Genomic DNA, 140,512 nt, shown 5'->3' on the forward strand with positions numbered 1-140,512 from the left:
AAGAGTTGGACTTGTATTATGTACTATTTTTATCAATGAACATCCGTTTTCTTTCGATTGTATAAATAATTTAGTATGTGTTGTCAAATTGTAGACATTAATATTTCTAATTATGCAGGTATATATAAACATTAAAAAAAATATGATGTTTTAACACTATATAACAAGATAAATCTTTCATCTTTTAACGGGAATAACAAGATTAAAGTGAAAGTAAAATCATTAAATATTATTATGAACACAACTAAGAAGAGCTATATCTCAATTATATAAGGGAAGAGGGGAGTTGTTGTGTCCTCCTTATAAATTTTCCATTAATAAATCAACTACACTACCAAAAAAGAAAAATAATGTCAAACTCAAATATAATATAAGAAACGAATTAAAATGTTGGAGGCAATAAAGTAATTGATAATAGAGTCACACACAAAAAAAAATTTGCACAAGACTAGCTTAGTACATTTTTTTTGGACGAGGCACAAGACTTAGGCTATGTTTAGTTCACCTGAACTTATCTGATCTGATCTGAACTTATTTTTTCTGATCTGAACTTATTTTTTCTAATCTGATCTGATTTGATCTGAACTGACCTGATCTGATCTGATTTGATCTGAACTGACCTGACCTGATCTGATTTACAAGATCTTATCTTTTAGATTTTTCTCAATATATAAGAAAAAAAATATAATCATGTGGGGTCTTGTTTTATTCGTCTCAATGAGTACTTTATTAATATTCAATTATTATAATTTTTACTTTTTTTTTGAAAGGTATTATAATTTTTACTAATATGTAATGAAAGATATTTAATAGTAATAATGATTTTTAAATATAAGCATGATCTAAACTGAACTGAACTGAACTGATTTGAACTTATTTTTTCTGATCTGATCTGATTAGATCTGAAATAAGCAAAAATAAGGTAAACTGAACATAGTCTTAGTACATTCATGCTGAAAAAAGTGAAAAAGAAAATTATATCACAATATTTGATCATCAATACACAATCAAGTATTACATGCGAAAGGAAAATACAATCAATTAACACAAAATACTTTGTTGATAAGAATATAAGAAATCCTAAATAAATCTAAGTAACATTCTTTTATCGCTTATTAGTTTTAATTTTAAAAACCTTAAAGATAGTATAAGTAAATAAAAAGTAAAAGATGGGATAACTCGTCAAGTGATATAGGATCAACCAACGAAATTTAGCTAGCCAAAATAATAACTATGCCTAATAATGTTCAAATTTTATCTTTGTTTATGCCCAAAAAAGTAAGAATTTATGTTTTAACGAAAACGAGGCACCCATCGCGTGCATAAATTGCTAGTATATAAAGATACAAAGAAAAATTATGTATTTGCTATTTCCTGTGTCTTTTTATGATTACACTTTGAGTTTTAACATTATTCACAAATTTATGTTTGACTATCAAATAGCAACCTAGTTTGACAACGCAAATTTAGATAACGTTCGCACATTTACATTACAAACTTGAAAAGGTAAAGTATAACTATTAGTATAATAATGAAACGGGAGGACTGAGGAGTAGGATACTAGGAGTAGGGGTAACAATGATGCGAGTCGAGTTCGAGTTTGAGGTAGCACGACTCTACTCGTGAACATTTTGAGTCAAGTTTGAGTTGAACCGAGTTCACTCGAGTCGAGTTTTAACTGAGTTTTATCTGAGCTTTGATTGACTCGAGCTATGACAGAGTAAATTTCAAATAGCTTGCAAGTGTCTCACGTTAAAAGCAATAATCAGGTAACAAAGGTTAAATTTAAGTATTTTGCTATTGATAATTTGACATTCAAGCTTCCCACGAGTTTTCGAGTCGAGTATCGACTTGCTCAACTCAACTCAGCAACATCTCAAGTCGAGCCCGAGTTTGATTTAGCTTTGACTGAATTTTGATTAAGTCGATCTCGAATAGCTCGCAAGTTATCTCATCACATTGCCATGAATACAATGCAACCTAATTAGGAGAGAGAAGAGAACACATTATACCAATTTAGGAAATAGAGATGACTTAATGAAGTTAGGTGAGATGTGTTTAATGAGGAGTAATAGAGGGGTATTTTTGTCATTTTGCCACTTTTTTTTTTCCACTTTTGAAACGTACCAATATGGTAAGTGTTTCACTTATTATGGAACGGAGGAAGTACAATTTTTATCTTAGGGAAATATAATGAAGTATGAAAAAAGGGGAAGATTGAGAAAAATTGGTACAATCCTCACTATTATGTATCTTCTGTTATTTTTTTGCCCTTTTTTCACATTGATCCATTTCGTTTTGTTTTAATCACATTAACTTCCTTCTTATTTCTCGGTAATGTTATAATCAAATTTCTGAGGTCTAATCTCATAGAATTTCACAAATTCAACTAAAACTCTAAAAGCATAGTCCAGAAAAAAAAAATGCAACAAACACAAATCCACACAAAAAATTCAACCAAAACACAACACTTCATTCCAGATTTCCAATTACATACACAAGATCCAACATTCTAAATCCCCAAAATTACAAGATCGAAATTCCAAAATAAAACCTAAAAATTAAGCTCGTTCTCCTCGAATCCTCCTAGCAAGCTGAATATCTTTAGGCATAATCGTAACTCTCTTAGCATGAATCGCACACAAATTAGTATCCTCAAACAATCCAACAAGATAAGCTTCAGCAGCTTCTTGAAGAGCAGCAACAGCAGAGCTCTGAAATCGAAGATCAGTTTTAAAATCTTGCGCAATTTCTCTCACTAACCTCTGAAATGGAAGTTTCCTTATAAGAAGCTCAGTACTCTTCTGATACTTCCGAATCTCTCGCAATGCCACAGTTCCTGGCCGGAATCTATGGGGTTTTTTCACTCCTCCGGTCGCCGGAGCTGATTTACGAGCAGCTTTTGTTGCTAATTGCTTTCTTGGCGCTTTTCCTCCGGTTGATTTTCGCGCTGTTTGCTTTGTTCTCGCCATTGTTGTAAATTTTTTAAGCTTTTTTCTGTGTGATTTGTTTTTGTTTTTTGAGTGAGTGAATGAAGGTGGGTTTGGTGGTGGGAGTATTTAAAGGAATGAGCGGGAATTTCAAGGAAATGAAAGAGTTTGAGGAGATGAATTGAGAAGCGTTGGATTGAAAGTGTTTTTTTGATGAATGGTTATGAGGTTGTTTTGTGTTAAGTGATACGGATTGTGATCCGTGTTTTTACTTATTGGCCAATGGGAGTTAAGCGTTTTTTTTTTTTTTTTTTTTTTTGGTAATGGGCAAGTGGCTATGAGAAGTCAGTCATTAGAGGAATTGGTTATTGAAATTTGCAATTAACAAGATTTTCAAGACTCATAGTACCAATGCCCTTTGTAAAAAAAAAAAAAAAAAATAGTACCAATGAGTGCAAAAAAAAAAAAAAAAAGGAATTGAAGAAAAGGCTAAATTTCGCAATTAAGATTTAAGGTGGGATGATAGGTCAAGTTTGTAGGGATAATAAATGAGTTAAGAATTTTGCAAGCCAAATAGTAATTTATTTAGTATTTTTTTCGTCTCAAAATATAGTTCTCATTTTTATTTTTGGTATCTCAACATATAGTTTTCATTTTTATATTTAATTCCATATTTTTCTGTAATTTGTCTAGAAAAATCGTGTCCCATCATTTATTTGCTTCTTGAATTTTGTTTTTTCTTTTGTTTATTCAACCAAAATGTTACAATCAATGTTCTTTTACCAATTACCATTCTCTCTCCTAAAATCATCTTTTTTCATAAAACATTTATTTAAATAAGCAAAAAATCTTTACTAATCTCTTAGATTTTACTTGCACAAATTACCGTGAAAAAAGATAAATGGGAACTATATTTTGGCACGGAGGTAGTATATATAAGTTGAAAAATTCAGTTACAATTAGGAGTGTTTAAAAATAATGCGATAAAATAAATATTTGATTCGTTTTTTTGGGTTTGGATATTTCAGATCGGATATTCGAAATTTTCGGATCTGTTATGGATTAGAAATTTACATTTTCGAATATACTAAACCTATGAATATTTTTTTGGATATTTTCGGATATTCAAATCGAAAATATCTGCTTTCATAATAGGATCTCTAGAAAACATTCGGGTTCGTTACCAGATATTCGAATATCTGGTTGTTCGGTCCAAAACTCTTTTTCGAGCTTTTCATTTCAAAGGTCACGTGTTTGATACATTGCACTTACACATTAAAAAAAAAATAAGGAGTAGACATACACATAAACATATGGAAAAAGTTAACGGACGCCCCAAGAAAGCTAGATAAGAAATATATTGTTCCACTTAATTACTCATATTTATATAAAATAATATAATAATATAATCCCAATGCAATGCATTTAAATATTTTGCGTTGGAATTAAATGTTTTCCCCATTCCTATTGAAAAACATTAAATGATTTACGTTGGAATTATATATTATTCTCTTATTTTGCATAAATATACAAGTAATTAAGTAGAACAATATATTTCTTATCTAGCTCCCCGGGACGTCCGTAGCGGGATCGTAAACATATTTACATTAGAAATTTGAGAAGAGTGTCACGTGGCACATATGCTTTCTTTCGCACGCCTTTTAATATATTTGTATAGATGTGATATTATTTTGGGATTTGTAGAAACGAGAAATATATATATATATATAAGTCAAAACATGTTAGGTTTGGGTTGGAAATATCACTCATAACATAACTCATATTCAATTAATTAAATGAGTAAATCGTTAAAATATAATAATTAAATGATTTCAAAACATGATCAGATTTGTTAGGAAGTAGGATGTTGTAGTTTGATTAATGCGGAACAGAAAATCAATGAAATTGTAAAGGTGAGAAAACAATAAATATGAACAAACAAAGAACACAAGAATTTACATGGTTCGGTCAAATTTGACCTATGTCCACACGTGGGGGATTAGAGCTTCTTCACTATAATGGAGAAAAACAGAGAGAATAATACAATGCAAGGAGTCTTAAATTCTACAGGCTAAAAGTGTTTCATAAGTTGTGTTAATAATAATGAACACCAGGAAGCCCTTTTATAACATAAGGAACCCCGTACAGCCCCTAAAAGATAACTCAAAAACGAAAAAATACCGAAAAACGCGTGTAGCGCAAAAACCGGCACACCCGACTGGATCGGGCGAAATCCGCCCCATCGGTCCCGAGGCGAAATAGTTTCGCCAGTTTTTCGTAAAACAGTCATAACTTTCTCGTTTCTCAGCGGAATTGGGCATATGACCTATCGTTGGAAAGCTCTTTGAACAAACTATAACCTCCAATTTAAATCATATAAAAAACATATATAGATTGATAGATACATGCCTTCAAAGTCAGACTTATGTCATTCACAAGATTTCAAGTCATAAATAACAAGATTATATTGAGTTAGGTTTTATATGTGTAGGGTAAAATGTTATTAGTCGGCCTCCCAATCAAGTGAATCAAATCATTGCAGTTTGATTTGAGTCATGTCTTAAATCTTATAAAATCGAACAGCGAACATACTTATTAGAACTCAATGTCAAAGTCAAATAAGGAGGTTACTATTTTTAGTGGAACTAAAATTCCTAAACGTGAACCAATTATTTGCTCTTCATTTCAAGTTTGTACATATATGGAGTAACTATACAAGGTGCATGGGGGATGAATTTCCTACTTTTTATAGAATTGGATGCTTAAAGAGGCCATGAAAATGAGACTTATCCAACAAATTTGTATTCTTTAAATTAATGGGGAATAAATTTCGACGCATTTATTCTTCCTACTTTAAAGCTAACATAATACCACTTATACAGGCATACTTTATAGTTATATAAGAGGTAAATCATTTTACTTCATTTTTACTACTTCTCAATATACAATGGCAAACGCGCAATTGCACATTGTGGATTGTGAATATCTGAAACAAATTGAGGGAGCTCGTCGAGATCTTCATGATCTGCTGCTGAACAACAAGCAATTTGCTCCTATCGTGCTTCGCTTAGCGTAATATTTCTTCTTCAATTTACCTTATACCTCTGAAATTTTCCGTGATTTTGAAATCATATATTTTGTGATTGAAATGTTTCTGAATTACCATAGTACAATAAGACAAATAGGTTTGATTTGATTTATTATTGAATTTTCGCACTCCTTGATAGAGAATTCGATAACCATATAAATATTTATGTCCTAAAACATCTACTTTGAGGTTAAAATTTCATAGTTTATTCATTACCACTTGAGAGTTGAAAAGGTAGTATTGAGTATGACAATGAAAATCTACAAAAAAAAAATACATGCTCTGAGATGAAATTCCTTTTTTTTTTTTTACATCAGAGACGAAATTCATTACTATGAATTTGATATGAAATTTCCTTAAAAAATTACGCTAAAATTCATTATGATTGTGAGCATTGATTACCACTTACTAAATGTTCCCTTAATATTTATTTCTTCTATCTTTTTCTTTGGATTGAAAAACAATAGACGTATGATATAAATAATATGAGGAGAAGTAGTAGCTCAGTGGAGTACCACCCCGAATTCCAGGGCATTGACCAGGGTTCGAATCTTTATCTAGTAGCCTAGTAGGGGTTGGTATTCGTACGAATTATTTTTCCTAATAAAAACAATGATATAAATACTCCTAAAAATAAATAAATACTTTGTTGGGTAAATATAATGTTTTTCTAATTGATCGATCAACATAATTAGGCCGTGCGTGGCCTTTTTGGTTTTGGTGTTGTAGATTTCACGATGCAGGTACTTATGACGCCAACGCGAAGACAGGGGGTCCAAATGGTTCCATTAGAAATGAGTTGAGCAACCCTCCTAACAATGGTATCAAAAATGCTATTGATTTTTGCGGTGAGCCTAACAATTTAATTCTTCGATCTACTAGCGTTTTGCATACCTTTCCTTTCTCTGTTTTTGTTTGTGCATGCAGTTGTGCTTGTGTGTTGAGGTGTTGACCTTAAATTTTACTTATCGGCTTGTGGCTTTCTGTTGTCTAGAGCAAGTGAAGACTAAACACCCCAAGGTTACTTATGCTGACCTTTATCAGGTGAAATTTCTTAATTACTATAATTAGATGATGAATTCACTCAATTTTTACTCCATCTTTCGTCTAATCAAGCAGTTGTCATATTGTCCTAATTTCTCAAAAATAAACTTAACGTGTTCTATAAGAAGAGTCATTATAATTTATAACAGTTGAACTATTATTTATGTCCTCATCTAAGTAATAATTTGTATATCGATCCAGGTGATGTCTTTGGTCAATCACAATAAACAAATATGTCATTATTTATAAATTTTTATAATTCATTTATGTTACTTTTCGTATCTTTTGTCTGGTGAGAAATTGAAAAATTGACGTCATGACATAACAAGTAAAAAAACTTAGAGGTTTGAGTTTGAAAATAATAGCTAGAAGGAATTGAAGTAAGAGAGTAGTAGTCTCCTGTTAGTACCATAATAAGAATGGTAGAGATGTGAATACTTATCTTTTGAGTTAAGTATAATTATTATAAAACTTTATCATATTTATTTGGAGCAGTAGAGTATAAAGTTGTTATAGTGTATTGATATAGCTAATTCCTATTTTCATTTCAAAGGTCATATCTTAGACAGTTAAGCAATGTTTATATATTTTTTTTAAGTATCACGTGACATATAAGCTTCCTTAAGAACGTTTTTTCATATCCTTGTATAGATTTATTGCAAAACATAATCATAAACTTTTTTCAGACATCTTCATATATATATATATATATATATTATATATATTATATATATATATATATATATAAAATATATATATTATATATATATATATATATACTAGCCTTCATATGCACGCGATGCGTGCGTTAATTTCAAAATTTGCTATTCTATTAGATACTCCATTCGTACTTTATTTATGATTAAACTTCAATATGAAAAATTCAACAGTTAGATGAATTTAGATATATTAATTCGCTAATGTAAAAAAATAAAAAAGGTTGTGAGTGATTGTTAACATTAATTTTTGTGAATGATATTGAACAGAAAGAACAAAAATAATGAGTTGGTTTAACTGAATTAAAGAGTATCAAAGGTAGTGAATGTTCAGACTTTTCATATGCACGTTAAGTATGCCATTTTTTTTATAAGGTATAAATATTTTGTCCATTTAATTTTTGATTGAAGTATTTGATGCATATACCATTTTAAACTTGTTTTAAATGGCAAGTTGGAATGAGAATTTTTAAATGATTTGCTTTTGTAATTTTTTTCATTCCATTAATTAGATCATTAAGGGTATTTTAGTCACTTCAAAAGAGGACACCACACCTCCTCCCTTGGCTTATATAATAGATATATATATATATATATAAAGATTTATTAATATTATTGTTACTTCAACATTTGTTGTTGCAGCTTGCGGGTGTAGTTGCGGTTCAAGTTACCGGAGGCCCTTTTATTCCCTTTATCCCGGGTCGACCAGTAAGTGGAGCATATATGCAATACCCACTTAATTATAATGGATGCTCATATAGTAGACCTTCTTCTTCTGTATAACTTTTGACTATATAATATATTATTGTGACTGTTCCAAAATTAGGATGCCCCGGATCAACAAGACAGTGGAGCTCTTCCAAACCCCAATGGAGGTACATAATATCACTATCCATCACCTTTATACTAGTGATAGTAATTCATACACGTACCATATATATATATATATATATATATATATATATATATATATATATATATATATATATATATATACTTTTTTCGTAACAAAATAAATGTTACACTTGACAAGACTAGGTAGGGGTGTTAATGAGTCAAGTCTACTTATGAACTATTCGAGCCTAGCTTGGTCAAAGCCAGGTCGAGGGGGTTCGGGTCGAGCTTGAGTTTAGCTCAATATTATTCTAACGAGCCAAACTCGATTTAGCCTTGGCTTGCATTGGCTCGAAAGTTTGTGAACAAAAACATTTTTTTTTGTCTATAAAATTTTGCTACCCTAGTTATATATACTTATTATTTGATCTTGTCTCATATTAGTTTGGAGATCAAAAGTTTTATTCTATGTTCTTTATAAAAGGAACAAAAAATATTTTATACTCTCATTGGTTGTTGGAAAATATTTATAAAACCTTTTGTTTCTTATAATATTAAAGGCTATTTCATAAAGTCTCACATTGATTGGAGAATGAAACAGAAAGTTTTTGTTCTATATAAAGGATTACTCTAAATACCTAACTAAAGATATATAAACCGGCTCGAGTTCGAGTCGAGCATTAAGTCAAGCCAAGCTCGCCGTATTCGACGATCTCGAACTCAAGTCCAGTCGAGCACATATTTAATTTTTTTTTGAGCTAGGGCCGAGCCGACATTTTCAAGTTCAACGAGTTTCAAGCTCGATCAAGAAGAGTCGGGCTTTACCCATTTTCAAGCCAAGCAAGCTGAGTCTGCCCAAGCTCGATTTCAATTCGACTTGTTAACACATCACACCTAGACAAGACTAAAGAGGATTTCATCATTTTCATATGCAATAAGGGAAATAGCTCCTTAACCTTAAATGAACATATATATCTCTATCCAATTTGATCCGAACAAAATTTGGATTTTAATTTTCCAATCCGAATCCAAACCAATTAGAGTTTGAATCCGATCCAATCCAATCCGAATTTTCATATTCTAGATTTGATCCAATTCGAAAATTCGATTTTTTAGAACTTCGTTTTTCGATGAAATAAATTAAGCACAACAACAACCTTAGATTTAGGAAATGAGGAATTAAGTGCTGTTACGATTTTAGGGGAAGGGTTGAAGTGATACGTCTACTGGAATATGGACTAGGCTTCTTTTATAAAAAAGTTCAGTTAATCACTTAAGTCAAATCCAGATGCATAATACAAGACATATTACTATATATTTGGTTATATTGGATTTTCAGATCTAATTACCCTCAATCCAATGCGATCCGAAAATCTAATTTTTCAAAAAATTTCAATCTTTGATCCAATCCGAACACAGTTCGAATCCGATCCAAATTACTAATTCGGATTGAATTGGATTGGATTTTGAATTTCATCTAAATAACTTTCATCCCTAAAACAAAGCCACAACAATGTAAGATATGCAAATACAAATACCCCTGACATTGCGTAGATCACTCACTAATTTTGTTAGAATCGCATAATCATTTCTGTTAATAACAACTAACAATCTAACAATTGGCTTTATCCAACATCTATCTTTATAAATAGCTATTGCATTAGCTGACTAAAACAACCATAAGAAAAAACTAATGAGCTAATATTACAAAATAGTCAAACAGATCAAGTGACTACTCTTGTCTAACAGTAACTGTTGATTGCTTATTTTTTCCCAATATAAAGTTTATCTATCAGAATTGCTATATGTTTATGTATGTGTATGTTTATTTAGATGGCCAGCATCTCAGAGATATATTTTATCGAATGGGCTTGAACGATAAGGATATCGTGGCTCTATCAGGGGCTCACTCACTGGTAGGCTACTTTCTATTTACTCCAATGTAGTATTAGTCGAATACTTACTCCCTCCATTCCAAAATATAGTTCTCATTTCTATTTTGGGAGTCAAAATTTAAAATCTTTGATAAAATATTCTCATTAATGTATACAAGAAAAATATTCATAGGGGTTTTGTTGATTCGTCTCAAAGTGTACATTCATAATATCAATTTTTTTTATATTTTGTACTAATACGAAATAGAAGATATAATAGGTCAAAGATACGTCTCGGAAACTGTGCAAAAAGAAATGGGAACTATATTTTGAGATGGAGGGAGTATAAGATTTTTCATCTTTCATGGAAAGAAATGACCATTGGTATTTTATATTCTGGTTATCTTAAACCTTGATTATGTACCTAAACTTTCAGGGTCGAGCACACCAAGATAGAACACCTGGCTTTGATGGCCCCTTCACTGAAGATCCCTTGAAATTTGACAATTCCTATTTTGTGTGAGATTATATATATTTTTATTCATATCATCAGATTACTGAGTTTAGTAATAATGTACATATGTTATTTCTATTCTACTCCCTCCGTTTTTTTTACTTGCTACATTGGAAAATATTTGAATAATCTTTAAGGTTGCCAACCTTCTTAGACACATTAGAATAAAGTATTGCTATGTATGTAATAAATGAGGAGAGAAGAGATATAAAAATAATGTTTTAATGTATTTCTAACTAATGAAAATTCTATAGTAAGAGGGTTGACAACCCTTAGAGTCACTCAGTCAATCTCCTGTTATGTTTAATAATGCACAACAATTAAGGCAATGTCACTTTCAAACTTTTAGAATGGTACCTTTTGAGCCATTTAATGTAAAATAATAGAGAAAGGGGAAAAATTAGTATTTTTTGGTAGAAAAAAAGAAAAACAATTATAATAGTAATACTTTATGTTGGGCCAAGTACCTCAAATAAGAAAATGTAGCAAGTAAAAAGAAATACTCATATATGAAAAATGTAGCAAGTAAGAATAAACGGAGAAAATATAAGTCAAAGATGTACTAAGAAAAAAACGAAGAAAATTATTTAATTAAGTCCTATGAGATTTAAACCCTAACTTATAAACAATAGTGTTTCTTAAGGGGGAAAAAAATCTCATTACTCTACCACCTCAACCTTTATACAAAATTTCTATCTTTTTTTTAAGTATGGAGAAACCTTGACAAGTTGAAGGAATAGAGTGAATCCCAGATCCCTACATACCCAAGGTGACGATTGATCCCAAGACCTTTTGAAATTGGAAGAAATAATAATGCTTAACCACTACTGTAAACTATCATTTACACCATCAATGTGAAAAACTCAGAAATAGCAAATTCATCAACGGAGTCAGTTTGCATAGTGTTTAATTTCAAATTGCTATCTTGCATTTCATATTATAACAAATATCGAGATTAAACTCCTTTATTATTACATTTTTTTTTATCAGAGAGCTGATGAAGGGTGATACTCCTGGACTGGTAAAGTTCCCTACAGACAAAGTTCTTTTGGAGGACCCTGCTTTTCGTCAATTTGCTGAACTGTATGCCAAGGTAAAAAATTCTTCGATTTCCTATACTTTTAACATTTTATAGTTGGCACATTTTTATGTATGTGTGATGTCTTGTAAACAAAAAGTTGTAATATATCTAATTTGTAAAATTCTTCGACCTTCTTTACTTTTAACAAGTTAAATGTTTTAGCAAAGCCCCCCATGGTGCTCCGCGAGCACCTGTTTGCACAATTTATATTGACACTTTTTACATTTTGCTCATTCAAGCAAATTAAAATATGTGACGGATGTGAAAAAAAATGTTTTGAAGCACATAGTTATATGTACATGTTCAAGAGCATTTAAGAATTAATAAGCAATGGTCTAGACTTCTAGTATATGTAATAATTAGGTAACATTGTGAATACTACTAGCTAGAATACTAGACTAGTGGTTCTTGTACGTAGAACTCCTACTAGTTTAGTGGTACTTGTAAAAATCCTACTTTAATTAGTGTCTTCAAGGATACATGAAGTATTATTATTCTATTTGTATGGTCTCCAAAATTTGGTTTAGTTGATCATGACGAATTCGATTGAATAGGGTCATTTTTCTTATTATCGCCGAATAAAAGTGAGGGACATGGTGCTTCATAAGGAAAGGAAGTGTGTTTTGTAAAATTTTGAACTTTAATCATCAAAGTTCCTTCAAAGCTAAATATTAATTGTACTTAAAGTTATTTGCGCCAATAACACCTTGCATAAATTGTGATATCTCAATGATTCTCTTATTAATTAAAATGGCAGGATGAAAAGGTGTTCTTCGCAGATTATGCACAATCGCAAAAGAAACTATCGGAGCTCGGGTTTAACGCACCACGTTGAACTATCAACGGTTGAAGTGCATGCATGGCAACCAGACTGATTTGTATTGTGTACAATGCATATTCCTATGGAGCTGGTACTATGTGTACTTATTTATCTTGAAGTCATATTTGGGATTAAACTATATAAATTCCGGAGTTGTAATAGTATTATGTACTATATCTAGAAGTCTGTCGAGGATAACGTAGTTATCCTAGTTGATAGAATATGTTATCCTTAACAAAGTGCTAATAATGGGGATTTGTGTGTCGGAGATGATTCACTTAATGGAATAGTGCAATCCCCACCTTAATATACCGATGTATGCATATATGAACCTATAAAATTGTAGCCTGTGATAATACAACACGTACTAATCATTGACTAAAGAATACTACAAATTGATTGCAATGCTTGGCATCATGCACTTATTTTTTTAAGAAGTTGATAAGATGAAGTACACTACTAAACTGGTACCTCCCACAAGTATAACCAACTAAATTTGCAGGTCAGACTCCTTGAAAGGAGGGGTGATGGTAAGGAAAATCTCACCCCAAGAAGCCCCTGGTGAAATTTTGATCCCATAACCTTGAAGTCATGAGGCCAAACCTTTACCATTAGGTCAAGCCTTGCTTGGTACCTCATGCACTATTTATATACTAACTTTTGATAGGAATTTTTGACTATAATATGACATTGTATCTTTTCAAAACATCAATTTTATGTAATTTCACTAACAGATTGTTGAAGATATTAATGGTCCAATCTAAGTTGTGTCGTCGTTGAGCATTGATAAGTATAAAAGTCAAAACATTGCAACTAATTAAAGAAGGTAAATAACAATCAAAAGGTGTACAATTTCATCACTTGGATTTGAATATTGTAAACTTATTTGAACTTATATATGTGAGCTTATGTTCATGGACTTTGGTAAAATAGACTACTATATGTATTCCACTTTAGTGCCTGAGATTTATCTTAGTTTTCATTGTAAGAACCTATGATTTACTTTGTTGCTGTAACGAAAGCTAGATAAGCAACAAAGAAATAAAGAATAATCGACACACAAATTTAACGTTGTGGTTTACTATCAATGTGTTAATTAGCTACATCCACAGGCACGAGAGGCAATGATGTTATTATCATTGAGGAACAAAGAGTACATAATACAAAATATGACACCCTTGTGACTAACCTAAACAAAATAGGCTAAAGTAGGGCCGAAAACATTAAACCTCATACATTGTAAGTTTTAGGGGCGTTGTCCCCAACCCCCAAACCAGGGAGCTTCACCCCAAAATTCCGACTTACTAGTTGGGTAGTGAATTACCCCGTGCTAGGTTGTTCGAAACGCCTAATTACATATTCAATGCATTCCAATATAGCTCCTTTAAAAAAACCACCTACGATTATAACTTTGTTATTTTGTTATTCTCTTGATTTAAGCAACGTTTTTTTTTTGACTTTGCTATTGGACATTAAAAATCAATATGCAACCATAAACTCTAATATTTATATATATATATATATATATATATATATATATATATATATATATATATATATATATATATATATATATATATATATATATATATATATATATATATATATATATATATATATATATATATATAGAGGAAAGCTAAAGATGGTTTAAAGAGTTTTCTTCGGGAAAAAATTCAAATGAAATGGTTTAAACGAAGAATAATACTAGATTTGTTTTTCAATGTTTGATGAAAATATGCTAAAGGTGTTAACCGTAGGTTCTAAAGAGAATTAATGCAAATATTTAGGTAAAAGAATGAAATTAGAGAACGTCTTGGATTTAACACCAACTTATTATATAACAAAACTCACACGTACATAATGACATATAACGACACACATATTATATTACAACAAAAATGACATATGCTACACTAACAATGACATAAATCAGATGTCGTTTTGTCACTTATTTCATGTCATTTGAGTTATATTTTGATGTCATTTGTCATATGTTTTCATATTATTGCCGATCTATTTTACAAACTGATATCATTTTAAGAGAAATGATATCACTATTATTCACTTTTATGTCATTTTCCTTTCTTTTTGTCATAATTTGTGACTAATAATGAAGAAATGAGATCCTTATAGAAATTGGAAAAAAAGAAAGCGTCGGAAAAGTCAATGGTATGAGACACGAAAAGACGGTCACGATGAACAAAGAGGGGAAGAAGAAAGGCAGCGGCGAGCCTGAGAAGCATCGAAATCGACAGAGCGAAAGGTCCTCGAAATCAAAGATCGATGTCATTCACGACAGAGGAGAGAGAGAATGAGCGAATTGCACAGGTGGGAGAGGAGAAAGAAAATAAGGAGGAAAAGGCGTTTTCACCAACGCATCCCCTTTCTCTCCCCGACAATGCAAAGTCTTTGAATTAAGTCGACAACGTGAACCCGGTGAAGGAGGAGAGAGAATCAGTGCAGCGCCGTTGCGAGAAAGCAGAGAAAAGTATATGGGAGAATATCTGATGCGGTTTCGAGTGAGTAGAGTGCCGACTTTTGGTGATGTCATCGCGAGGGAGGAGAGAGAAAGTGAGGGGAGAAAATTTGGTATAAATATGGGGTCATAGAGAGAGAATGTGTCAAGGGAGAAGATAGTATTACATCATAGTTATAATTGTTACACCTAAATTTTTTTGATGAAATTACTAACTATAAAACACCAAAAGTGCGCGCAAAATTAAACCCTATGGCGATAAACTAAAATTGTGTCAAGCCTTAAGGCACCAAATTAAAAAGTTTTCCTATTTTTTTTACATCTTCAATACCCTTACTTTCTCCGTCAAACGTCAACTATGTTACAAAGTCAAATAAGACAATGCCTTTATCTATCTAGTGGTACTCATTTTCGAAAAAGAGAACAAATTATTTGTTCTTTCTAGATTTTCGAACATACAAAGGGTGAGGATGAACTTAGCTTCCTACTTTTTATAGAATTGGATGCTTTCATAAATTAAAGATCCCATGAAAAATATCTTAAAAATAATATATTCTTTGAAATAATGATAGGGAATAAGTTTTAAAGCCTTTATTCTTCCTATTTTGAAGCTTACATAAGTAGAACACCGATGAGATCATAGTTTTAAACGGAGTCAATTGTTTTCACATAAGTTTTCTTTAGTAGTTTTTAATCATTTCAATATATAATGGCACAAGCACAGTTGCACATTGTGGATGCTGAATATTTGAAACAAATTGAAGGGGCTTGTAAAGAGATTCGCAACCTGCTACAGAACAACAAGCAATTTGCTCCCATCGTGCTTCGCTTAGCGTAAACTTTCTTTTCTTTTTCTCTTGCTCTCCCTAAAAATTTATGTGTTCCTTTTTTTTCCTTTTACTAATGCTATGTATTTTGAATAGTTGATAAACTGAATATATTTATACGTGTTTCACAACACTAATCGTTTGACAATCCTACACGATTATATGTTGGAAAGGTTAATTTTCGGTCTTCGGGAGGAAAGAAAGTATTGCTTTCTTCTTTAGTTGTCTGTGTGATACATGGTATTAAAATTTTGTTATTTAAGGATTATGAGATATGACATATATATAGCCTTTAGGCCTTAGCACATATTTAAGGTTTGCATATAAGATTGTCAGGTACGAAATTCTACTTGGGATTGATGAGAGGGTTGAGATATATAGAATCGAATTATAGGATTAACCATAAATTCTTAATAAGTTTAAAATATGATAAAGATGTACTAATGATTTTTCATTATTGAAGTTATATTAGTAAAATAAATAACCTTCTATATTCCACGTGAGCAAATGGTAAATAAACAACAATCAATTTCAATCCATGAATTAAAAAAATATATACAAATTAGTTGATTTATGCATGTATTTATTGAATTTATTGGCCAGACATATATATGTGTGTGTGTGTGGAGGTAATTAATCAAAATAAGATGTGATGAATAATACTAGACTTTAATTGTATTTTTCTCTATCATGGTTGGTTTGGAAAACAACATCATGTAGAAATAAAACTAGAATTTGGGCCCGGGCATTACCCCGGGTTGGTATTGTGTTTCCAAACTTGATATGCATTTTTTTTCCATCCCCACTAAAATATATATTAAGGAAAACTCAACATTTAAAAGATACAAATATAATAATGTGGACATTTAAAGCATGATTAAAAGTTGGTTGAGATGGTAATTGTGTCATATTATAATAGCAAGAGGTCATAGGTTCAAATCTCATTGCAAGCTAATTTTACTTTTGTTAATCGACATAGCTCAAACTATTCATTGTATTCGAAAAGTGGTATGTTCTCTTATTAATATCTATACAAATATATTACAAGGCGTGCTTGACAATGTATACACGCCACGTGACACCTCTATTACTTCATAAGAATTGTACAATGTGTACATAAGTCATGTCAACTAACAAAAGTAAAATTAGCTTGCAACAAGATTTGAATCCGTGACCTCTTACTATTATACATGACACAATTACCATCCCATGGCCATAGAAGATATCTCGTGGCGTTCGGAGTTTGGTCCCCGGGAAAGTCTGAAAGCATGTATTATATAACCTTCAATTTTGACTGTTTTGTGACATTTTTTGATTTCTCCGGGACTAGTCATATTTTCTCCCAAAACATTCCTAGGAGTGCCGAGGTGACTTGTAACGTTACGCGTGTGCTTGGCACCATTTGCATTGCCTCGAAAAGCCTTTGAACACCCCTTGTTCATTTCTCGTGAACCCCAAAATTGAGTCGAAATGAACGTAAAGACATCCATATATTCGTTCCAAGCAACATGACTCCTTTCCAAGGACCTCCCAAGGCATCCTGTGGCGTTCGAAGCTCGGTCACCGGGAAAGTCTCAAAGCATATGTGTTATAACCTTCAATTTTGGCTGTTTTTGGACATTTTTGGGCTTTTTCGGGTCTGTTCATATTTTCTCCTAAAACGTTCCTAGTAAGGTCGACGTGACTTGTAACGTTGTGCCGATGCTTGCCACCATTTGTGTTGCATCGAAAAGCCTCTGTATACCCCATTTATTAGTTTCTCGTGAAACATAAAATTGCCTCGAAATGAACGTAAAGGCATCCATATATTCGTTCCAATCCACATGACTCCTTTCCAATGACCTCCCATGACCCTAGGAGGAACCCCCTGGCATTCGGAGCTCAGGCCCTAGGAAAGTCCGAAAGCGTGTATTATAACCTTCAATTTTGGCTGTTTTTGGGACATTTTTGGACTTATCCGGTGCTGGTCATATTTCCTACCGAAACATTCCTAGGAGTGCCGACGTGACTTTTAATGTTGCGCGGGCGCTTTGTACCATTTGCATTGGCTCAAAAAGCCTCTAAAGAATAGTTGCGCGGGTGTTTGGCACTATTTGCATTGCCTCGAAAAGCCTCTAATGCCCCATTTGTCCATTTCTCGTGAAACTCAAATTGCCTCGAAATGAATGTAAAGGCATGCACATATTCATTCCAAGCCACATGACTCATTTCCAATGATCTACCATGTCCCTCGAAGGTATCCCGTGGATTTCGGAACTCGGACCATGAGATAGTTCGAAAGCGTGTATTATAACCTTCAATTTTAGCTATTTTTGGGATATTTTTGGACTTTTCCGGGCCTGGTTATATTTTCTCCCGCAACGTTCCTAGGAAGGCCAATGTGACTTGTAACATTGTGCGCGTGCTTGGCACCATTTGTGTTGCCTTGAAAAACCTATAAATACCCCATATGTTTATTTCTCGTGTAATCTAAAATTGCCTCGAAATGAACATAAATGCATCCATATATTCGTTGCAAGCCACATGACTCCTTTTTAATGACTTCCCATGGCCATATGAGGCATCCCGTGGAGTTCGGAGCTCGAACCCTGTGAAAGTTCGAAAGCGTGTATTATAACCTTCATTTTGGTTGTTTTTGTGATATTTTAGGACTTATCCGGGCCTGGTCATATTTTCTCCCGAAAAATTCCTAGGAGTGCCAACGTGACTTGTAATGTTGCGCGGGTGTTTGGCACTATTTGCATTGCCTCGAAAAGCCTCTAACTAAACACCCTATTTGTTCATTTCTCGTTAAACCCAAAATTGCCTCGAAATGAACGTAAAGGGATCCACATATTTGTTCCAAGCTACATGACTCTTTTCCAATGACCTCCCATGTCACTAGGAGGCATCCCGTGGCGTCTGTAGCTCGGGCCCGGGGAAAGACCGAAAACGTGTATCATAACCTTTAATTTTGGCTTTTTTGGGACATGTTTGGACTTCTTCGGGCCTGGTCATATTTTCTCCCAAAACGTTCACTGGAAAACCGACGTGACTTGTAACGTTGACTAGGTACTTGAGATTTGCATTGTCTCGAAAGCCTATGAATAACACATTTGTCCATTTCTCGTGAAACCTAAAATTGCCTCAAAATAAACGTAAAAGCATCCATATATTCATTCTAAGCTACTCAAATCCTTTCCAATGACCTCCCATGTCCCAAGGAGGAATCTCGTGGCGTTCGGAGCTCGGGCTCCGAAAAAGTCCGAAAGCATGTATTATACCTTCAATTTTGGTTATTTTTGGGACATTTTTGGAATTCTCCGGGCTTGGTCATATTTTCTCCCGAAACGTTCCTAGGAAAGCCGACGTGACTTGTAATAGTGCGTGGGTACTTTGCACCATTTTCATTGCCTCGAGAAGGCTTTGAACACCGCATTTGTTCATTTATCGTGAAACCCAAAATTGCCTCAAAATGAACGTAAAGGCATCCATATATTCGTTCCAAGCCACTTGACTTGTTTCCAATGACCTCCCAGGTTCAAAGGAGGCATCCTGTGGTGTTCGGAGCTCTGGCCCCGGGAAAGTCCAAAAGCGCGTATTATAACTTTTAATATTGGCTGTTTTTGGGACAGTTTTGGACTTCTCCGGGCATGGTCATATTTTCTTGAAACGTTCCTAGGAGAGCCGACATGACTTGTAACGTTGCGCAGGTATTTCGCACCATTCGCATTGCCTCGAAAAGCTTTTGAACACCGCATTTGTCCATTTCTAGTGAAACCCAAAATTGCCTCAAAATGAACGTAAATGCATCCATATATTCATTCCAAGCCACTTGACTCCTTTCCAATGACATCCTATGTCCGTAGAAGGCACCCCGTGCCGTCCGAAACTCGGGCCACGGGAAAGTATGAAAGTGTGCATTATAACATTCGATTTTAGCTGTTATTGGGACATTTTTTGACTTCTCCGGACATGGTCATATTTTCTCCCAACACATTCCTAGGAAATGTCTATGTGACTTGTAACATTGCGCGGGTGTTTGGCACATTTGTGTTGCCTCGAAAAAGACTATGAACACCCTATTTGTCCATTTCTCGTGAAATCCAAAATTTAGGATTAAATAATTATTGTTGCATAGAAATCTGTTATAGTTTTGTTTATTACAGACAAAAGATGTGTATAATAGGGCATAATCTATAGAGTTAGCTTAGCTAAGAGATTTTTAGTTGGAAAAATATCATTTTGTGACTGAAGATCATTGAGGCAGGAAACTTGTTGGTACAGTCTTTCGTCTTTCAAAGAAATTTTTTTCTCTCGAGTTTGGAAAATGGGAAACATGATCTTCATGAGAGTTTCGATGCTAAATAGATTTTTAGATTTTTTTTTTTAATGTTTATTGATTTACACACCCTTCCACTTCTGTAGTTCTATAAGTGGGATTTTCTTTTTTCATAATGCAAAGCAATGACCTTCGGGTTTATTTTTACCAAGAGGGTTGATTCTCTGGTGGCTTCTTATTGTATTATATCTTTTCCTATATGGTAATTTAAATTTTTATTGTGGACACTTATAGCAAGAAGTCAAGGGTTCAAATCTTGTTGCAAGCTAATTTTTACTTTTGTTAATCGACATGACTTATGTACACATTGGACAATTCTAGTGAAGTAACAAAGGTGACACATGGTGTGTATACATTGTCACACACGCCTTTTAATATATTTGTATAAATGTCTTCCTTAATAAGTATAAAACTGGGTACTAATGATCTTCCTATTTAATATGATTAACAATATAAGGGCATTTTTTTGGTTTTGGTGTTGCAGATTTCATGATGCAGGAACTTATGATGCCAAAGCCAAGACTGGAGGTCCAAATGGTTCCATCAGGAATGAGTTGAGCAACCCTGCCAACAATGGTATCAAAACCGCTATTGATTTTTGCGGTGAGACTATCAAATTACTAACTATTAATATGGTGCTACTTTTCCTTCCTTTAATTTATGTGCGGTGTGTGTGCATGTGTATGGACAGTGAAGGTATTTAATTAACTTAATTTCTTTTACTAACTATTTGTTGATTTCTTTTGTCTCAGAGCCAGTGAAGGCTAAATATCCTAAGGTTACTTACGCTGACCTTTATCAGGTGAAATTTCTTAATGGTTACGACCACCATATATACCCTCTTCCGCGTTTGAAGTTATTAGATATGTATTCTTCTAATTATTTCTCATTGATAAAAATTAACAAACTTTACATAAAGACTTAATAGTTGAATTATCTATTTCCTCTTCCCATTGCCTAATTTTTACAATACCATTGTAAAATCGAATCACAAACACTATTATACACTTCCTTTGTTCCGAAATTAATGTAACATTTAGGCTTTTTTAGTAGTTCTTGAATTAATGCAACATGTGTTTTTACATGCGTGGAGAGAAAAAGATATATCTATATATAAGACCAGTTATATTAAACAATTTCCCTCTCTCGTTACTTTAACATTAATGGCTCGTTTGATTGAAGTTGGGAAGTATAACTTTCCATGAATTTGCATTGCCTATGAAATTTTATTTTCTAGGAAGTACATTTTCTAGAAAATTTTCACTTACCTAGAGGGGGTCTAGGTAAGTTATTTCCTCCATTTTGTAGGAAAAAGAACTTTCTAGGAATGTGAGGCCGTATACGTACTTGTCAAATTGAGATTGTAACTAGTAATGTGATAACTAAACTCAGGCAACGTAGTACATTTACATATATATATATAGTGTTGATTGCTAATTAATTGCATGTACTATGGCCTCACTCTTCAACATATGTTGACAATGTTGTTGTTGCAGCTTGCTGGTGTAGTTGCAGTTGAAGTTACTGGAGGGCCTATTATCCCCTTTGTTGCGGGTAGACCAGTAAGTGGAACATATATATCCAACTTCATAAGTAAAAAACTTAAAATAGATTCTCTTGTAGTAATTCTTTTTCCTACTATTAATTTAACCTGCGATTATATTGTGACTGTACATTAGGATGCCCCGGATCAACAAGACAGTGGAGCTCTGCCAAATCCCAATGGAGGTACATAAATACACTAATCCGATGTCACCTTGATAAATACTCTTAATTATATTTATATATGGACCAGAACCATTACTAATTAAACAGTTAAACCAACATTTTGGTTGTTGGTTTTTCCATAACTTAATTGATCCCACAGGGCACATCTATATGTCTACGCATATACTCTGATATTTCATCCGTTTATTAATAGATGCATCATATTGACTTTTGACACAATTTGGATATCAGTTTTTATCATATTTAATTATTATTTTGTAAAAATAAATGTTATTATGTTAATTGTTGTTGGTTAAACTTAATGTATATTTTCAAAACATTGTTTTTTTTTATAATTTAAATAATATATAATTAAAAATATTGATGATCAAAGTTGTACATCGACAAATGTGTCCGATCAATATGATGCATCTATTAGCTAGGAAACAGAGAAAGTACATGATAAATCGTTAATTTGTCCCTGCACGCTCTTATCTCGTGCAGGCTGCAAATGTTTCCCCCCCTCCACCTGCTCATTACAAGAGTATCTTTATGTATAAGTATCAGATATGTGATCTCTTGGATGAAAAACTCTATCTTACATTTCAAAAAATTAAATTTATTAAATTTTTGTTTTTGTGTAATTACTTATGACTAACTTTCGTGTATATAGAATATGTAATAATTCAAGGCATTGCTGGATGTTGGAATAAGAAAGAAGAAAGGGAGAAATAACAATATTAAGAGAAGCAAAAATTAGACCTACTCATTGAAGGGACTAAATTAGTCACTGAAAGAATTTAACCTAATCATTATTGGACTAATTTTCTTTTTAATATTGGACTTACCATTATTTAACTTTAATTTAAAAATAGATGGTCTTTTACCAGACAAACTCTAAAAGGAGATGTCAAACACTCAAATTACTTCAATTCTCATTAAACAACCAGAACACAGTGCATAAACTGAACCCACTAACTCCATTTAATATCTAACTTCCTGCCACTAACATAATAAGAAGTATAAGTAATTAACTAATTAACACATGTTAATTATTAAAAACAACTGACTCACTTATTGCTAAAGATTAGGAACTAACTAATGAAATAATTTTTGGAGCACGCCACTCATATAACTGCATTAAAAAGACCATTTTGTTTATAACAAACAACCAATCATAGATTTTATTAAAGATACTTATATCAGCAAAAAACAGCAACCATCATAAAGCTAATGTGTGAAAATTACAAGATAATCAAACAAGTCACATGAACTACTTCTATCTAACTCTTGATGGCTACCAAGGATGTCTTGGCCTAGTGGTTAAGATCGAGGTGTTGTAAATAATAGGTCACAAGTTTGAATCCCCTTAACCTTCTTTGTACTGCGCTCATATGGATAAAAAAAACTCTTGATGGCTTATTTTTCAATACAATGTTTATCCATCAAGCTTGCTATTTATATATGGATTCTATGTTAAAATTTAGATCTCAAGCATGTGAGAGACATTTTCTATCGAATGGGCTTGAACGATAGGGATATCGTAGTTCTATCAGGGGCTCACACACTGGTATGCAAAAATTTGTAGATTTCCTCATCTTATAATTAAGGTTTCATCTTTTATGAAGAGAAATAATTATATCATGCATAAGATTCTCTATTCATGTAATCTGAAACCTTATTTTGTACTTAACTTTCAGGGTCGAGCACACAAGGATAGATCAGGCTTTGATGGTCCTCTCAGCAAAGATCCATTGAAGTTTGACAATTCCTACTTTGTGTAAGATTAATTTTTTTTTTATTAGGAAATTAAGTTAGCCCAAGAGCTAACCCCTACACGGCTACTAGCCTGTAGGAAACACCAACACATTGGTTGGTAAGGCATGCATAGCATGCTAAAGAAATACCCCAACATAATGCTGGGAGTAACGATCGAACTCCTGACCACGGAGGCCAAGGGGGAGTGCTCTACCCACTTGAGCTAACTCCTATCCTTACTTTGTGTAAGATTATAATTTTATGGAATTTATTTGATAATCTAGGTTTAGTAATGTGTATATATGTAGTATCCCTTATTTCTTTTCTAATATGTTCAAAAGATTCGATTCTAGAGGTTTTGGTATCGAGTCTCGTCCTATAAAGTGAGTTCATATAAGAATTAATACTTACGTGATAAATAAGAATTTTACGCGCTATAACTCTTATGAATAAGTGATGTAACTCTAGTGAAAAAATGATGTAACTCCAAAAAAGAAAAAATATTAAAAAAAAATATTAAATTAAAAACTCAATTTTTTTTGGGGCTCAAAATTTTTTAGGGGTATAATTCTAATGAACAAGTATTGTAACTCTAATTCAGTCGTGTGGTTGAGATTCATTCTCATTTCTAATGTAAGAAGCATTCTCATGTGATCTCGCCCCTTATATATATATATGGTGTATTGATTGTCTTGACTAATTAATTAAGCTTACGGCAAGATAAATAGCATAATAAAAGTTTATTCAGGATTGAGATTAAACTCTTTTCTTTTAATTTTATCAGCGAATTGAGGATGGGTGATACTCCTGGACTGGTGAAATTCCCAACAGACAAAGCTCTTTTGGAGGACCCTATTTTGCGTCGCTATGTTCAAATTTATGCCAAGGTAATAATATTTCGTCAAAAGATTAGTTCCTCTTAATCACAATTTGCATTATCTAGGATTTCAATCTTTCACCATCAAACAACTTTGAATCTCTGACCACTATATTTCTAATTATTTATTAGTTTAAGTTCTAAACTTTTAATAATTTGAAAGTGTACATTGACATTCAGAATCTAACTAGTAGCTACTAATTTTTGTTTCTGTAAATTAGTCAAAAAAAATCTGGTTAGAGCTATTAAATGAATAGTGTAAAAGAAAAAATAATTTAATAGGAAAAAATGAATTAATTGTCTAGTGGTACACTGATAGGTATTCCTTAAACTTTTCCCCTTTTTGTGTGAAGTCTGAATTGCAAATCATGGTTAAATTGACTCATAACGACTAGAGCTGGTAATCATTTATGGGTGAGTAGATTATCCACCCACTCACCCCAGATAAATGGGTGAAATCCTAGAATGAAGCAGGTGGCAGGGCGGGTTAGAGATGGGTGACATTTTTTTGACCAATTATTATTAGTATTAAATTTTGGCATGTATGAAGAATTGACGATAGATATTTAGTCTCTTTTGTTGTTAATCGACGGCGAAATTAAATTTTTAAGTATACAAATAACTTTTTCTACTATCTTCCATTTCCTACCCTCCCCATCAGCGGTTGACATATGAGTAGATATTGGCGGGTGATGGATGTTGTGAATAGAGATTTGGTTCCTGGATGATGGGGCGGGTTGAGGTCTTATCTAATCCATCTCCTACCTATTGCCAACCCTAATAACGACTTGTACCATCCAAAAATTGGGAGCATGTATCATATGTTACCCCCAACGCTACATATTGATCGTGCTTGTAACTTCTTTGCTTTGGCTTTTGTAGAATGGATAATTTGTCGAATGAACTTGATGAAGTGTGAATCTCTTTTTAAAATGACAGGATGAAAAGGTATTTTTCGCACATTATGCTCAATCACACAAGAAGATGTCTGAGCTCGGGTTTCACCCACCTCGTTGTCCTAAGAACGCTTGAAGTGCATGCATGTGTGCATGCGCGCATGATGGCTCGGACTGAAATGTTCACGATGCATATTCCTGTGGACTGGTACTACGTATATTACTTAATTGTCTTGAAGCTTTATTTGAGATTAAACTATAGACAATCTCGAGAAGTTGTAATAACATACATTATGAACTATCCATAAGTGCTAAATAATGGCCAATGGGAAACGCAATGTTCTGAATTCATGTAAACGAAGATGGCCACCTTCATGTACTGACGAACTTATGAGGTTGTGATATTACTTATAGTGCATGCATACTCATTGACTACAGAAAGTGTTTAATCAAACAAGATTTGAAAGGTTAGTAACTTAGTACTACATATTTCACTCAAGAAAACTAATTAAACCTACAAAAAGAACTTATTGCCACAGGTATAGTAGATTACGTGTGGATGCATGCCATATAGACATAAACATGTTAAAAAGATATTGTATGTTATAGGATCTCAAAGCTGCTTTTAGCTATAAGGGGCCTTTCCTTGCTACACTATCATAAGACGACAAACTTCTATTTCAAATTATACTGTCTCCGTCCCATAATATAGTACTTGGATATCTCTCTTTGAGGTCAAACTTTAAATTTTTTGACCAAATATATTCTCATTAATATATACAAAAAAACATACTCATGTAGGATCTAGTTAGGTTCGCCTCAATGTGTACATACATAATATCAACTTTTCATATTTTTTTATTGATACGAAAATGAAGATATTGAAGGTCAAAAGTATGTCTTGTAGACCGTGCAAAAAGCAAACAAGTACTATATTATGGGATTGAGGGAGTAGAATACAATATCGTCGGGAGCGGATGTCCATTGTGCTTAACGGGGTCAATCAACCTTGATAGAGTATAAAATTTTTCCTTGGACTCCAACCATCAACTTAAACTTTTGGTGGAGTTAGTCCTTTATCATGGTATCAGAGCATAGGTTGTGGGCCTTTTATATTGGACATTTATCAAGCAGTTGATAAGAGATTCTATTGGGCGCTCATTTCCAATGAGTGTTTTATCAGTTGCTATAATTCTAAGGACACTCACATATGAGGGGGATATTAACCCTTTGTTTGTTGTGCATGCACATGTGAGTTGTCCTACGTTGAAAAAAGAGGAGAGAAATACCACGTTTTCAGTCAAAGGAGTTACAGTTGACAGTTGGAGTTCCAAGAATAGTTTTATACTCTATCACGCATTGACACCCCTTCACGCGATAGCCCGTTGGGCCTCTGATTCCATGATGAATTTGATACAACTGAAAAATGGGCTTGGACAACCCAATAAGGAGGAGGAGCGTTCGGTCCATGTTCATTCTGAAACCAATGGGCAATAGTAGAAGTAACTCCTTTATCTAATAATGTGGTACTTTCACTCGTCTAATGCTTCTCCTCGTGTATCAAAGGCATTTCATTCTAAAAGCATTTTTAAAATAATCAAAGAAAATAACCCTCTTAGCAAATAATTTCAGTAAAAAAACCATCAAAATTTACAAACTAATTATAATGGTTTGATTGGGAATAAACTCATTGCATGATTGCATCCATCTTGTATTATTCCCTCCTATAGAAGCAAAAGCGATCCATTACTTGGACAATTCTAGTAACTAATCCATTTCCTCTCCTTCACTTAATCCCAGCATTTTGTTATTCCTCTTCAAATATAGGCTGGTCACTAAAACTTTTACAAAGACTACACACTTCCAATTTCTCAAAGGTTGAGAACACACAAAGGCAAGCTAAGCCTCCTGTAACAGAGAGATGGTGAATGCAGGATACTTGAAGGAAATAGAGAGAGCTCGTAGAGACCTTCGCGCTCTCATCTCTGCCAAGCAATGTGCTCCTATCATGCTTCGTTTAGCGTAATAATCCTCAAATTCATCATTGCTTAATTCACTAACCATTGTAACTTGATGCAACAATTTATGATCCTTCAATGAGTTCAACCCCGTTTGTTTTTTAATTTAATTTCCTGGCATCGCAGATGGCACGATGCAGGTACATATGATGCAAAGACGAATTCAGGGGGTCCGAATGGCTCAATTAGGAACGAGCACGAGTTGAGGCACAATGCCAACAATGGCCTCAAAATCGCGGTTGATCTTTGTGGTGAGCTATAAAAATAAAACTATATATTCGTCCTAAGCTAAGACAAGCTTCTCTGCACAAGAACTTATAGCAACAAAACTAAACTTCCTCTAACAAGTTTTTTCTGGTTTTTCTCATCTCAGAAGAAGTTAAGGCTAAGCACCCTCAGATTACTTATGCAGACCTTTATCAGGTGACTTTCTTAGTTATATCATATATGAACAAGAATTCATAATACAATATGAGCTAAAATGAGTTTTTTTTGTCTTGGAAGAAAGGAATTTCTCTGTAAGTTCTCTTTCCTTTACAATCAAGTTAATAGATTTTGATGCTATCTTTAGTACACATTCATAAATATACTCTACTTGTAAATACCAAAACAAAACCTTCTTAGATCCGTACAAAATCTTGTATGAGACGGTCTTACCATCGCCCATAAAGGTGACTCTTATGGGCTAATTAATATCTTTTTGACATGTAACGGTATATTAGAGCTTGTAGGGCTGTTTCACCGCAAAACTTTCCATGTATTAGATGCTCAACGTACAATATGCTGCATTTCTTCAGCCAAATTAATAGAAGCACTGCAATCCAATGTTCTGGCTTAATTAGACTCAGACATCCCTTGTTTCTTTCAGCTTGCTGGAGTTGTTGCTGTGGAAGTCACAGGCGGGCCAACGATTAACTTCGTTCCAGGTCGAGTGGTATGTGCTTCGTATGCATGCATGAATGTTATAAGAGCTCTCTAATTTTGTGTTTCTTCTTAATTATTGTATAACGAATAATACCTTATTATCAATGTTACTTAATCAGGATTCCTCAGTTTCTCCAGATGAAGGACGTCTTCCAGATGCAAATCAAGGTATATATGTACTATTTCATCAAGTACATGAGTAACCTATGGATCATATATGTTAGTGATTGTTACTTAAGAGATTCAATTGTTTACAGGTGCTAGGCATTTGCGAGATATATTTCATAGAATGGGGCTCTCTGACAAAGATATTGTGGCACTGTCAGGAGGCCACACACTGGTACACTACTAGACCTTAGAAAAGACTATGCATACACTAATGACTCGTTTGATAGTTGGTTATGGTAATGAGTTCGTATGCAATATTACATGCAAAACCTAGGCCCATGCTAATACAAACTCATTTCCATGGCTTTAATTTTATTATTGCTTAGTAAAATTTGACCTATATATTCTCAAGTGCAATTGTATCATGGCTAAGCATCTTCCTTAAATTGATAATCTGTGGACTCATAATATGTTGAGCTACCTTACACTACGAATTTACGCCTTTGTATCATTGTGTCCTCTGGTACATAAAGGGTAAAGCACATAAGGACAGATCAGGTTTTGAAGGCCCTTGGACCAGCAATCCATTGAAGTTCGACAATTCATATTTTGTGTAGGTTCAGTACTTCAGTTCATAATATTTCAAATCTGGTCTTTTCAGCAATATAACAATATTGTGCACGGTGCATTACATGTAATAGATAACTAGTATATCGTTGTAATGTTACCAGAGAGTTGCTGAAAGGTGAACAATGGGGGTTATTGAAACTTCCCACTGATAAGGTTCTTACACAGGATCCTCACTTTCGTCCCTATGTTCATCTCTATGCTAAGGTAAATCTATTATTGTTCAACACAATGTTCAATCTTCGTAGTTCATGCGTGAATTTCAATTAGCTTTCGAACTAATTCATGAAAATCATCTTGTCGAATTTCAGGATGAAGACGCGTTCTTCAAAGACTATGCAGAATCGCACAAGAAGCTATCAGAGTTGGGGCTTACTCGATCCTCTTCTTTGAAGATGACTAAGGCTACTATTGGAGTTCTTGTCACTCTTACCGTAATTATCTTAAGCTACTTGTATGATTTAAATAAACAAGCATAAAAAAATGCTAACAAATTCCTACTTAAATTGATTTACAATTCTAATTATATGCAATAAAACAAGCTTGAGTATGATCTAGCTAGTCCATAATATGTCTTACTTTTATGAATTAAGATCCCAAAAAAAGATGTTAAATGATTTTGGTGTATGGAGCCACATAGAGCACAACAACAATGTATACAGGAAGCCATCTTTGATCTTGGGTACCAATATCCACAAAACTTTACCAAATAAGCTAGATTTTATGAGCTACGAGTTTAGCTTTATACTTCGAGTTCAAATTTGACTATGAAACCGCATTCAAATCAAGGAAAAGTTGATCATTAGTAAAATGTGAATAATACTCCATAGTAGTAGAACTTTTATTACCACATGTGACAAATGAATGAATACTTAGTTAAACACAATTAAGACTACTACTACTACTAACTCTCAATCCTCTAAACTACTGCCAATTACAGTAGGAAAAGAGACTGGAAACAATTACTGCCCCTCAGATACAATGGACAGAAAAATAAGGAGAACAAGTGCATCTCCTATAACTCTAAATTAATAAATTAAATTAGCATAATAAGTTAAATAGATTAAATTAAATCAGGACTAATCTTTATCAAGCCCTAGGACTCAAGGACAGTGTTATATCCTGAAAAACTTTCAACCTTTTGTCAGTTGCAGAAGACTTCTTCAATTCGAACTTGTGAGAAATCTTCTTAACTTCTTCTGCAGTAGAATTAGAATTTTCTGCATCAATAGAATTCAAAACTGCAGATAAGATTGCATCTTCAAAGTCCTTCTCATCAGGCAGAAAATCAAGCAGTTTATTTATTGGTTCCTCAAATGATCTCCTCATCATCTTATTTTCCCTCTCTTGATCAGCAATCTTGTTATTCATCTTCATAGTCTCCACTGCTTGACTAATCTCCCTTCCGAAACTCGCGGCAGTCCCGGACCGTGTTCTCTTAAGGGTTTCATTCAATTGATTTCCCCCCAATGACTTGGCATAAAATGGGGGAGCATCAATGTTCAAAGAATTTGCAAGTGGGAAAAACCCAATTGGTTTTGGTGGGAAATTTTGATTATTGCTACAATTAATATTGGAATTAGTGTTTTCATCAGGAAATTCATCTGGGATTTTAGTGTTAGTTGGACATGTATATGTTTCTCTGCAAGGTTGAGGCTGCCAAAGTGAGGAAGAACCCAAAAAAGTATTAAAAAGCCTGCTCTGTTCTGAAACAGAGTCCCCTGCTTTTTTCATTATCTCTGATTCTAAATCTGCTAACATTTGTTGAGCCCTTTCATAAGCTTTGAGATGAGAATCCATCCCTCTTGGCCCATCAGCAACAGCCGGTTTCACTCGCCGGAGTGTTTGTTTCGCCTCGACGATTCTCCCTTGTTTCATTAGGCAAATGCCTAAATTGCACATTTTATTGTTATCAGGTGCAATTGATAGTGCTCTCCTATATGCATCCTCTGCTTCTACATAGTTGTTTTGCTGCATTAGTGCCCATCCTAAATTACCCTGAAATATTTTTTGTCAAAAACCCTTGTCATAATTTGTGCTATAGAGATATTACCAATACAACAACTGAATAACATTTGAATCAAATTTAGTACCAGTAAACGAGTTGCTTCTTGTTCCACTGAGACCTGGAATTTCTTCCCTTGAGATCGCGCTGTTTTCGTTCGTTTCCCATTAAATGCTAGCCCTTGTTGAATCAAATACAATTTGTGCTTCAAAAGAGCTATTTGATCATCTAATCTTCCACATCTCTGCAACAATAAAACAGCATAATTAGGTAAATCACCAGATTTTATTATAACAGAAATTAGAAAACAAGAAATTGAAAAGTTAGTTAACTAAATTAAATTACCTTATAAAGATCTAAAAGTATGTTGTCAAGAGACTCTTGAGCCTGCTCAGAACACCGGCTTCGCAACGATTTAATAGCTTCAATTGCCTCATCTGCCCGATTTTGCTGCTTCATTACAATAGCCATATCTTTAAGAGCACTATCAACTCTATCTCCAGCATTAATGGCTGCCCAAAATAAAGGAATTGCCTTCTCTGGATCTTTATCCACCAACTAATCACATACCCACAAACCAAAATCCATAATTAACAAAGTGATTAATTAATAATTACTCAAATTTATCCTATCCTAATATTAATATAGTGAACATTGAACAAACCTGGACATGTTTGGCTCTAACATATGGAGTGTCACCAATAGGAACTTTGTGAGTAATATGAAAAGACTCGGACCGGGTACGCGACATCGCAACCGGCTTTGCAGGTGAGCAGGGAGCAGAAGAAGACTTTGAAGCTCTAAATCCAGGAGGAGCATTCCACATATCTTGCATCTTTTTTTTTTGTTGTTGATTTATTTTATAGTGTTATAGTATACAAATGATAAAACAGAGGTACTTGATAAAATTGTCAAGTGAGAAAGAAACCTCTGTAAAAATGAAGGTAGAGAGGAGAGAGAGAGAGAAATTGAGGAGAAGGGAGAAGAGGGAGCGGGGGATGAAGAAAGGAAAGACATGGTAGATATTTGGTTTGAAATTCTACCGTTGGCCAACGGTCTAATAACATTTGTTTTATTTTATGTTTTCTTTAATTGTATCTTATAACAAGTAGCCGTTACATTTACATAGTTGGGCGTATTTAGATGGGAATGGTAGTGTCCGGCCTATGTCAAACCAAGAAAGAAAAATAAATTGGGCCGATATTTATGGGTTATCATGTAATGATTAATGATTAATGATTTCTCTCTGAGATTAACTATATAAATTCTCCACCTACTAGTTGAATACTGTAATCCTCTTTTTATCAGATACTGCCTCCAATTCTTTTAATAGTTACAACTAGTATATAAACTTATAGTTTTCGTTATTAATATTTGGGTTATGCTATATGCAGTCCTTAAGGTTGTATATAAGACATAAATACATTATTTAAAATGGAAATAAGTTGTGAATTTATCGAATTTTTTTGCATCAATCGGTGTAATAAATGATCAATTAATGCAACTTATTTTCATTTTTATCTTCTTATATACAGCCATGGAATAAAATTTTATAAAATGCATCTAACAACGTAAGAGAGAGTGCTACTTGGTACCATTCTCTTGGTTAAGACACCTTTTTATATAGAAGTATTAGTATAGATTTGTCTATTAGTCAAAGTTTAGTTCATTACTAACTAGATTTTTGCCCGTTTTGCGCACGAATTGTGTATATATAAATCATTTATGTTTATGTAACTTTTAAAATAAATCAACAGTTTTGTAATTTAATTTTGGAAAAATTGTCAAGAATAAGCTAACTTTTAGCCGGTTTGCTCAAGATAAGTTAGATTTTGGATTAACTTTGAATAATCAAACCTTGTGGGGGTATCTACTTTTAATCAGAGGTGATCAAGTGTCGAGCTGGACTTTGGCAAAAAAAGTGGCTCATTTCAAGCCAAGGCTTTCATGCCGATATGTGCCAAAAGCCTTTGGCCGAAATTTTCGCGCCAAAACTTGCTATTTTGGGCCGGGGAAAGCGCGCTTTTCGAGCCGGACAAAATTTAGCCTAAATTTCTATATTTAGGTTACCCATGCCCCCCTGCCCAAAAATCGAGTCGGGACGAAAATGAAGCACGGGCCATAAGATCATGTTCATGACCCGCCTATTTTCGGACCGGGACCATGTTGATCACCTCTACTTTTAATGGATTCAAGAGGTAAATAATCTGTTATTGTAGGTAACCTGTCCACGCATCTAGTTTTTTTTTTTAGTTTATATTTATATTTTTATTTTAATAGTAATTGAACTTAAAATAACTAAAAACAAAAACCCATCTACCTTTCCCATTCTATCAAACAATACACAACACAAGCAAAGGAAGACAGGTTTTAAGGAAAGTTACTTCCTTGCAACTAGACAAAGGAAAATCAATCTAAAATTGACTTTTCCTCCCGTTGGATATGTTTTCCATCCAACCAAACTCACAATGATAAATTTTAGTCTCTCTTATAACAGGTATGGCTTTATCATTAAGTCCTTGCTCCAAAATCAGATGAAACTATATGAAATTGGCCACAACACTCGGAATCTGAAATGTAAGCGTGAAAAAAGAACTACATTATGAAAATTCATTGAGAAAACTTTTCTTATAGAACTTAACTATACAGGCTTTTGTATCAATGTCGAAGAGATCAGAATCATATCAGATGTCCATCTCCAGCCTATGGTCCAAAATATTGAACACAGTCACCACTTTTCACCGAAGAGAAACAAAACAAACCAAAACAGTAGCAGGTTCCCATGACCAGTCGTGGCAGTCGATAGTGCAGTCATCAATTCCACAACTTCAACCCCAGAGTTTATAGTGCGCGAAAGCTATCTGTTTTATCGAGTCTGGCTGTACCAGAGCTTGATGATTCTCCCATTGCATCTGGAGAAGCTGTAACTGGAAATGACTCTCGCTTGAGGGTTGTTGGTATTCCAGATATCTCCTGGAAAACAGAAGCACAAAACAACTTACTTGATAAGATAAATCTACTAGTATTTTATACAGTCCAAGATTAGTGCCCACAACATAGTGTAGACACCTACATCGACATCTGATGGAACCTCAAAAACATTTGCACTGAATTGATGGTGTGATTGCTTGCTTATGAACCCTAAGGAACAGCAAATTCAGGTACGAAACCATCACCAATTTCTCCATGTCACAAAAATCTAGCTTACTTCCTTCCTTCTCACCGAAATCACTATGCAGTAAATGTAGAAAACAATTTCATAAACTTTGATCTACCTCAGAAGATGGTACTCAATTTAGCGGGCATTGATATTCATAACCCCCCCCCCCCCCCCCCCCTAAATATTTATGTATAGTTACATCAAGACAATAAAGCAGCTAATTGTATACTGATCCAAATTCTATGTTAATTTGACTATTCATATCACCTCAAATACTTGTGTCAACAACTCAAAACTCCAACAAGGGTATTTAAGATTAACATTTCTTTTTATATGATTAACAGTTCATTTGGAGCTCTCACTATGCTCATCTGGAAAATATAGTTCGGGTGTATGATGAATGCACTCTGACCTAATATGCATAGTAACCAAATTCGAATAACCACGAAACATTCATGTCTCTATCAGGATTTGGTAACATCATCATTACAAGAACTGCACAAGTTTTTAGTTTAAAATCAAAATCCAATAGGCATTGCAAAGAACTCCATTATATTCTATAGAAAGTAAACCAGAACAAGATTAAATTCAAGAAAACACATCCTTATATATCAAAGTAACCTTCTCCTCCACTGATTTCTTATAAAGTTAATACCTATCTTTAAATCTCCTCCGATTGTATACAAATTTCTATATAAGCATATTACAACGTCGAACCTTGTTAGATTCGTCTATCATGTAACTTAAGACCATCAACGTCTCATAATTTTCTTAGTTCAACAACCAATTTACAAATCACTCTAATTCAACAAGTTAGGCGAAATCATCACCTCACTTGTTAAGGTTTACAATATAGGAAAACTCATCAATATTTCTCATTCAACTTTAAAGAGTAATATATACTTCCTCGGTTCTTTTTACTTGCTACATGTTGACTTTCACGCTTGCCAACGCATAATTTCAACCATCAAATAAGTTTAATTACCGATAAATAAAAATTATAAAAAGTACATATTCAGAAAATATACATTCAGACGAATCTAACAAGATCCCACGTGAAAATGTTTTTCTTTAACTATAAATCACCCCGCATAAACTAAGTAGAGTTGGTGAATAGTGTAAAAGTCAAACCGTTGCAAATAAAAAGAAACCGAGGAAGTACAACATAATATCCCGTAAACCTTACTGAACTAGAAATCTTAACGACTTTACAGACTCCGTATTAACATAATATTCCAAATCACTAATCATTACCAAATTCAATCAATTTGGATATTATATTCAACACATAATCACGCAAATAAAAAAAACGAATTTATAGGTTGTTAATGTCTTAAATTAGAGAAATAACCTTCATAAGATGCATTCTCAAATCACAAGGACGAACACGATTTCCAATACAAGCCGCTACAAATTTGGAGTAATTGAATAAAACATCAGCTGCAGCTTGCTTTTTCTCTTCAATCTGCAAAATCAATCTAAAATGAGAAATTCGACTGGCAAAAATAAAATTGAATTGAGAGTACAATATAGGAAGAGAGTTAGGGTTTTGATTTCTGGAGAAAATCAAACAAATTGGAAGAACAAAGGATAAAAATTTAGGGGGAAGTTAAAGATTGCAATAGTAGACCTCGTAATCTTCTTTCATGTTTTTATTTTTTTCTCAGAAAATAATAACGAAGTAAAAATTGCTCCTGATTGAATTCAATATATTACCGTCAAAAAAAAAAAAATTCAATATATTAGCGGGTGTAAAAAATGAATCGCGAACGAAGATCAATATATATGCTAAGCTACAAATTGCTTTTTTCGTAGATGAATAATTAATAATGGCCTATTAGCTCAGCTGGTTAGAGCGTCGTGCTAATAACGCGAAGGTCGCAGGTTCGAGACCTGCATGGGCCATTTTTTTAACATTAATTTTTTATCTCTATTATAGAGATTGATCTCGTCAATATAAATGATCTTTGCCACACCAAAAAAAAAATATGTTTCATACTATATTGATAATATAATTTGAACCTTTTTTTTTTACTTATTTTGTTATCACGGGCACTGTTGAATAGAAAATTATCTTCTAATAGAGTAGAAATGGTATCATTTCATGGTTGGCTACGCAAATAATGTTTCAAAAAGGGAATCTAGTTTTCTTCAGTAGCCTCAAAGGCACAAAAGAATCATTTGGTTAATAATTTCACAAATCAATTTATTTCTTGTCCAACTTGACTGATCAGTAATTTAATCTTTCCATAAAGTAGGTTCAGAAATCATTACCTTATAATTATCATTGATGTTAATTTTGCTACATGAATTCATCAACTATTGTCCAACTTGACTACTAAGTTCATCTAATATGTAATATGTTCCCAAGTATTTGCCATCAAGAAAAAGTCTAACAAAATGCAACAATTAAGAGTTAGATATCAATATGGCAACAATTAAGAAGATATAAAACATTGGAGCCCTTCTTTTCTACCTTCAATTGTTGCCATATCACATTATGTGGTTGCCTAAGCAAACAATAAAGCCAATATGTAAGAAGTGAATGTCCCTGCTAAACTTGGCACAACTCATCTTAGAATGTAAAATGTCAGACCAACAGCAGCAAGAACATACTTTTACCAATCTCATAATGAAGCAAAATCAGCAATCGCCCATTGATTAGTAGCTACTTCAATGGTATCACATATATTATACGTCTACTAACAACACAAATGAAATCCAAGTCTGATTTGCAACACTTCAATGTTTAGACTAAACAAAGCCGGAATTGGAAAGCATTAAGACGTTAAGTGAACAGCCTAGAACAAAAGCCTGCAAGTTAAGATGAACTAGCAGGAGCTTTCTTTGCAGCCTCAGCTGCTGCCTTCTCTGCTTCAATCTCTGCAACAATGGCATCAATCTCAGATTCCTCAAGCTGACGCAGACCTTCTTTAGTCATCACAGCAACTTCTAAGTTCTTTCCTCCACTTTCAACCACCTGTATAAAATTTGCACAAAAATCAGCCACTAACTTGGCATAAAGAACTCCACAAACTCAAAAGGAAATACCAATACATCTACTCCAAACTTCAGGCAGATGGTACAAGTTAGGGAAGGCTGTTATGGCTGTCTAAAGAACATGTATGTCATCATGGCCAGTGTTTCAGATCTAAAACGTTCTAGGGTCAAAGAAGTACTAGGCAACATGGACTTCAGATTGAACACCATCAACTTGTCATCAGATCCTCCATACTCTAAGCCAAGACATGGTATTTTGGGAAGCTTTAACAAACAGCATTTTTATTAATAAATCCTTTTCACTATTGGGGCACAAAAATATCCGAATTTAACCAGCACAAATCAAGCAAGATTTGCACCAGTAGACGTTCATAATAAGATGGATAGTGTCACAATACACCATGACTTACTTCAAGTAATGCGCGAATAGCCAGCTTGATAGTTTCTTGCCCAGAAGTTTCTTTATAATTCTTCTCTAGAAACTCTCTTAGTGAATTAGAGTTTCTTCCAGTTGCATTAGCCTTCCAAGCTGAAAATGTGCCAGATGGATCTGTTTGGTACAGTGCTGGCACATCAGTGTATGGGTCGAATCCAACAATCAAAGTTGAAAGTCCAAATGGTCTAACACCTCCACTTTGTGTATATTTCTGTTGAAGTCCGGCAATAAAACGAGTTATATACTCGACTGTAACTGGATCCTCCAAGGTAAGCCTGTGGCTTTGACACTCAATACGTGCCCTGTTTATAAGAACACGGGCATCTGCTTTGAGTCCAGCACAGGCTAGAGCAACATGGTTGTCAAGGTTTACAATTTTTCTGACTGACCTGCAAAAGGGTAAAACACAGCGAAATAATTTTTAGATTATTAACTTTGAAGATGTTAAATCATGCCTATCTCACTCTTCTTTATAAAACAAATAGACAAAAGGAAAAGGGAAGGAGAAGAAGAAGGAGCAAAGGTCTGACATCTGATGTTGGTAAAGGTTCAGCGAGTATACAGCTCTAATTCACAGGAAAGATAACGCTTCTAAGTTCTATATTATTTGCAATTGTTTGGAATTTTTCGCCATTCACATACTCCCTTTTGACACTTTATTATGATTTCTACGTAAGGATGAACATAGTCATGTAGGTACACTCCCCTTTGACCATCTATTATAATTTATACGTAAAGAAAAAGATAGTCATTTGGGATCTTGCTAGATTCATATAGATAAATACTTTCAAAACATGAACTTTAATAATTTTTAATTAGATAATTGAAGATATCAATGGTTAATGTTATGCACCGAGAAACGTAAAATTTTAAACGGTGATACTATTAGAGATTTAGGGACTGGACGAGTTCAGAAATGATACGATCATGCAACTTAACAATAGAAAAACTCTAGTGTAGCATTTGCATCTCTTCTTCCAATCCTAGTGATATACAATCCACACATAGAAGACACCCTAAAGATGAACTATAAAAACTGCACAGCTAAGAGTCAACAAGAAAACCTAATAACACAGCCTCACCTGGTATATCAAGATTATTCCCTTGGATCACACAACAGAAGCCAACAATGCAAATTGCACAAAATATTGAGGTGAAACCAGCAATATATTCAACGAATATAACTAACTAGCTTACTAGCTAAGTAAGGTAACCCAGCAAAAACTTGAAGTCCATTCACTCGACAGCTATGGACCGAAACTCTTATTCGCTCTATATGGGAGACCCATTTAAGATCACAAGAATATAACCTGCTAGCTAACTAGCTATGTAAGCTACCCAGCAAATAAAATGAAGTCAATTCACTCGAAAGCTAAGATCGGAACTCCCTAATGACCTCAAACCCTAACAGCCAGGTTGAAAGATACAAATGTAAACCGATAGAAGCGCTAATCTGGAATCAAAGATATCACTCAATGTTATATATCATCCTAGAACAGTCCAAATTGCTCAAAAAAGGACGGAGCTTTATTTATCAATGTATAATCAACCGAATCAAATTAACCTAATTAAACTACTTCATCAACAATTTCGCATCACAAAACATTTCATAGAAGACATCCATGAACTCTGCACTTCCGAACAATACACTCACAAACATACAAAATGACAACATTTCCATCGGATTCAAAACTTATTCGATCAAATAAACTTCATCAGATTTCATGAAAAAAAATCAAAATTGTAACTAAAACCCTAAACAATTCCTTTCTAGTTTCTGCCATAAATCGAAAACCCTAATAGAAAAGTAAAGCGGAGAAAAAACGAAGAAGAAACAAAGAAAAATCCATAAGAAGAAAACCTGGAATCTTGAAGCTTAGCAGCAGATTTCTTCTCGACACCAAGAACAACGGTGTCGGTGCCACGAACTCCGACGGCGGCGTTACCTTTACGCACGGCTTCAAGTGCGTATTCTACTTGAAAGAGATGACCGTCAGGTGAAAACACTGTAATTGCTCGATCGTACCTCGCCATTTTTTATCTCTCTTCTTCTTCTTCAACAATGTATCTGTTGATTTTCTCTCTCTTCTGGGATTGAAATCGATGGAAATCAGTGAGTTTGAGAACTGAGGTGTGAGGGGGTTCGTCTTCCGGTGTTAATCAGATTGCTTTTTTTTTTTCAGAACTTGGGCAACAAGACACCCCAAAGAGAGAAAAGTGAGTCTTTTGCTTTTTCTCCCTTTTTTTTAAATAATAAGGTTTTTTTTGGACTTATTTTCAGTTCAATTAAGTGATTTCCACTCACAATTTTCATTCAGTTGAGCACAATTTAATTTAGCATAATTCAATTCAGTTCAATTCAATCTAAAAGAACATAGCCTAATTAGTTATTAGGCCCGAGCGATGTATCGGGCTATAATATTTTCATGTCAGAAGAGCATATCTAATGTTGCATAGTTTATTGGTAAGTCACGTGATCGAATCTCATATGGAGCATGTTTCTATTTTCTTTCTAATGTATGCTGACGACATAAAACGAAGAAATTAAAAGGATAGTGCCATGTGACATATAAACTTGGTTAAAAACGCTTTTTAATATATTAGTATAATAGTTATACCCGGACAATCTCATTTACTGGATGTTTATGTTTTTGAACGATAACAAAAAATTATATATTAATTACATTAAAGAAACTGAATTTTAAATTTGTGATCATTTAAGAATTTTAATCAAGAAGAAGGATCGTATGATCAGAACTTAAAATAGTTAAGGAGATTTGGAATTCAGTAGGAAGAGATGTACCGAATCTAAATTTAATATGAAAAAAATAACTCGTTTCTCACATTTAGCTTATTTTTAATTGTAATTCGAACTTAGTGGTTTTGTTGTTATGAATAGAGGTGCTTATCACACGAGCTGAGCCCTAAATGTACTAGGTTGGACTCGTTTATTGTTAAGGTCGGCTCGGCTCGGCTCGTGAACTCGACGAGCTCGATGAGTGAAGCTCGCTTGAGCTCGTGAGTTTCTCTCAAGGATCAAGCTCAGCTCATCTCGGGAGTTTGGCTCGGCAGAGCTCGATTTGAGATAAATTAAGAATAAACCAAACAACATTAAAACAAATTGAAAATTCATACTCGACATTCAAAAAAGTTGTTGACAAATCTTGTAGAATTATAGATTAAATTCAAAAAAACCAAATAAACATATTTTATTTCATATATATGCTAACCAAATAAATCACTTAGAAATATACACAAAAAATCGGCAAACTAGATCTAAAAATATACAAGAAGAAAAAAAACATGAAGTGTTCGATGTAGAAAATAGTATAAAAGGATATGTATAATAGCTTTTTGAAGTGCTTTAGCATATAATAACTTTTTAAGAGCATGTACAATGGGTGGGTTGATCTTAAATAGTTAAATGGTTTTTGAGTTTTTTTTTCTCTCTTCTTTCCTCCTTCGTACCCCTCACATCACACTAAAACTCCAACCAACTCATCTTTTTTTTCTCACAATGGTTTGATTGGTCTTACTTGGTTTTTCTATTTCTCTCTGCTACTTTTACCAAACCCCACCCCCACAATATTCTCTCTCTTCTTCTACTTGTATTTTTATATGAAAGAGATGATTTCAATTAATAAAAGCTAATTAAATTATGTTAAATTACTTACGATAAATTAAATTATGTTACAAGATAATTAGCTATCGTTAAATTAAATTAGCTAATTAGCTTACGTTAAATTAAATTACGTTAACTTGACATTATAAATTAATACATAAGATAGAAAGTTTTAAAAACATACATACATGAAATTTTAGTGAGATGTGAATTTTGTGGATGGTTTGGATTAGTTTGGAGTAATTAGGATTATTTGAATCCACAATATTGGCTTAGTATAAGTAATATAGGTAGGAGAGAGTAATTAGAAAATTAGGCTGGGAAGAAGTTTGGTAAAATATATGAAATTTGGACTCAATTTATAGATAAAAATATTTTATACGCGTTATTGTAATTCTTTTTTAAAAATAATAAGCTGACTTTTTTTATTAACATTACAAAATTTCGAATGTTGCAAATTAAAGGGAAGCGTGCTGTAGACAAAAATGCCGAGTGACGCACTACCATTGGAGAGTAATTGGTCTTGTGCACTTCATCCGAGGTGCTGTTAGTTTGGAAATCCAGACCAACCAACTCCAAGGGCCAATTGTCCCAATAGCAAAACTAAGTAAAGCTAGCTTTACTTTTTGCTCGACCAACCTAAAGCCAACCCATTGTAAAGGCTTTAAGTTATACTCCCTCCGTTCGCTTTTGTTCTTCCTATTTAGAATATTGACACTATTCACAATTGAAGAGAATTCTCTAAATTATTTTCAACATATGATAAAAAAATATAGTCATGTGGGGTCTTGTTTGATTCGTCTCAATGAGTACTTTATTAATATTTAATCATTATAATATTTACTAATACACAATGAAAGAGATTTAAGGTCAAATACGTGCATTGGTGAACGTAAAAGTCAAAATAGGAAGAACAAAAATAAAGAGAGGGAGTATTAATTTTTTTTATAAAATAATAATCGAGCATGTTCTATCACGAGCTTTTCGAACCGAGCTTGACCTAGTTTGACTTGGCTCGGATTTGGACTCGAGATTTATTTCTCCGTAAATTTAGGAAATTTCGCTTGCATTGTATTATTTGATCTACGTACCGAAACTGATAATATTCGAGATTATATAGTATTTATATACATAACGTTTATTTGTGAAAGAAGGAAGTAATACTAAGTGTAAAGCATGTACCATATGACCCAATGATCCATACAAAACAGCAATGACTAATGAGATTGCTAGTAAATACAGGTCAATGCATTATTTACATTTACATTTACATTTACATCAAATTACAACGTATCAAGCGCTACTGCATTATGCATAATAGCACACCTATTACAGTTACACAAAATGTTTGGAGTATGTACAACTTTTGCTTTCTGAAAAATGTGCTATTTAGCCAACTTCTTCTAGCATTATTTCATTGGTAAGTATGATGTAAGAACCTGTGCTAGCTAGCTATACATTAATACATATACATATACATAATTATATAAGCTAACAACATTTACAAACAATGTATTACAAAAATTAAAGGCTCAAGTCATTTTTTTGGTTAGTGAAAGAATGGTAGATACCATAAGCTTGTAGTCAATTGGCTTTGTTAAATAAGCATCCATGCCAACCTCCAAGCATTTGGCCTCATCAGATGACATTGCATGGGCTGTTAAGGCAACAATTGGAATGTGGGCACCAGTTCCTGATTCCAGTCTTCGGATCTCTTTCGTAGCTTCATAGCCATCCATCTTCGGCATCTGCATGATCACAAAGCAATGAATTGTAAGAACTAGGAGCTAATCTAGGAAATACTGAATGCAGAGGATAATCAGACCGTCAGACTCAGTCAAACCACTAACTTTTTGTGTATTTTAGCGAACTTTTTAGTAATTTTATACGACATTTTAACTAGTAAGGATCTATTTTTATTCTTAACTTTTGTCTAACAATGGTGTGACTGAGAGACTGTTTCATACAGGAATTTTGCGCAGAACAGGTATTACCTGACAATCCATTAGAATTAAGTCGAATGGAGGGAAGTTTCGGCTTAGAGTTTGAATATTACTTGCTGTCCCATCATGCAATGGAGATGTTGTACAGCATCCTTCATCATTCAGAGAGCATTTAAGAGCATTTACTGCCTGTAATCCATCTCCTACAGCCATCACTCTAGCTCCTACTTTTTCCAGCATAATTGTTGCTACCCTCTGAAGAACTGGTGTATCTTCTGCAAGAAGAATCTTAATGCCCTCTAAAGATTTCTGTTCACTTGTATTCTTTGCAAAATGCACATTCTTCCTTTCTTTAGGACTATCTTTTCCAGTGTTTTCTACCTCTCCCTGATTCTCATGCTGTTTATTACTTTCTAGAAAATCTTCATCATCAAATTCAAGTAGATAGTTGTTTGCTACTGAGAGTTGTACCATAGACGGCTTCTTCATTCTCTCTCGTTTGATCTGTAACTCATTCTGACACGTACTTCTAGAACCTGAACATCTAATATCTACTTTATCAGAATCTTCAGAGCTGGAGGCATCATAATGAATTGGATCAACCTCGAGACACTCATGCATTTCCCCTTCTGTTGTCGAAACAGAAGTGCTTTCACTCTTTTCTTGTAGTTCAAGATCCTTTTGCTTTATAACAGCTTCCAAAATCTGAATCATTTTTGATTTGTATAGAGGTTTGTTAACCATCAAAAAATGCCCTTTTCTTCTAAGCTCTTTCTTGATAGAACTAGACGTGTCATGGTTTAAAATCCATGCAAATCTAACCTTATCAGCATATCTATTCAAGCAAGTGAGCTGATCCTTCCAGATATTGGTACTCAAGTCGAGCAAACCAATATCAACGACTATGATAAACTGTGAACATTTAACATCCTTAGCAGTAAAAAGTTCTATCTTAGGTTCTATGGCGATATAACTCTCATCAGCTGGACCCTTGTCTTTGAAAATTCTTCTAAGCATTTGTGTTAGTTCATTCCAGTCTGATGCCTGCAAAGTAGAAACCCCTTTTCTATCTAGCCACTGGGACATAAGTAATCTTCCTGTGCTGCCATTTAGTGCAAGTAGTACCTACATTCAGGAATATACTTTTTAGCAAGGATCAACTATGGTTATATCATCAAACAACGAGTTAACTGTCAACAACATTTTAAAGCTCGGGGAACACGGACCATTAAGCTATGGTCAGCGAGTTGTGCTTGAATGTGCTGTCCTGAGCTATCTGAGGAAGAGCCAAGAACCAAGCATAGTTGCATCACTGTTCCAGGCTCGTTTTTCTCAACTATCTTGATGTCTCCTCCCATCTTACGAACCTGCCACAAGCTTTTATGTCAGACTATTGTCAAGCAACGCAATAGTGCAGAGTTATAAAGTTGTGCACTCACCAAGGTCCGTACAATGCAAAGGCCCAAACCAGTGCCACCGTGCCTAAAACAGGGAAAAAAACAGTCCTACATTAAAACTTTGAGCAATACAGCAAACAATGGACTTTGAGCAATGCAGCGAACAATGTCAACAGTTTGTTCTGTACTGTAGTATCTTTGAAATAATGGAATGTCAGGAGGCGCTAGGATAATCAAGTATAATGCTCACATTCTTGTAGTTGATGGGTCAGCCTGCTCAAAGCTTTCAAATACAGACTCCCATTTGCTTGGATTGATACCTAATAGAAGGACAATCATATTGGTTATCAAAAGACAGTCATATGTATTGAACTTTGTAAACTCACGAGTAGGTCAGTAGGTTCACACCGCAGCCAGTGTCATCAACTTCAAACCAAAGTTTCACATTGTTTTCCATCCGGCAAGTTTTCTTCATGAAAGGTCCCTGTTGCTTTCCTGTGTGAATGCAAGTATCATTTTTTTCGCACCATCCTCTTAATATTATGTAGCCAGCTGCAAGGATGAAAAAAAGACTAGGTTTAGCTGCGGATTGTTTTAAAAGGTGAATTGCTAGATTAGTAATTTAGAAGCACTCTCTTCCTTTCTTGTTATGACTCCATTATACTTCAACTTTGACAATTTTTTCAACATGGAAGGGATTTCCCTTTGCTTAAGACATAAAAGGCTATAAATTCCATCATGCAACAATATTATCCTGTCATAAGTTCTGTATAAAACTGAGCAACTCCGGCAATTACATGTTGTGAATTTGATCGAATTGCTAATAAGATTTGCAAATATCTGCACAACTCGGGCAGAATCTCCTTGGAGCAACTTAGGCATGTCATCTGCATAGACAAAAGGTTGGTTATCGAAGTATCCTATATATAAAATTCAGGGTGCGCTATACATTTTCCTTTAATTGCTTTGACTGTGATGAGATGACTGATTTATCGTACATTCATACCTGAGAGATCTAAAAGAGTTTCTACATGGTGGTTGATGCACTGAACTGAAAACATATCGATAAGTCCTTCAAGTTCTCTGCCCAAATTAAATTCTGCTTTCTCCAGCACCAGTTTACCAGCTTCAACCTGTTAATATTTCAAATTGCAGTCACATGAGAATAAGGCTCAATTATCCTACTTATATCTTGAACAAACATAAGAAATTCATTCTGAAATCTTCAAGACATCTAGGTAATTTACCTTACTGAGGTCCAAAATATTGTTCAGAAGACGGAGAAGTGCATTTGAACATTTCCGAATCTGAGTAACAGTTGCATATTGCTCATTTGTGAGACAATCATCAGAAATTAAAATATCCAGCAACCCAATCACTGCAGCCATAGGTGTTCGCAGTTCATGGCTGTTCATATGCAGAACCAAAGTTTATATTCCAGAATTTTCAAAAGGGACTCAAACTTACATTAAACTAACAAGTTTTCATAACAAGTAATAATACTTGCCTCATGTTTGCTAGAAACTGGCTTTTGTAATTGCTTGATGCTTCAGCACGTCTCCTTGCATCAAGTTGGTTTATCAATTCTGCTCTTAGTTTCATTTCCTTCGATACTCCATTAGTCAAAATCAATATGCAAACGCACCCAATGACCAAAATACAAAGAGAAGCACATATAAGTATCACCAATGTTTTAAAAGCTCTCTGATCCACCTTCCCCATTATATATTCCCTAGGAATAAGAATGACACCCACCTGCATATACCAGTTTATGGTGTAATCCAATCAGACAATGCTAAAATTGATACTCAGAGGGTGCACTCTCTTCACCTTTAAACAATATGTTCTAGAAATATAATTTCAGATAAAATCTAATAGGTCATTAAATAGGCTCTAATTAGTTAAAATACTACAGGTGAAGAGTACGCAACCATAGTCTCAATAGTTACTGAGATCTTACCATAGGAAGCCGTTTCAGATTTAAAAAGAATGAATCAATGTAATATTTCTTTCCTCCAAGCTTAATATCCTCTACATGAACTCCATAAGTCGGAGGAAATTTGTTTGAATACTCTCGCTGTAACCACTTAGCGCCCTGCTGTATGACATCATCCTCTGATTCAACTGCCATTTTAAGTTTGGGGCCTTCTGTGGAATTTTTCAAGAGAGGGGCATTAGTGGAAGTGGCAAGCAAATACCCGTCTTGAGAGGTAAGGTATATATGACCACTATGCGCCTGTACAAGCTCTTTCATCAACTGTCCGACACTATACAATGCTGTTGTAACACCTACAACAGCAACTATACTCTCGTTGGAAGGGTCCCAGACAGGCAGTGCAGCAGAAAGCAGAGGAGAACTTGTATACTTGCTTACTGACACATGCCATGAAGCAACTCCATCAGGTACTTGCGAAGGACCAGCAATGTTTATCATATCATCAGGAGGAATTTCCTTTTGCTTTCCTATCTTCTCGCCACTGACAGGATCGAGTGGCTCATGGTACCAGGTTGCAGATAGGTTGCCTTTTATTGACTGATCATTCCATTTCTGATGCGAAGATACCTTGCTCATTTCATAGGAGGCTGCACTTATTGAGTAATTTGCAAGATCAGAGTAAATGTAAAAAGTGTTGTTGCTTCTATGATCTCTATGAAAAGCTTGGACAAAACCATTTCTATAGTTTATTGTCATTGAATTTAGAGCTTTATGACTTGCAAATAGTGACCACAGCACATCCTTCATCATTTGGTAGAGCTGCAGTTTACAAGTTATAAATTCCTTAACATTAGTAAGAACAAATGAGAAAATCTTTACTGTTAGTACTTTGTAAAACTAAAAGCAGATATATAAAAACCAGAAAAAGAGGGCTTTCAGATTTTTGTTGTCATATTTCATAATAATCATGATCAGTATAAGCATCAACTAAACTTAAGTTCATTGTTCAACTTATATCACATGACTTTCAAAATCATAAAACCAAAAACTCGAAACTAATAGTGGAGCACCAACCTCAACTTGATTTTCTTGAGTTACTGGCAGGGTGCTGAACTTTTTGATGATATACTCTGAAAGATTAACTTGGGCTGTTGTCACCTCAACAGTAGAGTTAACAATATTCCACATTCGTAGCAACGGACGTTGTAAGAGCTCAAAACGAAGCCCAGATGCTAGATTATCCAATGATTTTGTAGTATAGACACGCGTAAAATGCCATGTCAGTATAGTTAACATCCCTATCAAAATTGCCAAAAGAGCCTGCAAGTAACCAATGTCATAAAAGAAAACACTTTAAATAGAAACAGTCAATGAAGGCCTAGTTTTTCACATACATACCATTATAGCAAGGCGGACAACAAACACACTGTAGTATGATGATAAGCAATCAGAGCTTGCATATTGAAACTCCTCCTCAACATCGCCTCGAATTCGCCTTCTAAGTCTTAAAGTCGGGGTCCTTGTGCAACTACAAGTGCTACCAAAACTAAAGAATCTATTGAATAATCCCTTCGTTGTAAAAGATCTAGTTGGTGTTCTAGGTGATGATGATCCTGATGATGTACTATCTGAATTTTCTGCCATTATAATTCTCAAGTCTTGTAATTCTGCAAGCTAATACACTGAAGAATATACTCAGGTCAGGTGAGAACTTGGGGAGTTGGGTTGTTCTGCTGTTAGTATAAGAATTTCTTATTCTGTTTTATCTACTGGGAAGTGACATGATATCCTTTGTTGCTTCTGCAGTGGAGAGCAAGAGTGGTGTAGATTGGTGGTGACTGTCTTACTCCTCATCCACAATCACACTCTCCAATCAAGATTTCCTTCCAATATACTAATACAATATGACCATTGCATCATACTGATCAATCTACTCGTAATAACATAAAGAACTCAGAGTTGGTGTCCTATACGACTGTCTGACACAGTTAAACCACTATCGCTGTTTTACATATTTTTTCTTGACTTTTTAGTAATAACTTTTCAACTTCCAAAGATCATTTTTATATAATTTTTTTTTACTAAACTAAGAAATTATCTAAGACTTGAGACCGTCTATATAATAATTTGCGAGTAGGATATTGTAAGATAAAAAAGTTCAGATCAAGATAACAATATATTAGTGGCTATCAAACTTTGTGCTAAAATAGAGATTAAACCTCCAGATAAGGACTGGTTTTACATTCTTAAAACAGCTAAAGATACTATATATATCAAAATATTTCCCGAAGTTGAAACAACAAATAATGCACTATTTTTTACTACAGTTATCTGCCTTTTGGTTATATAGAGAGGGACATTTCTAGAAGTTTTTGGCTTGTCTAGGGGTAAAATGGGTATTTAAAACCAAAAATGAGGAATTTATTGTATACTTTTCTCTGTACTAGGTGCCCACTAATATTTCTTAATTGCTGTCAAGTACAAAGCTAATGGGTGTGCTTTTTATTCTAATCTATGTTATGAACTTAAAAGAAACTAGCTTTAGAAAACTGGACAAGTAAAATTTAGGTACATGATCATCACTCATAAGACCTTTTCTGAGTTCAGTATAGAGTGAAAAAGAGTTTTACTTGGTGTCCGATTGTTGAGTCTCCATACTTTTGTCCATACTCACGTCTTTTCAGATTGGTAAAAAAATAAACACAAGAAATTGTTAACCAAGACCCTTCCAATTATTAGTACTAATTGGCAATTGGTGCTCATATAGTATCGTTTTTAGTACTAATTGGAAGAGACATGAATACAAATAACTCAATTACTTCCTCCGTCCTCTATTAGTTTACTCGTATTTTTTTTTAAGAGTGTCCCTTATTAGTTTACCTCTTTCTTTTTTTGCTGTTTTTGGAATGGGACCACACATTTTTCATCCACATACATTCAACTTTAAAATAAAATAATAGTTTCTCTTTCTTTCTATGATCCACAACATTATTTCTCCTAAAACTATATGCAAAAGAAAGAGGTAAACTAATAGAAGACGAAAGGAGTATATGTCAAAGTTTTCTAGAAGAGTCGGACTATTGGACACCAGCACTTTCTATAGTAAAAATACATCCTATGAAAGAACACAAAGGTAGGACAGAAGGTGATCACATCCATGCTTTTTGGGAGGAGTATAAGTTTAAGACAAGTGGGGCGGCTTATGGAAATAGACAAGGAAAAGGCATATAATAAATGTATGTAATATAACATAAAGCTCAGTTAGTAACTTAGTATGTCATGCTTCATTATCTATGCAATGACAAATCCAGTGAACACCACCTCAGTAAACCATCTAACCGTGTGATATGACTACTTCTCATGTTATCTCATCAAGCGCCTGATTAACTTTTTATTCCTTAATTATATAATTATGAATATGAGTTCTCATATGTGCACTACACTATTAGTTGATGGGTGATATAGTCATATAGATAACTATTTAGCATAAACAAGGTTACTATTAATGGACATATATAATTTATGGATAAGATTTACTGACAATGACAAGTAATCAAGTAGAATATAGTGACTGATAACGCATTTATATGGTTACAGATAAAATATACAGATAAGGACATATAAGGTTATTGATAATGCATATATGAGGTTATTTATAATGTCACACCATTGTTTGAATACATGGTGTATCACACGGAAAAAGTCCTAAACTACAAAAGATAGTTTACTACCAAGGATATCTTGACCTAGTGGTTAAGATTGAGGTGCTGTGAACGATAGGTCACAGGTTCAAATCCCCCCTTCCCCTTCTTTGTACTTTGTACCGCCTTTGTGACTCATATGGATAAAAAATAACAAAAGATAGTTTATTTATAAAGCTTCCTAGATGGGAATACAATAGATCTTCACAATATTCCATTGTTATTAGCACACAATAAAGAGTCAACCAATCTTCAATAATAAGATTATATTCCTCGTATATGAACATTATCTTCTCAATACTTCATTTATATATTCCATGAACCAGCTTCTTGCACTATATAGTAAGTACTTCAACTTCAACAAATCATTCAATATTCCTTTATAACTAAATCAACATGAACAAAGTGACAGCATATTCTTTTTCAAATCAAGCTTATAAGCATATCAAAGACGGAGCGAGAGGAGTCTTACTATCTCAACACTTCATAATTAAGGATACGACATGATTTCATTATAAAAAGATTTTTATACTCCAATATAGTAAAGTCATATTTGGAAATTTAATCATAAAATTGTAACTAACATAGAAAAAGGGAGAGCTTTTCCTACACAGCCTAATAAAATTGATCTTATTTGTATTCAAAGCTAGGTGATGATCTGGTTATGCACTTGGAATATAGAAAAGAATGGCTATTGGGTGGTTCAGAAAAGAGAGTAAAGGTAAGTTATAGCTAGTGGTGCAGAGACAAGAAACAGAATGCATAATTTTTAATAGGCAAAATTATGTACAAGTAAAACTGATAGATAAGATAACACGGAGATTTAATACTCCTATGCTTTAGAGTTTTAGATGTATTAATACTACTCCCTCGGTCCCTCCGTTTCTTTTTAATTTACTCATTTCATTTTGGGGAAAAATTAAGGAGGAATCACAAAAGTATGAGAGAGAAACTGAAGAGTGAAAGAGAAGAACAAAAGAGTGGGTTAAAATATTAAAAAGTGAATGATATGGGTGGAAAAAGGGGAGAAAGTAAATGTGATATGTTATCAAAAATAGAAAAAGCAACAATGAGCGAATTAAAAAGAAACGGACTAAAAAGGAAGTATGTAGATTAAAAAGAAACGGAGGGACTATGGAGTAATACATAAACTCAAATTGCATCCTGGACGCTAACAAATGACGTGCCTGTAATGGGGATTCAAGGGTGGCCTTGGTGTAGAACTGTATACTACTCCCTCCGTCCCAAAATATAGTTTCCATTTCCATTTCCATTTTGAGTGTCCCAAAATATAGTTCTCATTTCCATATTTAGTTCCACATTTTTCCGTAATTTGCCCAGAAAAATCGTGTCCCATCATTTATTTGCTTCTTGAATTTTGTTTTTTCCTTTGTTTATTCAACCAAAATATTACAATTAATGCTCTTTCACCAATTATCTCCATTCTCTCTCCTAAAATCATCTTTTCTCATACAACATTTATTTAAATAAACAAAAAATCTTTACTATCCCAACTTGCATAAATTACCGTGAAAAAAGAGAAATAGAAACTATATTTTGGAACGAAGGGAATATATAATATTATAAGTATATTCGTTTTCGATGGGTGTATGAAGATTACTAGTTAATGAACCCCTTACAATAATCTTCTGGTTTCGGCTAGTAAGTTAACAAAGAAAGATCGTTTTCATAGAAGCTAATAGTTTAAGTAGTTTGATATTATATTTTTATGTAAAAACAACTAACTTCGTTAGCAAAATTTCGTGAAAGTAATATTTAAAACTTGAGACTAGTTCTAATACCTAAAGAGTATATAAAACTATAATAGATTGAACAAGTAGATATTAATAGAGTATAGATCTATTCTTCGAGCCTCAAGTCCTCAACCATAGCTTAAGTTTTTGGTTGAGTTAGTCCTTTGACATGGTATCAAGAGCAGCATGACAAAAAAGTCACGGGTTCGATTCTCATCCACCCCTCCTTTCTCAGTAGAAAATTTAGCGCAAGGTATGAGGGAGACATGTGCTACATCCAAATTTCAAGCCCAAAAGGCTATTGCGTGAGGGGGCGTGATACGGTACAAATCTATTCTTGGGATCTCAACCATTAAACTTAAGCTTTTGATTGAGTTAATTTTCTGGCAAATATAATAAAAAACGAAACATGAAACTATGAGTGTGATGTGCACCTTCACCATATAGATTAGGATCTTAATTACAGGTCAAATCATACCTACATCTATTATGGTATCTTTATGAACAAAAATAAAATGGAAGATGTCATTTCTTAAACCAATATCTGGGTGCAGCTAAGCAGTTGGTCAGTAGGTGTCCACAATTGAGCAGCTAGCTGGGTGCAGCTGTTGTTCTTTGTCAAAGAAATTAAGATTGTCCAATCAACTAGGAAAAATATGCAAAGATAAAATTTTCTTGGTTTCTACCAAACATAACATTTAAAGTGCGTAATTGGATCCATAAACCTATCAAACTACAGGAACATATAAAATTTAAGTGTTCTCATCTTATCCCCATGCTTCATGTTAGTGGGTGGCATTTAATATGTCTAATTATGACAGTATGAGTAGAGCTGCTTGTATCTGAGTCGAGAAATGATAAAGTGCTCACAGTGAACGCCTGAACGGACAGTTTGTCCACTCGCAGAAATAAAAAAGGGTTGATTTAACAATAACAAGTGTATCAAACACAAAAATAGGAATTGATTTATTAATATTAGTATCTTGAACGTATAATAAGGGTTTTTATAGATAATCAATTGTACTTTTGGGGGGAAAAACTGAATTAGATACACAAATGCAACTGAATTTTTACTTATTGGCAGAGATCACATGTTTACTTTTTGACGAAAAAATATTTTTTTTATTTTTATTTGATTATAGATTTTCTTTACATAAAAAGGGCAACTTTTTGAAGGAAAAAAAGAGTGGACACAATGCCCACTTATTATGAGCGTTTTACCCTTCTCTAGGTGAGTTTGGAGGCCAGACTACCCTATCCTTAAGAGTCAATACCTAACAAAAGTCACAAAAGGATTTGCCTGTAAACAATAAATACAGCATACTTCCTCTTTCAATAAAAGTTGATATACTCCATCCGTTTCTTTTTAAACTACACATTGTTATTTTTTTTATTCTTGGTAATATATCCCATCTACTTTCTCTTTTTTTTTCTACCCATAACATCCACTTTTTAATATTTTAATCTACTTTTTAATTTTTCAATTTATCTCTCATAATTTTATACTTCATCATTGATTCTCCCCCAAAATGAAGTTTACTAGACTAAAAAAGAAACGGAGGGAGTATTGCTCAAAAGCCTTAGTACAACCATCTCATAACACCTCCCTGAGAATTGAACCCCCATCACCCAGGATCCTAAGCAACAAACATTGCTCCATCTCGTCATGGTTAAAATTTGATGTAAATATAAATTACCTCAGTTGTCGATGTAAATGCGGCCAAAGAATCTTCGATACCTAGTGAACCCTTGGTTGCCAAGGCATGATCCTCAATGTACACTGCTCTGTCTTCCCTTGTTTTCAGATTCATCAAAAATGATCAATTTTTATGTAACTCAAGCTTGAAACTATAACTTTTTTTAGACAAGTTACATACAAGATTCTACAACACTTGGGTAAAGGGATAAAAACTTCAGAAAGGAGTAAAGAACTATTTTTTTTTTCTTTGGTAAACAAAGCCGTTCATTCCTTAAACAATAATGTTAAAAATATTACATTCCGATAAGAGTTGTTCAAAACAATAACTAGGGAAATGGGAAAAATCCTAGTTACAGCAAAGAACTCATATTATTGATACAGAAAGAGGCCAATATTATGTACCTCTTAGCAAAATAGGAAGCAGAACTAGTGATCTGCCTTGACAGAATACCTTAAACGATATTAATTAGTAACTGAAATTATAATTACATTGATTACTAGCAAGCACCAGTTTCTAGGTGTATTTCTGTTATACAGCAGATCGATCGAATATTAAATATAAAAAATATTACAAGAACAAACAAGTTCATAGAGAATACAGAGCTTCAAGATTGAAGGATTACATGTCAGATAACTTAAGAAATAGGCTCCCAGGCATAGCAGATTAGCAGTAGTTATTTCGAGCTCTTTTTAGCTTTGTGTTCTCGAGCAGCTTCTTTAACAGCAGTTTTCGCAAGCGTGGTCGGTTTAAGGACACTCTTAGGATTCAAAGCTTTCCGGATCTTGAACACAGTCCAAGCAGTACCAATTGCATGCCCTGCTGCACCGAGCCCTTCATTTGTTGCCTTACCAGCCTCATCCCCGTATCTGCATTCAACACAAAAGGCAACATAGTATTAGATAAAAATGTACTTACAAGTAGTTTTCTCCCAATTATATAAACTAAAAGCGAAACAACAAAGTCGCTCATGGTTTGCCGGAGTCCAGAGAGTCAGAACCATTTCTAGAAAGTATGTCATTCTCCTACGACCGGTTTGGAAGGCAGTCAATAGTAATACGTGTTCACCTCCAAACATCTCTTTTCTTCACACGATCTCATTGGTTGTCCATAACCACTTTAGAAGGTATAATTAAGTGATGATGGAAATTCATGATAAAAACACATTGTTGGGGATGGAATATTACCATAAATATCCCATGAGATTTTCTTCCAAATTACACTGAAATAATTTCATTACGGCAATTTTAAACCATCTACCAGACAGAAGAGTCCAAAGACGCTAAGCCACATCAAAAACTAAAGCAACAGTTATTTACCTATCTCATTACTTCAGTATTTTCGGTAGGAAAGAGATGATGGAGGAAGGGGGTGCATAGAATGGGTCTAGATATGGATTTTCACCTATAACACCGATGTACATGTATTTTCAGTGACTCCCTTTCTTAGTCTTGATCCAACTCAACCACCTATACTTTCAAGTTTCAATCCTTATCTCCTGCAGACTGAACCAATTTAAGTCTGTCGGAAGCAGATTTAATCAGTGAAGATGCCTCAACTGGATAAATATAACTAGTCATTAGGTGCCACTAATATAACAAAGCGTGTGTATTTCACTTAAACATTAACCATATCAGATCAAGCAACTAGCCTTCTCTAGTCCTCTACAAAGTTCATAAACTTTCCGAGTTATTCTCCAGATAAGAATACCCTGCCACTCATAGCCTGCATCCTTCACAGGCAACTGGGGTGTCCATCAAATTTTTAAAGAATATATGACTATGTGAGTCCTCAGAGGCTCTGGAAATATATGAAGCTCAAGTCATACTAAAAAGGCAGAAAACCAGGGATAGACAAAGAATTCCTCTCCAGAAAGAGACGAACAGCTGAATATGTTGTTGGGAAACGAGTAACAGATAAAGTACAATAACGGGAAGAAATATAAAGTACGAAAAAAATCTAAAAACAACACACAATAATTTTACGTGGAAACCCTCTTAAACTAGGGAAAAACCACGGTCCCGATGTCCACGGACAAAACTTCACTATATTATTTTTGGGAGTACAAAGGTTACCACTACAACTACAATATTAGAAATATGTGTTTAGGACAAAGTTCTACTTAGTACCCTTCACAACAGTACTACTACTAACTAAGCCTAAACACCCTCCCACTAATATTGTGTTTGCCTCACACCAATTACTCCCTCTCACTCTTTGTGTTTGTGTATTCTTCACACTCTAATACACTCACCCTCTTTTATTTTCTTTTCTACTTGTGCTACTCAGCTCTCACGACATTGCTCATTATATAGAGCACTTCATGGCTCTTTCTTCAAGCCACAATTAATGACATTGTAGCAAATGTCAAACTTCATGTAGGATGATTCATAAAGTCCTCTGCCATCTTTCTCTTTTCTCCCCTAGAGCCTCCAAGCTACATCTAGCTTGCTCTAAAAAGACAAAAGTAAAATCTCCTTATTTATGCAGAAAGATCTATTGCATACTCTACTACTCTAGCCATTAATAGCTAGCTCACTTAAGTCAAACAAGATTAAAGGTTCTCATAGAACCAAATACCACGGCAAACCTTTTTTTTTTAACTTAATAATAATACTACTAATAATTAATGATTTGGGGAGATTAACCCAACATATGTTGCCTTCTACTATTACTGATTAGAAACAGGAAAGAAAAAGAAGTGAAAAGCATACTTGTGTGTCACCAGTCCAGTAGTCACAGTAGATGTTGTTGACATAACGTTTTTTCCAGCTACTTCAACAGCGTCACAGATTCTATCTGTTAGCAAAAGAAACTATTCATTAGAAAAGATATACACGAGCTCACACCTTACCTAAATATAAAAGCGAGCCCAAACTAGCAACATATAAGGTTATCTTAAGATTAACACAAAACGAACATGGCAAGTTTTCTGAAGAAATGGTTGCAGTGAAAGCTTATGTCCTTGTCCCAAAAAATTGTAAAATAAAAAAGAGATGAAACAATAAAGATGAAAGGAGTAAATTTCAGATGATACAATGACCTAAGTGAATCGTTTTTTCAACTTCACTTTTCAGAAGAACCAGACATAAGAAACAGCTATTCACAGCATTGAATGATCTCAAAAATCGTATCTAAAGATTGCCTTCAAGTGTCATAATCATCTGGTTAAGTGGAAAGAATTATCATGATTTTTGTGCATGGAAACTGGAAGGGTATGATGCATGCATATTGGTATACAATCTATACATGTCCCATAATAGTAATAGAATATCTTTTTGGGAGATCATGTCAAATTTTCAGTTTCAAATTTCATCCATTCTATTTAATGATCATCAGGAGTCTGCATACACTGGCTACTTTGTAAAGAAAGAACACAAGGACAAATTATTTGTACCACATAAATTTTCAACACTTAAACTCAATGCACCTGATCATTTAGTATCAAAACATCTAGAATACAGCTTACGCCGTCACATGCATTTCAGTCAGCAAGAAATCTAAAGAGCTAACTTTATATTTCCTCAAAGTCAGCCACATAAATGGAAACATTTTATGCAAATTAAATAAAAAAGGTAAGAGAACATACTAAATCCATCCAAAGAAGCCAAAATCATTTCTCCAGGCAACAGGCTAAAGAATTTCTTTCCAGCTTTTGAGTTTGCAACTGAACTTGTGAAAAAACCAGAAACTCTCACAACCCCAGACAGCACTCCAGTTGCCACCTGCTTGGTCATTTTTGTCATCCTCTTCACCCTGTGGAGACAAGGAAAGCATATTCAACGGCTAAGTTAGAATTAATGTACTAAAGCTGATAAATAGATATCAGCAACATTCAGCATACTGAGTGTAGAATAACAAAGAGAGGGACGGTGCCAAGAAAACAAATTGCACTTCTACCTCCATTTCATGATCATAACACTAGACAACAGACATGACTGATGCCAGAAACTACTATTATTATCATATTAACATAATGTTTTACTTTCCTTCGGCCTATGTTTGGTTAAAAGGAAAGTCCTTTTACAGCAAACTAGTTTCACATTTACCCCTATTTGGTTTATATAGTATTCTTAGGTTGAACATATTTATTCCAAAATAATGGTAAGATTTTACTTAGTTAGAGTCTTAATACCATATAGATATAATCCTCCTCATATTCTACCTTCCTCCTTTCAAACCCTCCCCTCCATCTCCTTTTTTAGCAAGGAATCAAACAAAGAAAAATGAGATTTAAAGTTAATTTCCATTGAAATATGATTCCCCAAGAAAATCAAATACAGTTCAGTATGTTTTTTATTTGGTCTAAACCAAACACAATACAGAAAAGTGTTTCCTCTAGACCACATACAGACCTAATTCAATTTTATCATTGATCTATACTCTATAGTGCAAGAGCAGAAGTGCAGACATACAAATGCGCCCTAATTACAGCATCCTTGATAAAAAAGAGCAATACTCCATTTGTTTTCTAGATAACTAGTTTACATTATTAAGTAGAGGTCTAACATAAGCAATTTATCAATATCTAATCTTGTACTAAAGTAAAGAAAAAATAAATGACCATCAATATACCAATCCAATTCCAAGTGAAAACAAATCACATGACATGAATTGAACTGAGAAAAAAACGCACATTAAGTAGAAGCAAATAAAACAGCTGCCAACAAAAATCATAAAGTATGGAGTACTCTATATTATAGAACAATATATAGTCCAATTCAAAAAAAACATTATATAAAGCTAAAGATAGACAAAATATAAGTATAAAAAGCAAAAATTTAACATTTCAAACCTTTTAATCCTCTTCATAGTATTCTTATCAATCTCCTTCTTCTCACAAGGGTCAAGCCTCTTCTTTAAAACCTCATGCCCCCACTTCAGCCGATCAACGGTCACATCCCCACACCATAAAATCCCCTTAATCAAATGCCCTGACCCTGTGGCAATAAACTTCGCCGCAGTCCCACTATACTCCTCCACATTCGGCGCCAATGTGGTCCAATACGCTCCACAACTCCTCTCCATTGCCACTCTTTTATTCTCATCCGACTTCAATTCCTCCGGCGAAATCTCACCAGCAACACCCACCCCTGCCAACTCTCCCCTACTCTTCTCTGAAACGCTCTGCACGGAAAAATTCCCAGAGGTTTGAAAAATCCCATCTAGTTCCTTCAACAAAACTTCCTGACCCTTAGAAGCAAAGCTCAATCCATAGTTCAAAACATCGCCGCCTTCTTTCGAGTTCGAATCCGAGAACGAAAAGAAATAATGTGAATCATCAACTTTAACAATCGCCTCCTCCTTGATCAACGGCCATTGTACCTCATCAGAAACGCAAGCAAAGATTGCAACGATATTTGGACCTTGACGAATACGGCGAATCGAGAAATTCCCAATTGCGAGCTCAACGCTGTAATTTTTATCAATAAGATGAACAATTGCACCAGGAATGGTGATTAGGGTTTCTTCAACGGGTTCAGGTTCAAGTTCAGGAGGAGCAGAAGGAGTTCCCGGAGTAGAATTAGGGTTAGGGTTTCGATAATCGTCGGGAAAGAGGTTTTCGACCATGTCTGGCATATGAATTGAAGGATAAAGAGAAGCAGAAGAAGGTTGAGAATTAGAATTAGAATTAGAATTAGGGTTAGGGTTATTAGAATAAAAAGGGGAAGAATAACTAGGGTTAGATTGATCGATGTCAGGGTATAATGATGGTCGTCGATTGGGAAGTTCTTGAGACGCCATTGTTGTGAAGAAGAAGAGAGAGAGAGATAAAAATTGTGGGATTTTTAATTTAAAGGAAGAAGAAGAAATCTTAATGGCGAAGTTGCAGAGGAGAGAGAAAATGAGTTGACGTGGGGAGTCCGCGTAGATTGGAGAGAGACAGTTTTTAATTTCTTGTTGGGCTCCCTGGAACTCCCGCGCTCTTACCGGTCAATCTTGTTAGTTACGTTAACTCCTTTGGACTGCATATAATAAGTTAGGGCCGTGTCGCATTCGATATAAAACAACTGAATCGAACTGGTTGCAATTGAATTGAACTGAAATTGAACTGGATTGAACTGAACTGAACTGAGCTGAAATGAATTAAATTATAACTAAAAGAAATGATAGTTGGAGCTTAAATGAATTGAACTGAACTGAGATGATTGCAACTAAATTGAACAACTGAAGTAAGCTGATTGCAACTGAACTAACTGAAAATAAGTTGGGAAGAACAAGTCCTAAAAATGAAAAAATAAATAAATTAATTGATCGTGTATTGCATTGGTTAATGTATAATTTTTTCATAATTCACAATTTATTTCGTGTTAAGGTAGTAATTATAATAATTTATTTTTTACTAAATTGACTTTATTACACAAAAAAATCATATTAACAAAAACGACTAAATCATACAAAAACCGACTATATCGAAAAATTGACAATATCATATAAAAATTGACTATATTAAAGGTAATCAAATCATACAAAAACTGATTATATTAAATGAAAATTGACTATACCATACAAAAACTGGTTATATCATATGATTTTCAGTGTATAATAAGTTATTGTGAACCGATCTATCCAAGTTTAAAAAAACAACTCATATAAGCCCTTTTTAAAAAAAAAAATGGGGACTGCCAAAGGAAATGATTACATATTATAAAAAGAACACTTTTTGTATGCAGCTATATAAGTTCCATGTCATGTAAGCCCATACAGATCACCTAAGATCGTCATAGTTAAATGATGAGGGTATATTTTCGAGGAACCAGGAAGAGAATCTTCTTGATACCGATATCGTAGATATATTGACAAAAGACACCTTTTCGGCGTCCAACAACCAGGCCATCTTAAATGAGACTGAGTCAGATTCAATCTTATCCAATAAGGCCTATGGGCCTAAGGATAAGTATAAAAAGAGGATAGACTTCCGTCTAGGCAATAGGAGAAATGTGCTACTTTGCTTAGGACGCTCTCAGTAACTATAATACCCCATGATTTGAATAAAAGAATTACGTAGTAATTGAGAGCTACCGGCTTTATCTTTAGTGAGTTAGACATCATAGGAGTGTTCTTTGGATAAACCTCCAAATCAGTTGACAAGAAGTTATCCAAGCATTTATTCCATATCGATACACTTTCTATTAAAATTATTTTTTAATTAACCTCTTACGATTAAATAATAAGTAAAAATGATCTTTGAGAGCAACTGATATTATTTCTTCTTAATATCAATGAGAATATGTCTTCGGACAGAGCAACGGCAAACTTTCATGTCTCGAGCAAGTGAGCAACAGAAAAATATGTAAATCTAGAAGCCATGGTCGGTGCTGGCAACACAAGAACCAAAACGAAAGTCACATGGGCCTAGAATGATACCAGAATTTTCAATTTTGGGTAATGTAGTTGTAATTTTGAGTTTTCTATTGTATAGTTTCTTTTCAGTTTAGGCATTCATTATCAATTTGATTGACCTTAGTTAAAAAAAAAAAAAAAAACAGGGTCTTTTGTATAATTCACCTTAAAAAATATAGGAAACGAGGATATAATATAATATAATTGTTTGATTGACAAATAGGGTCTTTTTTCGCTCATTTTCCATTGTTTGGTTTGGTAAGGGTGTAAAACAAGTTTTTCATTAAGAGAGTTTTAGGTGGAAATCATTTTCCTTTCAAAGAGAAGGGAAAATACATTTTCCTTCCTCTTCCTTAGCAACCTTTTACTCTCATCTTATCCATCCTTTCCCTTCTCCTTCCATTTTTCTCCTTTCCATAACTTTTTTTTACATTGAACCAAACAAAGAAAAATTAGCTTTGCATTTGAATTTTTCACTGTAAAATGTTTTACATGAAAAATCATTTTACATTGAAAATATTTTACATCCAACCAAACGGAGCCTTATTCTTACTACAAAATAGAGAGTTAGTCTTGCATATCTACACTTATTATTTAATATAGTGATCCTTTTTTTTTCTTCATATAGTAACCTTTTTAAAATCTTAAGTTATAAGTATTATACAATTAATACATAGTGACTATTTTTTTTTTGATATAGTCCCTCTTTCTCACATTAGTTTATCATGATAAAATTTTCACTTTTTGACATAATAACCTTTTTTTTTCACATCGTCAAACCTCACCATCTATATCTACTCATTTTTTATATCTATTTTTTTTTATATAGTAACCTTTTTTTCATAAATCGCATGAATTAGCATTAAGTTCATTAATTTAGTGTGAACCAAGTCCATATAATTTGTTTTTTTACCAAAATAGAGCAAGTTACCTAAAAGTAATAGACTACTAGAATTTTCTCACAAAGTAGAACTTTTCCTAATCAATCAAACAACTTTTAGCACTTATTAGAAATTGCTACTACATAGAAAAAAAATCATTCTAATGATAGAGGAGGAATAAATGGGCAAGGTCGCAAGGAAAAGGTTAAAAACTAATAATAATTTATGAAGGAAAGGAAGAGAAAAGACTATGAAGGAGAAAGACAGTTGAAAATAAAATTCAAATACTTTCTCCGTTTTCATTTAGTTGCAATAAAAGAATTTCTTATATCTCACAAATAATATCCCTTTGTTGCAACTAAATACGGAGGAATTATATTTTTCTTATATATAATTTTATTCCAAAATATAAAAATTGGTGAGTTTTCAGTTTTCATGACTAATATGTAATAGTCATTTAAGCAACTTAATTACAGCTCTAAAATGGAGATAGGAACTTGTGATTAGAAGTTCAACAAGAAAGTACGGATCTCCATAGGACCTAGCTCAACTACTAGAGTTGAACCATTAACAGGGCTGCCTCTAATAGGGATGTTCTCTCCTACATTATTGCTGTTTTCTCCTTCAGCTCTCCATTTTAGCCTTTTCATCTCTGACTTCTCCTGATTTGCTGATAAGCTCATCTCCTTCCACTCTTTTATCTGAAAATTTTTATTGTTTCGGATAATGCGAGTCATTGGGAGTTACAAAGGTTGATAACAATGGAGGTAAAGGTGATTCACATATCATTCGCGATCTTTTCAAATAGGGAAATTTCCTGAGGTATCCTTGTAGTTTGCTTTAATTCTCAAAATAACCTTATTGAATTTTGAAGTTCAAAGCTTAAGTTTCAAGGATACCTTAGAAAATTAATGCACTTGAATTTCGGTGCATGATAAGAGTATTTTGATCCCAAATACAAAGTTCAGGGGTATATGAGAAATTCTCCAAATGTGAGAGGTAATTTGAGAATTATGTCACCCTTTCAAATAATATCAGAACTTCTGTAGCAAGCAATGCATACCTCTTTCCCGGAAAACATTTTTTTGAGCTCAACGATGGCCATTCTTGAGTATTCAGCATCTTCACCAGCCTAAAAGTATATTGTCATCATAGTAAGAATGAAAAGACAAAAATCAGTTTAATGAAATTAATTGGTGTAATTAAAAATTTCATCCAATTAAGCATACTAAAACATATATGAAGTAGTACAAGGACACATTATTAAATTATCTAAACCTCCTAAGCTTTGTAAGGTGCTTCAAAACATAACCTATAATGTCATTCTGTGCACTATTACCAACCACATAATTTTTCTAAGATTACTTATGTTGCTGCATATAACAGCTTCTTTTGTCAGATTTTCATCTTTTGCTAATTTAGCTGAATAAAAAAACAGTGGCTGCATAAGGTTCATATATGTGGCAACATAAAACAGTTTATTTGGTCTGAATACTTGATTAATATGATCAACAACAAAACATATTCAGAAATTTATATGAACTACTCTAATCACTCTTGAGACATGTATTTGAATAATAGAGTAACAGGTCAATTATGGATGCTTATAGTTTCTTAACCCTTAGGAGTTTCAATCCAGCATCTATGGTACCCTTAAGGCCTCATGTTTTGTTTGTGAACGAGTATGAGTATGTCAGGTTGTCGATATTAATTGTAAGACCTCTTCAACACATGACAGACCTCGTGCTTGAAACCCTTCGTAGAAGGTATCCAAACTTGGGATATTGATGTTTCTCATAGATGGGCTAGGAAATGCGCTAAAGTGAGACGAAAGTGGAAAAACCAGAAGAGTCTTGGAGCAGAGAGCAAAAGAGATAGAAATGACCATATGCAGTATCCATAGTTATATATTCCTGATCAATAGCTGATTTTTCCGAACAAAGGATTGCATAGTTTACCTCATATAGATGTGCCAAGCGGAGCAACACACTTTTATCTTCCAGTTCCTGCAAAATCAAGCTTAGAACAGTCAGACAAGTCTGTACAAAAAGCACGGAATTACACTAATACACTTACTAAAAGGCTTTAAAAGTTACTTATTGAGCATCACTTTTAAAATGTTGCTAAGACAGAAGCCTGAAGAATCAAAAGTACCTGAAGAGTTATCAAAGCAACATTAAGAGGGAAACTGTAATTGGAGTCCATGAAGGTTGCCTTTGTTGATCGAGAAGCCTTCCACTTCTCTGAATTCTGCAGAATAGTTCAGGAACATGTTAGATTCAATTCAAGTAGATAGCAGCTTGTATTAGTTAACACAGCCATACCTCATGCGTAAAAGCCAAAAGCAGAGGAGAGTACACCTCTTGACCAGTGGTTCTGCGCCACTGAGCGCCACCTCCTAACTTGTGGATGCTCATATAGTAGCGTCCACGAATCTGGACAAGAATACACAGCTCAGTGATGCATTCCACTAATAAATTCGGTTGTTACAAGTATATATGTAAACATTTAGATACTCTAGAGTCTAGACTCGTGAATGTAAACATGAATAATGATAAAGATTTTGATGACATCCATCAACTGAAATTGAATTTTAGGTGGTATCAATGTAACATTAGGCCATGTTGATGTTTGTCGAGTCAATATCCTGGCCAGTGTGTTTTGCAGGCTCAATTTAGTCTGTACCACTTCAAGACAAATTAATATTGAAATAGAGTATCATACTGTAAGTCCATCACATTTTCCTTCAACACAAACTTGTTCATCAAGGGCTTCCTCCACTCCTTTACCGTCATCAGCTAGTAGACGCCTTACAAAGAAAAATATAATAGCCAGAGTAAAACAGGAGTTGTACCTTTGTATTTGACAGAGATTTATATTTCAAACAGAGAAAGCTAAACAAAATTCAATTGATGCAAAACCTATGGAGCATTAGTTCAATTTCGCCATCTTTAATGCTGGCTCCTCCAGTGGCACGATCAACCAAAACTGAGAGCTCATAGGTACTGTCATTAACATATATACCAAGATTAATCTGAAAAGACACATGCACTGATATTAATACTAATTTGGGTATAACCAAATAAAGGGAGTTTCACAAGAATATTATCTATGTAGATAAAGTAGGTTTTTTTGTTGAAATTAGAGAGATTTTATTAGAACTCCAGTTCACTAGTCTCTTTAACAATAACGGACCTAGAATCGGTATGATATGCTTGATTTCCCTAGAAAACAGATACTTTGAGGTACATGCATTTGCAAGAGTACATACACCAGCAAAACATTGTAGCTTATGTGAAGTAAAAGCCTGGAAATACATGGGAGCTAGCAAACACAAATGTATGAGCAAATACAGACAGTGCATTTGCCATACAAATAGGAAGAGATGTGACCATGCAAATCACAACCAACACTCACCACAGCTGGCTATTGCTTCTCGAAAGTAACTCAGCCTGATAACGAAATCAGAAATTTCCTCATGGAAAATCCGACATGACAATCAACCATGACAATCAGATATAGTCATATGACTTCTGTGCTCAAAGTTGGCATGTAGAACATAGAAAACTCAACTACTAATTTGAAATAAGATAACAAGTCAACTCTAATTTTCAAACTATATCTTACTGCAATGCGTCCTCATAAAGAACTAGAACACCCTTGAGAGTATATTAACCTTTCAGAATTACAGATGGATTCAATCTTACTATAATTACAGAGTGTGCTCCATATATAATGGAGTAAGGAAATGTGGAGGAAAACCTAGTCATAAACGATAACCATGGAGTTTGACTGGTTAATTTAACAACAAACAATACCATTCATCAAGCTAGTGAGTGCACTATAACATGTGAATATTTCCAAAACAAGATCATCTCCATTTTTCAAAGTCATGGCAAACAATTTACCGGGTAATAATTTCCAGCCACAGGTTGGTGGACCGAAAGGATCCAGTCCTTTCTGTAATTCCGAATCTGCAGACAGTTGCAACAAATAGACTGTAGCATTATACTGAAAAAAAAGTATCATAAAAGAAAATAATTGAGAAGCAGTTTAGATTTTGTCATTGAAACCAATCAATGCAGTTTACTCTTTGCTAGTTGACATCCAAGATTCGAGCAATATACTAAGGGTATTAATCAGTGACTCACAAAGGGAAATATTTGAAAGATGATACTGCCACCAGATAAGGGCAGCAGAAACTTTTGGAGAGAATAAACCCCACACCCTACTAGAAAAAAATCCATGCATATCAAAGGGCAAGACAAGACATACCCGTTTCATAAAATCTCTTCCATTCGAGTCAGTGTAAAATTCTGTATTTGTGGCCATATTGGTTTTCATCTTTGTTATTACCTCTTTTCCAGAATCCATAACAGGGATTGGACCAATCTTCAACCAAAATCATTGTCAGAATCACAAATGCAAACATGTCAAGCAACATCATTTGATTCTAAACTCTGAGTTGAGCATGCACAAGTGACTTTTTACCCTTTCTTTCAGGGGCAGGGGGTATAAAGGGGGAAGTACTTACAGTAAATTCCACCTCAGCATGTTCCTTGTCCCTATATAGTCGAGTCACCTAATAGCGAAGTAAAATCAGGAAATAGATAACAAACTGGAAGCAGGGCACATGAAAGTTCTCCAATTGTTATTCCAATTGCAGAGAGATTACTGTGAAATGTGAACTATGATATGATCAACTTTCTTTCTAGCAAAGATCTTTCTTATTCATGATTCTATAAAAGCACACATGAGTGATTAGTAACAGGTTTGAAGGATTAAAAAAAAGTAAAAAAAACTATTGCTTATCATACACTGATACACACATCTATTTATTCTCAATAAGGCCAGAACCTGGTATATCCATGAGTCAAACTGTTGGTGTATTTCATCTACAAGTCCTCCGCGCACAACCACCATAGACCCCTATCAGAGAAAGCACAAGAGCAAATCACGCACATAGTTCTCATTCACTCATTTTGCAGTTTATTACCTATATCTGAAATGTTAAGATAAGATTCGCTGAAAGAAAGTGCGTACTGTGCGATTGATGATAGATGGATCACCAGAAGGTCGAAAGATGTATGCACCAGAAGCCTGCCAATAAAATCAAACATTGCACCTGTCAGTAAAACAAGCTATAATGAATTCATTCAGTAATTAGATGAGTACCTGACCGTCTCCTTCACCTATGCTTGATTCATACTGAAGAAAGCTTTGTTGTAATGGTAGATCAACCTGGAAAAATGTGATGAAGTTCCACAAATATTTATAGCTTATAAATGGAAAGGACTACAATATACTATATAGATGATAGTAGCTAGATTGTTGATGCCCAGAGACAAAGTTCAAATGTTGTGAAGTTGTTAATGCATAAACCACCACGAGCTTTTTACAACTCTTAAGATTACCCGCACAGGAAAGAGTAGTCATCAGTTGTAACAAAGACAATCCTTTCTAAATGAGAAACCATGAAATGGGGTAAGCTTTGCGAGCAGGCAACAAAATGAAAATACTTTCTCTTGGTATTTATGATTCTTCACTCCTAAGTTATATTTTCATATATCAAAGGGACAATCCTTTAAGTTTGAAAAGTTTCAATAATATGATAGACTTTTGCAGTAGTTAATTAGTTATCTACTTGTCTTACTTCTCATTACGTGATAAGTAAAATTGCTAAGCTTAACTACCTGGACTGTCTAAAAAATAATGTCAGCAACCATTTTTCCCAAATTTGAGCTAAAACAAGTCAAAGGTAGTATTACATAACTCCAAATTTAGCATTACAAAACCAGATATCTCACCCCACTTTCAGAATTGAACATCTTATGATATTGACCAGATGCAGAATATGACATCTTCAAATTTCCTGGTCCAATTTCCACTATCTGGTTATGTACTTTGTCCATAACGGATACATTGCTTCTTTTGATCCCTTCTATGATACATATAAAACAGAAAGGATGAATATAAAGAACAACAAAAAGAATGATGTAGGCAGAGAGCAGCTCCATAACTTTAGCAGATAAAGGATGTACCTTTCCCATTTCTCTCAGAAATGAAATATGTATTCCAACCCAATGGTGGCACAGAAACTCCAAAACATAGCCAGAACTTGGGGACTTTTTCTGGCAATATCCCCAGGTAGGCCTTGGTATAGAAGTTCCTCAGGTTTACTGTCACATTATCCATATCAAGATACTGGGCCTCAACCACGCTTCCCGAGGAATCTTGGACGATGAGATTAGCATTATCAACCTGACCTTTCATAACATACTTTTAGATGCCTTCAAAAGCAGAGTTATTCCTTGCCAGATTCCAAAGGAACAGTTAAAGCAAGTTTTTCATCAAATAGTAACATTGAACAATATGGATACATGATTGTAACAGCTTCTACAAACTACTAAGTAAAACAAGGCCAAGATTATCGGTTGGACTGTAGGGCAGATTTTGTTCAGATAATGCATTATGGTAAAGAGTGAGGCTTCAATGACTGTTCAAAACAACTTTTCTTAATCCTTTAATACGACCACTAAAAGTGTCCAATGGGGTCGATGATTAGCCTTACGGATATAGATCGTACAAAGAAGTTTGGTCCTTGATAGGACCTTGCATTAGCTAAGTAGCTATATGAGGCCAACAAAACGAATCATGAAAGATAGAATTGGGAGGAGGGGGGGGGGGTAAAAGTAGTCACCTGCTCTCGGTTTCTATGATAACTGGAAGTAAGAGTAGGGTAATTCATGGAAGAATTATTCCATCAACTCAAGGAAACTAGTTTATTAGCTTCTCTATAAAGAACAATGTATCTCCCATAAATAAGCAAGTCACCTTCAAGTCATGTAATCCAGTCAATTCTTGGACAGTTTAACCAAATGGTATTGACACATAATCCATGATTAGGCAAAATAATTTTTTGTTTATCAGGTTTGTTATAGCAACAACGCATCCCAACAACATCTTCTTGTAAACCCTTCCCCAGAACATTCCGCAATAAAAACAGTTTCACCTTGATTATCAGCAATGCAATTCGATTTCCAAAACAATGCTTAAAAATGTTGTTCTACTCTTCTCTCAACTCTAAACGTCACACATCTCCAGAAGACAATTTGTGACCTAAAGCAAGCTACCTTACACATTGTTGTTTTAACCCTGACTTCTTGAAAGATATACTGTCTCATTATTTTTCTTCCTGTACATACTGTTTCAATAACTATGAGCATAACAACAACAAAATTTGTACCATGTAAGTCCTATATAATATGACAATACACAAGATAAGGCTGTTTAGATGCAGAATATATCCCCAAGAGGTTGCCAGATATATAAAGCATCAGTTAGGGGGATAAAAACAGAAGGGCTCACCGGTATCCTAATTACATCAGTCCGATTCCATCCAAGTGGATTATATGCCACCATAACCTGAAATAATCATTAATATAGGTACATGTTTACCAAAAGATATTAATTTGAAGTGGCACTAAAATGAAGGTAAATGATACTTTACCAAACTTTTCCCCTTTGGTATCTCTTGCTCTGTTGATGGACAATAGCTTATGTTGAGAAGTTGACACTGTTAAGGGATTTCATTTGCAGTATTAGATAGCAAAAAATTGAAAACAAAATAGACCAGCAACCAATAAAGATGGAAGTATTCAGAACATGAGTAAACAATTTCCACATCTGTCAAATATGTTAGTGCTATTTCAGTTGTCTATTATAATTTGATAGCAAACAGAAACTCGAAAGCCAGTGACACAACTTGAACTGCCACAATATAAGCTGTCAAACAAAAGAATATATGGAAGCCTGATCATTATGAACATTTTAACTAGGCAAACTTTACCTGGTCAAAAGTAATTGTTGATGCATTACATTGGGTTATTGGTTTCCCCTCAAGTAAGCAAGCTAGAGCTGAACTTGTGACAGCTTCTGCCTAAAAGACATCACTTGGTTCAGAAATTTCACAAGGCAGTTAACGTAAGCTAGAGACCTGTTTATATTACCATATACAGAGAAAGCACAAATGTAATAGCTAGATGAATCAAAAGATAGATATTGATGAGTTTGCACCTCGGAGGCCCCTGCTGCCAGGCGTTTTATATAGTCATTTGTCGTGTGTTGCTTAGCAGTACCAGTAATGGCGTCATGATGCTGTGCAACACCTAATGCATCCCCTAAGCTGAAGGTGTTTGGACCAGCAATTCTCCTCCCAGAAAGATATTCAAGTTGTCGTGCTGCCTGTTGCAAACCAAAAAAGAATTGTGTTTAGACTAAGCAACCAACAGGCATTTGTCAGATCAATAACATGAAGTATAGTGCAGACAGTAAAACAAACAAGTTAAGAAGTAGGATAATATTGAATTACTCGCATTTAATAGATTTTAATATAAGCTAATCATTTCAAGCGATCATAAGAGATCCTCTGCCATCTGAATCTAGGAATCAAGGTAAGACACCAAATGCACTACCAGATAATAACCACTAAGAGTCCGAACATATCTCTTGAAAGCTGGTCGACTTGTGAAATATCCTGTCCAGTAAGCATTTTCCCCATCAGCATATCTGTAAGCAAAAACAAAAATCACATTGCAACATTGAAGAAAAGTTCATACAAATACAAATTAAAGATTTAAAGCATTTGAGCGGTATGCATCTACCTGCCTGTAAGCAAAAGAGAAAGGAGGAAGAGCTTAGCAGTTAGCAGGTTAACTATCACTTACGGGAAATAGTCATCAACCTTGAGTGGCCACGTCTCATCTGCCACATTTTTAGCATCCGTGTAAATTGAAGGAGTTGAATAGAGAGCATTCACTCGACCATCCTACAAAAGCATCACTCAGAACTTCAGAGCCTCGAAATTTTAGAAAACATGAACTCAAAGAGATTGCATACAGAACCAGGACAACCAGTTAGCATTTAAAGGTGACATCCATTTTGCATTTAGCGTTTTAGACTTGTGTAATCTCCATCATCAAGAGTTTAGAAGAAGTAACCAGAACACTACCTTGTTAACATAGTGGATTAACTTGTCCATTTGCTTGAACCAAGACTCGGCATACTGATACTGAAAGTCATCACCCATTGTCCACATAATGTGGTTTGCTCGAGTCACATTGGCCTATTAAGTAACAAGTTATCACCCACAATTCAACTGTTACATGCAGCTGGACTGATTTGCAAGAACAAATTTATTTAAAAAATAACAAATAAACAACAAATAAAGGTTAAAATTTTGGACCTTTCACCTGAATAATGGAAGCATGAACGAAATCATTGACTCGTTCAGCAACATTATAGTCATATCGGAGGGGATTATCCTGCAGCCATATCACAGAACAAATAAGGGGGGGAAATATACCAACGAAAGATTTTAGGTTATCATTGCATTCATGATGGAGATAAGACCTGGACAGGGATGGAACGCTCATCATTTACTTCAAAATGAAAAGGGCCTGGTGCACTATAGTGAACAGGGAAAACATTTGAAAATATCTGGAATATTCAAGTGAGATGATGAGTGAAAATATTTGCACAAAAGCAATACAAAAAATGGAATTATAGTCAACCTGAGAAGAGCAACCAAACGTCTTTGAACCACGCCATATAGTTTCAAGAGATTTATGACCTTTGCGCGCAAGCCTGTCCTGATAATCAATCCTTGCAAAATGCACTGAATTGAAACCAAGCTACAGAAACACGATACAGATATCATTGCTGAAATAGAAAGAGGGTGGAAGCCAAAGAATAATGCAAAAAAGCTTTTAAAAGAACAAGATTTCCAAGAATTTAATACCTCAGCCCCAAGGAGGTAAGCCTGTACTGCAGAATGTCCAAAAGGGTCAATTTGCCATCCAGCACGGGGTGTCTTGTTAAACTGTTCCTTTATAAAGCGATGGCCCAAAGTGGTTTGATCAATCATGTCTATGTAATGACTGGCGGCTTCATCATGCATAACCCAGCCACCATTTCTGCATAGTAGGATAGGATACATCTAGATTACAGCATGATTATTGGCAGAATCACAAAAGATAAACAAATATGTTACAGCCTACACGAATTCCAACTGTCCAGCATCCACCAACTTTCTCACTTCCGCTTGTGTTTCCATGTCTTGGATCGCCCACCACCGCTGAAAAAATGCCTGACACAGACATACAATACTCCAATTTATGTCAAATAGATTCTTTCTGTAAAGGCTGCCTTTGCTTACAGCAAAAGCTCTACTTCATTCTATTACAGCAGTGAACAAACTGGAACCAGATAGAGATATTGGCATACAGATAAAAGAACATTCTAGATGCATCAACAGCCAAAAACAGTAGTTAATCATGTCAGGCACTATTACCAGATACAATGCCTGCAAGTTGTTACTAGTGTCGGTTAGAAATAGATCTGCTAAACCTATTCATTATTCAATCAGATCAAAAGGTGGCAGAAACTCAGGAATTTCAGAAATTTTCAAATTTTGGTAGGACAGTAAGCATTCAGTAACCTATACATGTAATACATCCTATGCTTGCATTGTTTTTACAAGAATTCCCCATAAACTATTATCTAAAAGTGCTAACCTGTTCAGCAAAAACAAACTTCCGAGTAGGATAACGCTGCAATGCTTCAACAACTGAGTCCAATACATTTTCAACACAAGCACCCTACAAGGGAAAAACAATGTCAATGTATTACAACAATCTAGCAGCTAAAGCATGTATCTGTAATCCCACCCTGCCCACTTTCTAGATATAAGATGAATTAAGGATAGAAGTAAACAAAAATCATGACTACCTGAATGCTATTATTTGATCCAACAAAGTACTGATCAACTGTCTTCAACCATCCAACATCATCATGTGAATGTGCAACCAAATGAACATTCAATTTATCATTAACAATACCAGCACCAGTATTGTATTTGATACAGTAGATAGACCCTGATGAACAGAAAACAGCTAATGTGAAAAGAGCAACATATTTACTTATAGCAGCTTTCTCCATAAGCAAAGCCAATAAAATGATCAGAGCAGAGACAATTTTCATTACTACTCTTTTATAAGGACAGCTACAGATATAAGGACATGTGACACTACAGAGTTGAACTTAACACCCTTTTATATACTATGAGAGCATGTTTAGGATGAGAATTCTAAGTTTTGGAAACAAAAACAATAAACTATTTTCATTGCATGTTTGGTGTATAAAACTATTCTTGGAACTCCAACCATCAGCTTAAGCTTTCGGTTGAGTTGATCATTTGATACGGTACCAGAGCCAGTTTGACATAAAAGTCACGAGTTCAAATCTTATCTGTCCCTCCTTTCTAAGTGGAATATTCAGGTATGAGGGAGGTCTGTGCTGCATCCACATTTTAAGCCCAATGGGCTCTCGTATGAGGAGGCGTGATAGAATATAAAACTGTTCCTGGCACTCCAACCATCAACTTAAGCTTTTGGTTGAGTTAGTACCGTAAAAGAAGTCAAAAGAACTACCTTACTCAACCAGCTAAGCTTATTATAACACTCATCAACAACATTTGTGCTCATTTCATCAAAATATTCTAAATGTTCCTTATCTATTTAGGATTAATCCAAAATGTATGCCAAATGGATTCTCATCTACACAAATGAAAACAAACAAATTTTCGATCACATCACATGAACCAAAAAAATCCTTTTTGATTTACTTTTAGGATTCTAATTGCCTTTCTCTTGTACTTTTTCAGAAATTTACTAGTACCCATTTGGATTCTTCAAGTAAATGAATGATTGTAGTATATTGATTTATCTTTTTCTGTAGCTTTGAAGACAAACTAACACATTTAACAAAACTTTGAGACTGTTGGGTCAAGATGGCCCAAATTCCATTAACCCACAGGCCACAAGTTAATGTCGGTGTATATCATAAACTATCAAACCTTGGTAGTATGAAGAATTGAAGACCACCCATTTTATCTTACTCTAATTCGGAAATTATGTTTGCTGAATCAATGCATAGCATTTTAAGTAGAAAGGTACTTCAATAGTCCTCCATCAACAAAAGGACAACTGATTATTATGCTCCATTTGTTTGCTTTTTTCTGCATCAGAATAAAGCCACTTTTGTTTCAGAATTGACTACCAACCTAAAATGAAATATATACTAGCTACTAGCTAGTATATGGTCCGGATTTTATTGTCACATTACTAATTTGGTTACGACTAATTTGTGACAAAGATAATATTTTTCCCTACTAGAAATTAAAGGGTTCCAGATATCAGAAATTATGCAATGCAATAAATAGCAGAGAATCAAATGAAACCATGTAATGTGACCAACCCATTTGCATTATAAGCAAAACTTTTTTATGGGGAAGAAACAATATCATTAATAACAAGTCATACGACACATAAAATAATAGGTATTACCCTTTGCATTATAAGCGAAACTAAGCTTGATAATAAGCTAATAAGATAAAGACATAAATTACGACGTCAAATTTGATATTGATAGGAATATAGGATGAATACAAAAATTGGCTTACTCTAAAAATGGGAAGACAATGTTATGAGGCCACGTCGAATTTGATTTTGATATCAATATATATTCTCCATGGATTCCCCCCAGAAAAGACAATTTTTTCTCACGGTGAATTTTCTGAGGTTTTAAATAAAACAGAATAACAAATACTAAGAATAATGTTAGGCAAAGTTTAACATTGTAGCGCCCGTGGCCTAATGGATAAGGCGTTTGACTTCTAATCAAACGATTGTGGGTTCGAGTCCCACCGGGCGTGTGTTTTTTTTTTTGGGGGGAATGAAAATGGCATCATATAAAGTTAAACATACGTCAAATTAGGGCTTCTTAAGTTATCTAATTTTACTTTTACTGATTGAAATTGATTTTTGAAGATCTAATTTTACGCACAATGGTATTAATGAAAACGATATTATCATTTATTTGTAGATTATTTTTAGGGATGTAATAAGTGGAATGCGAAAAGTTTAAAGTTCAATCAAAATTTGTCAAATTGGATTGAAATTTTTTTGGACTGGACTCGAACTCAAATTTTCGAGTCTAAATATTTTCAGAATGGATTTGGACTCACCCCTTTAAAGTCCAGTCCAGTCCAAAAAAATCAATTTTGTTGATATCCTCAACTTATGACACCGATTAACATCTATGTTTTCGCTCTAAAAAATCAATTGATTTTCGTGGAACAAAACAACGATAACAATGCAAAATTAAGTAATCCAATAATCATATTCATCCACAGTTTGCCCAATATTTGGATATAGGATGATGAATTTGTTGGTTTCAATGTCATCGATTATTCCAAAAAAATTACTGGGTAGCTAAGAGCATAAATGTTTTGTGGCATATGTAAATGAGTTTTAAGTGAACTTGAACTTCATTTTTGGTGGGTCAAATTCAGGTTTCACTTCGAGTAATCACTAATATATTATTCACCACATATAATATAAGCTAAGAAATGCACGCCATGTAAGAACTTTCAAATAATTATTTATGACGATACACTTCAAAAGTGAGATTTCATACTCATCACTTGAAAGAAATTTGACGGCTTAACGCATAAATTTATGGAAACATATCAGGATAACAAAAACTAAATACCTTTCACAAAAAGAGAAAAACCAAATAGCTCATACATATTTTCCAACAAAAGATAAATGACATGACAAAAACAAATCCTTTGCACACCTTGCTTCAGTTCTTGGATCAACTTAAACAAGCAGAAACTAGCTAGAATCAACTTAATCCCCTGAACATCTTGGATGCAACATTTTGTTACCGATAAATTTTTTGAATGCACAGCTAATTTTCCATTTAGCACAATCACATCCCCCAAAATAAGAAAATAGATCAGCTCCAGAATTTTGCAGCCACGGTTTACGTCCGATTGAAACCAAGACACAGAATTGCATCAGTTTCACTGTTGGGGTCAGTGTGAACTAAAATCAACGCGATATCTAAATAATATTTTCTTTAAAAAAAAGAATAGTATCCGATAAAACTAATTCAGGAGGTCCGATTCCTTTTAACAATACATTATCAATGAGAAATGCACATTGTCTCAGTGCTAAAATAGCTGTCCATGGGACTACACGTTGTCAAGACGGATCAACTCTTCATGTCTATGCCAACATTAAGACCGCGACCTTCCCTTCCCAAGTGAAAAATACAAAGTCACCATTATATCAAAGCCAGATTACAAGCTAGTCTACCACCACTGTGATTGTAACATAGGAGTACTAGGCAAGAGCAATATAAAGACCTGCGACTGGACAAAGTTGTGATTGATCATTTCTTCTCCTCCTCACTTGGTGGCTTTTCTTCATCCTTCTTCTGAAAACCACATGTCATTTCATTTGGCAATTAGCAATTAAAAAGAAGAAAAACGTGTTTTTGCTTTTTATTTTTAATTTAAAGATGACTTGTAAGCATCCAACTGTGGATACTTGGTATCTCTCACATTGATTGGTACCATATACTACCTCTGTTTCAAATTAATAGTTACATTTACACATTTCACGCATGCCAATGCAGAACTTTGAAGACATAAATCTTTAGTTTTGTATTTGTAAAAATTATAAAAAGTACATATTAATAAAATACATACTAATACGAATCTAACAAGATCCCACATGACTGTTTTTATTCACGTATAAATCACAAACAGGGTCAAAGTGCAATTTGTGAATAGTGTAAAATGTCAAAGTGTAACTATTAATTTGAAACGGAGGTAGTATCTCTTTCAATTCGTACCCATATTTCTCACATAGACGGACTACATAATGACTCTGCATAAGTACCAATTGGAAGGGTTTTGGGAGTTAATTGATGTAACTGGAAGGGTTTGGGTTACTACATACATAGTGTGTGTACTACTTAGATCAATTAGTAACAATTAATGCAAGTTCCTCTTCTTTTCTGGTACCAATTGCAAGAGTTTCGGGTACCAGTATAGCTGTGTTACATACCAAATAGATATTTCAAAGATAAATGACAACTTTCTCATTTTTAACGACCACCAATAATATACTAGTATACTAATATAGCTCACCTCAGACTGACTGTGCATGGAAGCCAGCAAATCTTTCACTGAAGGGTCATTTGGGTCAACTCCAGGAAGCTGTCAAAAACAACACAAAATTTACCATGTACTGTCACCAAATACCCTAAACTGAAAGCAAAAGGTTAAAGTAAATATATAAAAAAAGCCAGCACCAAGAACTATACCTGGCAGAAGGTCGTGTTCATGTTGTGTACGTGTTTGTGTCATATATAAAAGGGTTGGAAAATCCTTGACACTAAACCAACCCATTAAATACATTTGCCGTGTCGTGTTGACCCATTTAACTAAACGCGTTGACATACTTAACACTAACCCACTTTCTTTGTGTCTATTCATGTCGTGTTATTATGTTAAGCTACTTTTAATAGTTTTAAACCAATATTCTAAACGAGTTGACAACCCTAATACTAACCCATTTTGTGTTTACTGTATACCAACTATATTTGTGTAGAAATTGTGTTAGACAGGTTCAAGTCTGTCACTTGCGTGTTGGAAGCCTCAACACTATCCAACATAGAAGTGTCATGCCGTGTTGACCTGTTTAACTATATGAATTGAAATCATAACCCACCCATTTTTTTCCGGTCTGGTCCATGTCGTGTTGCTGTGTCAAAACTAGTAATACAAGATTGAACATAAGCCTTTATCATAATTGTGTTCACAAAAGGTGGATTGAAGTAACATGAGTTCAAGTAACGTACCGAAGCAATTATTGACGAAACAAAGGACTGATCTGCCAACAAGTTACTCATATCTGTCTGACCTGACTGACTTGTTGACTCTTTTGCGCCTTCCTCCACAGAAAGCTGAAGAGCTGCATGCATGACACAAGGGGTAAGCACATAGGCCATAGCTCAATCAGATATGAAGGTTTTAACAGGAAAATCAAATTCATCATGATTCTGAGCATACATTTACATGCAAGGAAGAGGGAGCCTCAGATATTCTTATCAGACTTCTCAGCAGACATAAATTCTTCTTGGCCTTTCGGGATGTTTGGGTGGAAGGTTTCAAAGGAAACGTGATATTACTCTCAGTTCCTTGGTGTTGTCATGTCAAGCTACATTATATGATTATTTCAAAAAAAAATATTCCCCTATATGATCACTCCAAAAGCACTCTTTTTAGATATCCAGCTCCGTAGAATTTTAATTCCCCAATTTGAATTTTTGACACCTCAGCCTCAAATCACTATAAACCCATACTATGGGCCTGTTCTCTTCGGCATGAAACAACTGAAATGAACTGAATTGAATTGAATAGTGATATGTGAGAGTAAAAGTATTGTCCAGAGCTGAGCTGAACCGAACTGAAATGAAAATAAGTTGGGGAGAACAGGCCCTATCTCCACTTTCCCACCACCATCTCCACACAGTGCCAACAATCACCACTACTATAGCCTACCCTCTCCAAGTTGACAGCAATCAGGCACCCACTCTATGTCCATTGGCCCAAGAACACAGTCCTGCCATGCATAACCTAGACAACTTCCACAATCCACACCCTCTGCAAACCAAAACCAACCACCTCCATAGTATCCAGCTGCCCAATTAACTCACAGATGTCGAAAGAAAAATCTAATCTAAACATGAACAAGAGCGAGGTAAAGAGAGAGGAGGAGGAGCACTTCCTACTCCAAGTGAGCAGCAAGCCTGCAACAGCAAAGCTATTTGCCAGATTTCAGGTAATGGTGGTCAGAGGTGGTAGGAGTTTCTAAATTCCAAAACGGTGTTACCTCTATTGTTGAATTTAAAGATCCAATATTGGAAAGAGCCCAAATTAATAGACTCCCACATGCAAGTTGATGTGCATGTAATTGTAAGAACTAGCTACTGCATAATGTTATCATATTATATTATATAGGAAGTAAATAAGTAAACCAAACAAGTTCTTACAAGGAAAAGCGTCTCCGATAACAAAAACTTCACAGAATCTGCAACCATTCGTACAAAGTTTTACTATTTTTACTTCTGATTGCATGACAATTTTCAGAGACTTAGATTTCACCAGAGATGCCTATGTAACACTTTAGCACAAATCTCTAGTGAACTAGTGGATTTTAATATCAAAGCAAGTTAATAAGCATATCCATAGCTTTAATCCCCACTAACTGTCTCCCCCTACCACAACCAACCTCCACTCTCCTTCCTAAACCCCTTTCCCCACTCTTTCTCCTAAAAGGAAAAAAACCATAAAACCAAAGCCAGAGGGATTTTATACATGCAAACTTACTAGCTAAAGTGATACCATGCCATCCGTGTCGTCTCTCACATACCTCTCAAATATGGTTGATGTAACTAATATCTTTCTTGGTCTTCTCTTCCTAAGTTGCAATAATTTGAAATTGACAGGACCATAACTATAATAAAACTTATGCGAGTAGGAGAAAGAAGTTCAGGCGGGGAGATACCCAAGTATTCTGGAAAGTAATACAGTTCTTTTTTTCGAATCAAATTTATGAAGGTTTAACATTAAATGTTTATATAAAAAATCCAAAAATGTAAGCATACTGTGTTAATGATTACATAGTGCCAACATTATTTCAATAATTGCATACAGCCCAGTGCGTGATACAAGGCAATAATCCCGCAAAAGAAGGGGTGTGATACAGGGCATTACTCCGAAAAAAAGGTTCAAGGTCAGCAATATTTTACATCTAAAACCAATGCTCAAAACCCAGCCTTATTCTGCGTTCCCTTTCATCCTCCCTCCTCTCCAGATCTATTAATTAAATAAGTAATGGGCATCTTCTTCCACTTTACTTTCTTTACTTTCGTTCCATTGTCTCCTTCCTATTTTTTCCTTAGAATCTTACTCTAATTCCAGTGTAGTTTTATCTACTAGCCCTTTAATTTTTGTCACATCTATACAAAAGGCATCGTCAAACAGATTATCTGCAACCTGGAGCTCTTCTTTCATGAAAATCATGTCTCAAACAAGTAACCTATGCTATGGAAAGTAAGAGCTTAATCATCAATCTAATATAATCACACAACCTCGTATTTCAAAACAAAAGATTATAAAGCCTAATTATGTAATTTTAAAAGCCTTGCAGAAGTCTTTATCTGTAATAGTTCGAGATAAAAACAAGAAACTATTACAGTTTATTCTCTTACCGTAATTGCTTTCCAGAAATTCAATCAATTCGAGCTACTTTTTCACACTCTCAAAAAATTTCAAATCCATATAATTACATATGGCAATAGTTCTCTAGTCACTAGACTCTTAAGAAAATTGTAAGCCATGCAACAATATGAGGCATCGCCTCGGCCACACACTAGTTTCTTTAATTAACAGCGGAGAAACACTACCTAAATGGGTTAAATGGGTAACCATTTTAATAAAGGGGTCAGGATAGGAGTTTTTCGGCCCATGTAATAAAAGGGTCTAGGTTTTGGTCGAGACTTGTTCAACACTTCAACCCGTTTAGTATCAACCCGAATGTGAACCGACGTGACCTCAAAACCAGCCCTACACATGAACGTCATGTGCTTTATAACAGTTCTCGCACAAGATTATGGGGTTTCTTAAGCACAACAAAATTCGGACAAGGGTGCCTCTTTACGAATTTTTCGTACTTGGATGTGGGCAATTCAAAACAAACATTTAATAAAAACACCGAAGCTCAAGTATCAAGCATTACCATACAGTTATATCTAGCTCTCCAAGGAAATAACGTTATTCCCAAACACAAGTAGTTACAATCTTCCAGATAGCATGTAGCAAGATCATTGACTAATATCCCGACTATCCCCCATACCCACAACTCCAAATAATCTTTCTTCCATCTCCATGCCCTTTGTCATCGCAAAAAAAGTGGGTGTTTAGCATGATAAAAAAAAAAAAAAAAGAGAAATGATCATGGAATCCTTCTTGTTTTCATCATCAAATATGATGTGAAAAAATTCGATGCTAATCATTTCCCTTCCTCGATTTCTTCCTACTTCATTGATTCTTTAACCATACTTGACTCTTATCTACTTCATTAATTCATTTCCGATCCTCGATGCTAATCTACTTCATTGACTCTGATTCCCAGCTTCGATTCCTATCTTAATTCCATTCTTCTCCCCATTGGTGAACCAAATTACACATTCCTTTGTCCTCTCAACAGCCAATTGCAAATAGTAGTTTGTTTGACATAACTAACTAAACAATCTATCCTCCCCCAAAAGTTAATAACACAGGGTCAATAATTTACACAAGGCGAGAATTTAGTTTGACAACTGCAGCAGGGATGCATGTTCACTTAGAGAGCCAGAAGAAGGAAAGTCTATATTAATCTAATCTGCTTAATGACGTTTTGGTTTATATCTAATTGCATAGACTATTAATGTGTGAACTTATCGATGGAGTTGCTAAACACACTAAATGTTCCCTGCCTAAAGGCGAAAGAACTATTTCCATGCCTCTGCTGGATACTTCAATTGGATAGATAGGGACAAACAAGGCTGAGACTCACAGTAGCGAAGCTTACAATGTATGCAACCTAATAAAGAAAGCAAAACTAACCTAGTTGCAAGTCCTGATCTTCAACAGCTGCTTCCGACATATCTGTATCCCGCACAGTCGTAGTAGAGGCAGGTTCATCCATTGACATTGCCAGTGCCTGCTGCAGCAGGGCATTCTCATCGTCCTGTAGAACTCATGCATTAGCCATTAAACATAACAAATAAAACATAAGGTCCGGTAATAATGAACATACTATAAATAATACTCGCTAGAGGCACATAAATTGAGTTTCAAAGCAATAGCTAAACAAATTTTCCAGGAAACTTCTTGTAATAATAAAGGTATTCCCTTCCGTAATCCATGAGCTGACTAAATGTCCCCCTTACATAAAAGTTGTAGACTCGCATTTTGCTGGCATTCTGTTTTAGTTTTAAGAATGCAACTACTGTTTGATCCTAGAGATGAGACAACTTAATTGTACGAAATACAACTATACCAAATTAAGAGAGAAAAGCCAAAAAAAAAAAAAAGGTTACAGCCTAAGGTCTAGGATAAATGCCGCCACAACCACATACCTCTGTCATGTCATTTTTCTTATCAGCTTCTGAGCTTGCAGCATGGCTGCTTTCCCCCATAGTTGTGTCTTGCGAGGTTTGCTCCCCTCCTTGTCCAGCTGCTTCTTCAGCAGCCCTTTTTGCAGCTGCTTCTTGCCTTGCCCTCTCTTCTTCCATTGAGACTCTGAGAGCAAGAGCAAGCTCAGGATCCAAATTTGGATCCACACCAAAATCAAATCCAGAAACACCACCAGCTGCAGCTGCTGCAGCAGCAGCAGCAAACCCACTTCCTCCTTCCCCATCTCCAGTAAATATGGGAGTACTATCACAAGACAAGTTCATGAATCAGAGCATATTAGTAACCTACACAACCAAGTCAAGTAGACAGAACTCAGTCTCTGACAATGCCATCAATCACTTACCTAATGAGCACATCAGACAGGGCACTGGCACCTGGTGGCACATGGACAATATGGCTGGTTTCATTATTATTTACTGCAGTAACTAAGGCCTCAAGTTTCTCTGACTTGCCTTCCCCATCTTCACCAAAATCAACAACATCAAGTGCCACGCTGTTCTTTTTCAACTTCCTCCCAATCATCTCCAACACTTTCTTTTCATATTTAACGGGGCTGACAACAGATAATATGATTAACAAGATGTAAACTTATACATCAAACAAAGAAATATATGCAGATGAAAAATATCAACCTTCCAGCAAATACAATAATTCTTTGTTGCTGTTTTTTGTTTTGACGATGTTTAAGAGCCAACTGAGCAATCTGGATTCCAGCTGCCAAGTTCATTTCACCGCCTACTTCCAACCCTGGCACCAACGCAAGAGTATTTATGTCAAGAAGCTTCCCAAAGAGAAAGTAGAGAAATATAAAAGGAATATAACTATCCACCCGTTGTCATGTTACCAGTCCAACTTTTCAAAAGACGATGGAAAGCCCCAAAAAAAAAAAGACTTCGTATCCATGGGGATATGGACCATTTCCTATCTAGAAATCGGCAATGGGCTTTTTAGAGCATTATTCTATGACCTAATATACCATCATGAATGAAACATAGAAAGAAAATCTGACTACATCGCCATTTCAAATCTATGTCTTTCCTTTCCTTCTACCTTCACCAAAAAGAACATGCACTTACCTTGAAGGCTTGTACCCAGTTTCAATGGATCCCTACCTTACCCCCACAACCTCTAACCTTAACCATGACTGTCAAAAAGCTATAGGACATAAATTTAGCAGCATTTCATCCAAAGGTAAGGAAATAAAATAGAAATTGCATTGAACTCCGCTTACCCTATCTAATGGCCACTAAAGTTTATCCAGACGAGAAGCATTGTCGTATTCCACATAAAGAATAGTTTTAGCTACGCCTAAACGACTAAAGCCTTTCAACCCATTAATTTCTTCTGGCATTAAACTCCACCAAACTACATGTACAATGAAAAAACTCTTAGGCCAGCAAAAGTAGCTGCTACATAAGTTAAAGAGAAGCTATATGCTTAACTATTTATTTCATATTTATACACATCATCGAAATCCAATGAAATGAGCAACTAAGAATCAAATCATCAAATCACAAAAAATCAGTAGAAGAAAAACTAACCATGCATACAAGCCAATATCTTTCCAAGGTCACTAGTGGGCGTGACCAAAACACGTACACCTTTTCCAGCCATGGTCAGAATTCCGACAGTATTTTCCGGATTCGACTGCTCGAAATCAATTTTAAAACATCAAAATCCATCAATACTATAAACAACTAACTGCCCAATCACAATAATTAACTCCAAAGATAACAAATTACAGCACAATATCGTAAATTAGGGTTTTTCGAAAATTGAAGAGAGAGAAAGAGACCGACCTGGGTCTTAGCGCCGCAAATGAGATTTACAGCGTCAGAAAGAGCTTGAAATCTGTTAGGTGAGTAATCGCCATTGCGCATCCACTCCGAATTATCGATGCAGATCATAGTCGCCTGAAATTGAAATCAAGAACAAAAAAAGGGGGAAAAAGAATGTTAGTGATTAAAAACCCTAATTTGGAACTCCTTTTTCAAGGGAATTCGATTTAAATTGAGTAGTAGGGAAACCTCGAGCACCATGGTGGAGAAATGGAGAGAGAATCAGGATCGAACGATCGAAGACGTGATTTTGCAGTGGAGAAGACGGCGAGGATTCTGCGAGATGAACAAGATGAAGCACTAGAACACAAAGTGCCTTGTGGGAGAGGCAAAGATTTATAATCTATACTTCCTCACTAACATAATAATTACAACAAATACATATTTTATACGTCACACAAAGTTGAGGTGGTGGACCAGTAACATCGCTTCCCGTCTTATATTACGAAAGTCTACTTCATAGGACTCAAATGAGTCCTCTTCATCGTAATTATTATTCTTATAAAGCACCAAATACAAAACTCATCCTAAACAAAAATAAACAAACTACTTTTTCTTAATTAATGTTTTGATCTTGTCCATTCCAATTTACGGTTGGGTTTTCTCGAACCTAAAATGGTTAGGTCCAATTCAAGGCCGAGGTGGGTCACGTTTGACCCACTAGTTTTATTTTCCGTAAATGAAAATACGTTTTGATTTATAAATTTTAATTGTATATGCACTAGCATTTACAATAAATAATTTTTCATGTCGTCCATATACACTAGTGTTTCTATGATTGGGCCGAGGATGACGTATTTTTATGCATTTTCTCGACTAGTTTGATGGGCCGGTGTAGGATTGAGTACGATTTACAGTCTACTTTAAGGCTTAGTGCGGTTCGCTATTCGGTTCAGGGTCAGGCCAATTTCCTAATTCATTATTTTGGCCCACGAGAACACTTAATAAGACAATTTAAAATATATTAGATTTGTGCTTGGGAACTGTATAAAGGCGAGTATAAAGAAAAATTGTAACTAAAGTAGGTCATACATGAATCATTCTCGACTTTTCTTTGATGTAACTCTATTATATAAGTGTGGGGGTATGGTGTCCCCTATAAAAAGTCTAATATATCCTTGATGAATTTAGATTGTCATATGTTATTTTTTCTTCTTCCTACTTGCCATATATATTGAACAAGTTAACAATGAAATTGAATTTGAAATTTTACTTAAGTATTGAATTAAGAAAAATGATTTTCTTTTCTTACATATATATGTGTGAAAAAATCCGAAAAAAAATAAATTTACAACATAACTTGATTGACACAATTAGAAGAAAAAAAAATAGAAACTTGCATTTCATATTAATAATTATACTAATAATATTTTAAAAACCTAAATGTTGATTATTATTCGATAATCTTTATTCGATAAATTAACCTCTGTCACTTGTTAATCTTCAACAATTGAACATGATATACAAATTCTTCCATTTTATTTTATTTTTGCACAACCTTTCTTCTACATATTTTCTTCTCCCAATATTATATTTGAATAATGATGAACAAACAACTAAAAGACTAACGAAACATTAATTTAAGGAAAATACTCCCTCCCTTCTCTTTTGCTCTTCCTATTTGGAATTAGGGGAGGAACCAATGCAATATTAAATGTTTAGCTAGATTTCATATTTGAAAAAAGAGAAAAAACAATTTAAAAATTCGGATTCCACTTTGAGAAGAGAGAAAAAATAAAAATATCTTATTTTTATTATTAGGGTTTTTCTACATTATGCCCTCGTGTTTTTTCATTTTCTACGTTGTACCCCATCTTTCTAGAATTTCTACACTGTGCCCTTGTGTTATCTATTTTTAATACAAAATGCCATTGCCGTTAAGTGGTTGTTATGTGTCCCGTTAGTGAAATTAATAATGATTAATTAATTAAATTAATTTGAGTAGATGTTAAAAAAAAAAAATGAGAGGGAAACTTTCCCACCAAAAAAACTAGGGTTTGACTCCCTTTAATTATTAAGTTCTTTCCCCCACCCAAATCTTAATCTTCTTCCTTTTCTCTTTGAAGCTCCTCTCCATCATCAACAATGTTGTAATTTTTTGAAATATACTTAAGGAGAAGGATTTCACTTCAATTTCCGCAACTGAGTTCAAGAATTTTGCGCTTAAAAGACTCCACCTTTAGCTAGGGTTCTTCAAAATTCAACCGCCATCATCTTTGTTGTTCAATTGCGCAAAATAGGGTAAATTTTTTGCTCTTGGATTCTGTTTTTGGGACAAAGTGCGAAGAAGAGGGAGTAAGGAAGTTGAATGATCAATACAGGAGAGTGAGGAGGGGTATTTTCTTTTTTTTTTTTTGGTTCGAAAAAATTATAAAATTGACGGTAGGTGACATATTCAATGCCAAACCTAATGTCCGTTATTAATAAGCCCTCATTAATGGCATTTTGTATTAAAAATAGATAACACAATGGTACAGTATAGAAATTCCAGAAAGTTGGGGTACAACGTAGAAAATGAAAAAACACATGGGCATAATGTAGAAAAACCCTTATTATTATTAGAACTTAGAAGAGGAATAAGCATTTATAAATCAACAAAAATAAAAGTTGTATTTTTTTTTTATCCATATGAGCCACAAAGGCAGTACAAAGTATAAAGAAGGGGAGGGGGTTTCGAACCTGTGACCTAGGTCACAGCACCTCAATCTTAACCACTAGGCCAAGACATCCTTGGTTAAATAAAAGTTGTATTAATAGCATTCTAATTCCAAGATTAGAAGAGAGATAAAATATCTCATCCTCATCTTCTACCTCTGACCTCTCCACCACCACCACCTCCAATGCACCCCCAACGGCGTCATCTGCCCACCGACTTAACCGCATCCCCCTTGTCTCCTGGCAGTTGCTCTGCTAGCTATTGTGCAATATATGAATTGTGGGAATACTTTGTACAACAAGTTACAAGGAGAGTGAAGATATTAATTAAAATATTAAATAAGGTGGTCCAAAGACCTTGTAAAGAAGGGACACGATTGGTATAAAAGAAATTGTGTTAGGTTATTTTTTTCCAAAATGTAGGGTTTAGATGGGAAGATTTAAAACAAGAACAAAATGAAATTTCTTAATGAGGAATACAGGAAGAACAAAAGAAAATATAGGGAGTATATTAAAATAACAAATAAACATTTTTTTAGAGGACCAAAAAAAAACTATAAATGTGTGTTCGAATTATTTTTTTGTAACATTAATGAATGACTTAATCGAGAGAAAAAATGTTAATATGACAAGCAAACATAGTATGTAAAAGATGATAGTTTCCTTTAATCAATCTTCCTTCACTCATAATTGTTTAAATGTGTGTCAAAATTGGGTCTGTTATGGTGGTGCTCCGATCCACCCCTTTTTCACCCATTCATCTATTTGTCTAATATATGACATATTAACTATTAATTTAATATGGATTATGGAAAGTTAAGAAAAAAAATTGTAATCCTAAATTGTTACAAGATCATGTTTATAAAATCACATTTCTTTTTTTCCTTATTTATAAAATAATTAACTCTTAAAAAAAGATATATTTTTTGATAAAATAATCTCACCTTTTAATTACTAAATTCACTTGATGCACCTGAGAATGAAGAATGGATTATACATGCAGGTAGCTAGCGAATGAATTTGGTGGAGCAAATGAACACGAATGAGGATAATAACCAAATTAAACTTGATCCACAAATAAGTATGACTTTTTGTCCTCCACTAAACTTAAGTAAAATCAATAGAATTTTTATCAAACTTTGTATAACTAAAAGGTGTCATGTAAAAACAGAAGAAATGAACATGACTTTTATGATCTCTTCAAGAACCTGACATATATTTTGTCAAGATACAACATTGTCCATACATATGAATTAATATCAAGGATAGGAAACATAATGAACATCATCTCTATCCTCCTCCTCTTCCTCTTCCTCTTCCTCGTCTTCCTCATCTTCCTCGTAATAATTATCACTACTTGTATCACTATCATAGTAAACCCTTCCTGTGTCCACAAGATGTGGTTGTCGCGGGGTAAACAACTCTCTTATTTCTCCGTATTCCACTAGTGATAATCGCCTCCTTGATCCTCCATTTCTCCAAGATGTTCCTCCGCCAATATTAATAATATCATTGTTACTTCCATTATTGTTGAAATCATCTTGTCCGACATCTCGAATCAAGGGCATGGATGTTGTAGAAGTAAGTCTCACATTATTAGGGTTATTATTTTGCCTTGTCTTCACTCTTTTCTTCCATCCATGTAGCGATTTTCTTACACCTTCAGGGATAACCGCTTTCTTAAATTTTGATCCCATCTGAGATGTCATCAGAATAAAGAAAAAGAATTACGTAAAAGTCATTTTACAAACATAACCCTTATATAAACTTATTAGTTCTTATTTAAACCTTTTACGTAAAAGATTACCTCTGTGATTATGACATAGAGGGGGAATGTAATGTAGCTGCACCATACTTGAGAGATTAGCCTACATCAATATTAAACTCAACATTAGTTTTTTCATGTATATATATAATTTTATCATACAAATTTTTTCGTAAGGCCTTATTGGTTACAATTTTGTAACCATCCCCCTTCTAATTTATTTTTGTTAAAAGATATGATACTTTTCTCTCAAAGCATATGCCTTTTACTTGGATTCCAAGCTAAAAATCATGTTTTCGACCGTGATCTCTTCCTTCTCCTTCCCCCTTTGTGCGCGGAAGTCTCACATATTTCCGACACACACATAAGGGAGAAAAAAATGAGAGTTGATGATCCAAAATTTGACTTTTTGGTTGAAATCCAGTAACAAAGTACTTATTAATAAAAAAAAAAACATTGTTTAACTATTATAGTCCACATTTGGTAGAGAAGTCATTATTTACCCAAATGTTAATCGAATCGCTATGAAGCTTTTGTTGTCCATAAAACAAGAAGTTCCATTAATTTCCCACTGCGGAAGAAAAACAATAGTTACTATAATCAACTGAAAAGCAGAAAGACTAAGGCCTTGTTTGGTTGACAAAACAAATCATGGAAAGTGTAAATTCCTAGGAAGTAGAAATATATGAAGTTGTTTGGTTGGCAAAACCATGGGAATTTCCACTTCCTAGGAAGTTCTACTTCCTCCAACAATGGAGGAAGTTACTTACCTAGGTTCCCCTAGGTAAGTAGAGCTTCTCATAAGAAGTTCTACTTCCTATTATCAACCAAACACAAGTTTACACTTCTTAGGAATTTCAAATACATGGAAAAAATAACTTCCTAGGAAGTATGACTTCCTATATACAACCAAAGTACCAAACAAGGCCTAAGAACATCGATATTGATTTATGAATCAACTACATACTTACCAATGACCATAAGAACATTGCCATCTCAAATGCATTCTGTTTGTATTAAACAAACAAATAAATATCATAAAATAAAAGTTTGAGGCAATAATTTGAAATATGAATTCACTAAAAATGGTTCATTTTCCTTAATTTTGCTTACTTGGAAAGATATGAATTGTATGAACCAAAGTAAAAGCCTAGGCTTTCCAAACCAAAAGAGCTCATCCCTTAATTTAACTTTAAACTCTTGGGTTTTGACATGAGAATGTGAATCCATGATCTCTACTGCGAGCTTCACCACTACGCGATGTAGCTTTGTACCGATTATAATTATTATCTTCCACATAAATAGACATAAACACAAGTAATTTAGCTGAAAAATAACGTTGATTTTTCTCGTAGAGAAACACTTTTTTTTTTACATCAAGGAAACATACAAAGAAAAACAGTTGGTGACCTCAGAAATGAACAACTTACAGTAGCAGGAGCAAAGGAAAGCCAGAAGTAGAGATGAGTACCTGAGAAAGAATTATACATCTATATTGTTAATGTTTTGAGAATCAATGACTCGATCAAGAGTAGACATGATGTACCGGATCGATGGGAGGGGTGAGGTTGGTGTGCAGTTTGATGGTAAACAATAGGGGTGAAAGTTATTCGGATAAAATCCAAAATTGAATCCAATCCAATATGAATTAGTAATTCGAATTGTGTTCGGATTGGATTCGGATTGTAATTTTTTGAAAAAATGGATTTTTGGATCGGATTGGATTGAGGGGAGTTGGATCCAAAAATCCAATTTAACCAAATAGTAATATGCCTTGTATTATGTATCTCGATTGGACTTAAGTGCTTAATTGAATTTTTTTCTTAAAAAGACCTAGTCCATATCCCAGTTGGCGTAGCAATTCAACCCTTTCCCTAAAACTCTAATACCACTTAATTTCTCATCTCCTATATCACTAGGCTGTTGTTGTGCTTAATTTATTTCATCGAAAAATTAGAGTTTTAAAAAATAGGATTTTGTTTGGATCGGATTGGATTAGACCTTAATCCAAACCGTACACCAAACTTTCACCCCTAGTAAAAAGGTTAGAATCGTTAGATTTCAAGGATACTCGCCTTAATCCAAATGTGCAATTCTGATAACTCTGTTATTATTATTATTGTTATCGTTAGATAATTTTTTTCAACATAAAATTAAGGGGGCTCATTTGAGGGGATAAGGGGATTTTCTCAAATAAATCTTATGAGGTTTGATCCCTAGATCTCAAGAATACAAAATGAAAAGTGATGTTACTACTCCACTGCCTCAACCTGATATAAAGTAAAAGAATTGCTGTTGAGATATTACCATGAAAATCAAGGAAAATGCAAAATATGGCATAAATCCAAAGAGGCAAGCTGCAGGAGAAAATTAAAAACAAAGTCATGGCACTTAAAAACTTTGATTAAAGACTAAATTGCATCTGTGCATGTAAAGATACAGTACCTTATACCAACAATATCCCGGAATTCTTCATCCATACTTCTAAGCATATAATTGAGAAAATCATAGGACAATGGAAGTTGGTGAGTCTGTTGTTTTCAACATTATAGAGTTAATTAGCTTAGTAGAATTTAATTAATTACTTCTCCCATTTATATTGAATAATGTTTCTCTTGGGACATTTAAAAGTACTTACAGTAAGAAACCCAAATCGGAGAGCAGTGTAATCAAACTTGTTAATGGAACTCCAGAATTGACGGCTGAAACAAAGCTATAGACTGAGATAATTCTAGTCTTCTAGATATGAAAGAAGAAAACAACACAACAAGTACAATTGATTAAACAAATTTGGATGATTACATTGTCAATATATCAAAAGAATTTGTTGCTCAAATTCATTATTCTTCAAACGGGCAATGTTACATCTACCCGGTGGGAAGTTAACCCACTAGAAATAGAGCATTAAAAAACTATTTGCACTAATGAGTTGGATCCCACTATTTATTTATTTCTATTAGTAGTGGGTTGTTGACCCACTGGGTGGATAAAGTTTTTTCCTCTTCAAACTCATCATTTTACTTTAAATAATGTGTCAAATTTTGGACACTCAAACATAGGTAGGGATAGTTTGACATTTCATTTTGGATTAAAATCATACTTTATAGGTAAAATTAGTCTAAACACCTTGAATTATAGCTTGGGTGCACCCAACACTACCAACTATGACTAGTAGCCTAAACACCACCAACTACAGGGTGGGGTACAATCTGTACCATAAAAACCCACCGTCTTCGGCAATATATTAGGTTTCCGACCTCATTTATGGTACGGAATGCACCCCACTCCATAGACCATAATTGGTGGTGTTTAGGCTACTAGTCGTAGTTGTTGGTGTTGGTTGCACTCGAGCTATAGTTCAAGGTGTTGAGGACAATCTACTTTATATATTTATAAAATAGATAAGTCGAACTCTTGGATCAAACCGATAGGATGACCAGAGTCCGAGTAACAAAGCATAGAAGATTAGAGGTCATGATAAGATTAGAGTAATTATAAAATGAAAAAATCATATAGCTATTGAGTCATCTTACCAGCCAAACAAGCACTTTATGCTGACTCCATGGATGTGATGCATGGTGAGCAACAAAGGTAGACAACCGCTTCAGCTTCGTCTGGTCTATTTCAGAAAGTTTAACATAACTTAATTTATCGAACTAAGTGTTAATTCACAGCTTAACTTTAAAATTAGAAAACTAAATGCAATCATAATTCATTAATACAATGTCTCAAGTGAAGATAATTAAACTTTTAGACCTTGTGATGAGGTTTCTAAAGAAGAGGTTTGTGAAGCCAATAATTTCGCTTCATCTTCCCATATCCTCCAACTATAAATCTTCAAGTAAAGAGGATGGAAAAACTAAAGTCATCTTCACTAAAAAAAAAAAAAATTACGCCAAAATTTATTACAAGGTAAATGAACAAATAAAAAAATTGATCCAACCTTAATTACAGATAATGCAATGGCCAAAGAACTGTAAGTAACATGAGTCACACCAAGAACAAATAACAAGCGATGAAGCTGCTCGAGACTTTCGTATGATGCAAAAGACTCGTAGCCCTGTATGCAAAAGATGTTATAACAAATAATAAGACACAGTTTATATTTTCGGTTCAGTAGGGTTCTTCTCCTTGTAACATTAAAAAAAAAAAAGATCACGTTCCATTTATTAAACAATTACCTTATCACAATATCTGTGTGGTGCATGATCTTGTTGTTCAAGAAGTGCCTCCTTGGAGTTATTAGAATTAATTGCATGTTGATTAGCCACCAGAATTTGAGTTGATGTAGTTTCTGGTATACATGGGTAGAACCTAGTGCTAAACAATGATGATTTTACACAAATCTTGGCAACAAGAATACTCCAGTGGCCCATCAAAAGTGACAGTACCCCAAATACTATAAGCTCTACAAACATAAACCAAGTGTCAAATTCCTGAAATGCAATTTTATTTTTATATTGGCTCAAAAGCGCTAATATAATCACTACTTCCGTTGTTAAATAATAGTTACACTTACACTTTTTACGCAGTTCAATGCACTATTTTGAACCTTTAAATCTATCTGACGAATTAAATAAGACCTCACATGAATATATTCTCTCTTAACCATAAATCACAAATGATAGTCAAAGACTCAAAGGAAAATTTGTGAATAGTGTCAAAAGTGAAAGTGTAACTATCAAAAAGAAACCGAGGTAGTATATACCAAACAAAGAAAAATGAAACTTCGAAATGGATATAATTTGTAAAAAGAAAAATCGAATTCAAAATATTTTTCCACATATATAACTTTATAACAAATATCTTTATTATATTAAAGAAGAGGGGGAGACACAAAAAAAACCAACAAAACTAACTAATTAGAAACAGAAAAACACAACACATAAAATAAGTAGAATTCAATGATAATTTTTCTTTTCTAAAAAAATAGAAAAAAATGTATACATCGTCCATTATAGAACTGCAACTCTGCAATGCAATTTTTTCCGATATTGCATTATCTACCATCAACAATTACCTCAATTTATTAGATGTTGTAACTATACAATTAATTTAACTTTTACATGCTTTAGCACGCGTCGCATACATATCATCATATTAGTTACTCCAATAAAGCAATTGCATTAACTAAAAAAGATCACAAAAGAAGAAAATTAAAATCAAGGTTTGAGATTTGAGAACTCCAAATACATGAACCACCTTCCTTAATTTTGTAAAGAGCAGCCACCAACGGTTTCCTCTTCCTCTTATGAGTCTTATCTAACCACTGAACAACAAAACATTAATCCATAATAATATAAGGAAAAACCCAAGATAAAGAAATACAAAAGTGAGAAAATAAATTGGAGAAACATAATATACTCTATAATAAAGTATTGTTTGACGTAAAACAGATAGTGGATTTGTTTCCGTCTGTTGTTGAATCTGTTTCACGACTCGATAGAGAATTTGAAATAAGAGTATTTATTTCGTCAAATTATAAAAAATCATATTAAAAGAAAATAATAACCTGGCCAAATGATTCTACAGATTTGGTGAAGAGGAAGACAGATGCAACCATAAGAGATATGACAGTAGCGACTGCCCATGTTGGAGTTTCAGTTAATGAACGTCCTTCCTCCATTGTTATTATTTCTAGATGCTAAGATCAAAATCTTTGTTTATGAAATATAAGATTCAAAAAAATGCTAATTTCTTTGCACAAATTTTTTGAAGGAACAAAAAAAACTATTAGTGAGTTCTGACTAATTCTTGTTTCTTTTTCTTCGCTTAGGTAGTTTTCAATTACTATAAGGGGGCGTTTGGTGTGAGGGTTTCAAGAAAGGGAAAGGGAATTGAGTTCCTTGTTTTCCTTTTGTGAGTGTTTGGTTAGTGTGTTTTTTTAAACCCTTTACCCCTTTTTCTTATTAGGATTATCCTCCTTTCCCTTAGATTGATTCTCCACCACCCCCAAGGTTTGGGATTACCCCATATCCCTCTACCATATTATTATTATTATTATTATTATTATTATTATTATTATTATTATTATTATTATTATTATTATTATTATTTGTCAAAAGGGACCTTAGAATTTTTTGTTTTTGCGAGAAGGGACCTTAAAAAAAAAGTTGGCATTTAAAGGCCAAACAGCGAAAAATATTGTGACGAAGGACCTTACCACCGGTTTACGACGTTGACCAATCTTTTCGGGCATTGACTTGCCTCAATTTCTAAATGGCACTCCTATTCTAATTTTTCCCTCTTTTTTTGCCCTACTTTGACAAATTTTTTCCTCCTAATTTCCTTTACTTATATCTGCTTCTTTGTACCCCGATTGCAACAAAATTTAAACCATAACTATTGATCAAATTTAATACCACAAATTCTAGAATTGACAACGAAAATAAAATGCGAAATTACCTTGATTTTTGGATTATTTTGTAGTTGGGAATCCTCCTTCTTGCTCTGCTACGCTGCTTTGCTCTGCTTTTCCACATTTTCGAACAGTTTTGTGTTAGTGCAATGAAGAGATTAAAGATGAAAACTTTAATAAAGGATAGTACAGTGAACTTAACAGTTGCAATTAATCAGTTGGATGGCTTTCAATATTCAGCAGCACACCATCATTAATGGTGGTTTTCAAATTTTGGAGAGAGAAAGAGAGAGGGAGAAATAAAGGAGTTCAAGTGATAGGGAGTTGGGTCTGTTTTTGGTATTTAGATGGAGTGCAATTATAAAGTTAGGGAGTGTCATTTAGCAATTGAGGCAAGTCGATGCCTGAAAAGATTGGTCAACGTCGAAAACCGGTGGTAAGGTCCTTCGTCACAATATTTTTTGCTATTTGGCCTTTAAATGCCAACTTTTTTTTTAAAGGTCCCTTCTCGCAAAAACAAAAAATTCTAAGGTCCCTTTTGGCAAATTATCCTTATTATTATAGTAATTATTATTATTATTATTATTATTGTTATTATTATTATTATTATTATTATTATTATTATTATTATTATTTAATAATAATTATTATTTTGTTATTATTACTATTATTATCATTATTATTTGATATTATTAATAATATTACTATTTGTTATTTGTTATTTATTATTATTATATATTATTATTATTTATTATTTTAATTATTATTATTTTAATTATTTTAATTATTATTATAATTATTTTATTATTTTAATTATTATTATAATTATTTTATTATTTTAATTATTATTACCATATTATTATTATTATTATTGTTATTATTGTTATTATTATTATTTTGTTATTTTATTATTATTTTATTATTATTTATTATTATTATTATTATTTATTATTTAATTTTTATTACTATTATCATTATTATTTGATATTATTAATAATATTAATATTTTTTATTTATTATTATTATATTATTTATTATTTTAATTATTATTATATTATTTATTATTTTAATTATTATTATAATTTTTTTTATTTTAATTATTATTATAATTTTTTTATTTTAATTATTAATATAATTATTTTATTATATTAATTATTATTATAATTATTTTATTAATATTATTTGTTATTATTATTATTATTACCAAACGCCCCCTAAATATGATAGCGCAGTACATTTATTCTTCTCTAGGGGAAAATATGAATATAAGAAATGAGGAAAAATAAGAAAAGTATGACTTTCTTAAATTTTAAATTTTTTTATGCTTAAATTTAAGAAAATTTGATGGTATTAGACTGATTCTAAGGAGAAATTAGATGTCTTATTAACTTGCTAAAAATAGAAAATTTATTAAATTAGATAGAATAAAGGGTAAGTCTACCACATTTTTTGGCATAAAAAGGTCATTGTTTAAATTAAAGGAGTTATTGTTACTCAAGTGATCCCTTTAGATCACAGAGTTATCCATGTCTCATTATAAACTATGGTGAATCGATCATATATGAGAATTCGTAAAATAGAAATTACTGTCTTAGCTTATTAACTATATAAAAATTGAATTTTGTTTGTGTCTTGTGCAGAAAATGTATAGCATCACACCAATTATGATATTCCAACATCAATTTGCATGATGGTCTTATTAGCACTAACTTTATATGCACGCGATGCGTGCGAAAGGGAATATGATGCTCAATGAATAAACATGTATGGAAATTATTTACAAAGTTTACTGTATTTTTTTCTTTTAATTTTTTTAGAAAACCAATAAATAAATTAGAGAAATTACAATTGAATTTTGTTGTCAAGGATATGATCGTAAAAAAGAGTGGGCACCAAGTTTTTTCCCCTCTTCCCTTATATCATAGAGATGATGAAATAGAATATATTAACTCTTTTTATCCAACTAACTCAATACGAGTTTCGTGCAATACACAAGATGTTAATTAAGAACTTCCCCATCAAAGTCAAACACCTACTTTGAGGGATAGGTACTCCAAACCTATGCCATGTTTGCTCGACTTCAGTTGTAGATGCACAACATCTATACCGCTTTTGTTCACTCGCCTCAATCGGGTGTCTGACTCACAAGTCAATTTGGAATTATTTCCATTGTGAATGAACGCGTTTCACCTCGTGAATGGATAATTGCTTGGCTACTCAATTTTTGCAAGGACGAATATGAAGGTGCCTGCCTCCCTAACTTCATTGCAACACTATAGCGCATCCGGAGCAACACAAGATCTTCCACCAAGATAGAGCCGTCATTCAGAATATCCTTCATTCAGGATTAAGACACCTCTTTTTCCGCCAAGCTTATTGATCGCAAATATCAGAATCCATCTCCGGGCAGCTCCAAAGATACATATTCAAATCGATGGAGCTTGGAACAAAACCACGACAAAAGGGAGCATTGCCTGGATGGCTAGTGCAACTGATGGCCAATGCCAAACCCGACAAGGTAGGGGCCTCTACGCAATTTTAGCACTCTCGATGGAAATATGAGCTTGTTTTCATGCGCTACGATGGGCAAAGGAACAAGGCTACCAATGTATTTTTGACAAAGTGATAGGAGGGACAACCAAGCTTAGGGTTTTTCATTAAACTCAAGAGATAATATATGTTACAAGAGTCCTTGAAAAGGGAGATAATCAAGGAGAATAATATCTTTCCTGAGAAGATAAAGAAGCATATAACAAGAATATCTCAAAGATGTCTAGAGTATCTTAACACCCCCCCTCCCCCTCAAGTTGGAGCATGAGGAGCATAAATGCCCAACTTGGACATGAGAAGATCAAACTGAGACTTGCCGAGAGCCTTAGTAAAAATATCAGCCAACTGAGCTGTAGTAGGGACATAGGAAGGAGCAATCAATCCATCCTTGATGGCATCACGGATAAAATGACAGTTAACCTCAATGTGCTTTATGCGCTCATGAAATACGGGATTTTGAGCAATATGAAGGGCATATTAACTGTCACAGAAGAGAGGAATAACCTTAGGATGATGAACTCCAAGACTCAAAAATAAACCCTTGAGCCACTTAAGCTCGCAAGTGATAGCCGTCATTGAACGATACTCAGCCTCCGCGGAAGACAAAGAAACCGTATGTTGCTTTTGGGTCTTCCATGAAATAGGAGAATGACCCAAGAAGACAAGCGAACCAGACAAAGAATGGCGGGTCATAGGACAAGCCGCCAAATCACAGTCACACCATCCCTGAAGAGTGAGATCACTATCCGCTCGAAGTAAAATGCCATGACCCGGAGTGCCCTTCAAGTATCGAATAACACGAACCACAGCCTCCCGATTAGCCACTCGAGGCGCCTGAAGGAATTGGGAAAGAATATGGATCGAATAAGCAAGGTCCGAATGAGTGATAGTAAGATAGATAAGCCGCCCAACAAGACGACGATACCGCTCCGGATCGTCAAACAAATCACCAGTATCATGACTTAGTCGATGATTTTGCTCCATAGGAAAACCGCACGGCTTTGCGCCCAACAAACCGATCTCAGAAATAATGTCAAGAGTGTACTTCCTTTGACACAAAAACAAAACCAGAAGTACTACGAACAACTTCAATGCCCAAAAGATACTTAAGAGGACCTAAATCCTTCATTTTGAAACATCACTGAGATATGCCTTGAACATGGAAATTGCAGCAGAGTTGTTGCCAGAATTGATAAGTTCATCCACATACACCAAGACGTTGCGCTGAATAATACCATGGGTGAAAGTGAACAAAGAGTATTAAAAGTAGGATTGAGAGAAGCCATACTCTTTCAAAGCTGTGACAAGCTTGACAAACCAACACTGAGGATCCTGCTTGTTCCCATACAAAGATTTGCGTAACCGACACACAAGATTAGGATCTGACCGAGCAAAACCAGGAGGAAGTTTCGTATAAACCTCTTCCTCAAGATCTCCATGTAAGTAAGCATTGTGAACATCCATCTAATGAAGCTCCCAATGCTTGGAAGCAGTAATGGTGAGGAATGCACAAACAGTGGTCATTTTGGCAATGGGAGTAAAAGTCTCATTATAGTTAACGCATGCCTGCTGATGATGATTATCGAAAACAACCAATCGAGATTTAAGATGCTCAACTCGACCATCAAAATGATACTTGATACGATACACCCATTGACTCCCCATAGCCTATTTACTCGGAGGAAGAGGGTCCAAAGTCCAAGTACCATTATCCTCGAGAGCCTTAATTTCAGTTTTCATAGAATCTCTCCAACCTGAATCCTTCATAGCCTCCTTAAACGAACGCGATTCTTGCTGAGAAATAAGAGCTACAAGAAACTTTCTATAATTTGCAAAGAAATTGTCACAATTAATATAATGTGTCAAGAGGTAAGGAGTACTTGAAGAAGAAGAAGAACCAAAGAGAGGAGAGGATGAAGAAACACTTGGAGCAATAATAGTATTAGTAACATAATCTCGGAGACAAATAAAAGGAACCTTGGTACGCTGCCCACAGCCTCAGAGGAAGGGAGGTCCGAAGAAGGAGAGACCAAAGTAGCAGAAAAATAATCAAGTACGCAGCGGAATTCAGTGTCATTATCACGTTGAACAATTTTAATAGATTGGGAGTATTGTCGTTGAACCATAGCCACAAAAGATATGAACATTGAAAAAACTTCCATTTTATCAACCAAAAGATATGTCCAAACCTCTCTAGAATAATCATTAAGAATAGTCAAGAAATAACGAGCACCACTAGAAGAAACATGGCGATAAGGCCATGGCATTGATAGTGAGCCAATTAGTTTTCGTGTATGGAGGTTCAGGTTTAGTGATTGAGCCGTCGACAAAATCGAACTTGCGACGAGCAACTAAGGCGAGATGAATGTCGACAACCCAATCTGCATAATTCTTGTGGGTGAGAAGAGTAGGAGTGATGAAATCCCCTGGCCTATCTTACGACCCAAGGAAGAAAGGAGTTTGGGATTCAGGTTTAGGAGGCGACGGTGCTTTGGCAGCATCATCGCCAGCCATGGCGAATGAAGGAAAAGAAAAAAAAAAACATGTTTTTGTGAATGTTTTATTAACCTGCTCTTGATACCATGACAAAATGATAGGAGGCACAATCAAGCTTAGGGTTTTTTATTAAAATCAAGAGATAATATATATTACAAGAGTCTTTAAAAGGGTAGATAATCAAAGAGAATATCTTTCCTAAGAAGAGAAGGAAGCATATAACAAGAATATTTCAAAGATGCCTAGAATATCCTTACAATTTTCTGTACACATGACTGATTTCAAATTACTTGTATGATCTCTACCGAATCCAAAAACTATGCATATCTCGGTACGTTGGATTATCAGTGACATCCGAACACTAGGACAAGCAGCGCATCGGTGCACCATTACTAAAGTCTCACATGCACGAATTCAACAAGCACAAGACCCACTGCCCTTGTAATAGTTACTAGATTTTATGTTCTTTGCATTATTCTGTGATGTCAAAAAAAAAAAAGTTGTTAATGGACGATTATTATACATAACCTCAAAAATTACAAGTTAATTTTGGCAAGTCAAATATAGTTCATAACAATTTACAACTCTACTTTAGGTTTCTGTAAAGACATCTCATTCTCCACCCAGGAAACATATCCGCCTCCCATGTTGCTCACATGCTTGAACCCCTGCACCATTTTATTTCATCAGATTTTGGTCACAAAACAGGATAAACAAACAGAAATACAGAACATTGTCAATTTGACTTCATATATAGGTAGCAGAAAATATCCCCTTCAACTGTTAAATATATAGTACTTATGTGATTTAACTAACCTCTTCTCAACCAAATAAAATGTTTTACAAATAAGTTTGTGTATTTATGAATTCCCAAAACCCAATTATTTGTTTAAAATCACGAGAAGTTGTAGATTCCACCTACATTTCCGGTAGATACTGCATGCACAACAACAAGCATACAACTAACTGAATAAGTCGCAAGCTTGAATCCCTATAGCACCTGTTAGAGTATCAACTGAACCAAAAGCTTAAGCTGATAGTTGGAGATTGATTTGACTTTATTTTTTTATCAATACCCACGTTCGGGAAGAACGAGGGAGAGAAAACGGAAGGCACACGACTACTCCTATCACAAAACTCGTTTTAGTTAGAACATATCACTGGATTTCAAAAAGAGGAAGAAAAAGTGATAGCTTCATAGACATATATTGTTAATAAGTCTAACTTAAAGCAAAGACAATCCGAAGAGAGAAACATTATTATGATTAATTTACTATGTTGACAACAAAAAATAACAAGATTAAGAATATACTTCATATAGGATCATGATTTAATCCACCATCCCCATTAAAAAGTGTTAATGAAAAAGAGAAAGAAGAAACTCACTGCTTGAATAAGATCAGCGGTTGCGTAGGCGGATCTGACACCACTTTTACACCCCTTTACATAAACATTGTGGAAGATGACATACATGTCAGATAATGTCAAAAAAAACAGTTTACTAATTAAGAGTTTGTAATTAAATCAGGGTTTGTTAGTGATTATGATTAATTACCACTATTATATGATCATCCTTGCTGCAAACTGATGAAACTTGCTCCAAAAATTTGGAATTTTTCACCATTCCTGAAAGTAAAATGTTTTAACTCATTTGATCACACAATTCACTAAAATTCACTAATTTGATTAGAGAACATAAGGGAAAGTTTGGCATGCCTTCATGAATGCTCAAAAAGTAGGGAATGTTCAAACAGTTCTCTACATCAACATGTCCTCTCTTAAATTCTTCTTCTGTCCTGTTACACCATCACATTTCATTTCATAAATATTTCTACAAGAAAATATTCACAGAAATTTCCTATATTATTGAACCCAAAATTCAACTATTGGAAGTCTAGCTAACAAAAATAAATCTACCTATAAATTTAAAGTGACAATCCTAATTATTATTAAGGATGACTCATAGTTTTGATATACTTAAAGATACACATAATACTAATGGGTATACAAAAGTTATTGCCGTATCCCTATTGTTGCAATAGAAAAAGAACGGATGAAGTATATATATATATACTATGATGAATGGCTCCTACAAATAATAAGGCTTTAATCATCCTTAACATAAGAAACTTTTTTTTTTTTTTGAGGAACAACTATTAACTTTCAATAAAATTGCATTAGACAAAGCTAGCCTTTTCTCTTATATTATTGTTTACTTTTCTTTTTTTTTGACATCGAAGAAATTTGCATTAATGAAAAACGAAATTACAACATAATGCTAAAAACAACCAAATAAACACAAAACCTAAATTGAGCTAAACTCGCTCTTACACAACAACCGCCAATACATAAATAACATAAACTAAAACAAAACGGCTCAATCTGGTGGATGAACGTAGATAAAAGTAATAACAAGACAATCGAAACAAATTAAAGCTCCTCTCGTGAACTTGAATTTTGTAAAAATCTACTCCCTCTATAACATACTGAGTGTCCTAATGTGGGTGGATTTAGTCAGGGAGACGCGGAAATAGTACTTCCAAGTTCAAGACCCACTGCGCGTAAAAAGTCTTTTGTTTTTCTTTGCATATGTTATTTTGGCCCAAATCTTTTTGGTTCTTAAGAAGAAACCGTTTGAGAAGGATTTTTTCAAGTGTGATTTATATGTTATGTATGACCGTGCTTAAAGGCATATTGGTCAAAAGTAAAACATTTACTATTTTTATAATAACGGCAATAAATGAATATTTTAGGGATGTACTATATACAATAAAAAAAAACTAAATATAACAAAATATATTAAAAGATTAACCTATCCTTATAATAAATGACCCCATTTTCATAATCGCAATCCGAAAAATATAAAATATGACCTTCCAACTTTGAATAATATGACAATCAATTCAAAATTTAAATAATTGAGTACTCATTGAACTGCTATTATTATTATTTATTAAAGCGACTCCTATGGTTGAAATAATACTAATTTATTGTAGTTATTAGATTGGAGAGGAAATATTAATAATTTGATAGCAACAAAAGAGATAGAATGCATATAAAAGAAAAAGATTAAAAAGAAAATAACTTTTTCGTAATAATGTACCTGACGTCAAGATAGCGATGACCTGAACGGAGGAGACTATTAGCCGCATGTACATCAACGGTGGTGATTTGGGGTTGTTCCGATGTACAAAATGGAGAGAGAAACAAAACCCAGAAAATAAAGAGAGCTGAAAAATATAAAGAAGTTCCCATAAAATAAGATTGAATGGTTTGGTTTCTGGTGTTAGTAGTTTGAGAGGAAAATTAGAAAGATGGATATGTGTGACACAAAAACTGACCTTTGAATTGAAGAACCCATGATATTAATACTAAATACTCTAGAAACTGTTTTAAGCTCAATTCTGTGGGTAAATCAAGTGCCAGTACTTGGTGGGCATGCAGCTGAATTGCTGATGTCTGATGATGGTTATTCAAAAGTTCCAAAGTATTTACTTGTTTCGGAAATGTTATGGGCGTTGGATGGTTTGCATTATTTGGGCTGTTTTCGGCACTTTAGTGTATGTATGTGGCAAGCTGGTGTGTCAGATACGTAACCTTGGCCATTAGGATTAGGCCCATTACCATGAGTCCATGACCTGTCAGTTAGATGAGGCAAGAAAGACTGCAAGATTGGCCTTGTGCACCAATGTCTCAATCAAGTAGACATGGCCACGGGCCGGACTAGCCGCTTTTGGACCGGATCATAGGTCCGGCCAGGTCAACTCATCATAAACCATAACTGAACTAGTTATCTGACCGCTTTGGTTGAGGTTTAAGATGGGGTTTTCTCGAGTCTTAAACTGTAATGAGTTCGTTACCTGTTGGTTATATGAGGCAGGCAATTTTGGCCTTGTGCACCCAATGTCTCAATTTAGACATGGCCATATGTCGGGCTGGTCGATTTTAAATTTGTCAGGAATTACTTGGTACTATAATCATTGGGAGAACCATACCTAACCCCAAAAAGGCTTCATAATCTTTTTGACTACTTATTTGAGAAGTATTTACAATAAATAGAATTCGATACCAATCTATATACAATTGTGTTTTTAAAAACTATGGCAACGATGAATAATGTTATGCATTTCTCTTGACCAGTTTAACGTCCGATTCAAGGTCATGTTCAAGTCTGATTGCGGCTCACAACCCGATCAAAGGCTACGGTCAGGCCAATTTCCTCACCTCATCAATTTGCCCCACTAGATCCCATTTGGTTGTACAATTTCAGGCCGATTTAGGCTCAGTCATCTAACAGCCTGGTCCGGGCTGGTCTACTTAGGTACGTGCATGGGTTTGATTAGGCCCGCCCAATGACCACCTTAATCTCAGTGTACATATAATACTACGAGTTTGGTACATTATGGAACGATAAATTATAAAAGCACGCATACATGATATAGGACTTTCTTAACCTACGCCACAAGACACAGATTGAGATACTCAATATTTTATTAAAATATATTATATATGGCAAAACTCTATTTAAGGATAATAAATAAGGATAGATAATAAAAATAGAGAGAACCATGTAAGTTTTTTTTTGGTTTGATTGGATTATAAAATGAAAACATTTTGTATAATAATATCTGATATAAAAATCTTGATGCTTTTAACCTATATCTTGTAGTATAGGTTAGGAAAAACCTCATGATAAATCCTTACATGGTTATATTTCTACATTTATTATTTGTTGGGATAAGGATTAAGGAGTAGTGTCTCAAACTGCAACCTCGCACACGAGGTTAGTTTGACCCACCTTAACTTATAAATATATTGGGAGTGGAGGGTGAGGAGAAAGACATTGCCTATTTTTCATCTAAAAGTAGACGTTCTCTTATAACACAAATCCAAAGATCTAATTGAATAAAAAAAAATTACAAAGAAAATAATTTAAGAATCATTCTCAAGTTAAGATGACAGTGGGTAATATACTATACCCGGATCCGTGGATCCAGTTCCATTTTTTACCGATCTGGATCACCAAATTTTTGACCCTATTGATCTGGGTAGGATTTGGATCCTCTTTGGAAAAAAAGGCATCTGGATCGGGTCCTAAATAATTACCCAAATTCAGACCCGTTTACGCGTTTTTATAATAATATTATTTAATATTACAATATTAGTTATTACATGTAATAACAGATTTTTGCTTGAATTTCGAATTATTGTTCTTATTAATGTGCAATTTACTGAATTATTGAGCTCGAAAAATCGATTGATAATTGTTAATCTTTTAGAAATAGTTGATTAATCTACATTTTGATAATTAAATAATAGTAAATGGTTGTAATGATTATTTTTCAGAAATTTAATGTGATTTTTGTTGATATTAGATGACTTTATTGTTAAAAATCTTAAATGATTGTGAAAATTAGGACAATTTAAAGTTTGAACAAAATAAACAAGGATCCATTTCGGACTCGGATCCGCAGGATCCATACGAATCTGAATCCTCATTCTTATTACCTAATGGATCTTGATAGGATCTGAATCTTTACCTAAAAAACGAATCTAGATCTTAGAGACCCTGTAGAGATCCTATCTATTACCATATCTACTCTCCATTTCAACTTTGCATTTTTAGTGGACTAGTTTTTATATGCGTGCGAAAATATGATGTAGAAAATTAAACTAATTGTTAATTATATCGAATAAATTAGGGATACTTGAATTGTTGATGGTTTCTCATTTTTGTAATGTCTTTTTTTTAAAAAAAATTAATTAGGTAGTTTCTTTTTTTTATTTTTTAATTAAAATAAGTAGTTAGAATGGAGAGGTAATGAGGGTAAAATGGGGTTTCTAATATTTTGATGTCCTACCCCTCTTCCCATATATAGAACTAGAATTTTTTGCACGCGATGCGTGCTTGAATTTTTTTCGAAACAGAAACTCGATTTTCTTCAGCATAAGAGTCAAAATTTGAACATTAGCTATACAAAGTATGATTGTTTTTAGTTGCAAAATTTGATTGGTTTAGTTTCTGTCACTTAAGTCTCTCACCATCTTTTTTTTTTTTTTTTTTTACTTTTCAAAGTTAAATTCTATGAACAAAATAGAAATTTTATTGAATTTATTTATGATTTCTAATATTATAATTTTTTAATTGATTTTTGAATTAAGTACAGTACTTTATAAATTATAAAGAAAGTGGACACTTTGATTTCAAGTCAATTTTTTTATAGGTTGTAGTTTGTAAGTGAATTTTTAAGTTTTTATAAAGTTTCCTCATTTTAGTAATTTGCATAACGTAAATTATGCAATTTTATGATTTTAGTTGACTTGTGAGTGATTGTTATAATTATATTTTTGGTATTTTTGTTTGAAGCCCCCTTTGATTTGTAAGTGAATTTGTAATTTAGTATAGGAAAGGGGGACAAAATAGACATTTCAAAAAAGGACACCGTTGCTCCCCCTTCCCTTCTATAATAGAGATAGAGATATAAAACACTATTTTTTAAATTGAGACACGCATCTCGTCCATATAAGACTACTAACAAAGTCACTATAGTTGGCTTGGAAGTTGGAACCGATTGCGCAAACCCCGAACGCGACATCATATTTCCGGGCAACTGTACTGGTACAATCTTCCCGCTAAAACTGTAGTGAAACCCTAGCTTTACTACGAAATCATTTTCAACAAAATCTGAGATCTCTCAACATCAGACAAGAAAATTAACATTCAATCTCTCTCTTACTATCTAGATTGATGAATACTACTGTTAATTCACCACTTCCTGATGCATTCATCAAATTCCTCAACGAAAATGGATTAGATCCTTCAATCTACACTTCCAGCGATTCTCTCCCGCGTTATATTAGGTATTCCTCATTCAATTCTTTCAACTCTTAATAACATATTGACATGGATTACCTTATAATTAGTGTGATTGTGTGAGTTTATCTTAATTTCATCGTATGATTGTTCGATTAAAACAGGCTAAAGCCTGGTTGTGAGGCGGATATTGATGCAATTGAAGCTGAGTTTAAGTGCAAATTAAATGAATTGTGTTGGTTGAAAAGTTTTTATTCTCTCCCACCCCATCTTCAGATTGCCAATTCCAAGGCTTATCAGGATGCCAAGGTTTGTGTTACGTTATGCATTATGTTTATACTTCATAACAGTTAGCATTACTACAGAAAATCTCATATAAGACGGACTTACAATAGTTCGGGTGCAAATTAATTGAACATGTGATGGTTTATGACAACCCGCGTTCCTCTTTTAGGATGTGTTCTCGTCACCTATGTTACTCAGACACGGATTGAGTATCTCCATGGATACGGGTGTCCAAGTGTCCGATTCGGCTATTTTGTTGAAAAAGGTCAAGTTTTTAGTTTAAAATGAAGTATCCAAGTAAAGTGTTGTGTCGGGACATGACACCCTGTTTTTGAGGTAAATGAAGGTGTCGGTGTAACACTGCTCGTCACCTTATTTTCGATTGTTTTAGAAAATTGGTTTATATAAGTTGAATTCAAGGCCAATAGGTTTAGATAAGTCAATTTAAGGTCCTATAAGTGTAGATTAGGGCTAAAATAAGGTCGGGAAAGTTCCAATAAGGTCCAATAAGTTCCAATGTGTTTAGATAAAGTAATATGAATTTAGATGACAACACAATATATAAGTGAAATTCAGATGAAGAGAACACTACATTAGTTGATAATACCATTTGCTTTCTTCTTCCACACATTGCACAACGTGTTGTACTTATAACGCTGGCCGCTTTTAATGCATTACAATTTTCTGTTGCTATTGCAATAATTCTTTCATCCTTCCATTACAATACCAAGATGTTCTTAATCATAAATTTGGCTCTTTTGTTTCCATATGTGTGTTTTTCTACGTTCAATAAATTTGGTTTAGATGTCGTCCCTTGCTGCCTATTGCACAATCATTTGAAAGCATGCTTTTGTTTCTCTTTTAGGTTTATGGAATTGATGCTGCTTCAGGGGCTGCTGTCCGTTCTTTGAATATTGTACCAGGAGACCATATCCTCGATCTTTGTGCTGCTCCTGGTAACCACATTTGTCTTTTACTATTACAATCGCGTACTTCGTTGGGTAACATTGTAAGCTGATAAGAGACAACGACTTCCTATTCTAGTAGCATCATAGCCGTATAACACTAGAACTTCTGCTTCTAATATCAGTTCTAATCGTCTAAAATTTAGCCAAGGTATTTCATTTATATCAGGAGTATAAATCATTCATCCTTCTAGAGCATCTTTTGGATAATTTCTTAGATGTCTTGCTTATGTGTTTCTATGAGTTGAAAATTGAAATATAGTGAAGATTCAGCATGTAATTGAACGACTTGTTTGCGTCAATATGTCAGGATTGGCTTGTAGGTTTACATGCGTGGATAACTTGGTTAGAAATGCTTATTGTCTTATTAAAATTTGGAGCCGCAAATTTTAAAACCTTATTTTGCACTTACAGTGGCTTTGATCAACTACTACCCTTTGTTTCAGTATAGACATTCAAAGAAGCGAATGATCCTTATTTGCCATCTGCTAGTCTATGTTAATATCAGAGGATTTATGTTTAATATACACCTGTGTGAGTGATTGCTCAAACATGTCTTTATTGTCTCTTGTTGGCAGGTGCAAAGCTTTGTATGATATTGGATCTTCTTGGTGATTCTGGTTCTGTTACTGGTATTGATGTTGCAAGACATCGTCTAGCAGCTTGCAGAACTATGGTGCAGAAATATTCCCTGGGTGATCGTTGTCGACTCTTAGTTGCTGATGGAACATCATTCTCTCTGATTCCCGCACCAGTTCCTGCGACTTCTAAATTAGGTTAGTGTAGGAATATGATGCTTGCAATTTTATTTATTATACAAGTGGTGAATGGCTGTGTGCAGTGGTGTTCAAATTGTTTTTTTTTTTTTGTACTCAGGTAATGAATCTACATTGGAAAAAGAGGTAGATGTATTCAAGGACTGGACTTCTAAGCGTCTTTGGAAGGAAAGGAAACGAGCTGCAAAAGCAAGGGCAGCTAGTCCGTTACAGTTAACCCTACAGGTCTCTGAACCAGAACTGATATTTTATGGGCAGCATTCTGGAGTCATTGGCTGTACGAGAGATGAATTATTTCAGATTGCTAATGATGATGAGCTCTGTACACGTGGTTATGACAAGGTTATTGTCTTTTCCTGTTCTGGTCCCATTTTTGGTTGGTATGGCTTCTCTAGTTGATTTATGTGTTCTGTATGAGCTTTTCTGTGATGAAAGTTATATTGTTTGTAATTCGTATACGAGTCTACAACCCATGTGTTCTGTATGAGCTTAATTATACAGTTTGAAATGCTCATTTAGCCTTATTTCAATATTTCGAAAGAGTCTAGTATTTAGATGCTTAATTGGAAAGACTACTGACTGGCCTACTACTTTATAGAGAGTAAGAAGTGAAGAACATTGTAGTGAACTTTTTGTCCGTTGGAACCCTAAAGTTGGAAAGTTGGCCATTTGAAATTTTGTCAACTTCGTTTTGACTTCTCTTGTCTTGTGTTTCAAAGCAATGTTATCAACATCAAAGAAAGATATTGCATGGTTTATTTAATAGTTTGATTTCTGTCTGTCTTAGGTCTTGAATCACCCTACATTATTTAACATCATCAGCTTATCAAGCTTCCTCTGTGTTTGCGATCTTGGATTTATGCATTTTGTTTTCATACCATCAATATTCTTTTGCATACTTTTTTAGATTTGCGTCTTTCTGAATGTATGGGAATTTAGAAGCTGCACATAGTTTTCTCTACTCCGTCATTAGAATAATCATAAATCTTGTTGAGCCTTGGCTCTTTGCCGGTTCTTCTTTCTTAAAGCTTTTCAATTTTATATCATCAGGTCCTCGTGGATGCAGAGTGCACTCATGACGGATCAATTAAACATGTTCAGAAATTTGAAAGTTGGGGATGGCAAACACTTCAGCGTCGGGTACTGGATGCAGAGAGAACTGATGACCTGACAAATCTCCAAGTAATTGCTGTATAATTAAAATTCTGTCTTTTAATGGTACTTTTTGTTGACTAGGCTTAGGAAATGCTGTGTGTATCAAATATGTTGGCCACTGTGTTCAATAATATGGCGTTAGATTATCATATATTCATATTTTCCATTTTGTTGCACTAGGCTTTTGAAGTGCTGGGACATGTGCGATTTTTATCTTATAGTCAGGTTCAATACATAACAGTTAATTCGGCATTTATGAATTCAAGAACTGCTTCCTTTTATCTTGAGATTCAAATTTATATTTGTGAGGATGATTCTTGGGAGGAACATCCAAACAAGTAATGCTTGAGCCCAGGACCCATGCTTCCCACCACAGTAAACATTTGGTTCTCCATTATGGTGTGGATAACTCAATTTCAGCCCTGAACTTGAGTGGCCTTGGTGTCTTTAAACCTTTTGTTGTTAATTTTAGTAGTGGGATGAGGAAACCTAAAGTTTGACTGAGATCACTTGAATATGTACTGAATACAATAGTATTAGAAGTTTGGGAGAATTTATTTTCACGTATCTCTTGTTTTCTGCCATGATTTCCTTTGGTCAGTTAGACAGCTGGAAGCCAAAAATTTGAGTCTTGCGGCCATGAAGTAAATTATACTATTACTTCTAGCAGGTTATATTGGATATCAGTCTAATGCCAAGTGGTATTGAAATTTGAAACTGTTAGGGCTCGATTGATTTATTGTTGCTGAGAATGGCGGAAATTTTAACTATATCACTTTTTTTTGCCTGTATTCATTATGTTGAGATCTATTGCTTTTACCCCTTCTTTAACACTTTTTTATCTACTCTTCCCAGTTTCGACTTCTGAGTAATGGTTTTCGATTGCTCAAAGCCGGGGGATCCCTTGTTTACAGCACTTGCAGGTATGCTTGTCCAGCACACTCCAAATTAATATGTAGATATTTGTGCGTTTTAACCTGATTCCTTTCTTTTTGTGGTGTAGCTTGACCATTGCTCAAAACGAAGAAGTGGTTGAGAGGTTCCTTTTGGATAATTCATCTGCTGGTGAGTACCTGTTTCTACCTATGTGCATGTACTTGTAATTTTTGGCATATGCTTGTTTGGAGACAAACAGGCAGGCAAGCTACTATGTAGTCTTATCCAACTTGGAAAAGAAATTGAGTGAGAAATGCGTTACGTAAAGTCTGGTGTTTTGTAGGTCTAGTTTTATTTCATTATCTGATGGTTCTCCCGAATCTTTTAATTTGGAATTATGAAAAGGCTAAATAGAAGAGTAAATATTTCTCACGTCAACCCAAGATGTATCTTCCTCTCCCGGATTTCAAAAGGGAACTTTTGGAACACCAATAGGCATTAAACGAAATAGTTGCTCCATCTTAAAAAACCTGTATGAAACAATTCTTTGGCATGATTAGAGTCCATGAGTGCTTTGTGTAAATGTCAGTAATATACTTTGTTTCTTTTTTCAAAAAATGGTTCCAATGCAAAGTCTTCTTATCCATGCAGACTTGCAAGAAATAGATGATTCCCACACTTGGCCGTGCAAGAGTGGTCGGATACCTAAGACGCTGAGATTTGATCCTGTAACATCCCAAACTAGCGGGTTATTCGTTGCCAAATTCACGAAGCTCCGAACCTAACTAGGAGGTGGTTCCTTGAGGTAAACATGAGAATTGAGACAGGTAGAAAACATATGATTGATGTGATTAAAAGAAACATGGGAAATCCATGAGAAATTTATATTCTTCTACAGTCGGATCACTCATTGATTTAGAAAGATCGACCAGGTCACAAATTTCATCCGGCTCAAACCTTCCTCTCCTCCTCTAAAAGGATGGATTGTGTTGGCATTCCTGTGTGGATGTCAATCTAGATTTAAGTTTCCATGTCATCCCAAAAAAGAATTTTGTCTTGAAGAATCCATTGGTCTACCAGGTGGTGTCAGTGTACTCATGGCCTCCTTGAGTTGGGAGTGTGTGCGGCGACATTTTGCATAGCTTTTAGTGTTTGAATTTAGTTGAAATGCTACTCGTTCTAAATATTAGATTTTGGTAGAGGTGATAAAATAGTGGGTTCGGGCCGGGCCGGGCCGGGCGTTCCCCCCAAAATTGGCCACTTGACAGGCCTGACCAAATTTCTAGCCAATTTTTGCCCAAAGCCCGCTTTTTAGGGCAAAAATCGGGTTGAGCCAAATTTGAACTAACACATTCATTTTTAGGTTGTCCAAAACACTTTTTAAACAAAAACAAATCGGGCCGAAAAAAATCTTCCCAAGTCGGGGATCACTTCAATCAGGTTGAGATTTGGGTAAGGTAGTACCAATTACCAAACACTAGCTTATAGTTTTTGCTCAAGTTACCAAACTTAGCTTTTAGGTTTGTATGTGCAGAAGTTATTAAAGGTACCTTCAAGGGTAGTATTTGAGTGATTTATTTACTTCACTACTTGGAAGTTGGAACTAGCTAGTTGTGGGCTTGTGGCAACTGGAGAACACCAACATTTATCAACTTGTAGTTGAGTAGTGACAACTTCTAACAGCTGACAATTTCTAGTTGAAACGTGAAAAATTCTAGTTGAAAAGTGACATCTTCTAGTTGAAATGTTGAATAGTCATAACTTCGCCAATAGCTGACAGTTTGTAGAAAACAATGACAAGTGATGTTTGTTTCTGGTACTGAACAATTTTGAACTAAATGTGTGGTACAACAATTATCCTATATGAAGATGGATTAGGCATTGGGAGTTTTTGAGATTCATAATGCTATTGTCTGGTCATAAAAATTACAAAGTGAATATACATGCTTTAAGTAATTTTTACTAGGGTTAGCTTGTTTTTGTTAAACTTAATTTTCCTAATACTTTTATTTCGCTGGACATTTTGTTGAACATGTATAATAATAATAAAATGAAATAATATTAACAATAAAATATAGAACTATATTAGCAAAATAATGATATGATAACAATAATTATAGCAATAACAACAATAATAATATTCTTATATTTATATTCTTCTTATAATTATTACTACAAAGTCTCCATTATAACAACAATGAGAGAATTGAGTATATTGTGATTTTTATTCCCTACATATTAAGAGGTACGTAAAAAAGGAGAATCTCGTATAATTTTGAGTTAATCTTAATTTTTTTGAACTCAACTTAATTTTGCTAATCTTAACCTATTTTTGCTGAACTTAATTTATTTTTGTTGAACTTATATTTGTTGAACTTAATCTTTTTTGTACTTGAATTTAATTTAATAAGTTGTGGAGAATAGACGTTTAAGAGATATGTAACTTGTAAGGTATAATTAGCTTACTTCATGTTGCTAATGAGTCAGGTAAAGTTGTTGGTGGCGTGCACTACTGGCTACTGCCCTTCGTGCTCCTTGTGAAGACTTTTGGAGTGCCCTGCATTTTTCTCTACTTTGCATTAATGATAAATTTTTGACTAAAACTTTAGAACGATCCTGTATTTAAAAAAAAAAAAAGAAACTTCAATGCTCTCATATATTCAAAAAGCTAAACTTTATGTTATTGTATGGTTTATTAGCTATTACGCATCCGAAAAAGAATATCAGGAAAGAAGATTTTCTTGCATAAATGCATCCATAATGTGATAATGATTAAGGCTTCGTTTGGTTGGGTGTAAAAGATTTTCACCGTAAAATGATTTTCATGGAAAATAATTTACAATAGAAAGCACAATTCCAAAATTAGTTTTTCGTTGTTTGGTTCCATACTTCCATGTAAGAAAAATGATGAAAAGAAAGGAAAATGAAAGGAAAAGTAAGGAAGGAATAAGAGGAGTGTACAAGATAGATAAGTAAAAAAAAAAAGGAAGGAAAACAGTTTTCCTTCATTTTGAATGGAAAATGGTTTTCCATCCTTGAGAGAGCAATTATATTCCTAGGGAAAATAGTTTTGCACTTCTTTGCAAATCAAATAATGTAAAATTGAAAATAGAGGAAAACAATTTTCAAGGAAAATGTTTTACTCCCCAACAAACGGAGGCTAAATAAGAATTAGAAGAGTTTTTACCTTATCATTCAATTGTTTTTAGACTTTAGTACCTTAAGATCGTTGAAAAGCTAGAAACATCAAAATAAAAAATAAATTTGTTCCCTTGTTTTTAGATTAGACAATAAACATGATTATTATAAGTTTACAATAAACATGAATATTATAAATGTTTGGTAAGATAGTAAAAAAAAAAAAATAATAGTGTTTGGTAAGATAGTAATGTAAGTAGCTTTTAGTGGTCAAGTAGTGTAGGGCTGACAATGGGTCGGGTTGGGTCAAGATCAGGTTGGGTTGGTGGGTTGCAAATAACAGTAGGCAGCAAATTAAAATTAAGTCATTATATAACCATATGATAATATTGTTCAAAATCAACATAACTCTTGTTCAGAATCAACACAAATGTTCAAAATTAACGCATTACAACTTCGTAAGCAATTGTTCAACCTTAAGTGTAATGACTAAGTCACAATGAGCAAGAGCAATAGAGGACTCCAAATTTTTTTAGGAATTTTTTTAGCTTGTTTTTTCATAAATGGGTTAGGTGGCTCAAAATCAGACTGGAATTTTCAACCTGACCCAACCCATTTAATTAAACGGGTTGGGTTAGGTCAGGTCGACCCATTTAATTAAACGGGTTCAAATTTTTGATCTAACCCATTATTAATGGGTTGGGTTCGAGTCAGGTTGACGGGTTGGGTAATATTTTGCCAGCTCTAAAGTAGTGTTTTAGTAGTGTTTGTCAAAAGCTACAATTTGTAGCTTTTGTGATAGCATTTAGTGGTATATAAATTATATATTAAAGTTTTTTTGAGTTTTCAACTAGTTATCTGTATAAATTACTATTTTTTTATTGATGAAATTCATATTTATTGAATAAAAGTGGTTTTTTTTACTGATGAAGAGAACAGCCCCTAAATCAAAACTGCCAGCAGTGCTTGGTAACTAATATGTTAAACACAGGGCATTATCCGTGCCAATAACTGCTTCAGTTTTGGTAAATAGTTCGAAAAACACAGGGCATTTCTGGACTTGTTTTGAAGCCTATAAGTGCACGGGTATCAACTTTTAAGTTCTGAAAATGGCAATGTATACCACCTTGTCCAGTGCTGTTAATTTCTTCTTTTCTCTAACACTTCGCAAACTCTTCAAAGTTCCAAGATATATGCATAGGAAAAATAGCACTCCCCTTAATTCTTTTCAACTTAAGCTTCAAAGAAACCCTTCGGTTGTTGGGTTACTATCAAATGAGCTATTCTCTAGTAGTGATGATGATAAGACCTTGATCTTTAACGTGGAAGAAACATTGTTGAAATCATCTTCTTTGTTTCCTTACTTTATGCTCGTCGCGTTTGAAGCCGGAAGTCTTCTTAGGGCATTGCTACTCCTTATTATGTACCCTTTTATATGCTTGTTTAGCAGAGAAATGGGGTTGAAGATAATGGTAATGGTTTGCTTCTTTGGGATTAAAAAAGATGGTTTCATGGTGGGAAGGGCAGTTTTGCCGAAGTTTTTTCTTGAAGATGTTGGGTTAGAAGGGTTTGAAGTTGTGAAAAAGTGTAAGAGGAAAGTGGGTGTGAGTGACTTGCCTCATGTGATGATCGAAAGTTTTGTAAGTGATTATTTAGAGGTTGACTATGTTGTTGGAAAGGAGTTAAAGGTATATGGTGGATATTTTACTGGTTTAATGGAAGATAATAGGGAGATAGATGTGATTGATCTTGAGAACATTTTGGGAGAGGGTGAAATTATGGGTTCCACAGTTTTTGGAATCAATGGCACCAAAGCATCCATAAAACATCCATTTTTCTCCTTATGTAAGGTAAGCTTTTGGATATATATTTAGACTAATCCCTTTTTCTACTATTCTGCAATCAAATATTCTCATCATTTTATCCAAAAATCTAATCATTTCTAGTTTCATGTTCAGGGGCGGTTCAAATATTATTGTGTAACGAAGATGAAATTAGGCCTTTTATAAAAGTAAAAATACATATATTTTAAATTATAAAATGATAAAATAATCACATATCAAAATCAGATTTCTACAATGAAAAATATCTAAATTTAATTGAAACACATTTATAACATACAAAAACTACTAATACAAAAAGTAGTATTTGGGGCTCTAAATTTCCAGAAGTCCTTGGCGATCGCCTATGTCGCTTCATGCATGATGCATTTATGAATTTGACTGATTTAAGACTCGAGCCAAATGTATATTATTAAGGGGAATATAGAATTTGCTATGGATTTATAGTAGTGGTAACTTCTATAAATCCCAGAGCTTCTGAGTTCAGGTCATAGCATGCTCCAATTCTCTATTCGATATTAGAAAATTTCGAGATTCAATAGCAATTTATGTAATTCAGGCACCAGGTGAAGAGGTATTTTTAAAGTAGTATGGATATCATAGATTGATAAACATATTGTAGTGAATGGGCAATGGAATTTTTTTTCTTTCTATTTCCAGTGTAATTGATTTTCCCAAATAAAAATACAATAACAAGTTTATATATATTTCGAACTACCAAATAATCAGATAGATAACTAACCTTTTTCTTTGAATATGTTGCAGGAAATTCATTTAACAAGTGAAGAAATGAAGAGAAAATGGCAATATCTTCCAAGTGAAAGCTACCCAAAACCTTTGATATTTCATGATGGAAGGTTGGCTTTCAGACCAACACCAATGTCCACTTTAGCCCTATTTCTGTGGCTACCTTTTGGAATTATTCTTGCCATTTTTAGAGTTATTATTGGTGCATCCCTTCCCCATAAAATAGCAACTCCAATTCTATATTTCAGTGGTGTAAGGGTTATATCCTTTACAGCACACCCCACCATCCTTCCAACAACTTCAGACTCTATATCCTCATCTAAGGGTGGGAAATCATCCAAGGGTCAACTATATGCTTGCAACCATCGGACATTGTTGGACCCAGTCACCCTCTCCCATGCTCTTCAGAAGCCACTTACTGTAGTCACCTACAGCCTGAGTTGGGTATCAGAGATCTTAGCGCCAGTCAAAACTGTCCGATTGACACGAAACCGTGATAAAGATGCGATCATGATGGAGAAGCTCCTAAATCAAGGGAATTTGGTGGTTCTTCCTGAAGGTACCACTTGTAGGGAACCATATCTCTTAAGGTTTAGTCCCTTGTTTGTTGAGATGAATGATCAAATCATCCCTGTGGCGGTAGACTGTCATGTAACCATGTTTTATGGAACTACTGCTAGTGGTCTTAAATGCTTAGATCCTATTTTCTTTCTCATGAATCCTCGCCCTAGCTACACTGTCCAATTGCTCGAAGCCGTCTCCAGCTTGTCCATGTGTCGAGATCTAAGCCAGTCGGCGTTTGATGTGGCCAATCATGTTCAGAGAGAGATTGGAGAGGCTCTTGACTTTCAGTGCACCAAACTTACTAGGAAGGATAAGTATTTAACTTTGGCTGGTAATAATGGAGTTGTTAGTTAGAACTAGCATGTACACTTACTAGCAATATCATTACTAGGAATTAGGATCAATAGTCTTACTTCTCGTGTTAAAAGTTTCAATCTCAAAGTTATGTAGGTATATTCCCTCTCGTATTAGTCGTGTTTTTAAAAAGTGTATGTATGAGGCAAGGAAAAATTAGAAATTATTTGTGAGAAATTGTGACTTTGTTTCTACTCTCTTCTCCTGCTTTGCAAATATGTCATTTTTTATGTGTTCTCTAATTATTTTCTTAAACAAATTGGCCAAATAATTTGAAAATTAATTTGTCCATCTAGAACTTCCCATCTTTATTAGAGCATCAACAATTATATATTGAAATTTCATGTTTGATTAATTGATTCTCATTTATGTAACAAGTTTAATCTCCCATTGCCATTTAGAAATCCAATCTCTAATTTTTGTCATAATAAAACCAATTCATTAACAAAGAGTGATATGACAATATATAAAATAAATTGAGTTTTTTTTACATAGTATCATTGTGTTTTACAAAATTTTACGTTATACTTTTAATAATTCATGAATTTTACACATTGCATCCCTAAATTTTTTAAATGTTAGATATAATACTCTTACACATAATGCCAAGCAATATATTTTTGGTTTGGATTTAGTAGATTTTTTTTCTTTGCTATTGTGCATCTATTGTAGGTATTGTACGTATGATTTTGATTGATGAAAAATAGGTTCTCTTGGAACCTCTTCTAAAAAAAAAAACTGAATAGAGGTGATCATGGGCCGGGCTGCGGCCAAAAAAATTTACCCGTTGGTCGGGCCGGGCCTAAATTGCGGGCCAAATTTTTGTGTCCAAAGCCCGCTATTTCGGGCCTAAATTAGCGGGCTTTTGCGGGCCAAAACGGGCCGAGCCAAAAAAATAGACTAAAAAGTCGTTTTTGGCTTGCCCAAAGTCCACCAAAAGCAGAAAAAATACGGACGAACCGAAAAATTCAGCCCTAAACCCGGCCCAAAAACGAGCCGGGATGGGCCCGCGGACCAGGCCAAAATGATCACCTCTAAGATAACATTCCACTTTACACAATAATAAAGAGTTTTTTTATGGAGTATATATTCCTCCGTCTTTTAAATTCTCTGTTGTATCCTTTATGTTATTTTGTTCTATATAATACCCTTCTTTTTAATTTCTTTTCATGTACCCTACCCTTAAGTCAAAGTTAAATTGACTATTAGGTTCTTTATTTCCCAACATTTAGAGGGAAATTTTTTTTACAAAATTTTACTTACAGGTTCATTATTGCTTCTATAAATATGAAGTTTTCAGAATTTCTTTAAAAGATGAAGGATCTAGAAGCAGAAATTTGAAGTTAGAGGAGAAACATTCATAAATCATGATGTTTCAGATAGTAGTAGAGTTGGTGGGCAATTATATTTTCAGTCTCGTATTAACGCTGTAATGAATAAAGAATAACAAGGGCATCGTAGAAAAAATTTAAAAGTTGGAGTGTCATATAAAAATAGAGATACAACGTAATTATTTTTAAATCACAGTCCTAGAGCTAATAAATAGGTCTGATCAGGTTGAGTTCACATTGGGTATACAAGTTAGAAGGTTGGCTCCGTGTAACCCGACTCATTTGTTTAAATATGTAAAGTATCTTCGACTAATCAAACCCGTTTATTAAACATGTCGGGTTCAGGTTGACCTAATTACCACTTTTATCACATATATGTGATATTTCAATCCAACAAGTTTTAAACGAAAACGAATTATAATGATAGTTAGATTAACATCGAATATTGCATACAAAAATATCACACAAATTAAATTCAACAATGTCATTATGGTATGTAATCCATTAAGATAAAACAAATTGTCGTATTGCGTTTAGATGCACGAGTTCAACCCAAACCTAATTCATTTATTAAACAAATCGTGTTACATCAACTTATTTACTTAAAGGGGAGTTTGGTTCATATAGTGGTATGGGTTTGGAATCAGGAATGAAACCAAGGTGGTATAGGTTTGGAACTTGATACCTGATACCATGTGTTTGGTTTTATTTGGGAATGAATTTCTTTCTTCTATTTGATACCTTGAGGTATTGGTATGAGTCATACCCACCTACCCCTTGGATTTCTAAACCTCATACGACATACCTTAGGGGGCGTTTGGTTCACATAGTGGTATATGTTTGGAATCAGGAATGAAATCAAGGTGGCATAGGTTTGGAACTTGATACCTGATACTATGTGTTTGGTTTTATTTGGGAATGAATTTTTTTTTTCTATTTAATACCGCCAAACCCAGCTCCCCCATTGGGTTTCTAAACCCTATACCTTATGGGTTTGAGGTATGGGTTTTAAATTTATAAAATTATTAAACAAACACTAAGTATGTGTTTTGCTCATTCTAAACCCATACCTCATACCAAAATGATATGAACCAAACACTCCCTTATAGGTTTGAGGTATTGGTTTTAAATCTTTTAATTTTATAAACAAACACTATATATGGGTTTGCTCATTCTAAACCCATACCCCGTACCAAAGTCATATGAATCAAACGTCCTCTAAATAGGATTGAAATCTTAATCTAAACGACTAAACCTACTAATTTCGTGTCGGGTTGTCGAGTCGTGTCCTCAGTCCTCTATTAGTCTCATGGATCACAAACAAGCATAGCCTTACAGGACGAAGGGGCCAACACATTGACACAAACACAACGTGTAATCAAAGAAGGAGGAAAAGAGAGAAAGGCGGTAATCCTTAACAATGGAGCAAATTCCAAAACCTTCAAATTTGAGATGGAAAATTCTTCGCCAAGCCCTTCTTTGGAAAACATTTGCAGATGAATCGCAATCTCAATCACAAGAAATCATCAATCACATTTCCAGAAAAGGAAAAGAAAATCAAAGCTTTAATTTGATTCCATGTCAACTTCACCCAATTTCCAGCACTAATTCTGATGTTGAGGGTTTAACAAGGGATGTTTGTTATTCTTACTCTTTACCCACTTCAAATCCTACTCATAATCTCCTTCTTTTGTGAGTTTTATTTCTTCCCACTTTTAAATTCTACTTTCTAATTGTACTAATATATTGTTTGATGCTAATTTTATAAAATTGTATATGAATGCAATGTTAATGCTGTTAGATATGAAGAAATTATAGTTTTGGTTGATCATAGTATCCACTTATTGTGACGTTTTCATAGAAGGGAAGTGACTCACTTAATGAAAAACGGAGGAAATATGAAGTAGTATATATGCCTATGCAATTGCAAATCAAACCTCTTAAGAAATTCCTCACCAGTGTTACCTAATTCGCCCAAAATGGGCCAAAAATGAACCAAACCCGACCATAGTTTGCTTTTCTCAATTCGCGGGGGAATTAAGGAATTGGGTAATACTGTTCCTTACTAATTTGCAGATGTTTTCATGTATAACATTAGATGCTAGATGTAAAATGAATTGATTCAATTGATACTTCACAAGAATAACAAACATAAAATGGTTGATGAGTAGTGATGATTTCATTGAACTTAATCCGTCGTAGTCAATGCGTAAATGGTTGCTAATTAGTCACGAGTTGTGAGCTAACCATGTCATTTAACTTGTATGAGAGTAATAATTTTTGCATATTGATTTGGCAGTCAAAGGAGAGACAACTGTGCTAGTATCAGTGATTTTGAAATCTGCAACAAGTATGACATTGACAACACTGGCCTAGTATGTAAGTCATCATAGTCATTAATGATCTCGTTTATATTTTGTTAAATTGTGTTTGCCTTCTCAACTGACAGTCATGCCTGAGGCTAATTGTAGATTTTGTACATGAAGAGGTGAACACATGTTTGAAGATGAGAGTATAAAGAAATATGTTATTTATGATATATTTGCCCGTGTTTGATAAGGTATTTTGCTTTTGTATGACAAGAATACACTGATTTCTGGGATGAGATGGTGAATATATATTTTGTTCGCTGTGGTTAGGATTGTCATGAATTGGAATTGACATGTATAAATAAGAACCCTGTGACTCTGTAACCTTCCGTAGATACCATGCAACTTGCTGTAGATCTTGTTAATATTTTTTTGATAATGTCCTTCGACAAATGGTTTTCTGCCAGCTTCTTAATTTTTTTTGGCCTTTTTATGTAGTCAAATAGCCAAAATTATGTTCGGTAAATGACTTTGTATTCAGTTTCAGCCAATTGGTTTTTATTCGAAAGTTGGTTGTTTAGCATAGTAATACCAAACAACCACCTTATACCAAACATCTTTATGAGCATCTAAACACTACCAGCTGACTCAGACAACCAATACAAAGTACAAACAACTTGTCAAATTAGCCAAGTGAAACAACCAGCAGCTAATTGCCCACCCTGGCCAATATTTTCAGTTCCTCAAAGCTAAATGCACTTTACTCGGTAAAGAGCAATGACATTGAAAACATGAAGCAGTTACCTGGTAAGCCTAAGAATATTGGAGTATGCTCTAGGCCTCTAGTTATGTATATGCCATTGTCTCTTTCAGCGTGTACCTACACTTTCCATATTGGTCTCTTTGGCTGTATCTGCATGTTAATGTTTGCATTATATGAAGTTTGGTTGTATTTGCTTGTTAATGTTTGTACTTTCGTGTTAATTTTGCCTTGTTTATGTTGTAGTTGTATTTAAATGCTTGTCAAACTTTGTGTAACATTGTCCTTTAGGTCCATGGCCTTCTGAGGAGGTCCTTGCATATTATTGCTTGTCACATGCAGACATGTTCAGGTATGTAAAGCCTTCCTTCCCCTCCCAAGATTACTGTTTTGCAGATAAAATTATATTTGGTGGCAGCTAAAAATACTCTAGGCTCCCTATATATGTAATTTGTTGTCTTTTGTTCTTCTCAGGTCAAAATCAGTTATTGAGCTAGGTGCAGGATACGGATTAGCAGGCTTAATTATTGCTGCTACCTCCGAGGCATCTGAAGTTATGATAACAGATGGAAATCCACAAGTAGTTGAATGTATCCTTTTGATGAGGTTATTCATAGCATCACGCCATCAACTGTTACTTTCTATTATAGCCTGTAGGTTTGTTTATTTAGTTCCTCCGCTTGATTAGTTTGTTTTTCATTTTGTGAGATATGTACTGGATTTCTTTGATCAGGGCTAATCTGAGAATGTAATTTAATGCACTCAGAATATTTATGCATTGATACTTAATAGTATCAAGTGATTTTTGATGCTTATTAAGTAGCAGGCAGTGTTTATTTATGAGGCAGGAGTGTGTTTGCCAATATGATTATCCTTCTTTCTATGTAATCTAGTTCTACTGGAAAAAAACTCCAAGAGATGGTTACAAAGTCATAACCTTTTAAATTTGCATGCCTCTTCGGCTGCAGATGGCGACCCTATACCCTGCATCAGGTAAGAGCCTTTCTAGAAGCATTTGGATAGTGTTTATGTTGATGGTTAGTATTTGGATGCTTTATGAAGCATCGATGTTTAAGTGATTTAAGTTTGTAACAAATTGTTACGTTTTAGTTCATTGGCATTCTAGTTCTGTTGGTGGTCTGTCACTGAGAAAGTATGAAGGAAACAAAGGCAGATCAAAGTAGAGGAATATGATGATAGGCTGTATTCTAATTGGACAAGGTAAAGCGTATTCAATACCCCATATATAACTATTTTCCAATCAAGGTGGGGCTTTTGCATATGTTTCCCTGTTTTGGCAAGGAACTAAAATTAACATGAAAAATGTAAAATAACCAAAGGTGAAGGAAGTCATGATAGTTCCATTTGAGTCTGGAAGTTGTTTTTTCTCCAATTTCTTATATTTCTTTTGATCATCGCAATTGATAGAATATCGCGAAATTAACTTCCAATTTGTAAAAAGAAGGCCTATTTTCCAATCACTAATGAATCATATGGAGATACCGGCAAGCATCAGTCTTCTCTTAGCTTAATTTTATACATCCCCCCCCCCCCAAAAAAAAAAAAATTCCAATATTGTTCGAGCGGGCAGTCTCTGGCAACAGACACTTGAATAACCTAAACTCAATCCCTATTTTGAGAATTGTAATAATACCATTGTGTTCTAGTTTCTTCATATATAAACAGCACCAGTTAGCTCATAAGTACAAAAAATTATCTGGGTTTTTAATTTATTGGCTACTGCTTCTGTGCTCTGTTTTAGGGTGTGACCTGCATGGGCTTTCCATTTGCAAATTCCTTTTTTTTCCTTCCAAAACTTAACCTACTGATATATGAAAAATCAGTATTATTCTATTATCTTTAAAATTAGAAGCCTTAACAAGCAGATATTCAGCGAAGCACTGCTGCCAATCCTGGAGCTTTTGGGAATACAATTGTAAAGCCTAAATTATTGCACTGGAATCAAGAAGAGATTGTGACATTATCCCATAAATTTGACTACCTTATTGCAAGTGACTGGTATGTATTTCTCGTCTGTTCCTTTGAGGTCCATTGATAAGATACATCATGTGCTGTTTGGTTCTTTTTGTGTGATGAGGTTTGTGATCTGGTATGGGTCTGTCAACCATATAAGTGGATCAAGTTTCACATCTGTGATGAACTGGATATTTGGAACAGTAAATTCAAAGAAGATGAAGATGATTTTGATTGATAATAATGGAAATAACAGAAAATAAAGATAGATTATCAAGTTTTCGAGTGACTTGACACACTCCCAAAGCTAACAACTAAAACGAACTCTCCAATATTTTTCTTTTCTCCTTCCTAACACTAATCCCCTATATTTATAGAGATATTTACTTACTTACTCCCCAAGCCAACCTAATTATATTGTACTACCCATATTACCCCTTCCCCTGAACTAATCTATTACAACATCCTTTTTTGGGAGTAGTGCATATTTATTCTGTCACAGCCTTAATGTTGGTCCATTTATGTTGTTTAGCAGTTTAAGTATGGGTTCCTTTTGTTGAGGCACACCATGCAAATTGGTTAATACCCAGACTTCACTTTTTCTTAATTGAAATTATTGAATACAGGTTGTGATTTGGCTAATAAATCTAACTGTATTGAGTTTCTCGATGACTAGTAACATTTTCTTGGCTAGGTGCCCATCACCTGTGAAAAATGAACCTTGATATGCTATAATTACACATGCTTCTGCATTTGCAACAATCTAATGGTAATTTTCTAGTCGGTCCTTCATTGCATTATTTATTTGTGTGTGGGTTTTTCTGGCAGTACATTCTTCAAGGAATTTCATAAAGACCTGGTTCGAACTGTGAAGTTATTGCTGAAAGAGTCAGGCCCCTCTGAAGCTATATTCTTCAGCCCCAAGAGGGGCGACTCATTGGACAAATTTCTGGAGGAGATTACAGAGGGTGGCTTGCGTTACTGCATATTAGAAAAATATGATGAGAGAGTATGGACGCGTCATGAACAATTTATGAAGGGGGATCAGTCGTGGCCCAACTATGAGGCTGATCACTGCTATCCCTTGTTGCTCAAAGTTTCACGGTGAAGTCTTAGAAACATCTCTGATTTGATCAAATTGTTCGTGTTCTCTCTGCTAAGTGTTTATTGAAGATCTGTTGCATGTTCTTTGGTAGTATTAGTTATCCTCTTTTCTTGGTAGTTTGTGGGAGTTCTGCTAATAATAGTAAGTGATGCCTTTTGAAGCTGCAGTTGTGACTGATATCTGAAATTAAAAAAAAGTCGCTCTGGCTGTTTATTATACTCGTTAAGCATCTCTCAGATGCCATACACCACTACTTTGTTAAGGCCGTCCCTAGACACCCTCTTAAAGTTTGCCAATAGGTCAGGAGAGCAACCAATATTTTTTTCATCTGCCTTTCCATTTTAATATTGTGATACCTCAAAACTTTTGACTTCTTGGAATTCCTTATCTTCAACATAAAAAAATTTGCACACTAGAAGCCTTTGCATATGTTCGTCCATTACGAAAAAGTGATCCTCGACCAGATATAATGTTAGAATAATGTCAAATAAGAGATTTTAAGTGGCATTCTTTTTTTTTTTTGGCTGAACAAGGTAAGTGGTATTCATACTTGCATGAAATACAACCTTTGGGATTTCCATTAGTTTCACAAAAGAATTTCAGGTAAACCCATCTGACCTAATTCCTAGAATGGATTTTTACAGTTTCTACAATTTTACGCTTTTATCAGAAGTATGTAACTTGCAAGATTCTTTGTTTTATTAATATCTGGGATAGTTATCTTTCTAGTTGAAAGCGAGATACAGTAAGATGATGCTCTCCTATTCGCACCTAAAAAAAGAAGAATTTTTTTTCTCTATCTTCTTGAGAAAAGTTAGGCTGTCTGATTCTCTCTTTTTAGCTATTAATCTTGGTGGTGTCTACATGCATATCAAGTTGGTAAAGAACCAGCTTAGTTCAGCTGGATGAGCATCTTCCTATGGAAGCTTTGGAAGCAATTTGGGGTCATTTGTTTCAGCTCCCACCTTTTATTTCCTATTTCTTTATATGTTCTCTTTCCCTTTTTAGGAGAATGGTAGGTTTACTTTTTGATTCTTTTTACCCCTTTTGCTTTTCAATCATCCTTCAAGACAGCTACATAATTTTATCCTTGCTATTACACTAACCTCTTGGTTATGCATGCACCTTCAATAATCAATACTAGTCGTTATTTATCTATCTTTTCTTGTTTCCCATTATAACCAGAGTTCGACAGCCATCAGCAGTTCCATACTGGGTGGTGGTGGTGGCCTTCTATTTTCAACTATTCTTCCTTTGGACTCTATTTGGAGACGTACCAAAAAATAATCCTGCTTTGGAAATAATCACCTTTATGTTTCAGCTATTTAAAATGGTTGATTAGGGATTTTCTTTGGCGCCCTTAAGCTGTCATCAGTGGTAATGTGAAATTAGATAAGAAACGGTTACCCCGCGGCCACCATAAGCAAATGAGGCACTCTGGATACATGAGGATTCTTATTTGAATTTCTTTAAACCTAATGATCATCTCAGATAGTTTCCCTTTTTATGTGAACAATTAATATGTGGGAGTTTCAATCTAAGATTTTGAAGACATTAAAGTTCAAGCAAGCTCGTAAAAGCCTAAAATATGATATGTTTTTGAGTGAGTTATTTGCATAATTCATCGGTATGATTGACTTTGAATATTCTGTTTCTGATTCTTATGGTTGCATCGTTGGTAGTGGGAAGGAAAAGAGCCTTTTTGTACTGGGATATTTTGCTAATTTCAGCTATTTTGGCAGGAAATGACTATTGCGTTGAAGATTATTGGGATGATTTCAGTTGGGTAATCAGGGAGTTTGAAGGCTTTCCAGCAGATTAGAGCTGTCTGCTTCAAAAGAATGTTGTCATTGGAACATAGATATTTTTACGTATGCCCTCCAAAATCTTTACCACTGAAGCATTATTAATCAGTATTGCTGTGATTGGAATTGGATCCTTTGAGAAAGAGCTGAAAATGAAATTTAGTGTAAACAGGAATGGAAAGATCTTGCTTTTGCTATGACGCTACTTAATTTGCCTCAACCTATGTTGTTATCAGTAGTTGGGTGATAAGATTTCTTCACTTCTAAGTAAAAATGACACTGGCACACCCACGGCCCAACGCGTACAGTAATGTGCTTGCCTTGAGGGCTGAGGTTGTGCTATGCTGTGCTTTTCCAGTGCTCAATTGGGTCGTGCATGCTGTGCTTTTCAGTGCTCGGTTTGGTCGTGCCTCTAGTCCGCCTAGCTTTGTGCGATCTACCTATAAGCATAACACAATTCCCTATCCTTTTACAACTTGTTTGTAGCAAGTTGGGAGTGCTGTTTGTGAAATTTGCAGCAAACGTCCCATGCCTATAGACTATAGTGATAAGGGCGGTTTGTTAAACATCGCTCCAAAACTACTTAAAATTGCCCAAGTTTATTTTTATAGACCATTTTTTACCCTTCCTTTTTTCCACACCACCACCACCCACCACCCCCTGCCATCACCTACCTCCCCAACCACCACCACCTTCGCGTCACCCCCACCACCACTTAAAGCTCGTTGAATTTTTTTTACCAAACGTTCTCCCATGGTAAAAAAAATTCAACGAGCTTTAAGTGGTGGTGGGGGTGACGCGAAGGTGGTGGTGGTTGGGGAGGTTGTGTGCAACGAAGGAAGTGGAGGTGAGGGTGGTAGAGTGAGGTGGGTGGTGGTGGTACGCATGTAGTGTTGAAGAAGGAGAGAGAGGGGGAGGGTGGCGGATGCTGGTGGGTAGCAGAATGTGAATGGTGGTGGTGGCAGGATGTGAATGGTGGTGGAGTGAGGAGGTGGTGGTGGTTTAGGGAAAAAGAAAAAAAAGGTTAGAGATGTGATTTCAATTTTTTGGGACAATTTTAAATGGTTTTTGGGGCGATGAATAAAAGTTTTAACCACTAGAGTAAGTTGTATTTAGTATTATTATCATAAAATATTATATTAATAAATGAAATTCTTTCTTACCTGGCGTAGTCCGGGCCTAATAACTAGTTTTAATATAAAAGTAAACTAGTAACTAAATGAATTTAACTAGTCACCAAAAAAAATTAACCTAGTTACTATTAGGCTAATTTTTTAATATTGGATTTTATTAATTACGTAATTCTAATTTAAAAGTAGGCGGTTTCTTATAAGACAAACTCATATTTAACTTGTCATGTGATCATGTCTTTGATGTTATTATAATTTATAAGTGAAAAGATTTAGAAAGGACAATAAAATAAAAAGTTCCTTAATAAAGGAACCAATAAAGTAATCCGTCATATTAATTGATTGACCGACCAATTCTGGACTTAGAATGAGACTTTGATTCTTGTGGCCTTGTCCCTTGGAATTAAATTATACTAGCCTTCATATGCACGCGATGCGTGCGTTAATTTCAAAATTTATTATTCTATTAGATACTCCATTCGTACTTTATTGATGATTAAATTTAAATGTGAAAAATTCAACAGTTAGATGAATTTAGATATATTAATTCGCTAATGTAAAAAAATAAAAAGGTTATAAACAAGTGATTGTTAACATTAATTTTTTGTGAATGAATATTGAACAGAAAGAAAAAATAATGAGTTGATTTAACTGAATTAAAGAATATCAAAGGTAGTGAATGTTCAGACTTTTCATGTGCACGTTATATATGCCATTTTTTTTATAAGGTATAAATATTTTGTCCATTTAATTTTTGATTGAAGTATTTGATGCATATACCATTTTAAACGTGTTTTAAATGGCAAGTTGGAATGAGAATTTTTAAATGATTTGCTTTTGTAATTTTTTTCATTCCATTAATTAGATCATTAAGGGTATTTGAGTCAATTCAAAATAGGACACCACACCTCCTCCCTTGGCTTATATAATAGAGATTTATAACTAGGGAATATCATTGCATCAGTTCATTTTTTTTAAAATAAAAAATTCTTTTAAATTTGGATATTGAATTAGATTTATCTGTATGAAATTGTCTTTTGGTTAAACAAGGGAATTGTAAATTTGTAGTAATATCTCGGTCTAACTTTCCTCTAAAAAAAATTAAATAGAGGGAAAGTTGGATCCTACTTTACAAGGGGAAAAAATCGAAACCTTAGCTTGTCACAAGGGTGGAAAGAGGTCTCCAATCAACTAGGCCGACCTTGATTCTTTCAAAATGTAATGTGACATTAGTAATTGAAACTGTACTTCTTACCATATGTAGGGGGTGCAAATGAGACGAGACGATTCGCGAGCTACTAGAGATCGACTCGGTCAAAACTCAATGAAAGCTAAAATCGAGCGAGTTAAAAAACTCGATACTGGACTCGAAAACTCGTGAAAGGTTTGAATACCTAATTATGTATATTGAAGTACTTAAATTCGACATACTCCCTACCGTATTGTTGCTTACACCGAGACACTTGCAAACTATTTGAGATCTACTTGGTCAAAACTCAACTCTGTCAAAACTCGATTCAAATGAGCTCGAGTTAACTTGCAATACTAATGAGTCGAGTAGTCGAGCTAGTCCAAACTTGAACTCAGACTAGCATCCTTTACACCTCCAGCCAAATGCACAAACCACAAAGTGATCATTTTATTCACTACTACAAATTGAAATTATAATTTCAGATTACCAAACCCATGACCAAATTATTAAAAAAAAGGTTGGCACAGTTAGAGATTCTGAATCTTCCCAAGTAAGAAAACTTCATTCTCAATGAAGGTGGGTAGTAGACAGATCAAACTGGAATTGAGAAAAGTATTATCTTCCTTTTCTATTATTGATCCATTAAACTTTTTAGGTTACAAAGAATGGGAGCAATCGTACATTTCTCAAAATAGATCTATTTTATCTTTTTAACATCCTCACTTTTCTTACCCCTAAAGCATCTCATCTAGGACGAATCAATAGGCAGCAAAATGGGATCTACTATAAGTTCCTCAAATCACATTAAAAAGAAGAAAAAAAAAAGCAAACTTTTGTACAATCAAAGCCTAAATATTTTACATCAAACAACATAAATTCTGAATTCTAGTGTCATCTCCATCCTTTACCTAAAATCTTCATAGCTCTAATCCAATATCTTGTATCGAGAATGCCGTATTGTAAAAATTGCCCGTGACAGTCCTTTTTAAGTAAAAATATAGTAGTGATGTAGACGAGATTTGAGCCGAAGTCTGTACACTCGTTATCGTCTGTCAAAGGGTGTATAGTGACTAGATTAGTTGTCATCCACGTGAATATGCTTCTTTATAACATTTGAAGGCATCCCAATGATATAAAGATGATCTTCTTTCTTCATCTCTACTACAAGTTGAAAGATGTGGCCAATGAGGTAATGACAATGAACAATAATGCTAATTGTAATCCGAAGGAAGGATGTCTTGTATTTGAAGAGTCTCCAGATGCTAATTTGGCTATCCATGACCCATCTGACATCAATGACCCTGAACCCGAACCTGAACCTGTATCTGAGGATCCTGTACTCGTACTCGTACCTGTTCCTGACCCGGACCCCGTTGTTCCTCCAATGTTGCTTGTTGAAGTATCCGTTGACGATTTTTGACTGCACCAAAAAATGCAATTTTATTAGCTAAAGTGTCTTTTTTATGCCCGTAAAAACATAAAGAGTAACTAGTCCAAAAACAAAACAAAAATCTATTAGTAACTTTTTTTAATCAACAAGGAGAATAATTGTACTGTATATTGTAAAGCTTTTTTCTTTCAACTTAGAAGAATATATTCAAGACTAATCGACCGATTAAAAACAAAATAAATCTACCGTATCTCAGTTTATACTCTTGAAAAAAAAACCTAAAAGCTGATAAGAAACAGTTACACAAAAATATTGGTGCTTAATCTTAGAAGTACTATATAAAACTAAACAAACATATAGTTTTAGATACTTAATCTTTACATATCTAGGCTTTTCAATATATATACTTTTTAATTCTAAAATTTAAAGAAAGTAAAACACAAAAAAGGAAAAAACAAAAATCAACCATTATGAAGATTATTGGCCTTGACCTAGTGGTTAAAATTGAGGTGCTGTGAATGATAGGTCACATATTATGAATAAAAAAATGAAGAGTATTGAATACTATTTCCTTCGTTTCGTTTTAAATGCAACAAGAAGTATTAAAGATGATGGGCGACAATGATGAAAATGAGGCGGTTTACCTTGGAGAAGAGGGACAAAAGGTGATGGTATAATCCCCACCACTGCAAGTAAAGGTACTACTTGCATCATCATATGCGTAACTATACGCTCTCGGACACGCATTCTTAAACGTTTGTGAATACATCGACGGTTTACATGTATCTGGCGTTGCAAATTGCCCACTACAACAATATTCCGGGCTACCAAAAGCCTCACACGCACTTCTACACGCACCACCACCTTCCGCCTTCAGCTCATTAGGGCACCGCAAGTTCAGGTCTACCACGCATCCAGTGGATTGACACCCACCTGACCCTCCAGTTGATTCCACAATCATAGGGAGATTGTACCCATCTACTAGGCTTACGTCGTAGAAATCTTGCCCACCACTACCATTAAGGGTGAACTCTGCTAAGGTAGCTGGTGGCGTCGCACCGCTACCATTGCACTCTATTGTGCCTGATCCGCAGTCTCCTGTACTGCATGAGCCTTGACCTGTACTATCAAAAGTGCAACCAGACCTTCCCCAAAACCGACCTGACCAACCTGCTGGAGCCTGAAAGGTTCGAGTTCCACCATGTTGGAGCTCGAACCCTGTGCTATCTAGCTTAGGGCTACTAGCTCCTGCTAGTAGCCCTGGCCAAACTGTATAATCACATCTGTTTACAAATGTGAACGTGGTACCTAAGACATAAACACTACACAACATTAATAATACTAGTTTGAGTAGTATTTTTGTGTACAACTTTGAGAAATTCATCTTGTGTTGTTAAACAAAAGAATGAATGAACTCTATGTAGTAATATGAAATAAGAAATGGAGATATGTGGTTGCTAAAGTTTATAAGGAATATATGGGAATAAAATGAAATGGACCTTCCTAATATGGAATAATGGAGAGAGAAAAATGAGGAAAATGTTGGGAGAAGTGAAGGGGGAATCTTAATGATAATGGGTTGGGTGGTTTATATATATATAGAGAGAGCTATGAGATTGGTGCAACAGTGATAGACCGCCTCATGTGGGGCATCACCGCCCTAATCAAAAGTGTCTTATTTTAATTAAAATTTGATTAATTTAAAGATTAATGGAATAACTATGATTTGTTGTTTACTAATTACTACTAGTAGTATTAAATAAGTAATGTCAAAGTTGTGTAGTGTATGGTCAGAGATAGAGGATCGCACCAAGAAAAAGGAAGCTGGTAAAATAAAATAAGTAAAAGGTAAGAGTGCGGTGGCAGAGAATTTAGTAATACTGCTACTCCATAAACTTAGCCACCTGCCTACCACGAGTGCTTATGACGTGGAAGCATCCCATTGGCTTAGTCTCTTTCCTCTTACACAATTTGACTAACATGCAATGAGTGATGGCCATTGGTGCGGGCTGGACGGACCGGACCGTGGGCCGTAGCGGGCTGGGGTGAGATTTTAGGGTCCAGGATCGGACCGTGAAATTCATAGGTTAGGCGGGCTAGGTCGCGGGCTAAAAAACTTGGCCCACACTAGTCTGTTACCGGCTTTAACGGTTCGGGAAGCGGTTTTCTAGTGGTTCGTGATCTAGTGGGTTGGACCGGACTGGCGGACCGACATGCGATTTTTTTTTCAAAAATTATTTAATCATTGAAATTATTCATTATTGTTACATAAAATCTTTAAAATATATACAATTATTAATATTAATGAATAATTTCATTATTTTAAATTTGATTGAATTATAATATATACAATTTGATTAAAGTATATACAATTTGATTAAAATATACACAATTTGGTTCAATATTTACTTTGACTAGGCTGGTCCGGTCATGGGCCGGACTGGACCAGTTTTGTGGTCCGGACTGGGCGGTTTTAGTAGCGGGTTTTAGTGGATTGGGCTCAAGAAATTTGGCCCATGACCCACCCACCTATTTTACGGTTCGAGTTGGGCTGGACCGGACTTTTTGCGGGACCAGTCCACACGACCCACGAGGTGGGTTGGGCTGAATTGGCCCGCACTGTTGGACATCTCTACATGCAATGCAAGGATGCAAGTATTTCACTCGTTTGAGCTTCTTCCTCTCTGATGCATCATTTTTAAATATTGATTTTTCACCATAGACGGTCTTTGATACATTTTAAAGTTTACCATATATTCGCAATATTTTCAAAACTTGATGTATATTTTTTAATTTCTTTATAATTTATCATGTATTTTTATTAATGATTAACTATTATTAATTTTTTTTATTACTAATCTTTGATTCCATTACTAACTTTAAATAATCTCCAATTCATTTATTTACAGTTTACCCTAACATATTAGCATTGAAATAACACATAAGGTCAAAGAAGAAGGATGAGAGTTATTGAGGAATGAAGAGTGATAAAAGGGGCCAATTATGATTTTTTAATGGTGGTCAATTGATTAGGGTTTGATAACAGAATTAGGGGTTAATGACTAAAAAGGTTGACGATCATTAGTCATGAAGGAAAAATGATGGATTTTTAAAAAAATTGAGAAATAAATAGTGAATTTTGAAATGTGTGAGAATATATGGTTGATAATTTTTTTTTTGAAAAATTCGTATTATAATTGTTAATTTTTAGATTATATGAAAACGGGTTTGGGTAACCCAATAAAGAGGAGGAGAGTTTAGCCAACTTACAAGCAAGGAGGTTTCATCCTAAAACCAATTGGTGATAGGAGGAGTAACTTCTTAATCTTATAAGGTGGTTTATTCTCTCCTCTTTATCTAATGTAAAACACTCACAACTGGACATTTAATGATCAACGATAATATGATAACAAAAACTAACGATCAACTTTAGCTAAATCACTTGATCCAAAATTAAATAAAAAACTTTTAGATAGGCGGACGACGTTGGTCAAAAGGAGGGACTAAATTTTCTAAGCAGTCCACTGTCCACTCCTTATCTTATAAGGTGGTTTATTCTCTCCTCTTTATCTAATGTAAAACACTCACAACTGGACATTTAATGATCAACGATAATATGATAACAAAAACTAACGATCAACTTTAGCTAAATCACTTGATCCAAAATTAAATAAAAAACTTTTAGATAGGCGGACGACGTTGGTCAAAAGGAGGGACTAAATTTTCTAAGCAGTCCACTGTCCACTCCTTATCTTATAAGTGGTTTATTCTCTCTCTTTATCTAATGTAAACACTCACAACTGGACATTTAATGATCAACGATAATATGATAACAAAAACTAACGATCAACTTTAGCTAAATCACTTGATCCAAAATTAAATAAAAAACTTTTAGATAGGCGGACGACGTTGGTCAAAAGGAGGGACTAAATTTTCTAAGCAGTCCACTGTCCACTCCTTTCCCTCCAGTTTCCCATCCATGAACAAGTTGTTCGTTAAAATTAGGTAATAATGTATGGCCACAATATGACCTTGCATGTCGTCGGAGGTACATACATCATACATGATACAACTATAACGGATAATACACGTGACTACTTGATTGAGCTGCATTATTTGGTCTAGAAGAACTTGGCTGTGAGATCGTCTCAACTCATCTCATGGAAACCGATCCTCTCCTATTGATTTGAGCTCTCGATTTTAAAATGTATGGTTCAGATATAATTTTATCTTGTAGAGTTTTATTAAAATTCTAGAGGATCTGAACTCCTTGACAACGGATAGATTTGCATGTTCATGTATTTGTTACTAGTAATAAGTTTATACATAATTGCTATTAATAGTTTAAGTATATTTCTCGATAAGTGAATATATAAAGTGAAACGGTGGAGCCTATCTAAACAATTGAGATGATCTCAACCAAGTCTTTTTATTTGTACTCCTCATAGATAGCAATATATCAGTTTATGTAGAATTGTTATTGATTTATGTATATTTAATGATAACAAAACATCATATCCAAAAAAAAAAAAAATTGATAACAAAACATGTATAACTGGATTGATAGAACCTGTCTTAGTAATTGAGACAGTCTCACTTAAAACTTCTTTTATTTGGTTACATAATTGACAAGTTTTTTTTATGAATTAAATGTTACAACTGAGTTGATACTTCATAGAGATGAAAGTACAACTTCATATCACAATTCTTGAGCTAGTGCCAAACAATAATTGATCAATATATTTAGGAGAGAGATCTATGTTCACTTTTGTTCTTTGAATAATTTAGTATATGTGATATAAATGGCACAATTCTGTCCCGATTATTAGTAAAATAATCACTTATTCAACGAAGAATATTAGTTCTAAATGGATAACCAATTTATTTGAAAACTCACAAAAATAAGTACGCATTTTAGATTATTTGAAAATCGGTCCATAACTTGTTTTTAGTAAAGCTATTCATATGATTTGATCGATCCGATCTGTCCGATCCGTGATATAATCTGAAAAATCGGATATCCATTCTATTTTTTTTGGATTTAGATATTTCACATCGGATATCTGAAAAAATCGGATCATATATATATGGATCAATATTTTTTAATTTTCAGGCATCTGAAATATCTGACTTTTCATGAAGTTATATAATTTCTTGTAACAAAGAAAAAGAAAAACCCTAAATATTAAGAACCCTATTCTTCCGGACTTAGTTTGAGTTCTGTTAAGTTCAACTACTTTATTAATTCAGCTCATTTCAGTTCAGTTTCTCCCATTACAAAAGAGCGGGGCCTGAATTGTTTTCGAGTTTCTGTCGGTCAGTCTTCTCTCCTCTTTTCACTTCTCTGTTCTCTGAGTTAAAGTTATCCTCTTCTCTTAGTCACCAGCAATTGTGACACTCCCTCGACCTCTCTTCAGACCCGCCGCAATAGGCGTTAGTCTCTGAGCCACTTCCTTCAATTTGCTCCTCTTGAGATTTTCTTCTTTGTTCAGCTAGTTTAAAAATGAAGTAATTTAGGAGATAATTCTTTAGTTTTTGTATTTTATTTTGGGATAAAATTAGGTAAATGTTGGGATAATTATCGAGTTAATGCCTCTGAAATATATTGATGTGTTTTTGAAAATCTCGAGCTTCTGATTGAGTTTGACGAATTTATTGTGTTGGTAACTTGGTATTACACTTTTAGCATTTTTTAGGATACAAATTAAACTCATTGCTTCACACTCCTTTTCGTGACAAATTTTTTTTGTTTGCATTACATCTTTTGTAGTATTTTTAGTGACAAATATTACGTTTCTTATAGCATTTTTCATGACAAATATTATGTTTTGTTGGATTTTGCTGCATTCTTCAACTGCGAATTCTATACAGATTTGTTCTTTCAAGACGAGTAAAAAGCAGTGAATTTTTAATTATATTTTTATATATTTTGATTTGACACGTCTACATTTGCAAAATTTTGCACATTTGAAGCTTTTAAACAAACAATTAGCAAAAAAAAAAATAGTATTGCATACACATAACACACCTAAGAGAGCAATATATATCCTTCAACACATGTGTATAACAATCAAATTTCACTAATATAATTACCGAGATTAAAAAACGTGAGCAACTAAGAACGATCTTGCTTAGAAATTACTCCTAAGTGGGAGATTCAAAACGCGCTAATTAGTGATTAAGTGACAATTGGCAGAAGATTATTTTGTGGATAAGCTATTGAGTGAAGTAATAATAGTAAATTAATGTTAGTGACCAATTGTCGGCTGTTATAAATCGACTCGCACGAAATTCCCTGGTGGGAAGATTTGGTGTGGAAATTCGTGCTTTGCTGATTAGGCGTCCAGATGTCTACAATCTACACAAACACACCAACATGTTTGAGACTTGAGAGGCTTTGGAAGTAGCCAAAATTCAAACCCCCAATCTAAAATAATTTGATCTTCAGTTGAAAGTTAGTAAGATTTTGTTACAAAGTTGTTTGATATGCTACAGAAAGATGTCAATTATTCCTTAAATTAGTGTTCTTCTTACATTATATTGGTAGTTGCATACTAATGATTAGGCTAGAATTGTTTGATTCATGCATGCAAGATTATGAGAATATATATATATGCTAATGCTAACTTTTATGATTCTGTGCTCAAACTTGAGCATAATATGATTGAATTTTTTTTTTACAAGTTTCTGAATTTTACTCATCAAAAGACGATTCTAATTTTAAGGTATTTCTTAAAAAAAGCAATATTTTTTCTTCATTTAGCCATTAAATGGATTAGTTATGATGCATCAAGATCTTTCATTAAGACCTTTTAAAGCAATTTGAACATAATTAATTCGATAGTATCAATTTTTCCATTATATTTTGCTATTTCAATCGCTATATATAGTGGCTAGGATTTTTTTTCTTTTTAATATAAGCTGAAATAAAAACTATGATGTACCATCAAAGAAGATGATAGTCTCCTGCGACAATATGATTTTGATTTGCTCACATTGCAGAATAACGTAAATATGTTTTAAAGTTGATTACGTGGTGTGTACATAACTCATCTATATATACTTCTTATGATAAGTATGGTCAAGACATGTAATATTCCATGTCTCACTAGTCAAACCCTCCCCCCCCCCCCCTAAGCTGTCACATTAGTTGTGACATATTATCTCCTCGGAAAATTTTGTTTTTACTTATTGTTAGAAATATAAATTGGAGCAAGAATGTTAATCGATGGGGCCGGGTTAAATAGGTGACCTGTCCTTTCCCTCACCACGGGTCTAGGTTTTGCGGGTGACAGGACAAGATGGGGATGAAAATTATATCCGTCCGTTATTAATGACAGATGGGTGTGATTTTATGTTTACCCCGTCCGATTCTCGCCACCCTGCTTCTGCTTCATCCCATACACTCCTAAGTTCTATCTATCGAAAAAATATTGCATATTAGTAATTTTTATTATGAAGAAAAATACATGTTATATTATTAATAACCTTAGCTTATTTGGCAAAGAGCTTTAAGTTTTCACGGTTCATTCAGCAAGTTGTAAGATTGCATTATTCCCCATTGACCCATAGTTTAAGAGTAATATAAAGACTAGAGATATCTCAAACTAACTCTTGAAATTGAGGAGGACGATTGGGTCCCGATAATGAGGAAGGTATAAAGTGAGCATGGATACCAAGGGGGTGATGAAGAGGGTACAATTCTACCTATGTACCTACTGAGCAGGGTTATATGTACCTACTATATATATTAAATGCCAGGTTAACCTACAATAGGTTTAACACAATTATTTCCCACATTTGTACACTTATGACCAACATGTAACCAAAATAAGATACGGCATAATTGACAACTTCTCAATTACCCAAACTGAAATGGTCGATTCAAGACCCATTTTGTCCTAAAAACAATAACTTGAAGTGAATTGACACCTGAAATAGACCACCCGATCTGAACCTGATGCGAAATTTAACAAAATCGAATAAAATACCTACCAGAAAATAACCTGAAACGTACGTAGCCAACTCGAAGATTGTCGACTCGGAAATAACACGTACCAGAAAATAGCAATGTAATGATGTCCACATCTCCTAGAGCCAGTATTGCAATTTATTTTGTCGACAATAAAACTTGATAAGCTATACTCTGTCGATTTTTTTGGTTCTTTTTATTTGTAATCTTTTTTTAAAATGAAAAAAAAAATCATAAGAAAAACATTTTTAAATGGAAGTAGTATAATCTATGCAAAAGTAAATAGTAACTTATTACCCTAGATGATCGCTTAATCATCTAATAGTAAGTAACTATATATCTTTTTAACGTGTATGTCGAAGATCAATTGTATGTCGAAGATCAATTCAACTATTTTATGAAATTCTTTTATGATTTTTGATCTAATTGAAGTGTTGATTTTCCAATCTATAAGTATCAAGAGTTCGATATAGATACTGGAAGTGAATAAAAAAGTCTTGTGTAACATCGATATGATCAACTTGAGGTTGTGAAAAGAGACACACCATTCGTCGACCTAAAACGCCTGACAACTGATAGCAACACAATTTCACTGCCTTGTACTTACTACGAAACATATCACATGCGTCACTTAATTTTAGAAACTTGACACCACGTGATCCTAATTGGGTCCCACGTTTCATACTTTCATGCAAAGTATGTTATTCTATTTTTCTTCGATTTTTAAATTAAATTAGGGCATGTTCTCTTCGGCATAAAACAGCTGAACTGAACTGAACTGAACTGAATTGAACTGAACTGAACTGAATTGAATTGAACTGATCTGAACTGAATTGAATTGAACTGAACTGAAATGAATAGTGATATGTGAGAGTAAAAGTATTGTCAAGAGCTGAACTGAATTGAACTGAACTGAACTGATCTGAACTGAACTGAATTGAACTGAACTGAATTGAACTGAACTGAACTGAATTGAATTGAACTGAACTGAACTGAAAATAAGTTGGGGAGAACAGGCCCTTAGTTCTTTTCTCGGACGCTACATTTCGGATTATTTATCGGACATTGATTGAGTGATCCTAAGGGTTTCCAACCCTCTTATTATTGAATTTTTATTGGTTAGGAATACATTAAAACATTATTTTTATATCTCTTCTCCACTCATTTATTACATACATATTAATATTTTATTCTAATGTGTCTAAGAGGGTTAGCAACCCTAAGGGTTACTCAAACATTTTCCTTATTTATCAATGTGTATTTGAATAAATCAAAAATAGAAATATTATCTTATTTTTAAATGATTTTTACCCTCATAAAGACCAACATGAGTATTGTAACATAGTTGGTTAATTCATTAGCATATCAAATGAGAGGTCCTGGGTTCGAATTTTGAAACACATTTACATTTTTTAATGTCTCATTTGATTGTGTGGGGGAGGATAGAGTACATTTGGCAACATGACATTTGTTTGTCTTGATATATATATATATATATATATATATATGACTAGTCAGTAATTAAGGATTTAAGGGGTATTAGTTATGTTTGGGAAGTATTGTAGTTACCTTAAATGATACTCCCTCTGTTTTTTTTATCTTTCTCACTTAGAATCTTGACACTATTCATACTTAGAGAGAATCTTCTAATTGTTTCACAATTTATAAGAAAAAAACATGGTCATTGGGGTCTGTTTGATTCGTCTCAATTAGTAGATTATTAATATTCAATCGTTATAATTTTTACTAATATATAATGAAAGATATTTAAGCTCAAAGAGGTGCATTGGGAAACGCGCATAGGAAAGTGAGAATGATAAAAAAAAAACAGAGGGAGTAAGGTGCTAATATATTTTAGGTGCTAAAATGATTAGTAGTGTTTGGAGAGTA

The 140,512-nt window shown here is 34.2% G+C and overlaps 17 protein-coding genes and 2 non-coding genes across 32 annotated transcripts in view; 8 read left to right on the top strand and 11 right to left on the bottom strand.

Moving 5' to 3' along the window:
- The window catches only part of LOC104895166 (L-ascorbate peroxidase 3), an 11,346-nt gene extending 11,277 nt beyond the window's left edge, over positions 1-69 (top strand). The window contains exon 9 of the mRNA XM_048646137.2: positions 1-69. This exon is cut by the window's left edge and continues 216 nt beyond it. The gene's annotated coding sequence lies outside the window, so the exon portion shown is untranslated.
- A 2,383-nt stretch (positions 70-2,452) lies between these two features.
- Positions 2,453-3,046, bottom strand: LOC104895171 (histone H3.2). Its single transcript, XM_010681601.4, has one exon. The coding sequence runs from the start codon at positions 2,970-2,972 to the stop codon at positions 2,562-2,564; it is 411 nt and encodes a 136-aa protein (XP_010679903.1). The 5' UTR covers positions 2,973-3,046; the 3' UTR covers positions 2,453-2,561.
- Positions 3,047-5,841: 2,795 nt separating this feature from the next.
- On the top strand, positions 5,842-13,183 carry LOC104895313 (L-ascorbate peroxidase 3). The gene is made up of 9 exons (XM_048646138.2): positions 5,842-6,002; positions 6,748-6,866; positions 7,013-7,062; positions 8,421-8,486; positions 8,605-8,653; positions 10,446-10,528; positions 10,923-11,005; positions 11,991-12,093; positions 12,839-13,183. Exons 1-9 carry the CDS (start codon positions 5,878-5,880, stop codon positions 12,914-12,916), a joined length of 756 nt encoding a protein of 251 aa, XP_048502095.1. The 5' UTR covers positions 5,842-5,877; the 3' UTR covers positions 12,917-13,183.
- Positions 13,184-16,002: 2,819 nt separating this feature from the next.
- Positions 16,003-26,123, top strand: LOC104895170 (L-ascorbate peroxidase 3). Its single transcript, XM_010681600.4, has 9 exons — positions 16,003-16,214; positions 21,013-21,131; positions 21,281-21,330; positions 22,025-22,090; positions 22,208-22,256; positions 23,723-23,805; positions 23,936-24,015; positions 24,778-24,880; positions 25,810-26,123. Exons 1-9 carry the CDS (start codon positions 16,090-16,092, stop codon positions 25,900-25,902), a joined length of 768 nt encoding a protein of 255 aa, XP_010679902.1. The 5' UTR covers positions 16,003-16,089; the 3' UTR covers positions 25,903-26,123.
- Positions 26,124-27,521: 1,398 nt separating this feature from the next.
- LOC104895172 (L-ascorbate peroxidase 3) lies at positions 27,522-29,994 on the top strand. Its single transcript, XM_010681603.4, has 9 exons — positions 27,522-27,788; positions 27,911-28,035; positions 28,158-28,207; positions 28,653-28,718; positions 28,828-28,876; positions 28,966-29,048; positions 29,350-29,429; positions 29,548-29,650; positions 29,755-29,994. The coding sequence occupies exons 1-9, from the start codon at positions 27,688-27,690 to the stop codon at positions 29,920-29,922; spliced, it is 825 nt and encodes a 274-aa protein (XP_010679905.1). The 5' UTR covers positions 27,522-27,687; the 3' UTR covers positions 29,923-29,994.
- A 264-nt stretch (positions 29,995-30,258) lies between these two features.
- On the bottom strand, positions 30,259-32,449 carry LOC104895173 (protein POLLENLESS 3-LIKE 2). Its single transcript, XM_010681604.4, has 4 exons — positions 32,113-32,449; positions 31,794-32,006; positions 31,537-31,692; positions 30,259-31,441 (listed from the first exon to the last, which is right to left on the bottom strand). Exons 1-4 carry the CDS (start codon positions 32,281-32,283, stop codon positions 30,533-30,535), a joined length of 1,449 nt encoding a protein of 482 aa, XP_010679906.1. The 5' UTR covers positions 32,284-32,449; the 3' UTR covers positions 30,259-30,532.
- Positions 32,450-34,019: 1,570 nt separating this feature from the next.
- LOC104895174 (hypothetical protein) lies at positions 34,020-36,336 on the bottom strand. The gene is made up of 3 exons (XM_010681605.4): positions 36,239-36,336; positions 35,960-36,073; positions 34,020-34,421 (listed from the first exon to the last, which is right to left on the bottom strand). Exons 1-3 carry the CDS (start codon positions 36,254-36,256, stop codon positions 34,290-34,292), a joined length of 264 nt encoding a protein of 87 aa, XP_010679907.1. The 5' UTR covers positions 36,257-36,336; the 3' UTR covers positions 34,020-34,289.
- Positions 36,337-36,439: 103 nt separating this feature from the next.
- Positions 36,440-36,513, top strand: TRNAI-AAU (transfer RNA isoleucine (anticodon AAU)). Its single transcript has one exon. It is a non-coding gene; the product is annotated as a tRNA-Ile (tRNA).
- Positions 36,514-37,211: 698 nt separating this feature from the next.
- On the bottom strand, positions 37,212-40,260 carry LOC104895175 (proteasome subunit alpha type-7). Its single transcript, XM_010681606.4, has 3 exons — positions 39,906-40,260; positions 38,019-38,433; positions 37,212-37,588 (listed from the first exon to the last, which is right to left on the bottom strand). The coding sequence occupies exons 1-3, from the start codon at positions 40,076-40,078 to the stop codon at positions 37,430-37,432; spliced, it is 747 nt and encodes a 248-aa protein (XP_010679908.1). The 5' UTR covers positions 40,079-40,260; the 3' UTR covers positions 37,212-37,429.
- Positions 40,261-42,905: 2,645 nt separating this feature from the next.
- LOC104895176 (histidine kinase 1) lies at positions 42,906-48,638 on the bottom strand. The gene is made up of 13 exons (XM_010681607.3): positions 48,341-48,638; positions 48,017-48,262; positions 46,967-47,761; positions 46,514-46,761; positions 46,254-46,413; positions 46,013-46,139; positions 45,804-45,893; positions 45,415-45,558; positions 45,257-45,326; positions 45,049-45,091; positions 44,836-44,976; positions 43,661-44,734; positions 42,906-43,414 (listed from the first exon to the last, which is right to left on the bottom strand). The coding sequence occupies exons 1-13, from the start codon at positions 48,584-48,586 to the stop codon at positions 43,199-43,201; spliced, it is 3,600 nt and encodes a 1,199-aa protein (XP_010679909.1). The 5' UTR covers positions 48,587-48,638; the 3' UTR covers positions 42,906-43,198.
- A 5,924-nt stretch (positions 48,639-54,562) lies between these two features.
- LOC104895177 (hypothetical protein) lies at positions 54,563-59,996 on the bottom strand. Of its 2 annotated transcripts, none has more exons than XM_010681608.4 (4): positions 58,890-59,990; positions 57,684-57,850; positions 56,809-56,893; positions 54,563-54,963 (listed from the first exon to the last, which is right to left on the bottom strand). In XM_010681608.4, exons 1-4 carry the CDS (start codon positions 59,837-59,839, stop codon positions 54,771-54,773), a joined length of 1,395 nt encoding a protein of 464 aa, XP_010679910.2. In that variant the 5' UTR covers positions 59,840-59,990; the 3' UTR covers positions 54,563-54,770. The 2 variants fall into 2 exon arrangements, with proteins under 2 accessions (XP_010679910.2, XP_057251715.1); XM_057395732.1 differs by lacking the exon at positions 54,563-54,963 and adding an exon at positions 54,996-55,984 and having other exon boundaries at positions 56,748-56,893; positions 58,890-59,996.
- A 2,686-nt stretch (positions 59,997-62,682) lies between these two features.
- Positions 62,683-73,402, bottom strand: LOC104895178 (alpha-mannosidase). 3 transcript variants are annotated; one of them, XM_010681610.4, is made up of 29 exons: positions 73,108-73,402; positions 72,894-72,977; positions 72,378-72,466; positions 72,119-72,293; positions 71,892-72,011; positions 71,731-71,817; positions 71,571-71,642; positions 71,330-71,443; positions 71,046-71,146; positions 70,794-70,887; positions 70,396-70,563; positions 70,169-70,258; positions 69,830-69,895; positions 69,688-69,744; positions 68,361-68,580; positions 68,127-68,257; positions 67,495-67,560; positions 67,363-67,419; positions 67,177-67,248; positions 66,854-66,901; positions 66,595-66,711; positions 66,228-66,293; positions 65,241-65,353; positions 65,044-65,128; positions 64,644-64,754; positions 64,474-64,569; positions 64,278-64,325; positions 63,383-63,451; positions 62,683-63,020 (listed from the first exon to the last, which is right to left on the bottom strand). In XM_010681610.4, the coding sequence occupies exons 1-29, from the start codon at positions 73,357-73,359 to the stop codon at positions 62,823-62,825; spliced, it is 3,066 nt and encodes a 1,021-aa protein (XP_010679912.3). In that variant the 5' UTR covers positions 73,360-73,402; the 3' UTR covers positions 62,683-62,822. The 3 variants fall into 3 exon arrangements, with proteins under 3 accessions (XP_010679912.3, XP_010679911.3, XP_019105638.3); XM_010681609.4 differs by having other exon boundaries at positions 68,127-68,260; XM_019250093.3 differs by lacking the exons at positions 71,731-71,817; positions 71,892-72,011; positions 72,119-72,293; ... (1 more) ...; positions 72,894-72,977; positions 73,108-73,402 and having other exon boundaries at positions 68,127-68,260; positions 71,564-71,648.
- A 1,616-nt stretch (positions 73,403-75,018) lies between these two features.
- TRNAR-UCU (transfer RNA arginine (anticodon UCU)) lies at positions 75,019-75,091 on the top strand. Its single transcript has one exon. It is a non-coding gene; the product is annotated as a tRNA-Arg (tRNA).
- A 1,234-nt stretch (positions 75,092-76,325) lies between these two features.
- On the bottom strand, positions 76,326-84,677 carry LOC104895180 (26S proteasome non-ATPase regulatory subunit 4 homolog). 2 transcript variants are annotated; one of them, XM_010681612.4, is made up of 10 exons: positions 84,514-84,677; positions 84,277-84,390; positions 84,019-84,124; positions 83,110-83,224; positions 82,821-83,030; positions 82,420-82,720; positions 81,905-82,028; positions 78,094-78,206; positions 77,381-77,449; positions 76,326-76,662 (listed from the first exon to the last, which is right to left on the bottom strand). In XM_010681612.4, exons 1-10 carry the CDS (start codon positions 84,514-84,516, stop codon positions 76,618-76,620), a joined length of 1,200 nt encoding a protein of 399 aa, XP_010679914.1. In that variant the 5' UTR covers positions 84,517-84,677; the 3' UTR covers positions 76,326-76,617. The 2 variants fall into 2 exon arrangements, with proteins under 2 accessions (XP_010679914.1, XP_010679913.1); XM_010681611.4 differs by having other exon boundaries at positions 84,505-84,677.
- Positions 84,678-88,229: 3,552 nt separating this feature from the next.
- LOC104895314 (MLO-like protein 4) lies at positions 88,230-94,361 on the bottom strand. Its single transcript, XM_057395531.1, has 15 exons — positions 94,248-94,361; positions 93,938-94,004; positions 92,917-93,143; positions 92,679-92,795; positions 92,492-92,570; positions 92,269-92,354; positions 91,374-91,448; positions 91,181-91,266; positions 91,043-91,092; positions 90,166-90,206; positions 89,849-90,025; positions 89,707-89,742; positions 89,239-89,306; positions 88,778-88,838; positions 88,230-88,667 (listed from the first exon to the last, which is right to left on the bottom strand). Exons 1-15 carry the CDS (start codon positions 94,359-94,361, stop codon positions 88,230-88,232), a joined length of 1,722 nt encoding a protein of 573 aa, XP_057251514.1.
- A 5,873-nt stretch (positions 94,362-100,234) lies between these two features.
- LOC104895181 (thiosulfate sulfurtransferase 18) lies at positions 100,235-103,496 on the bottom strand. Of its 2 annotated transcripts, none has more exons than XM_010681613.4 (6): positions 103,243-103,496; positions 101,856-101,935; positions 101,695-101,765; positions 101,526-101,579; positions 100,730-100,807; positions 100,235-100,616 (listed from the first exon to the last, which is right to left on the bottom strand). In XM_010681613.4, the coding sequence occupies exons 1-6, from the start codon at positions 103,392-103,394 to the stop codon at positions 100,554-100,556; spliced, it is 498 nt and encodes a 165-aa protein (XP_010679915.1). In that variant the 5' UTR covers positions 103,395-103,496; the 3' UTR covers positions 100,235-100,553. The 2 variants fall into 2 exon arrangements, with proteins under 2 accessions (XP_010679915.1, XP_010679917.1); XM_010681615.4 differs by having other exon boundaries at positions 100,722-100,807.
- A 3,172-nt stretch (positions 103,497-106,668) lies between these two features.
- LOC104895183 (probable glycerol-3-phosphate acyltransferase 3) lies at positions 106,669-117,848 on the top strand. Of its 7 annotated transcripts, XM_057395541.1 has the most exons (11): positions 106,669-106,758; positions 106,884-107,000; positions 107,118-107,262; positions 108,104-108,194; positions 108,782-108,979; positions 109,080-109,321; positions 110,030-110,170; positions 110,990-111,057; positions 111,138-111,199; positions 111,662-111,815; positions 116,755-116,894. In XM_057395541.1, exons 2-10 carry the CDS (start codon positions 106,888-106,890, stop codon positions 111,793-111,795), a joined length of 1,194 nt encoding a protein of 397 aa, XP_057251524.1. In that variant the 5' UTR covers positions 106,669-106,758; positions 106,884-106,887; the 3' UTR covers positions 111,796-111,815; positions 116,755-116,894. The 7 variants fall into 7 exon arrangements, 5 of the variants coding, with proteins under 5 accessions (XP_057251524.1, XP_057251523.1, XP_010679919.3 ...); XM_057395540.1 differs by having other exon boundaries at positions 106,686-107,000; XM_010681617.4 differs by having other exon boundaries at positions 106,687-107,000; positions 110,030-110,161.
- A 2,425-nt stretch (positions 117,849-120,273) lies between these two features.
- On the top strand, positions 120,274-127,158 carry LOC104895184 (calmodulin-lysine N-methyltransferase). 3 transcript variants are annotated; one of them, XM_010681620.4, is made up of 7 exons: positions 120,274-120,677; positions 121,285-121,364; positions 122,346-122,406; positions 122,529-122,644; positions 123,941-124,073; positions 124,857-125,168; positions 126,876-127,158. In XM_010681620.4, exons 1-6 carry the CDS (start codon positions 120,406-120,408, stop codon positions 125,134-125,136), a joined length of 942 nt encoding a protein of 313 aa, XP_010679922.1. In that variant the 5' UTR covers positions 120,274-120,405; the 3' UTR covers positions 125,137-125,168; positions 126,876-127,158. The 3 variants fall into 3 exon arrangements, with proteins under 3 accessions (XP_010679922.1, XP_057251492.1, XP_010679921.1); XM_010681619.4 differs by having other exon boundaries at positions 120,276-120,677; positions 124,857-125,132; XM_057395509.1 differs by having other exon boundaries at positions 124,857-127,158.
- A 2,705-nt stretch (positions 127,159-129,863) lies between these two features.
- Positions 129,864-132,226, bottom strand: LOC104895185 (thaumatin-like protein 1). The gene is made up of 2 exons (XM_010681621.4): positions 131,295-132,226; positions 129,864-130,680 (listed from the first exon to the last, which is right to left on the bottom strand). The coding sequence occupies exons 1-2, from the start codon at positions 132,032-132,034 to the stop codon at positions 130,422-130,424; spliced, it is 999 nt and encodes a 332-aa protein (XP_010679923.2). The 5' UTR covers positions 132,035-132,226; the 3' UTR covers positions 129,864-130,421.
- Between the last annotated feature and the right edge of the window lie 8,286 nt (positions 132,227-140,512).

The sequence above is a fragment of the Beta vulgaris genome, chromosome 6, assembly GCF_026745355.1.
Source record: "Beta vulgaris subsp. vulgaris cultivar EL10 chromosome 6, EL10.2, whole genome shotgun sequence".
NCBI lineage: Eukaryota > Viridiplantae > Streptophyta > Magnoliopsida > Caryophyllales > Amaranthaceae > Beta > Beta vulgaris.

Bases quoted from the DNA above. Each gene is read 5' to 3' on its own strand.
- LOC104895171 (XM_010681601.4), bottom strand. From the start codon at position 2,972: ATGGCGAGAACAAAGCAAACAGCGCGAAAATCAACCGGAGGAAAAGCG.
- LOC104895313 (XM_048646138.2), top strand. From the start codon at position 5,878: ATGGCAAACGCGCAATTGCACATTGTGGATTGTGAATATCTGAAACAA. The intron at 7,063-8,420 runs GTGAAATTTCTT...TTGTTGTTGCAG, and splicing joins CTTATGCTGACCTTTATCAG to CTTGCGGGTGTAGTTGCGGT. The intron at 10,529-10,922 runs GTAGGCTACTTT...CTAAACTTTCAG, and splicing joins TATCAGGGGCTCACTCACTG to GGTCGAGCACACCAAGATAG.
- LOC104895170 (XM_010681600.4), top strand. From the start codon at position 16,090: ATGGCACAAGCACAGTTGCACATTGTGGATGCTGAATATTTGAAACAA. The intron at 22,091-22,207 runs GTAAGTGGAACA...ACTGTACATTAG, and splicing joins CCTTTGTTGCGGGTAGACCA to GATGCCCCGGATCAACAAGA. The intron at 22,257-23,722 runs GTACATAAATAC...GTTAAAATTTAG, and splicing joins TCTGCCAAATCCCAATGGAG to ATCTCAAGCATGTGAGAGAC.
- LOC104895172 (XM_010681603.4), top strand. From the start codon at position 27,688: ATGGTGAATGCAGGATACTTGAAGGAAATAGAGAGAGCTCGTAGAGAC. The intron at 29,049-29,349 runs GTACACTACTAG...TGGTACATAAAG, and splicing joins TGTCAGGAGGCCACACACTG to GGTAAAGCACATAAGGACAG. The intron at 29,651-29,754 runs GTAAATCTATTA...GTCGAATTTCAG, and splicing joins ATGTTCATCTCTATGCTAAG to GATGAAGACGCGTTCTTCAA.
- LOC104895173 (XM_010681604.4), bottom strand. From the start codon at position 32,283: ATGCAAGATATGTGGAATGCTCCTCCTGGATTTAGAGCTTCAAAGTCT. The intron at 31,693-31,793 runs GTAATTTAATTT...TTATTGTTGCAG, and splicing joins TACTTTTAGATCTTTATAAG to AGATGTGGAAGATTAGATGA. The intron at 31,442-31,536 runs GTACTAAATTTG...AAAATATTTCAG, and splicing joins AAGAAGCAACTCGTTTACTG to GGTAATTTAGGATGGGCACT.
- LOC104895174 (XM_010681605.4), bottom strand. The intron at 34,422-35,959 runs GTTATTTCTCTA...TCTGTTTTCCAG, and splicing joins TGAGAATGCATCTTATGAAG to GAGATATCTGGAATACCAAC.
- LOC104895175 (XM_010681606.4), bottom strand. From the start codon at position 40,078: ATGGCGAGGTACGATCGAGCAATTACAGTGTTTTCACCTGACGGTCAT. The intron at 38,434-39,905 runs GTTTTCTTCTTA...ACCCTTTTGCAG, and splicing joins GCTAAGCTTCAAGATTCCAG to GTCAGTCAGAAAAATTGTAA. The intron at 37,589-38,018 runs GTAAGTCATGGT...AATTTTATACAG, and splicing joins CTATTCGCGCATTACTTGAA to GTGGTTGAAAGTGGAGGAAA.
- LOC104895176 (XM_010681607.3), bottom strand. From the start codon at position 48,586: ATGGCAGAAAATTCAGATAGTACATCATCAGGATCATCATCACCTAGA. The intron at 48,263-48,340 runs GTATGTATGTGA...GGTTACTTGCAG, and splicing joins TTGTCCGCCTTGCTATAATG to GCTCTTTTGGCAATTTTGAT. The intron at 46,762-46,966 runs GTAAGATCTCAG...TGGTATATGCAG, and splicing joins ATCTGAAACGGCTTCCTATG to GTGGGTGTCATTCTTATTCC.
- LOC104895177 (XM_010681608.4), bottom strand. From the start codon at position 59,839: ATGGCGTCTCAAGAACTTCCCAATCGACGACCATCATTATACCCTGAC. The intron at 57,851-58,889 runs GTTTGAAATGTT...TTGTCTCCACAG, and splicing joins ACTATGAAGAGGATTAAAAG to GGTGAAGAGGATGACAAAAA. The intron at 54,964-56,808 runs GTATGCTTTTCA...TGTTGAATGCAG, and splicing joins ACTGGACTGGTGACACACAA to ATACGGGGATGAGGCTGGTA.
- LOC104895178 (XM_010681609.4), bottom strand. From the start codon at position 73,359: ATGAAAATTGTCTCTGCTCTGATCATTTTATTGGCTTTGCTTATGGAG. The intron at 70,259-70,395 runs GTGCAAACTCAT...GATGTCTTTTAG, and splicing joins TGGCAGCAGGGGCCTCCGAG to GCAGAAGCTGTCACAAGTTC. The intron at 66,294-66,594 runs GTATGTCTTGTC...AACTGTCTGCAG, and splicing joins GAAGAGATTTTATGAAACGG to ATTCGGAATTACAGAAAGGA.
- LOC104895180 (XM_010681611.4), bottom strand. The intron at 82,721-82,820 runs GTAAGTGATTGA...GTCTTGTGATAG, and splicing joins CTGTCTGATGTGCTCATTAG to TACTCCCATATTTACTGGAG. The intron at 76,663-77,380 runs GTGAGCTATATT...TGTGGTTTTCAG, and splicing joins CCATGCACAGTCAGTCTGAG to AAGAAGGATGAAGAAAAGCC.
- LOC104895314 (XM_057395531.1), bottom strand. From the start codon at position 94,361: ATGGAGGAAGGACGTTCATTAACTGAAACTCCAACATGGGCAGTCGCT. The intron at 91,449-92,268 runs GTAAGATGACTC...CTCAGTCTATAG, and splicing joins ATAAAGTGCTTGTTTGGCTG to CTTTGTTTCAGCCGTCAATT. The intron at 88,668-88,777 runs GTAATCTTTTAC...ATGACATCTCAG, and splicing joins TCTATGTCATAATCACAGAG to ATGGGATCAAAATTTAAGAA.
- LOC104895181 (XM_010681613.4), bottom strand. From the start codon at position 103,394: ATGGGAACTTCTTTATATTTTTCAGCTCTCTTTATTTTCTGGGTTTTG. The intron at 101,766-101,855 runs GCATGCCAAACT...TTTTACTTTCAG, and splicing joins CTTTTTGAGCATTCATGAAG to GAATGGTGAAAAATTCCAAA. The intron at 101,580-101,694 runs GTAATTAATCAT...GTTTATGTAAAG, and splicing joins AGGATGATCATATAATAGTG to GGGTGTAAAAGTGGTGTCAG.
- LOC104895183 (XM_010681616.4), top strand. From the start codon at position 115,258: ATGGCAATGTATACCACCTTGTCCAGTGCTGTTAATTTCTTCTTTTCT. The intron at 115,999-116,754 runs GTAAGCTTTTGG...AATATGTTGCAG, and splicing joins CATTTTTCTCCTTATGTAAG to GAAATTCATTTAACAAGTGA.
- LOC104895184 (XM_010681619.4), top strand. From the start codon at position 120,406: ATGGAGCAAATTCCAAAACCTTCAAATTTGAGATGGAAAATTCTTCGC. The intron at 120,678-121,284 runs GTGAGTTTTATT...TTGATTTGGCAG, and splicing joins ACTCATAATCTCCTTCTTTT to TCAAAGGAGAGACAACTGTG. The intron at 124,074-124,856 runs GTATGTATTTCT...TTTTTCTGGCAG, and splicing joins TACCTTATTGCAAGTGACTG to TACATTCTTCAAGGAATTTC.
- LOC104895185 (XM_010681621.4), bottom strand. From the start codon at position 132,034: ATGAATTTCTCAAAGTTGTACACAAAAATACTACTCAAACTAGTATTA. The intron at 130,681-131,294 runs GTAAACCGCCTC...TTTTTGGTGCAG, and splicing joins TTTTGTCCCTCTTCTCCAAG to TCAAAAATCGTCAACGGATA.